Genomic DNA, 109,816 nt, shown 5'->3' on the forward strand with positions numbered 1-109,816 from the left:
ACAGCAGATGCCTGATATAGGCTTGGAGTGCAATAAAAGATCTTGTTTCAATTATCAGGAGACTTAGAGGTGACACCATTTTCACAGTTGTCCAGAAGTCTGGCAGAAGAACATATTAATACTTATACTTTAACTCATTGTAAGGTTTATGTTGGCTGAACTATCATATTTGTAGAAAACTGAGAAAATAGCCCAGTAATTCACCGCCAATCACCGCCGATAATGGAGTCAGATAAATGTGATGAAAGATGAAAGTTAAGTCTATAATCAAGAGAAATCAATTAAGAGTTGCTGATTTTACAGTTCATCATTTATGTTGAAATGTGTGTTTTCCAGTGGTTTATGGGCTCTTTAACAGGTAATTTTCTCCATTTGTGTGAATGGCTGCTAGAACAATGAACCGGTGAGAATGCCAACAACACTCATGCAAAGGCTCAGTCAAGTTTGCTCCTGTTGTTAGATTAGTCAGCAGGAGCATTTGGATCTATTCCATGAAGCTCAAAATAGCCCACAGATGAAAGGAACTAGACCTGGAAATGAGACGCACACTCTGGGAACAGAAATACGCCGGGTGACCATAACTGGACCCCTCGGGCACCTGAAATTACATTACATTACGGTCAGAAATCCGCTCATTATGAACCAGCACTGGCAAAAACACGCAGGCTGCCAAAAAGTCCAACTTTCCTAAAATGAACTCTCATTCGTCATCCATAATTGAATCTTAAGCAGCACAGATCATTAAGCAAATGCCACTTAAGTAGTTCAGGAATACATCTGTTTGTGGGTTGAGTTCATCTCAGAGAAAGAAATGAAGAAGTGTGTGTGCATGTGTGTCTGACGCTGCGTTCTGTGAGATTTGATCTTATTGAAAAGAGCGTATAAGAGCGTATAAGCACTTTGCTAAATCGTTTGTTTCTAAAACAAGCACTGCTTTGCTTTTATGCAGCTTACTTCATACTGAATCTGAGTACATGGAGGGTCAACCTGTTCTATATTTGGAGTCAGTGTAATTATTCTGCAACACGTGCACAAAATTAAATCTATCCAATCTTTGCTTTTTTGCATTGACAGAAGCACACAGTGATATTAGCCCTGCAGACATGTGACGACGCACTATACCATGTGCAGTATGACTTATGCCTCCGAGCGGCCGGGCTGGGTGGGTGTCTGTGGTCACTCTTTCGGCCCTACATGTCTCTGCTTGGCCACCCTACACATTTTTTCCCAGTGGCACGCTGCCAGAACCCAAGGTAGTGTGCCATGAAAATGAGAGCGTTGCCTTTGGGAGCTAAAATAAGATATGTTTTGATCATCCTCTTCATCTATTTATTCCCATACTTGTTTCCGCTATATCTATAGCATTAGTTTCACCAGGGCAAGTAGAAATTACAGAAAGTTCATCCTTTAGGTTTTCTGCTACCTTACCATTATTGCTACCAAAAAGGGTTGCAAACTTGTCTCTCAGCAACCACTAAGGGACTGAAAAATGCGTCATAAGGGACACGATACAGTAATTTGTGGCTTGGACTCTATAAATATGATGCACGACGCACAGCGTACCATTGTGTATTCTTTTACCCACTGGCTTTATTGGGTTACCTGCTGTGAACTTCATGCCCAGAATATTCGTTTGACCCTCTGAATTCATTCGTACTTTGTGTTCAGCACAACGTTATCAAATAATAGAAACATCCTGTGGCAGTAAAGGTTTTCTACGTCTTTTGCCAAAAAGACAAAAATATACCTCACAATACAATTGACTAGAAGATCATAGCCAGCACATCTGTGCACTTTTGTATTTTTCTTTTTACTTGTTAAATGAAACACCGTGAAGATGTAAACAATCCAGCAATCCAGACGGCAGACACTTTTTCTTATATTTAGAAAAGTACAAGAAGAAAATGTTCTTGTTTTTCCATCTTCCTCTGGGCCTGTGGTGGCCTGGATTTATTTATAATAGGAGACCAAAGTCTGGATACCCATCATGCTTTCCTCCTTAACTGTTGATTTTTGCATCCACTTCATTCCCTCGTGTGTAACTGACCGTCTGGCCAGGACCCACGGGCATGACCTCGTCCTACACTTAATACAGACAACACCGGCAAACAGATCATTCCTATACGCCCCTGCTTTCATCTTATACAAGGAGTTAACTGTTTAGTGTTTACACCTGTACTATGAAATACAACCTCATATGAAAACTCAGGGTACAATAGTCAGGTTTTGTTGGCAGAATGTCAGAGAAGTCTTGATTGAACTCTATGGCTCTTTCTAAGTACACAGATCGCTGTAGCACTGAATTATGTAATGAAATAAGTTTTTCATTTTAGTCAACTGCATTTACATAAATGACTTTCAGTATTATGAAATCCAATGCAACAGTGTCAACAAATACTGAATATCACAGTTTGACAAACATGAGACTGATTGCAGGGCTGCTGCTCTGGATTGCGTCAGATTGCACAGGTGTTTCTTATCAGTTGATAAGCCAGCGTGTAGCAGCAGAGCCTCAGGTAAGAAGATAACGAATACTGTAAATGAAGTTAAATGTACTAAACAGGCTCTGCTTTGGGGAGCGGGATGGGTTTTTTGTATTTTTGTCTGAGTATTTTTACCTTTTCTCTTGCTCGGGGCCGTTGGTCAACATCAAAGATTAGAGAGGAAAAAAAGCTCTCGAGCTCTTGACCAACAGTCTGCAAGTGTACAAAAACAACATTATTGCTCCCCTGAGGATGTCAGTGAGAGGAAAGGAGTGGACTCGATCTCAGCCAGCGCCAGCCCGGGTCCACCCAGTGGTCAACGGTCATCAGGCACATCCCCAGGATCAGCCAATCGGTGTGCAGCAGCGCCCAGAGCGAATCCATATAAAGTGTGTGAGGCCGCCGGTGTCCTGGATAACTCAGATCTCCATGTGGTTCCACTGGAGGGTAGAGTCGGAGGTCTGAAACTTGGTCCTATACTGGTTTAGGCCGGCAGAAATATCCGACTTGGTTCGGGGGTCTGTATGTCACTTCCTTAAGGAGCCCTGTAATAACCCTCAAAAGGCTTGTACAGCAAAGGTCAATCAGAATTACTAGGAAACAGTAACGCCTAGAATCACCTGAATTTCTCACATAAAATTGGCCACCTGTCTCTCCAGAAAGCAAGAGAAGCAACAGCCTTAAAAGACAACATGTTTGCTGAGTAGCGAAAGAGAGAGAGGGGCGACTTCCTGCCACCTCGTATGAGTCATTCTCAATCAGGCTGATTGATTCGACACACCTGAGAGAGAGAAAAGGGGCCAGCGTGAGTATCTATCAGCCAATCGGTGTGCAGCAGCGCTCAGAGCCAATCAATGTAAACCGTGTGAGGCCGCCTGTGTTCTGAACAGCACAGATCTCCATGTGGTTCTTATTTTGCCTTTCAGCTGTTTCAACAGAGTGCTTATTCAAAGGTATTTATAGTTAATGCAGAAGTTTGTGGATTCTGATCAAAAATACAGCACTGTTTACAATGTGTGAATATAAGATTAAAGTGCCAGATTATCAAAATTACAAGCAGCCAATAGGGAGGAGTACATGTGGCAAAACTCCTGCGACCACATCGCAGCCACATAAAAGAGAAACAAGGATCGTTTTTTTTCTCTTTGGCTCTCTGGGATATGAATTAGTGTGTTTATATGAGTCAGGAGGCCGATTTGTAGACCCAAAGTGAGAAATTCGAAGTAAAGATTGCGCATACAGCCTTTAATCTTACCTCTAGTCTCAAAGCACTTTGTAACTCCCACACCATGGAGCAGTAAATGAACACAACACACCGCGGTCGCTCTCAGACCCTCGGCAAGATCGACCAAAGCTCCCACAACAAGGCTCATTAGGGTTGAAAGGAGTGAAGAAAGAGAGAACGGAGGAAATATTGGCGAGGGGATCGCCATAGGATTTCATGCTTGCATGCTTGTTAGAAATAATTGACAATTTATCTACATTCAGTCCAGGCCAAACACACTTGCACTTTGTCCAGTCCAAGTACTGAGCTACTGTCTCCTTCTCCTTCCCTCAACACTTTACCTCAAAATGCATCAGTATAAAGCATCACTTGCATTCATGGTTCGCCTAAATGACTTAAGTATGACAGAAATGGACAAATACAGAATGAGACAAGTGTCCTTCCATCTGATCTAACGATGTGTGTGAGTGTATTTACAAAACATTTCCATAATGTATACGTGGATACACTGTGTGTTATTTTTTGGGACCTGTGTCTCTGATGTTCCCTTGGGTTTATGTACAATTACCCCTGATTTCATACGCCAAACACAAACATGTCATTTTGTTCCTTGTAAAATTAGTTCATAACAGAAATAAACCAAACTAGGCGCTTCCTTACCATGTTTATTTTTCACTTTTAAACCTGTAATTGTGATTTCTTTTGGGCCATAAATGTGCATTAATGCGCCGGCTGAATGAAATCTCCCACGAGCTGTCAGATGTTGACATTGACGTTCTATTTCTGTCTTCGTGGAGACAAATATACAGAGGCAGTGGAAACCATGCTGGTGGGGACGCATATATGCAGCAAAGGAAGACGGTCAGGTTCACTCTGGTCATCAGGTTGACCACAGGTGGTTTTCATGTCAAATACCAGAGTCTGATCATTGACTATATGCCCTGAAGTGTCCCCCACAATTCACTTTATAGCTATTGCTGTCTGTTTCCTGAGGAAACGGCTTAGACGTGCCACCTCGAAAAAAGTGCACCGCTTGCTCTTTTGCATTTTTGAAACCAGTTATTTACACAATGTGTTTTCTTTTTCTAATTGGGGAACATGTCTGGTCTAAACTCCATGAATCGACTCCTTATAGCTCGGACGACACTGTCTAATCCAGCAAAATGATCAGGTAAGAGACAGACACTTAGATGGACAGAAATGAATGTGATTGAGGAGGGTGTGGAGGGACATAAACCCACACATTTGCATACACAAACAATAGATCAGCATCTGTCGGTGTCTCTACGATGTGGCGTTGCCGGTACAGGTTGTGTGCGTCAGCTCGCCCCGGACGTTGCGGGCGAACTGCGGCTCCGTCAGGTCCCTCTGACAAACTGTACACACCCCACCTTTCTCCATTTTGATCATAGTTTTTGAGGCCTGCATCTGAAGAGAGGAGAGCGAGAGGGCAACTCAGGGATCAGAAGCAATATTTCACCACATACCGAAATCTGTCATATGTAGATACATTGATATTACATGGATCATTATTCATGACACATGCAAAAGACTGAATCTGAAATGGTATATTTACATATTTGGTACTCTGTATATGTTAGTCATCCATGGCTCATACATCTTGTACGTATGGACACATTTATCTACATATACTGTATTCAAAGATCAATATATCGTCAGGAACCACTTGATCTTTGTAGACGCTTGCAGTGTTTCGTTCACACTGGGACAGAGATATTGACTGAATGTGACCATAACCTTGAGTGAACATCCCTCACACACTGTGACAATAAATCTGAACATCGCAAGCATCACAAAGATTAGAGTTATTGATTTACTTGCATTGGACTGGATTGACGAGGTGTACCTTATAAACTGGAATCTGTGTGTGTGTGCTTTTATATTTGAATTCTTTCTGGGACACACAGAGGATGGATATTTGAAAGAAGCTGCTTTACTCACCCACATGACTTTGTGCCTCAAGAGATCTGCCTGGACCAGAGCCTTCTGCAGTCTGCCCATCCTCCACCGGTGGACAGTCTCCCTGAGGGATCCGAGTAAGAACTGGGAGACCAGCTGAAGGGACCAGGAATCAGGCAGGAGCTGGATGACCTTCTCTGTCTGGAAGACCTGCGGGTGGTTTTTGAGCAGATCCACTGCAGCGCTGGCCAGATCTTGGGAGTTTAGGTAAATATTAAGCAGTGAGAGCATCAGGGTTTGACTGAGCTGTGTGTCCTTGCCCTGGGCAAACCTGCAACAGAAGGCCTCTGCAGCATGGAGGTCTTGCTCCTGATAAACAAGCACCTGCAGGGCCTGAGTGTGTTCACCTGCCCTCCCGAGGAGAATAGCTTTCTCCATGTGCAGGGTTGTTGGTTCGACTCTCTCTGTAATAAGAAATAACACACTCCTTCGATTCAGTCACCCTTCAGTTATGATGTGTATTGTTGTTTGGTATTCACACACCGTATACAGTGAAGACATCATAAAATATGGAGTCCCAGAGCAACTGCTGCAATTTTCCTCTGGTTTTAGTGTCTGAATCTGTTCCCTTCTCCTTCTGCAGCACCTGAGTAACATAAGCCAGGACCAGCAGATTGTGATGCAGCTCCTCCTGGGGGAGATTGGTGTAAAAACAAATTTACGATCATTTGCCAGGGCATTCAGTGTTTGAGTCAGTTTATAGACATGCAACTGCTGTACCAACCTCACTTTCTAAGTCCTGAATCAAGAACTCAAGATACAAACGTGATGCCAGTGGGTACTTCTTTAACAGAGCAAGAACGTCTTGTGTCACAAACATGGCTTGGTCTTCTGGAGGACGCTTGGTGAAAATCTGTACACCTATCTTTTAAAGAATAAGGAAAATATATACATAATTCCATAATGGTATTAGTAACATAAACTAATGCAGAGTGCAGTGCCTGTCACAATGATGTGGTGTACTTCTACAGTATAGTTGCACAACTCTGCCCTCTGCAGTTACAATGAGAGAATTAAAAAAATGTGCACCTCTTGGTTTCTTTGCAGTGCCCAGTCTGCAAATGTCCTCACGGCATCATTGTCTTTCATTTGACTGAGAGTCCACACTATGTGTCCATAGACATCAGAGCAAGAGACGTCTTCAAGGTGCCCATCTGCAATCTTCACCCAAGTCTGAAAGAATGCAGCACGTAACGATACAAACAATATCAATGTGACAGTCCAAGAAAAAGTAATCAAGTATTTGTAAAAAAAAAAAAAAAAAAAGGACCTAAACATCAAAAGTAAAAATATTCAGAGAAGAAGAAAAAAAGAAAAGGACAGAGGAAAGAAGAAAAGAGGGAAGGAATTGTAATTGTACTTTTGTCCCATTGTGAATGAAAAATGTAATTGGCAAAATAGATAAAATAGTAAAGGAAAAGATACTAACTAGAATTACTAAGTACAGTATTTGACTAAATGTACTTGGCTAGTTCTGGTGTAAAGCTGTGTATTACCAGATACCTTTATTGCCTCAGTATGCTTCCCATGACAAAGATAGAGTGAACCTAATGCAAAAAATCTACAAAAAGAGAAAAAAAGATCATTATCACTCTGCTCACAGCACTCAGACCAAACTGTTCAAATACCTCAGACATTAGAGTCTTCCTGCAGTATTGTATTGTAGTTGGATACTTGCCAGTGTATATGATAAATAATGAAAAAGCTGATAGGATGCTGTGCGTGCTCATTAATTTTCACCTGTTGTGCTGCTGGAGAACAGGAACGCTGTCGTCCAGCCTGCACCCATTGGGAAAAGCCAGAAGCTGCTGCAGTTTGTCAACGTCTCCCAGTTCTGCATACAGCCTGAGGAGGGCACAGTCCACCTCCTTTCTGCACCCCACACTCTGCTCCTTCCCTCTGCTAAAGGCTCGGAGGAAATCACCCAGGAAGTCCAAGTAACGATGAAAAGTGTTCCTGTCCTCTTGCCGGAGCGCCCGCAGATCTCTGCCCCTGCTTGCTCGATCAAGCTGGGATTGAAAATTCTCGCCGAGACACGACTCCATGTCGGGGTAGAGGCTGATGATTTCTCTGGGGTCAAGCTCACCTTTGCTGTTCAAGTGGGTAATGAGTATTGATCTGTGTTACACTTCGGGGTGCAATTCAGCCGGGTAGACATTCTTCACTGTATTCACAGATTACCACAGCACTGATAGTTGTAATTCATTGTGTTTGTGTTTTCAAATGGGTGCAGAGAAAGGGTCTCACATGAATAGATCCTTGGCCTCCGAAAACACCTCCTGGTAAAAATAAACATATCCAGCCTGACGACTGATGATCTTCTGCAGCTCCTGGCAGGAAAAACATTCTGTTAAACTCAAGGCACACACATGCATTAGCATATTCTTCTTAATGCATGAATATTTCAACTGGAACTGTTGTAGCAGAAGGCAGTGCGACCATCCTAAATCCTCACGGGTAACTCACACAGAACACAACAAAGCTTTCATTGCACAAAGAACAAGGAATACATAACGAGTCATCAGTCTATTAATTCTTGCATCGTTGGTGTAACCTCTAACCTGTAGCAAGAGACACTGCACAGATTACACTAAATCTGAAACGCCATCTGCCGTCCTCAATTGTGTTCATCCAACTGGAATACACCTACAGTAACAGCTACAATACTGCAGTTGGTGAACGCCTCTGCATATGACATCAATCTGTGCTACAGCAATGAAATATTAAAATCAAACACTATGATGCTCTGCCAGTTGGGCCTGTAATGCGTGTTTATTATATACACAAGGGTAAGTATGCATTTCTAAATGGGTGAAATGATTGCAGGACTGAATAAGTAGGATTTTCTTCCCTCGCATGAAGAGTTAATGGAAAGGAGAGGATTAATGTCCTAAATCTGATCATCCTCAAAAATATCGCTTTTAATCCCTTGAGTAGAGGAAGATAAAATGTGTGTATCTATCAATTAAGAGCTTCCTTTGTGTAAATTAACAGTATTTTCACCTTGTAGGAGTCGAGTGGAAAGTGGCTTTGGACTCCATCCAGCAGCAGCAAAGCCTCCTCGACCCTCTGGTGGCCCACCAGGGCCTGGATCTGATCCTGGAGCGGCACCAGAGTCAGGCTGAAAATGTCTCTCTCTGTGAACACCAACACGCCATCTGAGGGGAGATGTGTTTTTGGCTTTGTGAGACTCTCGATGCTCACTTGCAGTGGGTGTGAGAAGAATTGAGTGAATCAGTGTACAGAGACGCACAAAAGGCTGCAACAAAGGAAACTGTAAAACAACTATCAATATAAGGTGATGACATGGCGCAGAACACTTTTTTTCAATATTAAAAGAGTTTAGATCGACAAAATACTGATTTTGTGAGTAATCCTTTCTGTCTGTCGGGGAAATTATTGATGCACCATGTCACCATGCACCACCCAGTGCATGCTGGGATTGGCTCCAGCACCCCATGGCCCTGACCAAGACTAACTGGCACAGAGAGCGGCTGGATGGACAGATGGACAGATGGACAGATGGACAGATGGACAGATGGACAGATGGAACAGGTGGTAAATGCTTACCAAATCCCTGAAAACTGTAGATGGTTAGAATTGGACAACTAGATTTGTTATTTCTTATTATTGTTTGGAATACATATAATTAGTAAAGAATTGAAACCAATGGCATAATGGAATCCTAATGTGAATATGATTCTTAATATTGGAGATTGTTTGTGTATTTCCAAGATTACATGCTGTTTTGGATGAGCAAATTCACTAAAACTAGAAAGGTTATTAAGTCATTACAGTTAAACCAGGCAGTTTGAGAGCGGTAATAAGAATTTGACATTTTAGAGAAGCACATTTTGTATCTGCAGATTAAGAAATGCTTGCACAGAGGTAAAGTGTACCTGACGTGGAGATGAGACCCTTCCCTCCGCTCAGGCTCATAGTCTGCTTGCACTGCTGATCCAACATGCTGTAGACAGACAGCGTCGTGGCCTGCAGGGTCAGGATGTAAGGGAAACACGCTCGGGCTGCCAGAACCTCCCTGGGCCACTGAAGCGGGGGGCGCTGGCAGATCCCTGTCTTCATCACAAACATGCCTAAAGGGACGAAGACAGGGGAGGGAAGGAGGGAGGGAAGGATTGGTAAAACAAATACTGTCTGGCTGGATGGATAGACGGTGGAACATTACAAGTGTTAAGTAAATTGAAGTATATTTTCCAAGTAGGTAAACAAAAATAGACTGGCCTTAATGTTATAAATAATTTCTCAGCAATCATCACTGGCAGCTACAGACACTGGGTCATGTGTGCTCTCTCATGGTTCCTTTCTGACTTCCTTTTCTAAATGATTGCCCCTAAAACAAGCTTTACCATTAAACATTTTGACAGCTCTTAGTCTTACCCAAAGATCCAGGCCCGTTCAGCAGGAATTCCCCTCCCCCCACTGAGGCGACGATAACACACTGCCTGCTGAGACTGTGAGGGAAGAGCTCCATGCAGCTCCCCGTACCGATATCGCAGATGAGGTACCTGTCGCTGCTGGCCATGCAGAGACTGCCGCCGTCTGCCGCCAACGCCACAGGCTCCTGTGGCATGGAGACTTCCTTCACAACCTCCCACCTGTCCACTCCCACCACGTGGATGCGGATCATCTTCCTGCGGCTGGAGGAAGTCACCATCTCCACGCACGCTGACCCGGATGATTCCCGCACGTCGAACAGGGACACGTGCTGGATCTTCTTCAGAGCGGGAACGGGCTCTAAGGAGAACATGTTGAGGGCAGAAACGCTGCGGTCCCACAGCACCAGAAGATGGTTGAAAACTGGGACTGCCCTCATCTGGGTTACTGGACCGCCTGAGCCCAGTTTTCTCATCCTACCTTCCTTTCTTTTCAGGGCTCCATTTTCTCTGCTGTGCAAGATAATGTGTTGGACTGTTGCATCTCTGCTCCCTATATACAGATTCTGGTCATAGCACTCCAGGCACTGAATGCTGCATTTATCCTTTTCCTTCGGGGCTGCCTGCTTTTCATAGAGGTGTGCTTGTGTGAAGGCGTTGAAAGCCATTGCAGCTTTATTGATGTTAGACTTTGCTTCTGAATGTAGCTCAATAATTGCTCGCCAGCCGGGAAAAACAGAAAGGGACAAGGCTTAACAGAATCTGTCAGCTTAAAATCTTCACCTTATCATAATATAATGTGTCTAATTCAAAGGACGTCCCTACCTCCGTGCTGCTGACCCTTCCTCCTTCACTTCTCCACTTGTTTGTGGATTGCCAGTGACTTTTCTCCCCATGTGACTACACCCTGACAGGAAATCTATGTCAGCATTTTGCACAGCTCATCCTGGTGAGCGGAGATAGTTGCGCAATCAGTCCTACCGAGAAAACCATGTTACAATCATCAGAACAATAGATACGAGGAAAAGGGACTTTCTGAGGCGCCCACAGTCACGGCGACTGGTATTGTTGGCTTCTATGTGGACCAAAGCGGTGGCCTTGGTCGGTGGATAATGCACATGTGGGAGAACCAGTGATCTATTGAGCAAACCTTATATGGTCATCCTCTGTTTGTTTACTGGCAGGGTGAGATTGGGTCAAGAGGAGTCGCATACACACCAGAGGTTTATTGTACAGCAATGATTATCTAAAGGGTGACTGAGAGGGGACAGAAAGAGCTGCTTTTCAAACCTACCATCAAAGCTATATTTATTACACTGAACTACGGAGCAAAACAGACACATACAGGCTCCTTCTCAGGATGGCGTCATTGCAGCAAGAGTCACGCTTTCAAAGACAACCACAGAAATCCATAGAATCCCATTTACTGAAATAAGAAGGAGGTGATATCAAATATGATGTGACTTTGGCATTATTCAGCAAACTGTATTATTTTCAGAAACATTGGCACATTTGAAATCATGTGCATATAAAGATACACCGTGTTTGACTCCATGGAGACAGTTTGGTATTCTGTGTGTCTGTATGCACGTGTGTGTGTGTGTGTGTGTGTGTGTGTGTGTGTGTGTGTGTGTGTGTGTGTGTGTGTGTGTGTGTGTGCACACGCATGTGTGGGCAGCTTGAAAGAAATCATAGTCATTTATAGGACCAAAAATAGAGAATGACATTCAGAAATTATATATGCGAGGCGAAAACTAAATATTCATGGCCTCCCAGTGTCAGACCATGAACTCTGTTGTTGTCATGGCGCTGTGTGACCCCTCTGGTAGAAAGGTCACTTCTCCCGGCCACAGTCGGTGCACAAGATGTTGTCGCGCTGGGTGAGGAAGCCGCGTCCCACCAGTGACACAGAGCAGGCCGTGCAGGAGAAACACTCGCTGTGCCACTGACGCTCCTCAAAAGAGATGTACTTGGCCCCGGCCAGACCTGTGTGCAGGTTAAATACAAAGTAACAGAGATGGGTTAATGCGGGACATTTCCCACACAATCACACACACAAATAAATATGCACGAGTTCTGACAGAATGAATGAAAACACGAGCGCAGCCGGTGACTCACTGGTGATGGGCTTGGTGCAGCCCACGCACTTCTTTGCATAGAGGTTGCTGAAGCAGTCGAGGCAGTACGGGTAGTTCTCCCTGGAGGTGAAGCGTTGGCCTGATAGCTGCTTTCTACAGCTGATGCACAGGAAACACTCGCGGTGCCACGGCTTGTCTTGGTACGTCACCCCACCTGTTGTAATGGCCTAACACGTAGGAAAACAAACTCAATCAGGCGCTGAAATTCATTTTGTGAGGCACTGTTACAGCCACAGTTGACACACAATGAGAGTCAGGGAGCAGGGAGCGCGGAGGGGGGAGGGTGGGGGGCGGGGGGGTGTTACTGCAGCGATCAATACCTTTAAAACATTTAGCTGTAATCCTACCTTCTTACAAGCGCTGCACTGGTAGGCAAACTGCTTCTCAAAGCAGGATGCGCAGAAGTAGCCGCCGTCTTTTGGGATGAAGGACTTGGTTCCTATTGGCTGTTGGCATCGGTTACAGAGGAAGCAGGTCTCATGCCAGCTGTTCCCCTTGTACTCCATCTTACGGGAACCTGGCACAGGAGGATGAGGATCAGCTTAGTCAGCATATGGTACCTCTATGATGGAAACACATTCTCAGACCAAAATAGTCCTCTGCTATGTGCAAGGGAGGGACAATGCAATCCTGATAATCTAACATGGGCCGGTGCCAAAATCATCATCAGTGCAAGTTAAAGCTCCAGGGTGATGAAGATTTGTTGGCTTCTAGTGTTTTATGATTATTTGTGGAACATCATCATAGACATCAGTGTTACCAACATCATGGTTAGCGGTGGAAGAAGCACATAAATCAGCCATCAGCCAAATATCAGTGCAAGTACAAATCCAGAAGTGATCCTAATAAAGCATTGGAAGAAAATATCAAGTATCAAAAGTACTGATGTGGTTTGTTTAGATCAATGACAGAAGCATAGAGCAGAAGATGAGGAGGGAAAATAAAAAACAGCTGCCAATATAATGCAGCGTAGTGAGAAAAAGCACAATATTTACTTTTGGAATGCAGTAAATAAGTGCATCAATAATGAAGAAGGAAATATTTCGTAAACATTTAATCTAATCTTCATCATCGTCCTCCTCATGACCCCAGCTTTACCTGGCATGACGGTCTTCTTGCAGGTGGTGCACTTGGAGGAGTAATCGTGGGCATAGCATTCTGTGCAGAGCAGCAGCTCTTCCTTGGCAGCGAAGGCTTTTTCCACCAGCGAGCGGCTGCACTTGGCACAGTTGAAGCAGTTCTCGTGCCAGTGCCGGTCCTTGTAGGACAGGTCCTGTCAATATTTAACACATCATTAACAGAGCCTGCGGATGTTTGCTGTAATAAAATGTTTATTTAAAGGAATTCTGTCACAATACTGTGTTGCGCTCTACATGACAGCCTCTCCTCCACTTAGTTGCACTTGTTGAAGCCAGCACAGACACCGAACCATAACTAGAACTTAAGGTAGTCTCTCCTTTTCTACATTGCTGATGTCAAAGCCATTCTTTTTCAGCCCAGCCCTGGCAGTCTTACCTTGGAGTTGCATCCAATCGGTAAAGAGCAGCCCTCACAGCAGTTAGCAAAGAGGTTCTCGTAGCACTTAGTACAATACTGTGTGTCCTCTTTCATTATGTACTTTTTCCCCAGCAGGGTATCTTTGCAGTAATGGCAGTCAAAACGCTCGCCGGTGGACATTGTTGTTGTTTTTTCTTATCTGCAGGACAAAGAAAACAGTTAGGAGAGGTAAAGACAAATAAGCAGAAATGGAAAAGTGCATTTTAATAGTCCAGGTAATTCCTTCTTCTCTCTCATGAAGTGGCTGAGTGTTTTTTTTTCCCCACCAGCTTTCAAGAGAATCACAGAAAAAGAAAAAAAAAAAGGAAATTTCTATTAGAGAGTCTGTACCTCGGTTGATAAGAGAGAGAGAGAGAGAGAGAGAGAGAGGATGAGGCTGCACAGAGCGGTCCAGACACACGGATGGGGCAGGGATGGAAAGTGGTAAGGCAGGATTAGGGACATATACTGGGGGGGCTCATCTATAAATACTGCCCCCCTTATTAGCAGTAATCTCCGGGGAGAATGGACATGGTCAACTGCCGCGGCGTGCACCTTTTAAGGGAGCACAACGTTAAGCCTGTGAACTGATCTGATCGATGCCACTTTATGGGGGAAATGTGGAAAAACTGTGAAATTGCACTCATAGGAATTGAAGACAGATTATTAGCAGAAGATGACGATGCTGTGCAAAGCCTGTCAGTGCTGCGTCATCACACCGCACAAGCACATCAGCACAAGATACAAGATGCAAACTCTTCTTTTCACACACTTAAATCCAGTTTGGACATTGATACTATGGTATAGCACAAAGCGCGATTTAAATGTGATGATGTCATGTCTGGACACACTTGTGGCCTCTGTCAGTGCCTGCTATACACAAGCAGTTGCAGATGGCTTATGAGAGGTACGTGCCAATAGCCCCCTGGTTGCCAGGTACTGAACTATATTGCCAGGACCTCTCAGCGCCTGTGGAGAGCGCCTTGGCAAGCGGGAAACTGTGGCCCAGTGGATTTTCGATTCAATCCCAGCAAATGTATAGTTGCAGAGAGTCAGCAATGACCCTCAGCAATGACTTGATTGGGACTATTGTGCTGACACGCCATTTGAGTAACTAGATGCAGTATTCAGATGCTTTACTCGAGTCACAGTTGCAACTAGCAGGGAATTCCAGCAAGTACTTACATTCTTCTTCATATATTAGTTATATTTTAATGTTGTTGTTGCTTCAGCTGGTCCTGTTTGTTCAGTGTGATACGGTTGCGATGCAATATGATATACAGTAATACAATACAAAATTCATGCAATCCAATACAATGTGTAGCAGAATATATTTTCTCTGCCTTACTATCGTGTTGATTCTAATCATTTTCCAACCTTGTGACTGCCAAGGCTCATTTGCTTTGATACACCTTATTTGAAACTACAACAATTAAGATGAAACACTTTTGACTAAATCATACAACACAGTATTTGCCCCTGAGATGTCTTGCAGCAGAGGTATTAGGTTGTAAAAAATTGATGATGTAAAGGAGAAATACCACCAAACCACTTGAGTAAATGTTCTATGCATGTTCTATTACAATAGAATGTGTAATGTAAGTGCTTTATCCTTGTGTGTGTGTGTGTGTATGTGCGGCTCAAACCAAACAAATGCTCAGGGGTATTTGCCCATAATGCAAACGTCAAACAGCGCAGAGCCTTAATTAGCAAAACAGAGTCAATCTCATTTTCCAGCTGATTTAATTTTGCACTTTTTCATCAACAACGAACTGCATTTGAACCGCATTGACTAATTATGTTTGAGTCTTGGAGCAAGCAGCCGTATCATTTTTCAACAGGATCAGGAGGCGGACATGTTTGCAAAAATAGCCTGGGAAGACCACCGGCCCAGCCCACAGATCTAATCCCTCATTCACACACACATACACGCACACACACACACACACAAACACGCACACACAGGAAGGTCAGGGATGACAGAGATGAGGCTGAAAGGAAAGCAGCTCTGGCTCACGTTCCTCCATCTCTTTCCTCCTCTGTCTCGTAAAAGAAATGAATGTAAACTTACAGTCTTTAGATTTATGAAGTGTACTTATATGACATGAATCTCTATCTTTAGATCAGCCCATACTGTCGCATATAGTGTCACTGTGGGTGTATGTGTAGGTGGCATCCACTAACCTCTGAGGAGTAATGTAAGGCCTTTTTTTGAGCTGCAGGCTGCTCTCATGTGAACCTATTGATGCTGTTATGTAAGATTTGGATGCACAGTAATTACATCTTGTCAGGGATCGAGTGAGGGATGAGGATTTTGGAATCAACAGGAGAGAAATCGTGCTTTCCTTAAGGTCACGCTTATTTACTGTTAAGTAGGTGGATCCACGTGGAATCACACACACACACACTAACACACACACACACACACACACACACACACACACACACACACACACACACACACACACACACACACACACACACACACACACGTATCCGCTGCTCAGGATTAGATTACCACTGCATTGTATCTTTTCACGGTTGGGGACCACATCAGCAGCTGCAAATCAAAACGGCAAACCTGAAATAAACCTCGACTGTAACCCAACAGTCGGACAAATATAGGCATAGAACTCCAACAAAGCATCTAATCTTTGTTATGTTAGTTAGGTGCTAATCTCGGTGACCATCATGTGACATCCACCGCCGACGCTGAGACTAAATTCGCCAGGCAACAAAACATCATAAGACATGAAAACCAAAATTGTAGGTCAGTGCTTTGGCATCTGAAAGAATACACAAAGGAATATTAGAACATAAGTGCTGCATTCAATATTGTATCTAAGGGGAATTACAAAACTATTCACAATAAACATAGTAAACATATTCATTGCGAGTCTCTGATTAATAAGAGCAAATTAATCGGAGTTACTCCTACAATTAGATAGAGTACATGAATTAAGAAGAAAGTAGCACAAAATGGAATCTCTTCCACAGTCAAAATTAACCTAATAGATATTCAGACAGTATCAGATTGGGCAGAGGTCATGGGGTTAATGCAGGAAGCCAAAGCAGGTGTCATTGCTGATCTTTGTCTCTTGGATTATTAACTTATGACTACACTGCTGGCACTGCAGGGCAAAAAGCTTCCTGATCTTGCGTATTCCCTCTCCATGCTTAATCCTCTGAAGTAGACGAGTGGGCAGCTGCCAACAGATTTGGTACACAGCCTGTGTAGCAGCGATAAATAGGCCTTTATCTGACCTGCACTCGGGTGTCCTCCTATCTTAAAGGCATTCAGCTTTACAATAAGGAGTCAGTGGCAGCTTTTCTCCCCCTCAATCAAACAATCTCAGGGGAGAACAGATACATTAACTTTGGTGGCTCCTTTGAGGTGGGGACTCGTCGAAAACTGAGGTGAATCAACGCTACACAGTCGCTTCTCACTGAAGCACAAAACCCTCGCCGCACCAGAGTTGACAGCTGGTTGGCATGGTGATGACAGCATAAGTGGCATCCATTAGATTGAGATGAGGGTGGATCTCGCCGTTAATAAGAGGACTCGCACAAACCGGGAGCCCTGTGCGCAGGCCTCAGTGCCGAGCTTGCTTTCATCCAAACGTTTCCACAAAACCAGATAGCCACGTAGGGGGTTGCTGGGTGGTGGGGGGGGGGGGGCAGGGACAGAGGCGAGGACGAAACAATCACAAAGTCTGTGATCTCGCAAAAACCTTACACCCCTTCAGGGAGGGACTGTGAGCACTTGGGTAATACCTCCACCCCCTCCCACACCTCCTAGTTCTCACCAAAATGAGTCATGGCATGAGTGGGTGACAAGGCCTGTCACAGAGCCAGACACATGATCTCCACCGCTAAAGAGGAGAGAAAGTTGTCTACTCCTTGGTATGCAGAAGCCATTAAAATGCTCTCCTCAACACTCCTCAACGGCTCCAACACTCCATTCCGTAGAATTTGTATTATCCACAAATACAGACAACAGCACTGACACCATTTTGCTGACAGCAGAATCTTATCAGAATCTAAATCGTATAGCTTTGCCATTAACAAAATATCCACAGATTGCTTTTGAAGATAAACATTCAAACTATAAAAAGCTGAGCCACAGTTTCAGAGGCCAAAAAAGAGCCCATTCTTTATCGCAAGCCTCAGCTGTGATGCATAATAACTCATCCAATGCTCTGTGCAAAAACATTTCAATTACAAGAATAGTACAGCATAATTAAAACAACAACAAAACTCCAGATTTTTGGACGCATAAATATAACAGTGGACAGCCTCCACTGCATCCCAGCAGTCGTCAGTATGGCAGGAATTTGATTGGGAGGAAGGCGGAGATGTTTGCCAGGATTCACTAAACAGAGTTGGAATTTAAGAGGATAATTTCTGAAATATTTGCACAGCTATTATGGCCACATTGCTGTCATATAATGTGAAACAGTGGGGAGGGATTGCAAGTGCTGCACTGTGTGGTGTTTCAATGGATCTTAAGGCAGGAAGGTAGAGAAAGATAGATAGATATTGATGAGATATTGATAGGTATTGATGCATATCTGAAGACGTTTGTGCTTGTGGGTTCTTCAACTATTAATCTTAAAATAGACTCAATGAAACAATCTCTGCGTGTGTAACCAGAGTGATATAAACTCTCTTGCTGAGGACATTGAAACTCCTCTGTGATGCTTTCTTGAGCGGAGCACGTCGCCTGAACTTTTGCATTAATCCTCAACTGACATCTGTGGATTATTACTGTTCCCTGCAACATGCGGTTATCACACACGTTGACCTGCTGCTTTCACCGGAGGCGGTTGACAGAGACGCGTCAACCCTGGTCGGTGGAGGAAGATGATTGCAAAATACCGGCGTGGTAGCGATATGGGGATAAGGGGTAACCAACAACAGCAAGGGGATAGAGGCGTAACCACCACAACACACTCTCTTCTCTCTCATCAATCACTTATCAAGGCTTTTGGATCGCTATTTATACTTTTGAACTGCGTGTTATGGCTGTGTATATCAGAGAGGGCAACAGCTGTGGATATTAATTCTGCTATAAAAACATTGTATTAGGTGACATTGTGTGAAATATACCCAGTGAAGTACGTGTCTCGCATTCAAGGAAGCATTAGAAGCTCATTAGGCTTAGCAGCAACATGCTTCAGTATCAAAGATAAAAGAGGTCAGTCCCTATCAATTATTGATGCTTTATATGCATTTGGCAGATTGTATAGATTCAGAGATAGATTCATAGAAGATAAACCTTGTGTGTCCATTATTAGAAATAATGAAATTCCCCAAACTGAACAATTATTCCACACAATTTTGGAGAATTTCAAGTCATTATCCCGGTAAAAGGGCTGCACGGTCCCCCTATGAAATTGCCAAATACAGTATCATACTTCAGAAATAGAAATGTGAGCCCAAAGGAAATATCCAGGTCAAACACCAACATCTCAAAATTCAACTTAAATACATTTCTGCACTCAGTCTCTTTCTACATCTGAATCTTTCATAAACACGGCATCAATTTAAAATGCCATTAATATTTGAAGGTAGCAACGAATGAGAGTGTGTTTTGTTGGCAAATGGTTTGACAAATAACCAACCAAATATACACTTCTATGCTTGACATGGCATAAAGTATTTATTTTACAGGAAACACACTGTAGGCTTGACTCTTACGAGTTCATTTGTTCGTATCTTTATTTTCTTTGACACTATCAGACATCTACAGTTAAACACAACATTTGGCAAAATACAATGATTTGGCAAAAATTTGTATTCATTCACACACTGATCATTTCAGTGGACTGTCAGGAAATGTTCATGTTCAATCATACATGAAGATTTCGTCCTATCAATACAGTGTTCTTATTACCTTTGCGTTATAGCTGCCAGGTCAGGCAGGTATCCAGACATATCTTGACTCATCAATCTCTGGGACGGTAACACACTCACAGACAGGACAGAGAAGTAAGACCTCCTTGTTGTTGTTTTTGTGCAGAAAAAGGGGGAGGTGAGGATGAGAGAGTCGAACATCACGAAAAACAAATCATTTGTTCTTTAAAAGTCACCAACCACACTGAACAAGGAACCATTTTTTTCCATACATGAGATTGGACTGTACAATATGAAACCATACCTGTGAGTTTCATAGTTAATCTGCCGCGACAGCCCAGATCTCGGGTGACAGTTCATGAACTCACAATAGCTCCATCTATGACAGCCACCAGCGCTGGGAGTCACACATTTCCACATGAATAAAAGTGCTTTATCTCCGCTGCGTTTTGGTGAGACTTTTCCACAATTAGGTTGTGTAACCAGGATACCAGCCCAATCGATAGAAAACGCTCTCTGCTCTTCAGCGTAAAATTGCGCCACTTGTTGAAAATGTCCACCTCACAACATAAAATCCATGGTCTTTGACAGTAGTTATCCCTTTCAAGTGTCCCTCCTCCTCCATTACCTCCATTCACAGCTTCTTAGAGCACCGACTTTACTAAAAACACTTGCATTTTAGAAAGAGATATGAACATTAAAAATATATACAACACGTTGTTTTCACCATAACCGCAAACATTTGGGAGTTCCTTCAGTCGCATGTACAGCACAAACAGGACTGAACTGTTAATGGGCGAGTTTGTTTCATGACGAGTCACTATGAGAGTTATTTACAGGATTTACTATGGCATTTGGAGCCATATTCCATAAGAAAAATAATTGAATTCATCCTCATTTACATCAATGGTCCCTATGACAGTGAAGAAATATCAAAATGATCATAACCTGAAACATGTTTGAGTAGTTTGACATTTGAAGCCACCGGCTCATCTTGCATAAAATGTTGACATGGTTGTGCACAGTACTGTAAAACCTAACCATTAATGTCAATAGCTGCTGAGTGCTGCTGAGATGCATCATTCAGTGGAGAAACTATTCTAATTACGTTAAAGGAGATGTGATATCTACACATGGCAAACTGTCCAAACGTGGGTGTCATAGGTTGGCACGCCACCTAACAGTAAACAAGAGTTGTAAACAAAAATCCAGCAAGACATCTTTCACATGCAACCTCTATGCCCCAAAGTGACACTTTGATGATTCAAAGACGGAAACACAGATAAATCTTCCAGTAAAGCGTGAAACACCAGGTTTCACATCTTTCACATTTTCTTAACAGGTTCTCCATATTTGTGGGCAGATATCATCCTGTCAGTGTAATACTCGATTCACACTGGCGTCGCCCTTACATGACAACATCTGCTTGAAATGATCGGAAATACGAGTGAAAATATTGAAGTTGCCTTGTGGGCTGGAGGTACAGTACATGCAGTAATCAGCATAATCAAAAGATGTCTTTGTTATGAATGTGTTCTGCCTGTGACATGTTACACAACCGTTTGCACAACGTTTGCAGATGAAATCAAAAGTGCAGCATAATGAGGTGTGTGGGGGAGTCTCGTATTGCAGTATTATCATACTGTACTATCATCATCCACACGGCCTCCGTCTCACTGTGACATATCGTACGCGACGACGAGGAATTCACAATATGATTAAAATAGTCACCTCGCTCCAACTGAGCCCAGCCACATCTGCTGTCACAAGGCAGGAATAATGATTTCCCTTTGCCACCTACAACCACACAATACAACGAGCAGCCTGTCTTTACATTACATTACGAGCATTTGGCAGACGCTTTTATCCAAAGCGACTTACATTACATTACATTACCACCCTACGCAGAGGGGGGAGCAATTGAGGGTTCGGTGCCTTGCTCAGGGGCACCTTGGCAGGGACTCGAGCTGGTGACCCTCCAGTTCCCAAGCTCTACCCACTGAGCTACTGCCTCCCCCCTCTGTGGCTTGCTGCACATATGTACAGATAGGTAACAGTGGGTCTTGCTGTGCAGATGTAAACTTACAAAAGTATGGAAAAAGCGACACCTATGTGATTCCAAAAACACACAATATGCACATGACACAATTCAACTACTTTCACATTTCAGTTCAGTAAACACTGCATAGATGACTGCATCACTAGCACTGATGGGATTGTTTAGTTTTTTTTCTCTTATAATGCCTCACTTGAATAAATACTACATAAATATTTAATTTAATCATCTATTAAGTCAATCTCTGCTTCAATCACAGTCCACTGTGTGCCTCTTCGTCAAGATGAAAAACAGTACATGCAAGATTGAAAGCATATTGGAAAGGTGTTAAGGGAAAATGTATCATGTATATTACAGCCACATACCTGCACTCAAACATTCATACTAGTAAGAAAAAAAAGGAAAAATAAGATCAAAATAAAGCAGCAAAACATCATTATGTTAACCGTAAAACATAAAATGTAGTGCATTCCGAATTGATACAAAAATAAATATTAATGTGAAATGAATAAGAATTAGCAAAAGGCAAATTAAGGCGTATGATATTGGTTTCAAAGGGGAAAAATAAGAGAAATGCGTCATTTGGGCCACTGAACCAATAGGACAACTTTGTTAGGGAGCTTAACAGTAATGAACCTTTGTGGTAGACTAAGGACAAAATCTTCAAGCACTGCCCTCAACAACAAAACCAGCATTGCATTTTGTTGCATTACCCACCCCAGTACCACTTGTCAAGGTTATTGAATGCCTTGTACTCCTTGTGCCTACGCAGGTAGTCACACGCCAAGCATGTGTGCTCTGCCCAGAAATAGGCCTTCTTTACTTTAAAGTGCCGTCGCCACTCAAAGTACCTTAGGTACATTTCCTCATTCTTGTCCAGGAGCAGCAGGTAGTCAGCCAGCTCCTTGGGAGACGTGAAGTCGTCCACGTGGATGAAGGCGTCTCCCTGGATAAAGTTCTCGTAGTTCTGCCTGGCCGGGCCCAGAACGACTGGCACCGTCCCCACAGACAGTGGGTTGTACAGTTTTTCAGTAATGTAGTCCTTGTGAATTGAATTCTCAAATGCCAGGTAGAACTTACAGCTGGCCATGGTGGGGAAATAGTCTTGGTCAGAAATGTATTCCCCGAAGGCTTGTCCATAGGCCTGAACCTCTATGTGCTTGTACAGCTCATTGTAGTACTTCACTCGCACGTGGTCTGGGTTCCAGTTGCTTACAATCCAACAGATCAGCTTGTTTTTGCTGGGTGGGACAAAGTCCTCTTCGCCTTCTGCTGCTACGATGGACCCATAAGGCACTTCAATGTCAGCGTCCTGACGATAATTGAGAGTCAGATTGAACATGTTCTCGATCCCCGGTAGCTGGGACGAGTGCGATGGGGATTCCAAGTTCATCCATACCCACTTTTGGAAGGATGGTCGCTGAACTGGCGGCAGGTTGGACAGGTCAGTGCAGATGTCTCGGTGATGGATGACAACCCCATCAGACTTGTTGTAAAGGTTCCTGTCTGCTGTGATGAAACAGCCCTCGATGTTGAAGAGAGAGCTGCAGACGGTCAGGTCATAGGTTTGTCCAAAGGGCCAGAGCCAGATGAGCACAGTTGTCAGGTTCTTATCGCCCTTGGTAGAGAAGAGATTTTTGACCCGGTCAGTGGACACTGTTGACTCTACAGGACCTGATAACCAGCTCGTAGACGGCTTAAAATACATCAAAAACAGAGTCACGAAGCATCCCAGTATAAAAGTGCCGAGCAGAAGGGGTCGTAGGATTCTGTGAAAAGGTGCTGATGGCATACTCTGTCCTGAAAAGCACACATTACAGAAAAAAAGATGCATTAAAGTCAGAATAAAACATGCAGAATAATCACTTATGGCCGCACATCTTGGCATCGTGTTATTACACTGTGATCATGGACCTGTCTGTGCTTATGAGCAGTGCAGTGCTGCAGGTGAACACGGTGTTCTCTGTTATAATCTGTAATCCACCGCTTTGGATCAATACACATTAAGGGAAATTACTCATGTTCAGGCACATTATAATACAAACCTGGTGGATTTGACTGAGTGCTGAAATCCAAGCGACGGTATAGGCTGTGGGGATAAGGGAGCAGCTCCTACATTGGGTTGACAGTGGGATGCCTCTTCTTTGTAATTCAGCACTCATAGAAAAAATGCAGCTCACAGCTCGAACTGGAGATGTGATTTTTGATCTTGTGCAGAACAATAGGGATCCTTAATCATTAATGAGGTATGTCTGATCTTGAACGAACAGCTCTTCTCAGTGACGCCTCCTTCATGTGAGGAAAGAGAGAATAAATTAAACTGGGAACAGAAGCAAATATCACCATCATACAACTGAGTCTGCATTCAAGAGGCATGGCTTTAATATTTCACTCTCAAGACAAATCTTTTGTACTTGGAAAATTAAAAAATCTAAATAACCAATTAAGCATGGATGTAAGAGTCTAGCCTTTGATATGTGTATTGTAAGAGAATGCTGCCATCTTAAGGCTAAAGAGAGTAGACCTGACTCTCCAGGTGTTTGGGTATCAACAAATCTGTATGTTGCATTAAGAGGTCATACAAGTAGATGAAGACACCGAGCGCAGCACCCGTTTTCTATTCCATTCCAACCTACATCACAGACCAATAGGACAGGCGTGACTTGACCTTACCGCATGTGAGGCAGTGCCCCCTCGGCCTCTTCATTCATACTAACCGCTTTGCCTCATAAGTGCAAAGGTCTGCGCACACAAGGCCACGTATAGGGCCAGATGAATGTAACTCCTTTTAAAGGCTTACGGTATCAATACATTTTCATGCAGGCAAATCCTCTTACACTGCTGAAACATGCTTTCTAGCGGTAGCGGTGATAAGCTCTTTGCTTTACCGGCGATGCAGCCCGTGCTTGTCTTCATCTGCAGTTGGTGTGAAGGAGAATTAAACAGATGAGATTTAGATTTAGAAAAAGCTGTAGTGCAGATATGAGAATCAGATTGCATATGTGGGGTAGAGTTGGAGCGTCTCCATGGTGATCGGGAGGTCAGTGCATTTAATGAGCAGGCTATGTAACCTAGCTCAGTTATTTGCATCCCTTGGTTTCTCATTATTATCACTAACTGTCTCCATCAGCAAATGAGATCGGAGTGAGACACACGTGTGCAGCTCAAGCATTCATTCAGATGTTTTACAGCATTGTTGGGCTTTTGTCAAATGCATTGTGATGTATTTAGGACACAGAATGAGCACTGCTTGGATGAGTAGTCTGCAGAGGGGCTATGTTTAAAATGACAGGAGATGAGGGGGGGACAGGGACACATCCACACATTTAGGCAGCATCAGTCAACGAGATGCATGGACAAGTGAGCAATGTGTTTAAATAACAGGTAGGATAAGGAGCGAACCGTGATGGAAAGCGCTCATTCCTGTCCAAGAGACGCTTTTTTCCTATGATTTATCAGCCAGCAGAGCCATAGCTGTGTTATAAAAGGACACTCCATCCCAGGTGAGAATTAATTTGCAGCCATCGAGCACTGAAGGTCATTTTTAACCGTGCTGCTGGTCAAATCACTTTTAAAAATGGTTGTCTCTCAGTGACGCTGCATTGAAGTTGATGAGAATATATGGAGATCAGCTGAAATAGTGACCGCGTTATTGAACACGACACCCTTTTTTTGCGCACCACAAAACGCGCAAATATGAATATAAAAGAAAGCGCCAGATGCATGAACACACAGACACGAGTGTTAACATATGCGGTTTAAAATACAAGTCACATCCGATGGGAGAAAACCTTTATGATCCCCCAAAGGTAATGTATGAACTGGTCAATGCGTTTACGTTCTGTATTTTAATAAAGACACATCGATCATAGGACGATGCAAAATGAAAGGTTTGTGATTTAAGAGCAGCATTTTTCTGAGACATTTTCCATCTAATTATCTATGGAGGGTTGTTTTTGTTGCATTGATAAGCAGGTGCTCGGCTATGGGGATGCAGAGGTAGATAGCCATGCATTTCACTCACCATCTCGACAGGCGTGAATCAAAATAGATCTTTCTTCTCATTTCCTCCGGATGTCTGTATGCGTTTCAAAGACACCTTGCAACATGGGGGGAAACGCGAAGCTGCCTGGAATAAGAATTCGCACGCGTCCGCCGTTTTCGCAGGGATAAATCCGGAGCGACCTGCATCCATCGTCTCGGTGTTGAATATGATACGATACCTACTGTAGCAATGTGGGATGAGCACCGAGCACCGACGCAAAGAATGATGATGATGATGATGATGATAATGACATTTGGCGGCTATACTTCGTCACCGTGCACACCGACTAGCTGGTGCGTGTGTGAATTTGTGTGTGTGTGTGTGTGTGTTGGGGGGGGGGGGGGGGGGGGGGGAGGAGGAGCGGGGGGGGGGGGGGGGGGGGGCGCCATGTATGCAGATGGATGTGATGCGATGTGGAATGATTCCCTACTGGCTGCACATGCGCTACCTTTGCTCTGTTTACCGTCACTGCAGCTGCGGACTGTGGCGGAGCTCCAATGTGTGATGAAGATGCCTAGATGCCTAAATGCGCTTACGATTTCTTGTGACCTGAAGTTCTTTTATCTACCTTTGTTGAACACACTTATTGTAAGTCGCTTTGGATAAAAGCGTCTGCTAAATGATCGTAATGTAATGTAATGTAGATGATCCAAGATCACTTTAATCTGCATCGGGTTAAGGTTTCACATGGATGCGTAGTAGTAGAGTAGTAAAGCGAGGGGACCATGTAACCATCTAACAACCATCTAACAACCCTCCTATTAGATGAATAGGAGGGTTGTTAGATGGAGAGGAGGATGTTAAGCGGTGAACCCAAGATATGGACTATGAGCAGCTGTATGACATCATTATGATGCAAAACAACTACCTAGTAAATCAAACATCCCTCACTATGAGGGAAATATGAATCTTTGCTCCTGTCTTATGTTGTTACATAAAAAAGATGAATTAATCAGCAAAAATAGGACACACAAATTAATCCCTAAATATCAAGAGGCACTTGAGCTGCCTTCATGAGGTGATCAAACTAATTAAACTAATTTAATGAGATCATTCTGCCAGCACAAGTGGCATCAACATAAACACTGTTTCTTAACCTTAATCAGCAGGATACTGCCCTCCTTAATATGCAAATTTATACAGCAAAACATTCCTCTTTAACATTGTTACATTCCTTAGTGCGAAATACAACATGGCAACGTGTATTCAACAGATGAAAGTCCTTTCGGGGTGGATTGACTCTGAAATCTCCCTGCACAAGCTGTCTGTAGCTACATCATCTTGAGTTGACAATCAAGTATGTGGATGTTCACAGACTTTGCTACTGCCCTATTCCGTTTTAGAATAAGGTACATTTAGCAGAAAAACTGAGGCAACAGTAACAGATTTTTTGTTTACTTATGACTTTGCATAAGTACGGCACACTTTATTCAATACTGAGGCTTAATGTATTCACAAATTACTGAAAAGCAACTTGCCAATGCACAATTTATGCTGCAAGAAATCTATATGACAAAACATGCTGATTGTGTTGTGATCTAAAAATTATGCTGTGTAAAGAAGTAGTAGAGAAGTGAAAATAGCAGTAGTAGTAGTAGTAACAGTAGTACCACAAGCCAGCAAATAACTAATTCAAATGTTACAATTGCAGACGGTCAAACTTAAATCAGTAGTACTTCACTTGCATTTTGTGTTGCATGTTATTTGGCTTTTCCCATAAATTACTTAATAATTTCCCCTTAAATTATTCATGTCTATATTCTCCAGCATTCTCTACACAACAAATTATTTACACTTCATGAAGTTATTGTCACCTAAGCATCTTCTGATGGTCGTCGCAAATTATTTTTGCCATTTTCTGCGCTCACCACCAAATATTGCAGCCCATTTGCGAGTTATCTCCAGGTAGATTGCCGGTTTATTGGGCAAGTAGTCAAGATACGCGGTCTGGCTTGTTTTGGGAATTGCCATTTCAATCTGGGTCCCCTCGTGCCATTCATTAAAAGAAGTGATGGAGATAAAATCAGGCCTCGCCTGTATTGCGGCGCTCAGTGAGGTTTCATAGTATTTCCCATTGATGCGGTTTCGAGTGTTTTGGAAGTTCCAGGGTCGAACACTGGTGTCAATATAGCCAGGGCCCACACTTGGAATGAATAGCAGGTTGTTATCTTCACAGAACGCTCTAACAGACTCCCAATTGCGCTGAGTGGACCCAAAGGAAAATCCATTAGTGGCAAAGTAAGTGTAGACGCCATCAAAACCTGCTGTCAGGATGTCTCTCTTGTGTTTCTCCTCGACCAGCAGGGCGATAAAGATGGCATCATATGGAGTATGCCTGATGCTGTTACTGTCTGTGTGTTTTAACAGTTTGGCCCACTGCTCAGAGTTCATCAGGTACGAGTCGTACACATAGAAGAGTGGAAGAATCTTGCCAGTGTTTGTCTGGTACTTAAAGAAGGCGGGGTGCTCTCCATATCTGAAGGGAGTTATCAGATCACATAGACAACAGTCAGATAAACGAGCATGGAACTGCAAAACTCACAGGATTAGAAAGGCTGAGCATTGTCACAGATTTTTTCGGCAGAATGAATTATGTTCCTTAGACACTATACAGAGCATAGAACTGACTTTTGACCCACACTTGCAAATTAGCTGATGAATTAACAGAAAATAAATGTGTAAAATAAATATTGTAGGGCCGGGATGGGGGTGTGTGAATGTGGGGTTGTGTGACTGCTGGGGTGGGGGAGGGGTCGGGTCTTCCCCTGGGATTTCTCCCCCATTTGTTTTTCTTTTTTTTGTCTCCCCCCTTTTTCTTTTGCTCTGTTTCTCCTACCACAGCCTATGATGTGTTTCGAAGCTGCCTGCACTGTTCTGTAAAGTGGTCCTGTAGGTACAAACTGTACCTACAAGATCATCAAACTAACAACACTGATGTCATCTAAAACGCTGCATTAGCTCAAGTCACCTCGAGTCTCCTTGTCTCCTTTTACATTTTGTCCACATTTGTTTCACATTCCCTAGGTCCCAATCATTGTCTTGTCTTTCTCTCCTTCTTTCTCATTTTACCCTTCTCTCTGTATAAAAATCTCCAAGATGTACCATGACTGTATGCTCATTGTCTTGTCATATGTTTTCTTCAATACAAATATTTAACTAAATAAATAAATAAAAGAATAATAACAATACAAAAAAGAAACAACATAAATATGTAAATTCCTAGATTAATGGAATTTGTCATATCTTGGCATTTTTAGACTGCATGAGTAATTGAAAAAGGATACTAAGTAAACATCAGAATGAGTAAGAATGAATTAAATTACATAAAGCACTGAGGAAATAATGCATTGCTTACTTGTCAATCATGTACTTGACATTAGTGAACATATTTATTTCATCCCTCCCTTTGTAGGGTTCAATGTGAAATGCCACCTGAAAATAAAAGCAAAAAGATCAAATCAACATGAAACACTTTAAATTCACACGTAGAATATCACTGCCACTGACATACAGACCTTAATATGGTATTTATGTGCCACTTCCAGCAGCAAAGGCACAATGTTGTCTATCGGCTCGCCGTTCTCATCCTTCAGATGAGGAGGATACCAGGAGACAGCGATGACTCCTGAAAACAAATACAGTTTAAGTTAAAAAATAAACCCAAGGCAACCATTTTTACTTTATTCAACTTCTTGAGGACCATCTCCTTCGACTGAAACCCCAAGGAAGTCACTCGCTTTTCTCTTTTACTCTCCCTACCTTTTTCCTGTATGTATTTCTTCAACAATGTAGGCTGTCTAACCATGTACAGATTTTGGAGATGTTGGTGGTGGACCAAATCAATCAATAAATAAAACCCTCAAGTGAATTCAAGAACACTCAGGTGATGCTAAAAGCTAAGCTAAAATATATTGTGTTTACATGCAGGACTCACATACTTGTGGGTATCACAACATGATCATAACCACAGGACCTTTATCTGATATCATAAGATGTTGTTATGGATCATATCATCACCTAACTATGTATGTCAGTATCACATCACTAAATATATCTACTGTAAAACCCAAAATATTGCTCAGTCATGCAATCAAATTCATCTCTACATTACCGATGGCTGCGGTGCGTAGCTGCTGCATATGAGCCTCTACGACAGAGGGGTCCTTGGAACTGTAAGGCCCTAACGCTGGGTAGAAGTTTGATCCAATGTCATCAGGTGGGACATGTCTCCCTTGTGGATAACTCTGAGCCACCTTGAAGTCCCAGTGTGGCATCTGTGGGTGGTCCCAGTGGACATATTTGCCATTGAACCGAGGGTTTCCATACCATGGATAGTAGAAAGTGTGGACATAGTAGTTTGGAGGAGGGAATTTTCTCAGTGTAGCTTCCAGTTCTGCATCCTTTTCTGACTGAGCAGCGTTGTGCATTTGGGTCTGCTCAGGTTTACTGTCAGCCTTATTGTCTCCCTGGATCTGATTGTCATTCTTCCTATCTGGAGACAGGTTGCCACTAAAGCGGCTGCTGAAAGGAGAGTCCTCTGGTGTGAGTGACTTTAAAAGCACTGCAACAATAAGTACAAGCAACACCAAAGCAATTAATGTGATACAAGATTTGCGCCTCAGTCTTGCCATGCTTCAGTTGGGGCTCCAGGCTTTTCACAGTTCATTGTTGTGAGAGACTGTTGGATAGACTCCCAATGAATCAACCAGTGTGTATCGCTGCGCCTGGGGAAGTGAAAATAAACAAGATTAACCTGATGGCTGCGGTGCGTAGCCATCATCTGAAAAAAAAAAAAAGATAATGTAAAGAAATGTAGAAAATTTAATTGTTTTCATAATACAACTTAAATGGAACTGTTGGGGAATGTTCAGTAAAGACTTGTAGAGGTTTATGAATGCACCTAATTACTTAAGTGAATATGCTTCAAATCTTCTGCATACCATTCAGAACAACACGGAAACATCAAGGGAACACGTTTAGAAGGGACGTTTGAGAAATGAAAACAAATGAGAGCAGTTGGACACAGTTCCACAGAGGTTCTGTAAAGGACTTATGATGTAACCAAATAGGAACCTTCAGGTAACATTCCCTGACGTTTGAATACCTTTGGATTTGTTACTTCTCACCAATCAAACAAAACTGCCACTAGATCAATCAACAATTTGATACGAATGGTGAAAGCCATATACAGTAAACCTTGCATAAATAAGGGAGGAGTAGATCGAGTCTGAGTGACTGCACAGCTACACATAATGCGGAAGTGCCGTCAGCTCAGAGGGCAGCGAAATAACAACCATCAACGTTGATAACTACGTTACACGGCTTGCTCCGTTTTTACATACATTAAAACCATACATCGAGAAACAAATGATAAACAGTACCACTTCAACTTTACCTGCATAGATGTTGCATAAAATGAACTTTGGACTTGTAAATAGTAGCCGTGGAGCATGACAGCAGTCAGCGGATAGATAAAAGAGATGATTAGCCCTCTATTCAAACTGGTGCATTGTAATGTCATTTCTAACATTAAAATGCAAGATATCGCAACGCTCTCATTGTCTTCATGAAGTATGTCGCTACATGTTACACGGATGACGGGATGAGGGGGACACAACCTGCACTTCTGGTTCGATGGGATCAATTCCAAATAGTGGATCTGCTGATGCTCTCAAAGCAAATGCGCTATCGACTTTAACCTATCCATGTTGCATAGGGCTCTAATGTTACGTATCCCAACCAGTCAACAATACCAAAGCAGTAAAACTGAATCACACAATATCGCCACCATTCGTTTGGGATGACGCATTACACAGCGAGACAGCGGCTTTTGCTGACGCGCGGAACAATAAATGTAAATAAACGCTTCAAATAACGAATAATAACTTAGTTTAAAATGTAATCAACTTGAAACGTAAAAAATGAATCACACGAAAGGAAGACGGCAAACGAAATGAAGGAAATAGATCAGGAAGTAATGTATGGAGGGTTGTGAATGAGCGCTCCGTATATCAAGAATGGGGGTGAGGAGAGTAAGCACCCGGATGTACCGCCTTCGCTGCGTCGAATCTGCCGCACATGTGAAAAGAAGAGCATCACTTTGATTGGAAATTCGGTGGTCCGTCTTTAGTCGTCTCTCCCGGTGCTCTCCTCGTTCCACTGGAAGAAGCGCAAGATCCTCCGTGTGTGTGAATAAATCAACAAACGGGACTGTTTCATACTTTTCAGCGTCTTACCTCCCGATTGGTTACCTACGCTAAGCTAACTTCAGTCGAAGCTCAGATAATGGTGTGGTATATTTTGCTGTGATCTAGCATCTCAATAAGAACATATATTCATTCTACTAGGGAAGGCCTTACAGCTGACAATAGACAAAGGAAAAGTGGACCTCAAGCTAGGCTAAACTGGACAAGGAATGTAAATTGCACCGGAGGTCAGCAGTTTAAGCCTTGGGCTTAAACTGCTGACATATAGAAGACCGTTTATGGCCGTTATAAAAGTGAACTATTACCAAATATGGTCATGTAGTGTTTACAGGGGTCCCAGGTGGTTTGTCAATATCCACTGAACGGGTCTTTTCTTGAGTGACAATCAACTGTATAAATACGTCTGAAAGTCGGAGTTCGGGAGCGACTCATTCCGGCTGCAGAGTCTCTCACAAGCGTTCCATGGTGCTTGTTATGATGCTGTACTTTGTATAATAAAACCCCATTATACAAGCAAAGACAGTGTCAGCGGAGATCCTTCCTTCCTTCATCTTCACATCATCGCAACCCAAGATTACACTAAAATGGCTACACTCGCAAGGCCGCTGAAGTTAGTTTGGCATTGACGCCTGGAAACCAGCACAACCAGAAGAAAACGAGACAAGTTTCCATCCTGGAGTGAAAATGTCCAGAGTCCGAATTATGAGATTGCTGGTGGAACCGCGACCAACTGCGGCTGTCGAGGATCTACAAGAGGAGATAAGAGCTTTGGGAGAAGAATTATCCCAGACACAGCAGGAGAACGACAGACTACGAAAACGACTTTTCGACGCCCTCAATCCGGATGTTCGGTTGCACAGAATAGGTTTGTTCACTTTTTTATGCTTTATGACGAAGATTAACTTTTGGAGAAAGTAATACAATGCCATTTTACAACCAGAAAGTGATGGTTTCAGATGTTTGAGGAGGGTAAAACATTTAAACAACTTGTAGCTCATGCAGGCACAATTCAGAATAAACTTAATGACGGGGTTGAAATATTTACCGATGAAAAAAGTGCGGTAATACTTATTTAATATAAATGTCTAATGTCTAAATGTCTCTTATCAGTACTATGTTCATCGAGGTGAGAGGAAAAAGAGCTGGCCACTCTGGACATAGTTGCATAAACAGCCAGAACTTAACAATAAAATGAATTGTTTTAAGATTTTTAAGATTTAGGTTCTTTATTCATCATGTTGCATGCAATTCACAGCTAGTCGCATGCAATTGAAATTTGTCTTGCACCCCCTCATATCACACACCCACACAAACACATGGACGGGTCGCCCAAAACTGGCGACCCTCCGGTTCCACCCAGCGGACTGAGGCTTGTAAGGTGTTTTCATGTTTATTTAATTCAAGATTCAAGATGTCTATTGTCATATACACAGCAGATAAACACAGTTTACAGTGTGTAATGAAATTCTTACTTTGTTTTTTCGTCTCCTGACATGCAAATAAAATAAAATAGTGCAAATAAAATAAAATAGTACAAAACGAAATAAAGAAATATATTTAAAAAATTGAAAATAATGCAAATATTCTTGCAAAAACAAAAATGCAATAAAAATGTACAAAGGTGCAGAGTGGAGGTAGGTATGTTTGTTTAAAGTGCAGAGTGTACAGATTATTTTGATTGTTATTGCACATAGTGGAGTGGGGTGAGGGGGTGGGGGCAGAGTTCAAAGTTTATTTAGCAGTCTGATGGCCTGTGGGAAGAAGCTGTTTGCCAGACGTGTCGTCCTTGCTTTGGCACTCCTGTAACGCCTTCCTGCAGGCAGGAGTGTGAACAGGCTGTGTTGGGGGTGGGTATTGTCCTTTGTAATGTTTTGGACCCTCTTGACGGCCCTTGTTGTGTAAATGTCCTGAAGTGGTGGGAAGGCTACCCCGGGGATGTGCTGCGCTGTTTTTATCAGCCGTTGCAGAGCCTTCCTGTTCTGCACAGTGCACCACACTGTGATGCCATAAGTGATGAAGCTCTTCACTGCACCTCTGTAGATGTTACTGAGGATCTTGGCTGACATGCCAAACTTCCTCAGTCTCCTTAGGAAGTACAGTCTCTGCTGCCGTTTTTTTGAGGAGAAACACCCGCCAGTGTTGTGTGACCAGCTGAAGTCCTCACTGAGGTGTGTCCCCAAGAATTTGAAGTTCTTGACCCTCTCTACCTCAGTGTCACCTATGTACAGTGGAGTGAGCTGCTGTCGCCTCTTCCTGGGGTCAATAATCAGCTCCTTAGTCTTCTCAGCGTGTAAGGAGAGGTTATTGATCTGGCACCAGGCAACCAGCCCTGCCACTTCCCTCCTATACGACATCTCCTCCCCGTCTGTCACCAGCCCAATGACTGTGGTGTCATCAGCAAACTTCTTGATGCCAGTGCCAGACTGGGAGGCCACACAATCATATGTGAAGAGAGTGTACAGGAGTGGACTGAGAACACAGCCTTGGGGGATTCCTGTGTTCACCGTCCTGATGCTTGATGTCTGCCCCCCCACCCTCAGTGACTGTGGCCTGCCAGACAGGAAGTCCAGCACCCAGTCAGAGAGGGAGGATGTCAAACCGAGTGACCGCAGCTTCTCCGAAAGCCTTTGTGGAATTACTGTGTTAAAAGCTGAGCTATAATCAACAAACAGCATCCTAACATAGGTGTTTGGGTGTTCTAGGTGTGTGAGGGCTATGTGTAGGGCAGCGTTTATAGCGTCGTCAGTGGACCTATTGTGTTTATAGGCAAACTGCAGAGAGTCTAGGGTGGGTGGGATGATCTTCCTGATGTGTGTCATGACTAATCTTTCAAAGCACTTCATCACTGTTGAGGTGAGTGCGACAGGACGGTAGTCATTGAGGCATGTGATGGTGTTTTTCTTGGGGAGAGGCACAATGGTGGTGGATTTGAAGCAGGTGGGAACAGTAGTCTGGGTGAGGGACAGATTGAAAATGTCAGTTAACACATCCGCCAGCTCCGATGAGCTGGCCTTGAGCACACGACCAGGGATGTTATCCGGTCCCGCTGCCTTTCGTGAGTTCGTCCTCCTCAGAGCTGAACAAACCTCTGCCCGTGTCACAGCAAGCGGTGTGTCCTGCACGTCCTCAAGGGCCAGGCTACGTCTCTTGAGCTCAAACCGGGCATAGAACTCATTCAGCTCCTCGGGCAGCGTGGTGTGGCTCTGTGTTGGACCTCCTCTGCTCCTCTGCTAGAATGATGGCACTGTATCAATACCGTATCACAATGCTGAACTTGGTAACAGTGTAAAAGTAAAAAACTGGTATCGGACCACCTTGATATACACCATATCAATGACCCAATAACCTTGATCTCATTGTAAACTGTGACGTGAATATAACCACATGTGTTTTCAACTATGCATTCATCTGTTTCAGCACTGCCTTTCGATGTCCAAAAGCTGTTGGTGCAGCAAAAGAGCAGCCCCAGTCTGTACCAGGAGGAGCCAGAACACCCACATATTAAAGAGGAACATGAGGCACAAAGGATAAGTCAGGAGGACGAGCAGTTTCATTGTCTGAAGGAGTCTGTGAAGAGTGAAATTGCTGAAGTGAAAGTTCAGTCCACACAGCTTCATCAAAGTCAAAGTGACGAGAACGCAGAGGCTGAGCTTCCATCCAGCATCTCAACTCTGAATGCAGACCCAGACATCCAAATGAGAATCCACACAGGAGAAAAACTGCATTGTTGCTCAGTTTGTTGTAAAAACTTTACTCAAAAGGATTCCCTGAAGATCCACAAGAGAAGTCACACAAAAAAGAAGGCATTCAGTTGCTCTGTTTGTGGTAAAAACTTCATTCGAAATGAATGCCTGAAGCGCCACATGAGAATCCACACAGGAGAGAGGCCTTATAATTGCTCTGTATGTAATAAAAACTTTACTCGACCTGGAACCCTGAAGATCCACATGCGCATCCACACAGGAGAGTGGTCATATAGTTGCTCTGTTTGTAATAAAAACTTCACTCTGTATGGAACCCTGAAGATCCACATGAGCAAACACACAGGAGAGAGGCCATACAGTTGCTCTGTTTGTAATAAAAACTTCACTCTGTATGGAGCCATGAAGAGCCACATGAAAACCCACACTGGAGAGAAGCCCTTTAGTTGCGCGGTTTGTGGTAATAATTTCGCTCTGTATGGAACCCTGAAGAGCCACATGAGAACCCACACTGGAGAGAAGCCATTTAGTTGCTCAGTTTGTGGTAAAACCTTTGCTCGATCTGATCACTTGAAGACCCACATGAAAATTCACATGGGAGAGAGGCCATTTTGCTGCTCAGTTTGTGGAAAACAGTTTAATCGAAATGATCACCTGAAGGTCCACATGAGAATCCACACAGGAGAGAAGCCATACAGTTGCTCTGTGTGTAGCGAAAGCTTCTCTCTAAATGACGACCTGAAGGTCCATACAAGAAACCACACAGGAGAGAAGCCATTTAGTTGTTCTGTTTGTGGTAAAAACTTCACTCGAAATAATTACCTGAAGATCCACATGAAAATCCACACAGGAGAGAAGCCATTTTGTTGCTCAGTTTGTGGAAAACAGTTTAATCGAAATTATCCCCTAAAGGTTCACATGAGATCCCACACTGGAGAAAAGCCCTTTAGTTGCGCAGTTTGTGGTAAAACCTTTGCTCGAACTGATCTCTTGAAGACCCACATGAGAGTCCACACGGGAGAGAAGCCATTTTGCTGCTCGGTTTGTGGAAAACGCTTTAATCGAAATAATGCCCTGAAGGTCCACTTGAAAAAAACACACAGGAGAGAAGCCATTTAGTTGTTCTGTTCGTGGTAAAAACTTCATTAGATGTATAGACTTAAAGCGACACATGATATTACACATGGAAGAGAAGCCATTCAGTTGTGCTATTTGTGGTGATACATTCACCAGAAATGCTTATCTGCAGAGACACATGAGATAACACACTATCTGAGACACTTAAATTGTTCAGAATGTGGGAGGCAATGTACAGAAAAATTTTTGCTGTAAAAAAGTCTGCTGCAGTGTCGAAGGCCCAAACAGCAGTTTACAGATTGTTAAGCAAGATCAGTCAAACATGGTATATACGCTCCTGATGCTTTTCTCACATTTTGCCCCCGAAGAAAATAGAAGAAATTGAGCTCTTCAGCCAGAGAGGTGTCCAGTCACCGTGCTGGAGGAAGTCCCTTTGTACTCACTGATGCTACACAGCCCCTGCTACAAGTGCCTGGAATCACTCTGTTTGAATTGTTTCTAATGTGTTTGAATTGTGTCCCAACTTTTGAAATTTGTTTAAAGGCCTTCACACCTGTTGTATATGTGACAATGGAAGTACATATTATGTATCTTTCCTGTATTTGATGATTCTGAAATAAGAAAGTGTGGTGAAGTTTGAGGTTGTCAGTACCTGCTCTTAATGCCACCGAGATAACAGTATAAATCAATATATTATGAATGAAGTGTCTTCAGATTTCTCCGAAGAGGAGGAATTAAAAGATAAATTTAAAAAAGGAACATGAATAAAGCTATATGCATGGGGAAGAATCCTACCAGAGAAAGGCAAGAAAGCCCAGTGTGGAGATGAGCTTCTGGAGAAGGTTATACTAGGTTATGTCATGGGAAAACCCATTTCATCATCTGACTTTGCTGTAACTGTGACTATTTGATAGCTGTTTCTAGTATACCATGTAATACTGACAAGTCACAAGGTTCTTAAACTATCTTTAAGTATGTCAGCACATCACTGTGTCACTGTAACCTGACTGGATATTCATATCTATCTCAAACAAGTACTATTCATGTATTCGAAGCCCTGTGTGATTTTTCTGTCTTGAACCGATGTGGCCTTGTCTTTATCTACGTTATGTATGAAACCACTGGGCAGCTTCTCACATGCTGGTCAGTCTGGGAAATGTTCTGAGCAAATCCTACAAAGCTTGGAGCCCTTCTGATGATGTGCTAAATAAAATAAAATCACAAGTAGTTGCTTCCCAAGTGTGTGCTTTTCTCCACGGACTCTTTAGAACCACAGCTAATAATGTTCTTATAATTGCAATGAAGCCATAGTGACAAACTATGAACTGACATACTGGATCAAATAAGGCCATTTAAGTGGCAGCCAGTGGCAGTGAGCTTCGGCTCCACCAGCGAGAATGAAAATAAACAAGATTAACCTACCGGGTGCTGAAAAAACTAATAATTACATTACGGTTGTTTTTAGTAGACATTTGCATCCAAAGCCACTTACATTACATTACCACCCATTACAGAGGGGGGAGCAGTTGAGGGTTCGTTGCCTTGCTCAGGGTCACCTCGTCAGGGACTCCAACCGCCGATCCTCCGGTTCCCAAGCGAAAACCCTACCGACTCAGCTACTGCGAATGAGAAGTTGCCAAGGTGAAGTTTACATTAGAACATTTAATGGCTTTCATACAACAACCTTAATTGAACTTTTGTATAAATACAACCAACAACACTGAAATGCATGTGAAATACAGGAATGGGCAGGAGGGACAGTGAGGTGATAACTAGGCTTGGACTGGGTCACTGTACTGAATCATGGGCAGGCACTGGTTGGTTGGTAAGCACCCGGATGTACCGCCTTTGCTGCGTCTAGTCTGTCGCGAATTTTAACCGAAGAAGAACTTCGCTTGGTTGGAAATTCGGTGTTTATTCGTGTCTTCTGGTCCTCTCCTCATTCCACTGGAAAAAGCGTTAGATCCTCCGTGTGCGTGTTTGAATCTGAGTGAACAAACTGGACTGTTTGTTCCCGGTTCTCCCGCTTGGTTACCTACGCTAAGATAACTTCAGTCGAAGCTAAGACAACGGCCGCACTCGCTACGTCGATTTAAAAAAAGAGACTGAAACAACGCAGAGCGAGTCAGCGTGACTAATACCAACCTACCTGTTCAAATGCCATCGTAAATGTGTATGAATGGACACTCTTAAGCTTTTTAAACCGTCTCTTCTCCCGGTGGCCTGTTAAAGCGAAGTTAACTTTACTGAGGCTAAGCTAGACACCGCTGAAGTTAGTTTGGCATTGACGCCTGGAAAACAGCACAGCCAGAAAAAACCGAGACAAGTTTCCATCCATGTGAAAATGTCTAGAGTCCGAATTATAAGATCGCTGTTGAGACCGCGACCAACTGCTGCTGTCGAGGATCTACGAGAGGAGATGAGAGCTTTAGAAGGAGAATTGTCCCAGACACAGCAGGAAAACTACAGGCTACGAAAACGACTGTTCGACGCCCTCATACCGGATGTTCGGTTGCACAGAATAGGTTTGTCCACTTTTTTATGCTTTACGACTAAGATGATTTTTTTTGAGAAATATATATTTGTTCAGTGCAGAGGGAAAACGTTACAAATGCTCAAAAATGATCACATCTTCATTTCGATAATACTTCCATCATTCCAAACAGTCACTAATAACTTCATCAGAAAGGTTTGTGTAATCTTTTGCCCTAGCAATATATTTTGGAAATACGGAATGTTTATTTAGTTTTGATTGGTCTTGAATATTAATATAAGATGTGAAGTCACTGCTTTTAACAAAAATATCAAATTAGTAACAGGCTTCTTTCTTTTTGAGGCTATGGACCCAATCACTCTTGTTAACATCTTATGGCTTGTAAGGTGTTTTCATGTTTATTGATTGGCACTGTATCAATACCTAGCACAATACTGAACTTGGTATCAGAATAAAAGTAAAGACTGTGGTATCACGAAACCTTTATATACACAGAATCAAACTAACACCATGACCCAATATCCTTGACCTAACTGTAAACTGTGACCGTGAATATTACTACAGTTGTTTTCTTTTGTGAATTTGTCTGTTTCAGCATTGCCTTTTGATGTCCAAAAGCTGTTGGTGCAGCAAAAGTGTAGCCCCAGTCTGGAGCAGGAGGAGCCAGAACACCCACATATTAAAGAGGAAGATGAAGCACTAAGGATCAGTGAGGAGGTAGAGCAGCTTCATGGTCTGAAGGAGAAGAGTGAAAATGCTGAAGTGAAAGTTCATTCCACACGGCTTCATCAAAGTCAAAGTGACGAGAACACAGAGTCTGAGCTTCCATCCAGCATCTCAACTCTGAATGGAGACTCTAACGTCCAAATGAGATTCCACACAGGAGAGAAGCAGCATTGTTGCTCAGATTGTGGTGAAACCTTCACTCTTAATGGCACCTTGAAGCATCACATGACAATACCCACTGGAGAGAAGCCATTGAGTTGCTCAGTTTGTGGAAAAACCTTGACTTTATGTAATGACCTGAAGTGCCATATGAGAATTCACACAGGGGAGATGCCATTCAGTTGCTCTGTCTGTGGTAAAAACTTCCTTCGAAAGTATAGCCTGAAGGTCCACATGAGAATCCACACAGGAGAGAAGCCATATAGTTGCATACTTTGTAATACAAACTTCACTCAAGATGGAGACCTGAAACAACACATGAGAATCCACACAGGAGAGAGGCCATTTAGTTGCTCACTTTGCAATACAAACTTCACTCGACGTGGAACCCTAAAAGAGCACATGAGAATCCACAAAGGAGAGAAGCCATTTAGTTGCTCATTTTGTGGTGAGAACTTTACTAATAGTGCCAAGCTGAAGCAACATATGAAAATCCACACAGGAGAGAAGCCATTCAGTTGCTCGGTTTGTGGAAAAAGCTTCATCAGAAAGTATAGTCTGAAAGTCCACATGAGAACCCACACAGGAGAGAAGCCATATAGTTGCTTACTTTGTAATACAAACTTCACTCAAGATGGAGACCTGAAACGACACATGAGAACCCACACAGGAGAGAGGCCATTTTGCTGCTCAGTTTGTGGAAAACACTTTAATCGAAATGATCACCTGAAGATCCACATGAGAATCCACACAGGAGAGAAGCTATACAGTTGCTCTGTGTGTGGTAAAAGCTTCTCTCAAGATGCAGACCTGAAGATCCATACAAGAAACCACTCAGGAGAGACGCCATTTAGTTGTTATGTTTGTGGTAAAAACTTCACACAGGATGGAGACCTGAAACAACACATGAGAACCCACACAGGAGAGAGGCCATTTTGTTGCTGAGTTTGAGGAAAACAGTGTAATCAAAATTATCAACTGAAGATTCACATGAGAATCCACTTAGTAGAGAAGACATACAATTACTCTGTGTGTGGTAAAAGCTTCTCTCAAAATGAATAAAAGAATATAATAACAATACAAAAAAGAAAGAGGAACATAAATATGTAAAGTCCTAGATTAATGGAATTTGTCATATCTTGGCATTTTTAGACTGCATGAGTAATTGAAAAAGGATACTAAGTAAACATCAGAATGAGTTAGAATGAATTAAATTACATAAAACACTGAGGAAATAATGCATTGCTTACTTGTCAATCATGTACTTGACATTAGTGAACATGTTTATTTTGTATTATTTCATCCCTCCCTTTGTAGGTTTCAATGTGAAATGCCACCTGAAAATAAAGGCAAAAAGATCAAATCAACATGAAACACTGTGCTTTCAATTCACACGTAGAATATCACTGCCACTGACATACAGACCTTAATATGGTATTTATGTGCCACTTCCAGCAGCAAAGGCACAATGTTGTCTATCGGCTCGCCGTTGTCATCCTTCAGACGAGGAGGATACCAGGAGACAGCGATGACTCCTGAAAACAAATAGTCTAAGTTAAAAGATAAACACAAGCAACCATTTCCACTTTATTCAACTTCTTGAGGATCATCTCCTTCGACTGGAACCCCAAGGAAGTCGCTCGCTTTTCTCTTTTACTCTCCCTACCTTTTTCTTGTATGTATTTCTTCAACAATGTAGGCTGTTTAACCATGTATAGATTTTTAGAAATGTTGGGGGTTGACCAAATCAATCAATAAATAAAACCCTCAAGTGAATTCAAGAACACTCAGGTGATGCTAAAAGCTAAGCTAAAATATTGTGTTTACATGCAGGACTCACATACTTGTGGGTATCAAAAAATGATCATAATCACAGGGCCTTTATCTGATATCATAAGATGTTGTTATGGATCATATCATCACCTAACTATGTATGTCAGTATCACATCACTAAAAATATCTACTGTAAAACAAAAAATATTGCTCAGTCATGCAATCAAATTCATCTCTACATTACCGATGGCTGCGGTGCGTAGCTGCTGCATATGAGCCTCTACGACAGAGGGGTCCTTGGAACTGTAAGGCCCTAACGCTGGGTAGAAGTGTGATCCAATGTCATCAGGTGGGACATGTCTGCCTTGTGGATAACTGAACCACCTTGAAGTCCTAGGTGGCATCTGTGGGTGGTCCCAGTGGACATATTTGCCATTGAACCGAGGGTTTCCATACTATGGATAGTAGAAAGTGTGGACATAGTAGTTTGGAGGGGGGAATTTTCTCAAAGTAGCTTCCAGTTCTGCATCCTTTTCTGACTGAGCAGCGTTGTGCATTTTGGTCTGCTCAGGTTTACTGTCAGCCTTATTGTCTCCCTGGATCTGATTGTCATTCTTTCTATCTGGGGACAGGTTGCCACCAAAGCAGCTGCTGAAAGGAGAGTCCTCTGGTGTGAGTGACTTTAAAAGCACTGAAACAATAAGTACTGCAACACCAAAGCACTTAATGTGAACAAGATTTGCGCCTCAGTCTTGCCATGCTTCAGTTGGTGCTCCAGGCTTTTCACAGTTCATTGTTGTGAGAGACTGTTGGATAGACTCCCAATGAATCTGTATGTCTGTATGTTGCACAGGAAGTAATGTATGGAGGGTTGTGAATGAGCGCTCCGTATATCAAAGATACGGGTAAGTACGAGTAAGCACCCGAGTAAGCACCCGGATGTACCGCCTTCGCCGCGTCGAATCTGCCGCACGTGTTAACAGAAGAAGAACTTCACTTTGATTGGAAATTCGGTGGTCCGTTCTTATTCGTCTCACCCTGTGCTCTCCTTATTCCACTGGAAGAAGCGTAAGATCCCCCGTGTGTGTGAATAAATCAACAAACGGGACTGTTTTATACTTTTCAGCGTCTTATCTCCCGATTGGTTACCTACGCTAAGCTAACTTCAGTTAGGAGTGAAAATGTCCAGAGTCCGAATTATGAGATTGCTGGTGGGACCGCGACCAACTGCGGCTGCCGAGGATCTACAAGAGGAGATAGGAGCTTTGGAAGAAGAATTATCCCAGACACAGCAGGAGAACGAGAGACTACGAAAACGACTTTTCGACGCCCTCAACCCGGATGTGCGGTTGCACAGAATAGGTTTGTTGTTGTTTGCCCCTTTTTATGCTTTAAAGTGATGGTTTCAGATGTTTGAGGAGGGTGCAACATTTAAACAACTTGTAGCTCATGCAGGCACAATTCAGAATAAACTAATGACAAGGTTGAAATATTTGCAGATGTTAATAGTAGGGGAATATTTATTTAATATAAATGTTTAATGTCTCTTATCAGTACTGTGTTCAAAGAGGTGAGAGGAAAAAGAGCTGGCTCCTGTGGACATAGTTGCATTAACAGCCAGAACTTAACAATAACAGGAATTGTTTTAAGATTTTAGATACTTGCACCCATAACACAAAAACACATGCATTACAGAGTGGGTGCGGGGCAGCCATTCTATGGCGCCCCTGGAGCAGTTGGGGGTTCGGTGCCTTGCTCAAGTGCACCTCCGCATTGCCCTGGAGGCAAACTGGCAACTCACCAGCTACCAGTCTACTAACTTGGTCCACATGGGGGACCCGCACCGGTGACCCTCCGGTTCCACCCAGCAGACTGGGCAGGAAATGGGCCTCCAGTTTCCACCCATGCACACTCTGATATTAAAATCTTTGTTTGCTTTAAGGAGACATATTTTCAACATGTAATACAACACTTTGCATGAATGAATTAAAGAAGAAGCCTTATTCAGTTTATCCAAATTTGTAACAGGCTTCTTTCATTTTGAGGCAATATACCAAATCACTTTCATTACATCTAATGGCTTGTAAGTGTTTTCACGTTGGCACTGTATCAATACCGTATCACAATGCTGAACTTGGTTACAGTGTAAAAGTACAAAACTGGTATCGTGACAACATTCATATACACCATATCAATGATCCAATAACCTTGATCTCATTGTAAACTGTGACTGTGAATATAACCACATGTGTTTTCAACTATGCATTCATCTGTTTCAGCACTGCCTTTCGATGTCCAAAAGCTGTTGGTGCAGCAAAAGAGCAGCCCCAGTCTGTACCAGGAGGAGCCAGAACACCCACATATTAAAGAGGAACATGAGGCACAAAGGATAAGTCAGGAGGACGAGCAGTTTCATTGTCTGAAGGAGTCTGTGAAGAGTGAAATTGCTGAAGTGAAAGTTCAGTCCACACAGCTTCATCAAAGTCAAAGTGACGAGAACACAGAGTCTGAGCTTCCATCCAGCATCTCAACTCTGAATGCAGACCCAGACATCCAAATGAGAATTCACACAGGAGAAAAACTGCATTGTTGCTCAGTTTGTGGTGAAAACTTTACTCGAAAGGATTCCCTGAAGACCCACAAGAGAAGTCACACAAAAAAGAAGGTATTCAGTTGCTCTGTTTGTGGTAAAAACTTCATTCGAAATGAACGCCTGAAGCGCCACATGAGAATCCACACAGGAGAGAGGCCTTATAATTGCTCTGTTTGTAATAAAAACTTTACTCAACCCGGAACCCTGAAGATCCACATGCGCATCCACACAGGAGAGAAGTCATATAGTTGCGCTGTTTGTAATAAAAACTTCACTCTGTATGGAGCCCTGAAGATCCACATGAGTAAACACACAGGAGAGAGGCCATACAGTTGCTCTGTTTGTAATACAAACTTCACTCTGTATGGAGCCATGAAGAGCCACATGAGAACCCACAGTGGAGAAAAGCCCTTTAGTTGCGCAGTTTGTGGTAACACCTTTGCTCGAACTGATCACTTGAAGACCCACATGAGAGTCCACACGGGAGAGAGGCCATTTTGCTGCTCGGTTTGTGGAAAACGCTTTAATCGAAATGATCACCTGAAGCGACACATAAGAATTCACACAGGAGAGAAGCCATACATTTGCTCTGTGTGTGGTAAAAGCTTCTCTCAAAATGAAGACCTGAAAGTCCATTCTAGAAACCACACAGGAGAGAAGCCATTTAGTTGTTCTGTTTGTGGTAAAAACTTCACTCGAAATAATGACCTGAAGGGCCACATGAAAATCCACACGGGAGAGAAGCCATTTTGTTGCTCAGTTTGTGGAAAACAGTTTAATCGAAATTACCGCCTGAAGGTTCACATGAGAACACACACAGGAGATAAGCCATACAGTTGCACTGTGTGTGGTAAAACCTTCTCTCAAAATGAAGACTTGAAGGTCCACATGAGAAACCACACAGGAGAGAAGCCATATAGTTGTTCTGTTTGCGGTAAAAACTTTATTAGATGTGTAGACTTCAAGCGACACATGATATTACACATGGTAGAGAAGCCATTCAGTTGCGCCGTTTGTGGTGATACATTCACTAGAAATGCTTATCTGCAACGACACATGAGAAAACACACTTTCTGAGACACTGTCATTTTTCAGAATGTGGGACACAATGTACAGAAAGAATTTGACGCTGCATGGAGCCGAAAAAAAATTCTGTTGCAGTGTTGAAGGCTCAACACAATCCACAGTTACAGATTATAAATCAAGATCAGTCAATTTTCTCTCCTGATGCTTTTCTCATGTTGCGCTCTGAAGAAAATAGAAACATTTTAGTTCTTCACCCAGAGAAATGTCCAGTCACTGTACTGGAGGAGGATGCTTTAATAGCCCCTGCTACAAGTGCCTGAAATCACTCTGTTTGAGTTGTTTCTAATGTGTTTGAATTCTGTCCCACTTTTTGAAATCTGCTTGAAGGTATTGCGTCGGTATACGTGACAAGGCAAGGGCATGTTCTGCTTTTTCCTGTATTTGGTGATACTGAAATTATAAAGTGTCAATTTGTCAAATGTTTTACTGGTCCAGTTCTGAAAGACCTGATTTAAGTGTAGTGATGATAACTTCCTCTCTTCATCAACAACTCCCCTATTTGTAAGTGTCTCTTGTGTCTCTGTAAGTGGCTGCCCTGTGTAGTTGGGCAGCTAACTAATGAACACATGGATAAAGAATAATAAGTCTGCTTCTGCAAGTCCAATAATAAAATGAGTTTTAACAATACCATTATTTGTTGCTTTATTTTCTGGTGAAGATTGAGATCTGGTGAAGATTGAGAGATACCTGCTCTTCACACCACTGCGATAACAGTATAAGCTAACATAAAATGAATTAAGTGTCTTCAGATATCTCTGAAGAGGAACTAAAAGGTAATTTAAAATAAGGGACATTGAATAAAGCTATATGCATGGGGAGGAGTCATACCAGAGATAGGCAAGAAAGCCCAGTAAGGAGATAAGCTTCTGGAGAGGGTTTTACTAGGTTATATCATGGCTATTAGCATAGGATAGGACGTTTATTTATCTCACAGATGAGAAACTTAGTCATCACAGTAGTAAAGGTACAGAAGAAGAAATGCAAGATAAATACACTCAAGAAAACAGTATACACAATACAATATACACTCTTGACAGAATACATCTTTTGCATGTATGATCAAGAAAAGAAAATACTATAAATTGTCATCATTGTTATGATATTATAGCGGACCCATGGTTCGTATATATATACACACACATATTTCACTGTCAAAGTATCTTAAACAACACATGCACACTGTTATGACCTGTTATAAAGTGTTATTGCTGTTGGTATTAATGACCTGCGGTAGCGTTTTGTCCTACTCGGTGGCTGCAGCAGTCTGCCACTGAAGATAGATCCCTGGATGAGCGTGTAGAGGTGTGGGGTAAAGAAGAACTGTTTGACCTGCGGGGGGAGGCAAGAATGACGCCTGCCCTGTAACGTGGAGCGAGGAAGAGGAGGGGATGCTGCGAGCTCTGCCGGGCTCGTCCGCCCGCTCCCTATCTCCAAATTCGGTGCCCACCACCGATCCGTGTCGTAATTCGTGTCTCCCGCTCCTCTCCTCATTCTACTGCAATAATCTGTGAATTCTCCGTGCGTGCCTAAATCTGAGTGAACAAACTGGACTGTTTTATGCTTTCAGCGTCTTATCTCCAGGTTTTCCGATTGATTGCCTAGGCTAAGCTATCCTCAATCGAAGCTAAGATAACGGCTACGCTCGCTAAATCTATTTTAAAAAGAACCCGAAACAACACAGCGCTTGTCGGCTCGAGTGATTCCAACCTACCTGTTGAAATGCCATCATGAATATATGTGACTGTACATTGCTCTTTAGCTTTACAGACCGTCTCAATTCCTGGTAGCCCGTTAAAGCTAAGTTTAACTTCTACCGAGACTAAGCTAGCAGCCAATGAAGTTAGTTTGGCCTTGACGCCTGGAAAACCGACCAGAAAAAAACCGAGACAAGTTTCAATCCTTGAGTAAAAATGTCCAGAATCCAGCTGAGATCGCTGGATCGTTGGAGACCGCGACAAACTGTCGAGAATCTACGAGAGGAGAAAAGAGCTTTAGAAGAAGAATTGTCCCAGGCACAGCAGGAGAACGACAGGCTACGAAAACAACTGTTCGGCGCCCTCAACCCGGAAGTTCGGTTGCACAGAATAGGTTTGTCCACTTTGTTATGCTTTGTGACAAAGATGTAACTTTTTGTGAAATACACACTTGTTCCGTGCAGAGGGAAAAACGTTAGAAATGCTCACGTTTGAAGAACTTAAAAATACTACTCTACTCAACTACTCAAAAATAGTTCCATTATTCCAAACAATGTCACTAATAACTTCATTTGAAGGTTTATTGTTTCATTGCTTGATTTTTTAGTGTCTAGTTTCCTAACTGTAAGATTTTGGATCAGCAATATATTTTAGAAATACAGAGTGTTTATTTTGATGGTGAATATATATCTAAGATGTAAAGTAGTTGCTTTAAAATAAAATGTCAAATTAGTAACAGACTTCTCATTTTGAGGCAATAAACCCAATCACTCTCATTAACATTTATTTGCTTCTAAGGCGTTTTCATGTTTTTTGATTGGCACTGTATCAAAACCGTATCGCAATACTGAACTTGGTATCAGTATAAAAGTAAAAAATCTGGTTTCGTGACAACCTTTATACACACCCTATCTAACTAACACCATGACCCAATAGCCTTGATCCCATTGTAAACTGTGACCGTGAATATAACTACATATGTATTCCATTGTGTATTTGTCTGTTTCAGCATTGCCTTTCGACGTCCAGCAGCTGTTGGTGCAGCAAGAGTGGAACCAGCCAAAACACCGCCATATTAAAGAGGAAGATGAGGAACTAGTTATCAGTCAGAGGGGAGACCAGCTTCATGGTCTGAAGGAGTCTGTGAAGAGTGAAAATGCCGAAGTGAAAGTTCAGTCCACACAGTTTCACCTCAGACAAAGTGACGAGAACACAGAGTCTGAGCTTCCATCCAGCATCTCAACTCTGAATGGAGACCCTAACATCCAAATGAGAATTCACACAGGAGAAATTCACACAGGAGAAAAACTGCATGGTTGCTCAGTTTGTGGTGAAAACTTCATTCAAAATAATCACCTCAAGCAACACATGAGAATCCACACAGGACAAAAACTGCATTGTTGCTCTGTTTGTGGTGAAAACTTTATTCAAAGTAATCACCTTAAGCAACACATGAGAATCCACACAGGAGAAAAGCCATTCAGTTGCTCACTTTGTAATACAAACTTCACTCAACATGGAACACTGAAGAACCACATGAGAATCCACACAGAAGAGAGGCCATTTAGTTGCTTGGTTTGCGGCAAAAACTTTCCTCGTAATGATAACCTGAAGATCCACATGAGAATCCACACAGGGGAGAGGCCTTTTAGTTGCTCAGTTTGTGGTAAAAACTTTAAACAACGTAAACACCTGAACTTCCACATGAGAAGCTACACTGGAGATAAGCCATTTAGTTGCTCATTTTGTGGTAAAAACTTCACTCGAAGTGATCATCTGAAGCTCCACATGAGAATCCACACAGGAGAGAAGCCATTTAATTGCTCTGTGTGTGGTAAAAATTTCACTCGAGGTGATCACCTGAAGATCCACGTGAGAATGCACAGAGGAGATGCCATTTAGTTGTTGTTTTTGTGGTAAAAACTTAATTTGTATTAGAGACTTAAAGCGGCACATGAGTTGCTCTGTTTGTGGTGATACATTCACTATAAAAGATTATCAGAAGTAACACATACGAAAACACACTTCAGAGACACTTGTTTGTTGATGATTTTGTTCAATTGTTCAGAATGTGGGGAACAGTGTACAGAAAACGATTTGAAGAGGCATATAGTCGAGAGGAAAAAATTCAACTTCAGTGTTGAAGGCCCAGCACAATCAGCATTTTTCAGTTTATAAATCAGATTAGTCAATCATGGTGTTTACTCTCATGCTTTTCTCATGTTGTGACCTGAGGAAAATAGTAGAAATTGAGCTTATTTTACAATTACTTCGAATGTATTTGAAGTCTTACTTTTAATCAATTTCAAGCTGTGTCGCTGTTGTATACGTGACAATGCATGGACGTGTTCTACTGTTTCCTGTATCTGACGATACTAACATAATAAAGTGTTACATTTTCCTAAATGTTCGACTGATTGGTCCAGTTCTGAATGACCTGGTCTCTACACATACAAGGCCTTTTACAGTTTATGTTTGTGAGAATATAGACTGCACGGCTACACATAATGTGGAAGTGCAGTCAGTGGGCGGCAAAATAACCAGCTGCGGTCAACAGACAGATAAACAAGATGGTGATCCCTCATTTCATACTGAAACATGATCATGTCGGTCCGACATTAAACACATGATATTACAGCCCTCTCATTGAGTCTTCATGAAGTATTTTACTGCATGTTAACAAATGACAGGATGAGGGGGACACAAGCCGCACTTCTGGTTCGGTAGGATGAATTAAAAGTATGCTCTCATCCCAAATGTGCTATCAATGTGCTTTGAACTATCCATGTTGTATAGGAAGCTGATGTTGCATGTCGCGACCAGTCAACAATAACAAAATAGTCAAAGTGGAACACAGTCTTGCCACCATTTGTTTGGGAGGACGCATTACACAAGACAGGTATAGCTTATCCTAAATATGTGGGCCAATAAATCTAAATAAACATTTCGTGTAAGATTTCACACAAATGTATACATGTACAGATGGCTTTAAGGACATGACTAATAGAAAAGCTGCAGTACGGGTAAGTATAATGTGTTCAGAATACTTCTTCAGGCCAGCAATAAGGACTTCACACACTTAAGATGTTTATCAAGCATTTCAGGTTAAAGTTGTGGTACAGAATATTTGACTGACTCAGCTGAGATCTCATGGTCTCAGCTAAGGTCTTGTGTGCTTCAGTGGTCCACAGACTGCACCCAGGCAGCTAACTACACGTCCAGACGAGACCCGAACACAGGATTTTCATACATTATATACTGTTCAATGTGTGTGTCTCCTCCTTTGTGTTGGTTTCTGGTTGGTGCACAGGCTAGTCCACTCCTCCAGGAAGATCGTCTTGTACTTCTCACTGAAGGGGAATATCCCCTATGTGCATTCACTCATTGACCCTGAAAACTTCTCACTTAGTACAGCTGTACCCTTGATAGACCTTTTACTTTGCCAGGCTCTATCCCATCACAATGCTCTTTATTGCTTTGCACCATTAACCCTGCCGCTGCAACAGGTGAACTTCCCCGCTGTGGGAACAAAGGATCACCTTATCTAATCTTTTCAGTTATCCATTAACCCAGTTGGAGCCCCTGACTGAGCCCATTGCTCTGAGCCCTCCCTCTCTGTGAACATAGGTTTCTTAGCATCATAGTTTACACAAACAATTCTTAATGAGCAAGCACAGTTAAATGGAAATGAATATGTTAATACTCATCAATAACTTAAAGTAAGGTGTTCAGATCACACTTAAGCTGTTTATTAAGAAAAAGAGGTAAAAGTTGTGATACAAAGTAATTGGCTCCGCTGAGGTCTCAATGAGTTTCAGTGGTCCACAGATTGCAATCCAGTTAACTGTCTACACCTCCACTCAATGAGCCCCGAACTCAGGATTGACATGCAATTATATACAATTCAATGTGTATGTCTCCTTTGTGTTGGTTTCTGGTTGGGGGTCACTGGCAAGTCCACTCCTCTAGGCACATTCCTCTTCATGCATCCTGTGCATTGTAGATGATATGATGGCTTCTTCCCAATATTTATTGTTCAATCCCCACTTCTTCCAGTGAACCCGGTCCAATAATCACATTGTGCAATATCCCTGATGTGCAACATGTAATGCATTCAGTCCTTTGATTCACTCATTGATCCTGAAAGCCTCTGCACTTGGTATAGCTGTCCTTTGACAGACGTCTAACTTAACACAGTGTCTTGCATTGTTCACTAATGTGAACTGACTCGTCATGTGAACATCGAATTTCCCCACTGTGGACAGACGAAGAATCTGATCTTGTCAGTTATAGATCACCTTAGTTGGACCTTGTTACTGAGCTTCCTGTTGTCAGATTCTCTCTCTCTCTGTGTCAGCAGGCTTCTTCTGTATCATAGTTTACACAGACAATTCTTAATGACAAGCACAGTTAAACGGAAATTAATATGATCACACTCATCAAAGGAAATATATGTGAGCGAGTTAGCGTGACTGACACCAACCCACCTGTTAAAATGCCATCATAAATTTGTGTGGCTGGACAATACTCTGAAGCTTTTTAAACCGTCTCATCTCCCGGTAGCTTATTAAAGCTACGTTAACTTCTACTGGGGCTAAGCGAGCAGCCGCTGAAGTTAGTTTGGCCTTGACGCCTGGAAAACAGCACAGCAGAAAAAAACCGAGACAAGTTTCCATCCTTGAGTGAAAATGTTCAGAGCCCGAAATATGACATCGCTGGGGAGATCGCGACCAACTGCGGCTGTCGAGGATCTACGAGAGGAGATGAGAGCTTTGGAAGGAGAATTGTCCCAGGCACAGCAGGAGAACGACATACTACGAAAACGCCTGTTCGACGCCCTCAACCCGGAAGTTCGGTTGCACAGAATAGGTTTGTCCACTTTTTTATGCTTTACGACGAAGATGAACTTTTTGAGAAAAAAATTATTGTTCAGTGCAGAGGGGAAAACGCTAGAAATGATCACATCTTCTAAGGCAGAGTCATGAAAAAAAGATCTGCAGCACAAAGCCAGCCCACACAAGTCACCGAAAAGATGTACGGATAAAAAGTGTTGTTTTTGCAAAGAACTAATTTAGAAATTAAGTTACACAGTATTACACGGTTGGACTTTTTCATAATTCCACTGTAAAGGTGATTTGTCACCTTACTTATTTTGTTAAATAATAAGTTGTAATAAAATAAAACATTTGCAATATGAACCTGTGCTTCTTTGCACTAAATCAAAGGGTAAACTTGGAGTTGTCCATTTACATCCGTTTATAGGTTATTATGCTATGATTTTACTAATACGGCCCACTTGAATCTAAATTAGGCTGAATGTGGCCCCGAACTGAAATGAGTTTGACACCCCTGGTGTAAGCTTTTGCATTAGCATTATATTTTGGAAATACAGAACGTTTATTGATTTTTTATTGATTTTGAATACATATAAGTGAAGTCACTGCTTTAAATGACAATATCAAATAAGTAACAGGCTTCATTCTTTTTGAGGCAATAACCCCAATCACTCTCATTAACATCTAATGGCTTGTAAGGTGTTTTCATGTTTTTTTAATAGCACTGTATCAATACCGTATTACAATACTGAACTTGGTATCAGAATAAAAGTAAAAACTGTGGAATTGTGACAACCTTTATATACACAATATCAAACTAACACCATGGCCCAATAACCTTGATCCCATTGTAAACTGTGACCGTGAATATAACTACATATGTTTATCATTGTGTATTTGTCTGTTTCAGCATTGCCCTTCGATGTCCAAAAGCTGTTGGTGCAGCAAAAGTGTAGCCCCAGTCTGGACCAGGAGGAGCCAGAACACCCACATATTAAGGAGGAAGATGAAGCACTAAGGATCAATCAGGAGGTAGAGCAGCTTCATGGTCTGAAGGAGTCTTTGAAGAGTGAAAATGCTGAAGTGAAAGTTCAGTCCACACAAAGTCAAAGTGACGAGAACACAGAGTCTGAGCTTCCATCCAGCATCTCAACTCTGAGTGGAGACCCTAACGTCCAAATGAGAATCCACACAGGAGAGAAGAAGCATCGTTGCTCAGTTTGTGGGGAAACCTTCACTCAACATGGTGACCTGAAGCCACACATGAGAATCCACCCAGGAGAGAGGCCATATAGTTGCTCAGTTTGTAATAAAAACTTCACTCGACATAGAACCCTGAAGTAACACATGATAATCCACACAGGAGAGAAGCCATTTAGTTGCTCACTTTGTAACAAAAACTTCACTCGACATAGTACCCTGAAGGACCACATGAGAATCCACACTGGAGAGAAGCCATTTAGTTGCGCAGTTTGTGGAAAAACCTTCACATTAAGTAGTGACCTGAAGCGACACATGAGAATTCACACAGGGGAGAAACCATTCAGTTGCTCAGTGTGTGGTGAAACCTTCACTCTTAATGGCAACTTGAAGTATCACATGAAAATCCACACGGGAGAGAAGCCATTTAGTTGCACTGTTTGTGGTGAAACCTTCACTCATAATGGCAGCCTGAAGCATCACATGAAAATCCACACTGGAGAGAAGCCATTTAGTTGCTCAGTTTGTGGAAAAACCTTCACCTATAGTAATGACCTGAAGAGACATGTGAGAATTCACACAGGGGAGAAACCATTCAGTTGCTCAGTTTGTTCTGACACCTTCACTCTTAAAGGTAACCTGAAGCATCACATGCAAATCCACACTGAAAAGAAGCTATTTAGTTGCTCAGTTTGTGGAAAAACCTTCACTTTAAGTAATGACCTGAAGCGACACATGAGAATTCACACAGGGGAGAATCCATTTAGTTGCTCTGTCTGTGGTAAAAACTTCATTCGAAAGTATAGCCTAAATGTCCACATGAGAATCCATACAGGAGAGAAGCCATTTAGTTGCTCACTTTGTAATAAAAACTTCACTCGAAATAGACCCCTACAGGACCACATGAGAGTCCACACAGGAGAGAAGCCATTTAGTTGCACATTTTGTGGTGAAACGTTCACTCATAATGCCAACCTGAAGCAACACATGATAATCCACACTGGAGAGAAGCCATGTAGTTGCTCAGTTTGTGGTAAAACCTTCACTCGTCATGCAAACCTGAAGCAACACATGATAATCCACACTGGAGAGAAGCCATTTAGTTGCCCAGTTTGTGGTAAAACTTTCACTTGTCATGGCAACCTGAAGGTACACATTAAAATCTACACAGGAGAGAAGCCATTTAGTTGTTCTGTTTGTGGTGATACATTCGCTTTCAAACTTTACTTGAAGCGACACATGAGAAAACACACTTCACAGACAATTTAATTGTTAAGCATGTGGGACGCGGTGTAAAGAAAGAAATTTGTAGTCGTGTAAAACCCGGAAGTCCTGCCCTTGGTCCAACGACGGCAGCTAATGAGTTGCGGGCAAGGCTGGTCGAATCTCCAAATCGGCAATGTGAAATTATTATTATGATAGTGCAGTGTTCTCGTTTATCTGACTCCATAAGATAAATGTAATAGTTGCTAGTGATAATTTAGTCTCTAATTGGTTGATTCTGTAAATAGATCTCCAATTGTCTGCGTAGAATAAGAAGTTTTAGTTTCTGGTCATTATATTAGTGCGGGAATTTGGGATTAATTTAGTATTAAGTATACGTTCTTAATTGCTCTAAAGCTGGAATATTTGTTCAAACAGGGCGTCCTCATATCACTTAAAAAGTGCCACTGTGTTACAGGCTGTTACAGGCTATTTTACGACACGCTTGGGAGCGGTTCGGATGAATGTAAACTGATTGACTTGACACTCCTATCAACTCAGGAACACAAATGATTATACTTACAATGTTTGTTTAACAGGCAATACACTTAGTCCAACCAAAATATCATTCATTCTAACTCCTTCCTTTATGCCAGTCCCGCTCAGTACTAATTATCTCGATGATCAGATTCGCATTAATCCAGAGATTGCTGTGCATCACGCTCACTGCAATTCAGACCAACCGTAAACAGATCCCTCCACCGTAGAGATGCGGAAATATGAGTCCCATAAAAAATACTACAACAATCGCATAAAGGATAATCATAAGTATTCTAAAGTTTAATAATCATCAATTTATTTTACATTTGAATGTTTGAAAGTCTCATTATTTAACAAATATCACTAGTCATTAACACTTCCCATCACAATGTATACCAGAATCCAAATATACTTTTCGTCTATGTCACGAAGCAACAAGCAGTTTAAAGCAGCGTCACTACGTGGGAGTCCCTGCCTACTGGGATTCTCCATAAAGTCTACTACGCAATTGTGTGCAAACACAGTATACGTGGGAGCCCCTGCTTACTGGGAAACTCCTTGAAATGTTCCTTGGATTGACTTGTGGGAGAGTGGGCATGATGTCATCAGATTACTACGTGCCTTGTGAAGTTATTGTTTATCTTGCCCTGGCTCTGGTCCCCTGCTGTGTGAGGACCAGACCCACTTCCTCCTGTGTTGATCTGAGATGTTTTCACCTAGCATCTGTGTTACACAACAACAATACAATCTAATTAGCACTGTTATATTTTCCTCTATTTGTCTATGTTCCCAAATGTTGTGGTGTTGAGGTGTGTTGATATTTTTTTTTCAACTTAGTCGTAAGAAATTCTGCTGCAGTGTTGAAGACCCCACACAATCAGCAGTTAATGATTATAAATCAAGATCAGTCAGTTTACTCTCCTGATGCTTTTCTCATGTTGCGCTCTGAAGAAAATAGAACATTTTTAGCTCTTCAGCCAGAGAGGTGTCCAGTCACTGTCCTGGAGGAGGTCCCTTTCTTCTCACTGATGCTTTACAGCCCTCGCTACAAGTGCCTGGAATCACTCTGTTGGAATTGTTTCTTATGTGTTTGGATTCTGTCCCACTTTTTGAAGGTTGTAGCGCTGTTGTACACATGACAATGCAAGGACATGTGTAAAGTCTTTCTAGATGATTTACTCCGAGCCATAGGTTCCCGACCCCTGATCTAAGGGAATCTTACGAGTCTTGGAGCCCCCTTCATGATGTCCTGAAATAAACCTACCAAATCACAAGTTTGTGCTTCCTAAGTTTGTGCTTTTTTCTTAGAGCCACACCTAATAATGTTCTTATAATTGAAATTAAGCTACAGTGTCAAACTATGAACTGACTTACTGGATCAAATGAGACCATGGAAGTGGGAAGTCCAAGTCTAAATTTCCTAACTGAACGCAAACAAACTGGAATAAGGGGGTAAAATAAATTCAGTTTCCATCCATTTTATTGAATTTATAGACTTTCAAACAAACTTGTACAAATTGCAAAACAGGTTTTGGTAACACTTCATATTTTCTCATTTTTGTTATTAAGAAATAAATTAAGTGAATAAAAAGTAAACAATGTGGAGTAGAGTACATAGAAATACAACAGAAAGAATACAACAAAGCAAAAAAGAGGCAACTGTTACACAAAAAGTGAACTGCATTACATCTGTAAACTGAAGCAGAATTGCCAACCAGGCGAATTAGAATAGACAACTGAAGTACCTCCAGATAGTAAATAACGCACATCTCATGCTGGCAATGTAATTAGGACCCAAACTGAGCGGTCTACTCTGAAATACGAAACAAAAGATTTCTGTACTAGCGATATTTATACACCAGGTGGCATCACTATCACAGCAAATCTCAACCATCTTCTCCTCCCACCTACTCCAGACTGCTAGTTTGCATCTTCTGTACCAAAACAGACTGGGCGATGTAAAAGGAGGATGGCTGGCATTTCCCTACAGACCAACCATGTCAGTTTGTGTGTTTCTTTGTGTCCTAATTGTGTGATCTATACACAACATTACATGGCACAGATACTGCAGATCTTTTTGCAAAGCTTGCTTAAATATTTCATTAAACACTGTAAAGGCTTAGACACTTCCATTACTGCAAAGACGTTTACTTTCCTTATTCATACCAGGATCACATTTGGGAAAGCCAATGCCTATAGTTAATTTCTCCAATCTGAATGTAGGCAAAATACTGGCAGTAACTGTCTCGTCATACTTGAGGAAATGCCTGCCTGCCTAGCGTTTTTATGGACAAATAATAAATCTGTCTGCATCTTTTACTCTAAATCAGATTAGAATGAGTAAAGGTGAATAGGAAGAGGATTCTATAGGGGGAATTTCCTTGAAGTGAATAAAAAATAAGAGACAACTGGGAAAATGTTGATACCAGCTCTATGCGAGAATGGCATGTTTTGTGTGGGTGTGGAGTTGAGGCACAGGGAGGCTTAACAGAGTGGAGGAGTCGATGCCCAGAGGGCGTCGTGTTCGGGTACAGCTTCACTGCCAGCAGCATCTGATTAGAGTTCATTCAAGCCGGTTTCTCTTCACATTCTTTCCTAACGATGGGGAGGTTAAAGACACCAAATGTGCATGTGCACCACACAGGCTATGATGTGTTTTATCTTTCAGCAATATCAGAAAAAACTTTGTTGACTTTAGCATTACACAGAAATCTCAGTTAAATACATTGTGAGGATTCTCCCTCCTTCTGGAGAGATCAAGGCAAAAATAATGCTCAATATTCATTTTGTTTTCACTGAAGAACTGAAAAGAATTCCTTCAACTCGTTCACATTTCTCCTCGAGACATTTCCTTACACGACACAGAACCTCAGAAAACCTCAAATGGCATTGGAAGTAGAACCACGAATAGAGTATTTGTTAATAATATCAAAAATACCAACAGGCAAAAATAAAACAGATTGGTCACAGCAAATTTATGTACACATACACATTAAGAAAAAAGAGCTATCAGTGGAGACGGCTGGGAGTGGGTCAGTGGGGAGAGAGGTGAAAGAAGTGGGACATTAGATAAGCCCTGGATCTTCACTATACAGGGAGTTACAGGGGCTGCTGTGATGGACAGACTGAGGACGGATGAGAGGGAGAGCCGAGGCTGTTTGTTCACCTCTTCTTTGGGGCTTGGGCGGTACGGGGCGGGGTGACGGGCCGACCAGAATTGACCCCACCGTACTGGTACTTGGCCTTCTTCTCTGAGGGCTTTAGGATCTTAAGATAAGAAAGAGAGAGAGAGTTGTGAGAGTCTGCCAAAGGTAATGTGCAATATCAAAGATAATTAAGTGTGACTAAGATGTTCCTCTGTAATTGTTGGGATGCATGTACCTGGAAGGAGCACATCAGGGATTCATCCACACTCATCATCCCGCCTGCATTGTCAAACTCCCCACAGTAGTTTGGAGCAGAGAAGAGTGTGACCAGTTGGCGCTTGGCAAAGAACTCATATCCATCCTCCACAACCTGTGAGAAGAAATATATCATTCTACCTCCTACAGCAATCAATACAAACAAACGCGTCTTAAAGCAGTTTTAGTATCAAACTTGCCGCCAAGGTCGAACGGTATAAAACCACCTACGCCTGAATCGATGTGAAAACTCTCGCCTGTGTGCTCTGTCTCTCCGTCTTATTACCTGGTGGGCTCGGCAGATCAGGTCCAGATCGTGGCGGTTGAGGAACTTGCTGACCACGTCGGCTCCGAAGGTAAAGGAGACGCCGCGGTCATTCTCTCCCCAGCCCTGCACATCCTTGTCTGGGTCCGACCACAACAGGTCGCAGAGCAGGCCTGAGAGACACGAGGGAGGGTGAAGAACAGACGCACACAAAGCAGGGACAGAGGCGACTTTGCTGATGTAAGACTGCAGATGTACTGATGTAATCGCCATCAGCGGGAGAAAAGGCCTGGATGTTTTCATTCCGAGGAGAAATGAAGAGGACACACACACATGCACACACTGGATACCTGTATCAGGTACATCTGTTGGCCTCATGATCCGGCGGATCTGCTCCATCGACTGCAAATCAGGAGAGAGCCCTGCGAGGGAGAGTGAGGGGGTCAGGTTTGGTTGAACGATGGCCGCAGCAGCTCATGTTTAAGTTTGGGAAGGCCTGACAAACAAGCACTTAATAGTTCCCTCACCTCCATGGCAGCAGAAGATCTTCTCGTCGATAATAGCAGCGATTGGGAGGCAGTTGAAGCAGTCGGTGAAAGTCTTCCACAACTTAATGTTGTACCTGCGCTTGCCTGATGGAGCGCGTAAAGAGAATGTGCGCTTAAGTTCTGTTGTTTGTATGCATGTGTTTGATGAAGACAATCAATCGGGGGATAATCTCTACTCACACTCATCGTAGAAGCCGTAGATGCGGTTGATGGAAGCACACTCGTGGTTTCCCCTGAGCAGGAAGAAGTTCTCTGGGTATTTGATCTTGTAGGCCAGCAGAAGGCAGATGGTTTCCAGGGACTGTTTCCCTCTGTCCACGTAGTCGCCCAGAAAAAGGTAGTTTGCCTCTGGAGGGAAGCCACCGTACTCAAAGAGCCTCAGTAGATCTGTGTACTGCCCGTGGATGTCACCTGAGGGGGGAACACGTCAGAGAGGGAACAGATTTGACCATTTCGGTCACGAATGGCACAAATCGGATGAGAACAAACAGCTTAAAGGGGAAATAACAAATGAGACGAGGCAGAGGGGAACAAGTTCATGCAGACTGCACAGTGAATGAGATGAAGAAGGGGTTAAGAGATCAAAGCAGGTGAACAACTTTGCACAAAGCCGGAGCCTTGTGTGTGTGTGTGTGTGTGTGTGTGTCGTCTTGCTTGTTTTTCGGGCGGGCAGATGGCGGCACAATGTTTTACTGGGCGCGTAGCGACAAGCTCCAGGATACCCTCATTATCAGTGCCAGCAGAGGAGCGCGGCGGCCCCACGGGACCTGAGCTACTGAGGAAAGGAGCGCTGACGATCCAGGTTAATCGTAAAAAGTAAAAGGACACCGTACACACACACACGCACGCAGGGACTAACTTTAATTTCGACAACCTTCCCAGAGTCTCAGGTCACCCTCACGTCTCTTCCATCTTCCATCTCCTAGGCGGGGGGTCTCTGCGGGGAGGGGGGCGGGGGGGAGCCACGTTGCGTCACCTGGCTGAGACCTGCTTCCTTTAATATCCTCTCGCGCCAACTTAAGTGCTGCTCTAATTTGGGCTAAGCGCTGCAGACACAAATGGCTGCAGAGAGCCACATTCAGATATGCAAAGACAATAATAACAGACCTTATCAAGGCCAAAATAGAAGGAAAACTCGTACGCTCGCTCCTTTTTTATGCCAACGCTTCATTACAAGGTGGCACCGTGATAAATCTGTATAAAATAATAGGCCTTGTTATGCTGTGCAGCTGTTTGGCCCTAAGATCAGAATGGACAACAGAAATTTGGAGCTGGAAGCTGAAGCGGTGGTGGTGGCTGGTGGCTGATTTGACCATCTGTTTTATGCCGTCGTCCTTCAGTGGGCACCAGAACGCAAACCCCTACACTGGCAATGCCTACACTTGTTTATGTCTGAGTCTTAGGATGGCATGCAAAAGCCCTTGTAGGTCATCCGGGTCAAAATTCAACAATTCTATTTTGTATAAGCAGCAGCAGGTGGAGGAAAAATCATGTGTGCCATGTTTTTGTTTTTCAGATATTTTGGGAACGGGCCTTTAATAGCAGGTGCGTCCCCTCGCAGTGAACCGCAGGACGCCAGTGAATCATTTACTCCCGTCTGTCTCGGCCAAAACATTCGCAACAATAGCAGCACGGAGTCGCAGGGTTCATAATGTCGAGGGGAAAAGACGAAAACCCGAGAAAGCCGGGGCTGAAAGTGAAGAGTTAGAGATTGATCTCTAAAAACTACATTTGTATTTGTTTATACTGGGAATGTTTGCACTTATGTAAGCATGATGCAATCAACGTGTGCAAAAGCAGCAACATAACAAATCCTGTCGCGTTGGATGACATCATAACGCCAGAGCACACTTCAAAGTCTACAGATATTTATTGATTTATCATGGTGCACAGGTCATTTAATGTGTTTTAAGGAAAGAGACACAAAGAAACTCATCAGAAAACATCACCAATACAGGGATACTATCACACACGGCTTAATTCAGCCAAAATTAGACTCAAATATAAATATAAAAACTAAAACGTGCCGCTCCACTCGAGCTCTTTGACCTCAGCCGCTGTGCTAAATAACTTGTGTAACAACACGGGACGTAAATAATTAACAGGAGCTATTCAAAACAGGAAGGAGTTAATAGCAGCCACCACACACACCAAACTAATACCTGGTGGAGCTGAAAGAAATGATTGATTATATTGATAGTTAATTTTACGATATGAGTGATGTTGTATTTACGTGTCATTTCTGCAGACATATTAATGTACTCGTTAAAACACTACACTGGATCAATCTGCAAGACACTGTCATTGAAGGGCTCTGTTAATCATCATCTTCATCATCCTCCTCATCATCATCATCATCCTCCTCCGTCTAGATCATTTGAGTTATGAGTAATAACTCTATAGCACAGGTTTGACAACTGATCTGATTAAATGTCACTGCACAAATATAAAGCCTGAACAAGTCAACATATTGTTGTTGTATTAAGAGGGAAGGACATACAGCTTTGGCGTGTGCAAGGCGTATGTGTTGCGCAAAAAGTGTGTGCCGGTGGAATTAAGGTTAGTGTGGGAGAGACTGAGCACAGAACTTGATCCGTGTGGCCTTTGTGAATAATTAAAACAATTGTTTGGTCTGTACAGTCAGTTCTGCCGTCACAGCCGTAAGAGGCACAGTTAGCTCCGGCTCCCAACTTCAGCCACAAACACAGAATACAAAGCAACCGGCACAGAAACCCTGGGGCCTTTAGAAAAGTCTTCTGATATCATCAATGTTCTGTCATTAGCAAATACGCCATTTAATAAACAACAAACGACATCAAAGGAGGTTTTCTCATGGCCAGCAGCGCTCGTCCTTGCCACATTTATTCAAAATACAAACGCTGCTATCTCCACAATCCCACAAAGTGACTGTGTGTGGGAGGGAGCTGGTATGAGAGGCGCCGCATGCAACAAGTGCTCGGGCCGGAGCCAATATGGGAGCGGAGAATGTAAATGTTTAAGGTCATGACTGATGCATAAATGAGGCGGCTCGGAAAATAGAGGGAAAGGCTGAGAGAGAAGAGAGAGAAGAGGGAGAGAGAGGGAGAGAGAGAGGGAGAGAGAGAGAGGGAGAGAGAGAGATCTGTATGAAACAGATAAAGGCAGTGTGTGTGTGTGTGTGCTGAGACGCGCTGCAGCCAAATAGAGATGGCGACAATGGCACTTTATTTAAACTACCGATACTGTAGTGTGCGTGTGTGTGTGTGTGTGTGTACTTCTTTACTCCCCACTGGGTGTGTCCCATTAGTTATGTAAGGGTCGAAGCACAATATTTGTCCCTCAACCCAAGAATGGCCCCTAACATGGTGACGTCACAAACACAACAAAATTTGTGCACCAATTATATTCCCCCCCTCGATTGCTTCGATTCATTCTTTTCTATGTTTGTAAAACGTTTCAATTTTAAGGCACTTTGGGACTTTGAGTGGAGCCCACACACCACAGGGCGAGCAAGAATGAGAGAGTGAGAGAGTGAGATAAACACTGAATGCAAAGGGACAGAAAGTGTTTGCCATGTGAGAGGTGTGAGGATGACGTTTGACCACGTTCAAAGTAAACAGAAAAGTCAATAGTATTCATATAAGCTGTAAAAATGGCTGCAGCGACTGAGGGCAGGAAGAAGACTGACCGCAGATCTTGAGAGGCGCCTCCAGCTCCAGCAGGATGGGCTGGCTGAGGAAGATCTCCCTGGATTTGATGCAGAGCCCACGCACCTCCGCCTCGGTCATCTGGACTATCTTCCCCGGGCGACATCCCCGCACTGGGGAGGAGGGAGAGAGAATACACACGGTCGCATTCTGTCAACAAGTGCTGTCATCGGCCACGTCATGATGCAATACCTTACCCGCCAGATAATGCAGAATTTCAGGTGTCAGAATTTACGATTCTGTATGTGTGACGCTGCTGGAAGGCAATTTGCTTCAAAATATGAAAGCAGCGGCGGTGTGGGTTTATTGGCTGTCATGTAAAGCCGACGTTCTGGAGCTCTGCCGGAGTCGTGTGCGCAGATTCATCGGTTGGCGGCTGAAGCGGTCACGGATATGAAAGTGAGAGGACACGTAACAACAGATTCCCTATTAGGTTACCTTGTGGCTGAAATGGAAGACTGGACTTAATTCCATCTAGTTTAAACAAATCCTCATTTGATACGTTTGGAATTGGATCTGTTGTGCCTTTCACTATGACAGCAGGCCAAGTGTGATGCCTTCACCTGCCCGCAACCTTCGCTTTCACTAACAGGAGGCCGGCCTCCCTTGATATTGTGATCCACTCACGCCTCTCAAGTATTGATTTGTCTCTGTTTGTGGCCTAATAGGCTGTAGAATGGTGTTACAGTGGTGATATGACGATGAACATTATTTTAACCTGGGCTGGCTCCTGTTTTAGAGCATAAAGGAGCAAATCAAAACACTGTGGAAAGAGGAGCAACTGATGACGGCGAGCAGTGATGAACTAATCCGTGACTGTGGCATTATGTAATGACACAGCAGCCTGGCGTTGCCCAAAAGCCCACCACCCGCTGCTTCAAAGAACACTTATGAAACAAATGTATTTTAGAGAGTCACTATCCTTAAAAGCCTTTCTTCCTCTATGCTTAACATGGATTCAATGGCATATTGGTGTGTCATTCCCACACACACACACGCATGAGTTGTTTCCTCACTAACTCTCACTGTCTCATTAGCCATGCAATCCCAACACAATCTGACATAAATGAGTAAACAACATGAATACGGACTTGAAAACAAACCAAAGCTTTTTTGATACTCAGCCATTCTTACTAAGGAGCAGCTTTACATTCAGAAAATTAACCCATCATCCATTTATCCGCCATGCTCTGTCCTCACAGCCGGGCCGCATCAGGGCTGAGTGAGTTAAGCTCGGATGCTGAGCCTGCTCAGCTTTAATACTGGACCCTTCACTGTTTGCTGTGCTGCAGGCAGGCACTTTTAAAAGAGATTAGGCTCTTAAGAACATTGAGGGGCAAAGCCTGAAAATAAGCAATGACAAGGATTTGCTGGCAAACCAGTGTGTGTGTGTGTGTGTGTGTGTGTGCAAGTGTGTGTGTGCAAGTGTGTGTGTGCAAGTGTGTGTGTGCATGGACTTGTGCCTAATGAAAGTGACACAGTGTCCCACACATATTAATTATAAGTAAGTAAGTCTCAGCTTGACACCAGGCAGAGTCTAATGTGATGTTGGGACACAGAATAAACAGATTTCCAAGCTGCCGGCTAAAGGACTTTACAAATATAAAACGTCCTACATCTGCTGAGTTGGGAACATCTGAAATCAAGACAACCAACAGCAAAGCACTAAATGTTCTGCCAACCAAGCCCAGAACCTGGTGATCAAGCCAACACCATGTTTACCAATGTGAACCCAGCAAACACAAACCTGTGCACATTGATATGAAAGATGACATTTTGCAACTCCACTCGACTCCACTACAATGAAACAAAAACATGTAATGGCTTGTGTCAGCATTTTCATAAATGATTTGTTTAAAAGTGCCTCATCCACTACAGGACACCTACAAACCCAAAGAGACACTTTGGGTTAACTTTGTTAAAGATGTAGAAATAAAAGATGTAGTTTTCACTTTTCATGGTTTGCCAAAAAACAGATGTAACTAATAACATTACTAATGCTGGTATTTCTGTTATGGGTTCCAGAATGGGGCCTGGTTCTGTTTGTGCTGACTCACTGGTACACCAAACTGGAACTGGGCCATCATGACATCATCAGTGTCACCTGTTCTGCTATTAGCCCTCTGCCAAACAGCTGGTGTGTCCTGCAAACTCTTGCCAAATACTCTATGAAGACGGTGCAAATCTTTGCAAAAGTGCAAATGAAAAAGCTTAAATTAAGTAACTAAACTATTTCAATTAGGTAAACTTGACGTATGTTAGTTTCAAGTCTCTTATTTATCCAGTTGTCTTTGGGGAATCTGTTCGACTCTTCTTTCATTACTAATTCCAGATTGTGTCCATATTAAGTTCTCGCTACTTCAATATCAATTGTTCTTTAAAGTTCTAGTAAAAGTCTGTCATGAACCTAAATCTCCTAGTTTAGGTGACAAAATAACTCCAAATGACACCAACATTAAGCAGAACCGTAAGACATAACCATGGCTATAATATAAAGGGACATTCGTTTAAATATGTTGGTTATAAGGGTTATTTTGATGTCAACAGAGGACAAACCTCTAAATCTAGTCTCTTACTGTAACGCCACATTAGCTAAATGTATTTCGGTAAATAAATGAACAAAAAAAAACCTTAAAAACTTCAGAAAATCGCGTTAAGTAACTCTTAATAACGCAGTAGACGCAGTTAGTGCGTTGAGGCAGATGTAGGCGTTCACCACCGGACACTGTTTATAAACATGGCAGGCTAAGGGGAGCGTTAGCCGGAGCTAGCCGGGATAGAGCGGCACGAACGGCTGATGTTAGCTCAACTCAGCTAACTAACGCGTTACAAGGCTTCGTGGGACGACCGCGCTAGATGCAGGGCGGTCACTAGTTTATTTTTTAAAGTAGACAAACGAGTAGTTATGTTTAGAATTAGAGGGTGAGTGTAAATCGTTCACCTTCGAGGAGCCGAGAGATGATGCTGTCCACGTTCAATTCGCCCTCCGCCATCTTCCTACTGATGCCTTGCAAATGTTGGCCGGTTCGATTCTCTTGATAGACGCTGAGAGGAGCTGTTGAGTCGAGATACCCCACTTAAACTTTAGTCTCCTTTAATTTAATCGTAGATTTAGGGTGGTAACTATGTTAATAAAATGTGTTTTATCCGGATTTAATTTACTTTGATTTCCGATTGAAGGTCATTGTCGTGGCATTGACTGGCAAAATACGTTCGTCGCACGATGAGACCAGTAAACTTTCCTGAATCATAAAACACGAAATTACAAAGTCAAGTGTGCATTCTAATGTTCCGTCCAAAATAACAGTATCAGATTCTGCAGCCACTTAAATAGTAATGATGACATCAAATTAACCATGTGATGTCATCAAACTAACAAGGTGAAGTCACCCAATTAACAACCTTTACAACCGTGATGCCATCTAAACTTACAAACTTGAAACACTGATGTCACCGTAACTATAATTTCATTTAAAAAATATACTGTTAAATGTGTATATGAAACTCAAATAGGTATCTTCTCATTCACCAATGACAGACAGCTCCTTTCTGCAAATGTCTAAAACATAGATCTCATTATTGACAACTAATTGCTATTGTACATATTAAAATTATTCTTATTCATATTGACAATTACCAAGAGTGTTCTACTGTTACACCCAGAGCTGGAAAATAACTTCATACAGTTAAGTACATTACAAGAAGAGTGCACAACTACATTTTCTATACATTCATTAATTTATTTTACGTTTTAGATATTATACATTCATTTGAAAGCTATACAGTTACAGTACAGTTAGGATGCAGAATGGGGTTTTATGAGAAAGATGTATCTTCATTGTTTAAGTAGCTTACGGGTACAAATGTGTTGGCTTCAAATACATTTTAATTTGCCAAAGGGTTTTCAGTCAAACAGCAGTATAAAATTATTGTGGAATGAGGCAGTAATACAAAAAAAAAGTTTTTTGGACATTAAACCTATATTTGTGTTTCATTTGTAGTTCATCCTTGTCTCATTTCTTCGATTGTGCCTCTGACTTGCACAGTATTCAGTTGTTAGACCAGCTACAACATTGAAATAGATCTGACAGATTAATCACAGCAATGCCACACTGTCAAAGGCACCAATCCTCACAGTGAGTACTGTCAAATACAATGATCACATTTACTGGTCAAAAGAGACAGGACTGTCTCATCGTGGGATTATGAGTGAAAGAGTAAAACTGCAGTGATTTATCGCCATCACAAAGATTTCAATATGCTCTCAACAATCAGTTTAAATGTTTGTAGTTTTGCAGGTATTTCCTCCCTATTAGTTGTCAAGTAAGCAAATAATAACAATAGTTCAGTGCAGAAAACGGTTCAGACCTGAACGGGCAGCGTGATCAGTTCTTTCAAAACACAGTGCCCTTCATCTCCACTACAGACTGCATCCTCTTGTCCTTTTTGTCTCTGCAGGAGAGGAGGAGCCAGGTGGTCGCCCAGCCAATCAGAAGGCCCATAACAGCTAGCACGGCTGCCAGCCACACTGGCACATTGGCCGAACAATCGGATGTGATAGGGAAAGCTGTGGCGTGGGCTGTGGTGTGGGCTGTGGTGTGGGCTGTGGTGTGGGCTGTGGTGTGGGCTGTGGGTGCTGGTGTGCTGGTCAGACCCGGGAGGCTGTTCTCCTTTGTGAAAATGTATGGGTGCTCCTGAAAGACACGAGTGCAAAGTACAGCATGGCCTTCAAACCAATCATCTATTTTCATGGTCAGTAATTACAAATATAAACACCATCTGGGTTAGCTTAGGATGCAAGAGAATGTGGAAGCTTTCTTACCTCAGTAGGGCACTTGATGCTATTTCTGGCATTGGTGAAATTATTGTACGTCTGCTTTTTACCCACTGGCTCCAACTGGAGATAAATCACAATGCACTTCTGACTCTGCTTTTGTAACTGAATTACAGTGACATTTTGCGATTTACATACAAAACCCCTTAATTTCACATTTGACATAGCTGCACCGTGCTCACCATGTTATTCCACAGCGCTGTGGCCATGTCAGCGTGTCCCCTCTCACTGAAATGGAAACAGTCCTCAGAGAAGTAGCTGTCGTCAGGTTTCCCATCCTGATCGAAATAGAATAGAAAGTTGGTGTTTAGATTGATCATCGTCCTAAAGTTAAAGTGTGTGTGTGTGTGTGTGTGTGTGTGTGTGTGTGTTAGTGTGTGTGTGTGTGTGTGTGTGCTTGTGTGTGTGTGTGTGAGCCTACCAGATTCAAAGGAACTACCGGGTTTTTAAAAAAGGGCTGCACAACCACAGCAAAGTCATCTTTGCCATCATATCGGCCTCCATACACCAGTTTTTCTGTCTCGAGCTGAGAGAAAGGCAACAAATATTGATATCATTAAGGTTAATGCATTGACTTGTTGTCGGTTTGGTGTTAGTGAAACAGTGATGTTTCATTTGGCATCTTATGTTGTGATCTCATCGATCCGCCAACCTGCAGTTCCCGATTGATCCGTTTCACTTCAGCCAACTCTGGGGAATCGTCTCCTGGTAACAAGACGCACGGGCAGATAAACCTAAAGATCAAGGGTAAAAATAAACAACTGGGTTTGGAAAATAAATGGATTTTAAGCTCTTATAAATGTTTCCTCTCTTTCTGATACACAATGCTTCATATTGCATAGATACAGATATTCTAATGTTGTTTCTATACATTTCTTTAACCTGGGAGAAGCATCATTAAATGATCATTAAGAGACACAGTAGCCCTCTGGTGAATGACTGATTGTTATAGATGCCTTTCACTGGTTGACTGTGTTTAACATCAATATTAAGAGAGGTGCTATTGATCCTAAGAAGAAATGTGCCTCAGACTCAGTAGGCTGTGGTTTGTGTAGAATTGATTTGCCGTGAGTGGACCAATGAGCGTACTTTCGTAACACGCCGCAGCCAAGACTGTCTCTTTTGATCCTGCGAAGGCCTTCGATTTCCAGAATCTCCAAGACATTGACAATCACCCTGGGGACCTGAGAGCATAAGAAACTAGATTTCAGTGCAGTTTTCTTCAGAGTGAACCCTTAGAACCACTAGATTAATGGAAAGGAGAGAATCATTTAACCTGTGAAGAGAAACATGTTCTCAGTGAAACTGGTACATTGTACTTTAGTTCCATCTATTACATTGAAAACTGCCTTAGTAGATAAGACCTAATCATTTTACCTCATTGTACAGAATATCCAAGCTTGTCATCAAATGGTGGCTGTACTTCTGTGGTGACAAAGATTCCTATATTTTTGCGAGAAAAAGAATATTAAAAAACACTGTCCAGTGCCATAAATCCTTTCATATTCATCCTATTTATACATCTGCATCCCAGGGTGAAACGCCACAGATTAGAGGCAAATGTGCCCTGTTTGTAGTTAAAATCCACACATCCACCAAAGGCTGATGCCATGTAATGTGTATGAGCGTACGAGCAGCAGCTAATCCTGAAATGTCACTACAACAGTCTCAGAGCTCATCTCAAATGAATGTCATGCTTTAGGATTCTTCTTCAAAGCACAGACATTAAAGGAGACACGAATCTGTCACTGGAGAGTAATGGAGGGAAAGGGAAACGGAGAGAAGTGAGGCCAAATGAGAAAGGAGAAAGATGGAGCAGGGGGTAATGGAGGAAGACTGATCGTGAGACAGGATGAAGAGAGTCTGGGTTGAAGTTCTGTGTTGTTTATGCCTCTTGGAGAACAAGGCCTGCCACTGTATGTGCGTGCTTGTTTAGTGCAGACAGGGGTTGAGATCGAGGAGGGTGGGGGTGCTTTGTGTTGGAGGGGTAAAGTAACAGAATGTGCTCATTCAGACCAAGTGTTGTCTCCTCTCATCTCACTCTGACACAACAAAACACAAAGCCTTGATTGTTCTGCCAAGTGCTTATTCCATTTTGGAGAGTGATATCTTGAAACAGCTAATGTCCAACCTAAATGGACATTTGTACAATTCGTCTGAAGCGTCCCTGGAGCTACTCACCCTGTCATTGCAGTACTGACACAGGTCATTTGCACCGATGAGGAGGGTCACCAGCTTCCAGTCATTCTTGAAATCCACCGCCTGTTTTCATGAAAGCGACAGGGTCAGACAGATGAAATCAAGGCAATGACATTTGACGTTAAAATATTCCAACTCATCACTCACTGGGTTGTTTTTCATGGCATCAACAAGGCCTCTGATCTGCTCCGGGATCTCTCTGTACCAAATCAGATATTTCTGTTTTCATATGTGTCTAAATATGGAACAGTGAGCCTAATAGGGTCAAAACTCTTTACTAGATCAAATATGTGAGCACTCACGACACTTTGGCTCCTGATACAGCCACGTTGAAGCCAGCCCTCCTCTTTCCTATTCCTTGTGACATTCCTTTGAGTTTCGGACTGAACTTCTTGAGGATATCTGATGAGGAAAATTCAAGAAATTACTGTGCAAGAGACACAGAAACAATCCTGCTGCTGCCTATGAAACAGTGTATCCCTGCCATCTAGTGGTGTAAAAGTGGATTACAGTGTTTTGACAGAAGGATGTGGCTGTGTGTGGCTTACTGGGTAACGTTGTGACAGTTTCCAGAGTTTTATCTCCTCCAATGCTTAAGGGGGGGAAACAGAGAATAAGTGAATGTGTCTGTGATCCAGTGCGCATGATTTGTTTTTGCACTGGTTTGTGTTGAGCTATCTCACCTCCATGACACTCCTCTGTACTCTGTTCTCAGCTGTAGAAGATTCTTCGCTTTAGCACCAAAGCCGGCCTGCCTCCAGAAAAGGATAACGATACAACTTGTTGATATATACTACAAAATCTCATTTTAACATAGTAATGCAATTTTACAAGCTACAATGAACACACACATAGCAAGAGATACAAATAATGTGTCACGTAAACTTGCCGTTATAGAGTCTCCCACAGCAGCCACCACTTTAACATCTCCTGGTCGTAACCTGTGAACTAAAGATCGATACAAACACATTTAGCACCCGCCTCTTGTGTATTTCTCTTTGTAAGCTGCACCTGAGCATCACCATGAATATTTACCTGAAGTCGGTACAGAGTTGGATGAGGCTGTATCAACACAGGAGAAGTCACTACCCCAATTCTAAAAATAGCAGAGACTTGCGTTAGGGGTGAATATGGTCAATCCAATCCCAATGGTGGCATGATTTTACACTCTGTATGTCTGGGTTATTCATAAATACTAATTAGTGTAAATTAACATGAACATCTGAAACCATAACCAACCGTAACAGGTGCAGGAGTCGGGGGAGGGCCTGGGAAGGTGTAGTTGCTGTTGGCTGCAGTCCTAAAGAATGGTGCTTTCTAATAAAGAAAAACAAAAATAACATAGAATAAACATACTGTTATAGTATAAACAAACTTGGTAAGTGTTAAATATAACGCTATGAGGTTACCTTAGAGGGGCACATTAAATCAATGCCAGCTGTGAAGTTTTGGCTAGAAGTCTTGTTGCCCACTGGTTCTAACTGAAGGATTGTGAAAGTAAACATTTTAATATGGACTTTTCTCAGAGGAATAAGAACATCACACATCATGAAGCAGAACAGAAATGTTACACTGACCATGTTGTTCCAAAGAGCTCGAGCCATGAGCGTGTGTGCCCTCTGGCTGAGATGAAAACAGTCAGGGGAAAAGTAGGAGCGATCAGGCCGGCCATCCTTTACACGGAGAAGGGAGGGAGGGGATGCTTTTAGAACCCAATTACAGACTATAATAAGAGAGGGGGTTTGGCAGTATTTAATGTGGGAGGTATGAAAGCTTTTACCTCCAGCCTGGGAAGGAAAACCTCCCTGAGGAGCGGCTGCAAGACCACGGTGAAGTTGTCGTGTGTTTCATACCTACCAGAGTCTACCAGCTCTCTCATAGCACGCTGGATGGAAAGACACACAACAGATTGAGTCAAATTGAGTCAAATCCAGACTTGGGGGATTCATTGTGCTGAAAAATAAATGAAAATATGGACGAAATAACTCAGGGACCTGATAAGCTCTATTGAAGTCTTTGAGTGTCTGAAGCTCAGCTGATCCCTCTCTTGGCTTGAGTACACAGGGGCAAATTAACCTGAAAGGTGAACATTAAAACAGTTTGACAAAGACTTGATCCAGTTGTGTGGCCAAACTGTTTAACCAGTGACTTACTTTACAAACCAGGTGGGACAGCCCAGGCTGCGGTCATTGTGCAGTTCACGCAGCGGCACAATGTTTAACAGCTCCAGCAGGTTCACGATGGCACGAGGCACCTGGTAGTACACAAAACAGCGTGTTATGGTCCTGCACTCTGGACTTTGAGAGGGTTAATGTACAGTGAAGTTGAAGCTGTATACATACTACACCTCATTGTGGAGTATATCCAGAGCCTTACGTATGCGTTCGACCACATTCCTGGGTGAAAAATGAATCTGTGGAAAGTTTGAGACGCATGGATGTGTGGAACAAATTACTTTTAATACGTTTTGATACTCTTCTTCTGATTCTTATGGAGGAATACTCACGCTGTCTGTGCAGAAGTCACATATGTCATTTCCTCCAATGAACATGGTGATCACTTTCCAGTCATTGTGGAAATCAATGCGCTTTAATTAAAAGAGGAAAAAAAGAAAAACATTCACTTTGTTTGAGATACTTTGACAAAAGTTATCACAGGGGAAGTATTGTTTGTGTTTTGTAGTTTACTGCAGTCTCACCGAATCATTTTTCATTTTGTCCACCAGGATGCGTACTTGTTGAACCATATCTCTGAAAACAGGAAGTAGTTTTGATGGTTAAGGAACAAAAAGTGTAATTAAATCTTCCTGGGATGCTGTGATTTCTGTTTCAGGAGGAAATAAATGAAAAGAAGAAAAACAAGTAAAGTAGCTGAACTGACCCACTCTTTGCTCCTGCCACAGCCTGGTTGAGGAACGCTTTCATCCCGTGCTCTTTACCTATTCCCTCTGAGAAGCCGGTCAGCGAGGGGTTAAACTCCCTCAGGATGTCTGCATATACAAAATCACAAGTCAGTCAAAGTAAAATGAGGTTTCAATCCATACACAGGACTGTGCACACACCACAGGTCCCAGAGAAGAAGAAGAAGAAGAAGCATCAAAATTAACGCATTTTGCTAAAGTGCCCTATATACAAATGCATACAATGAATACATAAAGAGCTAATAAGATATTAGTCAATTTTCTTTTAACATTTCAGTCAAAGATCAGAATCAGAATCGCTTTTATTGCCAATTAAGTTTACACTTAAAAGGAATTTGTTGTGGTTATTGGTGCGATATAAAATGATAAAATGATGATGCGATAGATCCTAAAGCATTGCGATGATTCTGCTCTTTTTCCATCTTTGCTATCTGTAAATGGCAGTTACTTATATTGCTGCAATCAAAGCATAATCATAGAATCATAATGCTGCAATAGGCCAATAAAGACAAAGGCAGAAGAAGCTTGATGTTTGATAAGATTAGAAGAGGAGGTAAGTCTATTTTCTCCTCCAAGTGCCACTACTTTAAAAGAAGACCTTTTTAAAGATAACTGATAACACAAAGGGCACTGACTTGGCAGAGTGGTCACAGTGGTGCTGTTGGCATCACCACCAATGCTGAAACACAAAACAAACCATGAACTCTGGTGTAAATGTATTTCCCCACACGCTCAGATGTGCTGTAGGGTGATCTTACCTCCACGACAGGCCTCTGTACTCATTCATCACTAACAGAAGGTTGTCTGCCTTTGCACCCACGCCATTTCCTGCCTGTAGGAAACATCAAAACCAGACCGAGGTCATGCAGAACAGATGATTTATTCAGCATCTTATGTGATTCATTAAAATCCATTGATTGTTTTCACTCACCGTCAGAGAGTCGCCCACTGCTGCCACCACTTTGATATCTCCCGGCCTGAGTTCATGAACTGCACAGGAGAGAGAAGAAGAATGTGGTCAAGTCCAGATTGACCAGAACCGGGACTTAAGAGCTGAGTAACATTGTGTGTACCTGACGTTGGTGTAGTAGGTGATGGACTGCGGTCAGTGCAGGATATCTCTGTACCCATGATCTGCAAGCAAACGACAGCAGTTCTAGTATGAGGAGCGGAGGTCTTTCACTCTACATTTGGCTTTAAAGCTGTGAAAGAAGCCTTACCGCGTCTATTGCCGCAGAGGTTTTGACGTAAATTTGATCCATTCTGTCCACGGGGGAATTTTTCTTTGTCTGCAGAAAAGGTTGCTCCTGAAATGAGAGCGTAAAACAAAAATGATAGAACGTATCTAGGTCTTTCTTTTGGGAAATGGAGTTGGCATGATGTTTTGTAACGCATGAATCATTTCACAGTGTACGCTGTGTCATGCCTTGGGCCGCCTCACCTCAGTCGGGCAACGAATAGTCATAACACCGTTGTCCTTGACCTCTGCCCGACCCACCAATGGCTGCAGCTGTGAGAAGCAGGAGAAGAGCTCTGATTGGTTAAAAGGTTTGGGTGAGAATCAGGCCAGCAGCATTAAGTCATTCTGTCGATAAAACTTATCAAGTTCATCTTTATATCTCTTATCTAATCACCCTGTGGAGGGATATCACTGTTCAATCTTCAGACGTGATCTCTGCTCACATTACGACAAAGACACAGGCTTGAATTCTAACTAAGGAATGACGAAGAAATCCCATATGAGCAATATTCAACATCTGATTGCCATTAATGACTCTAACTCACCATGTTTGCCCAAAGCTGAAGAGCTGCTTGGTTCACGTCAAACAATTCGTTCTCCTATAAAGAAACGTGAGAAACATGAAACTGCTAGTTATACATTAGCCATGTCAAGGATCCTGTTATATACTGTACTGTATACACTGACTGATACTGTCAACACAACTGTTTGTCTTGTGTCTGACTTACAGAATCGGATACCGGCTCAGGGAGAAGCGGGACAGACTGCAGCAGGACACTGAAGTCTTCGCTGTGCAACTTAGGATTCTGCACGACGTGGTTTAGTGAATCCTGATATAAAGGCGAATAGTTCAATATGAAGCATGGCTAAGATGAAGAGGAGCCACGCAAAGACAAATCTTGTTTATTGGTTTCTTTACCTGTAGAAGTTTTACAAGACCTGCATCATGGAGTCGGGTTCTGCCTCCAGCTTTCATACACTGACACCCGCTATAAATAAGCATAAATAACAGGCTGTACATACAGAAAAATATATATAATACATGGATGTACATCATTGCCACATGCAAAAGCTTTACATGACATACAAAGTGGCTATTTTGCTTTCTTTTTGCCCAATAAAACACTCACTCATCTTGCTGATGCTCTGTACTCCAGACTACAACATGAACCAGGGTGTGATGCAGCTGAAATCATACAATAAGTGTGTTAATGTGTGAGATTTTGTGCCATTGTTTATTTTAATGTACCTTTAAGTACCTTGTTCTGCAGTATTTGCAGAGCTGCTCCCACTTCCTGTGTGACAGCTTGAAGATCCTCAGCAGCCTGCGACACAAAGAAGCACATTTACTCCAAAGCATCCAGCAAAGTATTCAAACAAATGTGATTCTATTATAGTTTTTGACAGTAAATGCTCTCACATGTGGTGAACAGGCACACAGAGAATCTGCTGGAACAAACAGAAACACAAACTTCCACTCTGCAACCTGCAAAGACACAGAAGCGCTATCAGGCTACTTCATCTGTAATTATGTGCATTTCCTCCTAAACATTGGCTGAATTCTGCTTCCATGTTATGTTGAATATTGTGCAACAGAGGAGTTGAGGGGTTACGAAGGTTAAAGTGTACCTGATGATGTAAAAGGGACAGTGACAGTTTCTCAGCTTCTTCCAGTAGACTCCTGCAACACACACACACACACACACACACACACACACACACACATGCAATAAACCTGCCTCATTGTGCCCCTACAGATTTTGTCTTTGTGTGTATGTGCGTCACCTGGGCTGCAATGAGCTCTGATCTACGTCCTGAGCGATCACTTCAGCATTAAACATGGACAGCAGCTCTACAAAGGCCAATGGAAGATTAAGGAAATGGAAATGAGCTTGTAGTCATGTTGCCTGTGCTTGGTTTTATGTGAAAAGGTCAATAACCTGAGTTTATGGCCCACTCGCTTATCCTCTGAGATAAACATACAAACTACGACATTGTTTGCCTGTAATGAGCTTTTTACACAACACGCTCTGCAATAGGGTCCTCATGACTCTGACCTTGGATGGAACTGAAACGGAACTTCTAAACCAATTCCTTTTTACAGCAGACAGACTTCAAAGAGATTAGATTGGTGACTTTCAGAAGATCCCCAAATAGAGTGAGAAAGGTTAGACAAAGTTCATGTAGTTAACTGAATCTAAAAACTAAATATAAACTAAAACTAAAAAGACTAAAATTTAACACACTAATGGATATAGAATACAAACTCACCAGTCACTCTGTTGATCAGTTTGGATGCTTCAGCTCTAATGGAGACAGACAGACAGACAGACAGACAGACAGACACACACACACACACACACACACACACACACACACACACACACACACACACACACACACACATTGTTCAAGACACTGAAGGTTGGTAAACAATTATGAACAGCTTTGCAAACAGTCCTGAAGTTTAGATCATCAGTGTATTATAATCTGGGTTGTCTACCTGTGTGACAGCGGTAATCCTAACACAAAAACCGCAGAGACATCGGCGGGTCTGAGAGCATGAACTGATGGAGAGAAACCAGGAGGTTAATCAATGCAATTGTACAACACGTTTCACTATTTTTTGAGTTGATACAGGTTTCATTCAAGCATATAAAAGGATTGAAATTTAGTATCATTCCAATAAATGTAAAGATTGATTTGTTGTTTGAAAACCAATACCTGAGGAGGACGGGGATGAGGGGGCAGGTGGAGAGCAGAGGATTGACATGTAACTTTCACTCTATAACACAGAGAAAAAACTATTATTCAAACTGTTACTTATATGGAATTAGGAATATGAAAGCATCCAAATATACGAGAAGAAAGAAAACATAAAAACACAATACCTCCTCCAATTGTTCAACTGGAAATCCATGTTTTTCCACATCAATGCTGACTGTGTCTAAACGCAAGATATGAGCAGGCAGAAGAGAAGAATAGAAGACGAACAATGCAGTAAGAAAATGTCTATCTGAAAGCTTCTTACATGTTTGTCAAACTAATTCTGATTCAACTTTACCTGTAAACTGAATGCAGGATCCAAGCAGGGCTGCCAGGATCAGGACTCTGCTCCTCGCCATGATGATAGTGTGACACTGGGGGGCCTGTGCACTGGTGGTGGTGTCCTCCTCCTCCTCTTTTTTTCCTCAGCCTCGGGAGGAAGAATGAGTGACTTTCACTGGCTGTAAATGTATACCTGTGATGGGTGTGGAAAAAGGCGAAGAGCTCCCAAGAGGGCAAAGTTTTAGAAAGGACGGAGGAGAGGACAACCACTTGTTGTGCAGAAGAAAACTATTCATCACTCCTTTCTAATTCTCAGCCCTGCTCTACCTTATCACTCAGCTAAATCAGCTAAACAATCCACAAAATGATTCACGTCTCGTCCCACCGACCTATAAGACTGTTCTTTTACAACACAATAATGATATAAAAAGCTGAAACATCCTTGAGAGTAATTTGTCAACATTGAATTTTGATCAACCAGAGAGTTCAGACTGAAATTTGACGTCACCAATAGAGGCTTTGTGGACTCAATGATAGTAACCAAAGAGATTTCTCTGATTTACAGCAGTTTCCTACTTAAAAACATAAAACTCATTTGAGTGTAAGAGCTCAAACAACAAAATCCTACATTAAAGCCATTAATGCCCCTCTACCATTAAGTAATCAGTGTGTTTATGGCTTTAAGAGAGCAATTTTAATGTTGCAGTGTTGACATTGTCAAAATCACAGGGTTTTAATCTATTTTCTAATTTTTGCACTTCGCTGAATGCAGACGTGCCACTCGCAGTGGTAAACTTAACTTCCCGATCATTCCTATTATTCACTAAGTTACATAATTACAGTTGTTGCACCATGTTAACAATTTTTACGATGATAAATATCTTTACAGCACAGATTGGATTTGGAGATGAGATGACATGTTGATTAGATCACTAAATGCTTTATGAGTTTGACCGCGGCAAGTCTTACCGTTGGAACCCTCAGAAAGCGTGACACAGCAGTACTTTCTGGAAGATTTCAGCTTGAACATAATAATCACATAAAGCTTTGTGTGATTTGATGAGCTGCATCAAAAGTGTCTGTTTTGCCTAGCACCGCTCGAACCAATTATAACTTCCACATCCTGTGGTAACTCCTGAACTTGAAGCAGATTATCGTGGTCTATTAAAATGACTCGAATGGAGATCTTATCATGATTATTCCAGTGGGTTCAACAACATTTTATGTGGTTTGGGATCAGGATCTAGGCCACGTGGTGAAATGATGGTTTGTAGGGCCTATTTTCAAGAACGTGGTTATTAGGATTCCTAAGATAAATTGACATGGCTATTTTATTTCAGTGGCTTGTGATTTGGATTTAATATCTCTGTTTGGTATTGACTTATTTTTCGGTATATATTGTTTGCTGTTATAGATAAATGATAAGATAGACCTAAAGCGTAACTGACTTCAAAAACCTGAACCTTACTTCAAACGACCTGCTGAGTTTGCCATATTATTATTTCAACAAAAGAAAACGTGCCTGTTTTTCGTGACTTAAACTTTACCGCCTGATATCTTTAATGTCGTAATAACATCTTAAATGTCGTAAATAAGAAAACGATTATCTCAGATCTCATCTCTGCTGCCCCCCTGCGGAGCTACGTTATTGCAGCAGCGGCGCTACGTCATAACCGGATGTTGATAGTGGCTGTGTGCAGACAGGAACAGCTGAAAAAGAACAACAAAAGCCCCGACGACGGCACAAAGACACAAACAGATGTTCGCGTAAGATTTAACGAATATATCCGTGACATCTGCGCTGCTGGGAACGTTTGGCGCTACTAAACAGAATCCGAAGAGGTAAGGGGCCGTTGTATGAAGCCAAACGGCGGTTGCGTTGTGTTACCGTCTTTCCCCGAGCTTATCATTAGCGCTGTTAGCTGAGTGGCTAACGTTAGCTTCTAATGACGACCAGCACGACACAGCTCAGCTGAAACGTACTTGAGATCAAATTAAACGCATGAAATTCGTCGCTTGTTATTCGTCAGAGCAAAGTCTCCACCCGCGTTTCAGTGGTATTCACTGTTAGTGATATTTTTTAAGTCTAGCGAGGACTCTTCGAAGTCCAGCTGCCATCTACTGTCAACAACTGACATGACAAGCATAAGAAGAGTTCGAATAGGTGGAGTATTCAACTGGGAGTCATGTTAATTCACAGTATTTCCAGTATATGCAAATTGTATGTCGTAACAGTGGTAACAGTCAGACATTTAAGGGTTAAAGATTTGTCTTCCGTTTAATTTTTCCAATATGAACGCAGTGTTCATTAGTTCCAGGTGGGTTATTCCCAGGGAGTCATCTTGAATCATGGGACGTATCTTCTTGGACCACATTGGGGGAACTCGCCTCTTCTCCTGTGCCAACTGTGACACCATCCTGACCAACCGCTCTGAGCTCATCTCCACACGGTTCACTGGAGCCACGGGCCGGGCCTTCCTCTTTAATAAGGTACAGTGCCGGGTCGCCAAGTAACACAATTATTAGTAAAGATTCTGGCTGAAAGAAAGCAAGCAAGTGTACATAGTTAGATTGATAAATTGTGAGCCATGACACTTGAGGAGGTGAGTGGGAGCTGTAAGTAGTGACACTACATATGTGTGTTATTGTAGACTGTATGTGTTCCACTGTGGTACAAGAAGGACAGTAAATGGATTGGATCTGCAAATCATGATTGTTGCCTTGAACTAGTTCAGCATTGACCCCACTGACCTGATGTGACCCCTCAGACCTTCACTACTTCCCAGATTTTAAATCAGATTATGTCATCATTTAGATTTTTTCTGGCCAGCCAAGCCAGATTCCCTAGAGCATCATCTACACAAGTGTGTATAGATTAAATCAAGAAGGAGATTATGTTTGGCTCAAAACTTCTAAGTCAACCCCTCAATTGCATGATTATTAAAAACTAGTTACATCTGGTGCGTCTGCTTGTGTCTGAACCCCCCAGGTGGTGAACCTGCAGTACAGCGAGGTGCAGGACAGAGTGATGCTCACAGGCAGACACATGGTGCGCGACGTCAGCTGCAAGAACTGCAACAGCAAGCTTGGCTGGATCTACGAGTTTGCCACCGAGGACAGCCAGCGGTACAAGGAGGGCCGCGTCATCCTGGAGAGGGCGCTGGTCAGGGAGAGCGAGGGGTTCGAAGAGCACGTCCCCTCAGACAACTCGTGAGGCGGGTCGTGGATTAACCTGGCGCCGGGCGGGCGGGGGGGACTCACTCCTATGTCCTCCTTTCCCTCGCCTCTATCCTCCCCTTACCTCTGCGCTGCACACCGTCATCTGCAGACTTTAGTGGTCAGTGAAGTCGTGGCTTCACCCCCCTCCCCCTCCTTCCTCCACCACTCTCCGACCTTATGACCTTAGACCTCTGCTGATTCGAAGATTGGTTGATCGGCCGGATCTGTTCTGCGCTGAATAGGCTTCGCAAGAAAACCAAACCAAACACTTGTTGAATTCTGCCACACCTCCATGCGCGCTCACACCCAAAATTCTCAACACCCCAGCACAAGGCATGCGCCGCAGCTTCTCATACGATCGGAAAACACACGCATGATGTCAGTCACACAGAAACATGGTATCATCTGGTCTGTATGCTTCGATAAGTGGCGGCCGTAGAGCTGAAGTCGAGTACGTTAAGTATCCAGACACAGGAAAAAGCAACAAGTCCACTCTACTTAAAGCTTAAATACACCCAAGGCAATGTTTCCCCACATTTGCAGCTTTCCTGGGGCTTGTGCTTCTGTGTTGTGAGTATTTGACACTAGTGAGCAGTGAAAGCAGTTAAGACGCCGATATCATTTACCTTTTCATAGCCTGTAGTGTAAAGAATATGAAATTGTTTAAATGTATACTTCCATCCAGATGATTACAGTATTGAATGCACTGATTGATGTCATATGCGAGGGATTTGTTGTTCTTTTTCACGACGGTACGGATTTGATTTAGATGCCACTCTCAATGTGCGTTTGTTTTGATTGATGATATTCTTGAAATGTACCATCAAAGTGGCTGAAGTTGACCATGGTTACAGTTACAAGTGATGCCCTGTACAGTAGAAGTCTGTCAATTTGGCCAATAATCAAGAGTGTGTAGCTTCAAGTCGCTCGTCTTCCATATAAGGAGGAGGTAGATTTTTAACGGCGACGTTGGAAGAATTCTCTGGCCGCCTGCTGGCTTGAGGATGCGACTATGAAAGGAAGCTTTAATCTCTCCTCTGTCACGCCGAGCTGACCGGAGCTTCCTTTTAATACCAGCGTCCTGGAAAGAGTTCCCTTTAATATATCAAATTTGAAAGTGTAACATTAATTTTGGGAAATTGGTCATAGCACGGTATTGGACACATTCCCGTTCTAACATTTTGTAGTTTGTGCCTGTAGGGCTTAACAGAACAGATCAGCCTTCACTAGGGGGACACAGCAGTTCATGCTTTGACTCAGAAGGTCATGAGACAGGAAAAATGAAATCAAAATACACAGATCGTCCATAGAACCACATCAGTGCAGTGTAATAAGTATTCTAGTTTTACTCTTCTCTTTTATCATCTATTGTTAGGCTTGTTGTTTTCAATTGCATTACTCTATAAAATTATTTTATTGACAATACATTTATCTTATTGTATATTTTCTTGGTGAGAGGTTTGAAAAAGGAGTGTTTTGTTCTCTTTTGGCTCCTGCAGGATTTTCTCTGTTGTGATTTCTGAATAAAGGCATAGTTTTGCTTGGTGAGAATCTTTATTCATCTCCTCTGGCTTGGCCTCATTTGTCATTACCGCATGTTAAAGTAGGCCGATGCAGCTTTTGACCTCTAGGTGGCAGCAGAATATTGATAAAAAGATGATGTCTGAAGCCGTTTTCTCCCTGGGAAGCATGAATGCAAAGTGCCTCTCTTGCCTCTGTAAGAAGGCAGGAGGGGGGACTCATCTTCACTGCAACCCAAAATACACCAAAGGTTACATTCAGGAAGACAGAGCAGGGATTAACATAATTAAATCTCATGCCAAATAGGCCGATGTAATGTTTTTGTTAAAGGAAAATAAAGTGGAAACAAGGAATTACACATTCCAGCTCAAATCCCATTTTCCCCTTCCTGTTCAGTCATACAGCAGATCACGGATGATAAAGACGTTTGATTACTTTGGGTTTGTAAATAGACGGTGACGGATACACACTCCTAATCCACCTACTGATATTGCAGTACAGGCGTGTAGTTATTTATAGCCCTGATACTGTTGGAAGGCTTCATTGTGGGACTAAGTGTCTGTGTCACTGTGGTGGAATCGGCTGCAGAACAACACTGAGCCTGCAGGACTAAACTTAGCTCACATAAATATTAAGGTTTTGAACACAACAAACCCTTCTCTGTTCTATTTGCGTATCCGTTACATTTGCTTATTTCCTTTTTTCTTGAGGGATCTTAAGCATTAATGGATTGAGAAGATTGTTGTGTTTTGTTCCAGTCCCATTTAAATGCCAGACATGACCTGATTACTGTATTCAATGGCTAAAATAAGCCCCCTGGAGATGCTGAGATATCACTGTCCTGCTTTATAATTCATAGTGGGCTTCGACTTTGTCCTTGCGTAACCTCAGGATTGTCTACTGTCTTTATTGAAAAAGCCATCTAGCCAGATAAGGTTAATTAAACTGCCTTGTTGATCCCATTAGACTGCATGCAATTTGATAGACGAGGCACAAATCTACAACTCTTTCCTTATGTGTGTGTGTACGTGCGAGTGTGTGTGTCCACTACCCTTCAGAAGCTTCATAAGTGAGGCACTGAGGTTCCCTGGAGACAACTGACCCCAGGCTGCTATGATCATCATGGCAGATCCCACTCATCTGACCATCTTTTAGGAATAAGCCTAATAAGTGTAGTGACGCTCTCGTGTCGTGTCTCATATTGCACGGTGGAGCGTGTGTGCATCATCAATCTTTCTTCCACCCACTGCCAACGCTGTCAGTGCAAATCTGAACCTATATTCAGATCCAGGGGATGCAGGGAGGAGACAAAAAAAGCCCTGGCAGTGTAATTGCTTGGCGCTTTATTGGCCCAATGATTCATCGTCCCCAAACAGCTATTTTAGTTTATCCTCGCTTTGTCTTTCTTTAATTCCACGAGATGTCAGCATCACGCCTCCTCTCAACCCCTCCAGAGAGCAAATATATGGAATATAGAAATAAACTTCTCCCCTTCCACCTCTCCCTCACACACACACACACACACACACACACACACAAAGGAGTGACATCATGCCGTCAGCAGGAGAAAATAGCATGCTTTCCATTGACATCACTCCACATCCCGTTGCTGGGAGACAGGGGAGTCAACATTAGTTACTATGGCGACTGCACTTCACCTTCAAATCTCCTGACCTTTTTGGTTGTCTGTGGTAGACTGGAATGTGTGTGTGTGTGTGTGTGTGTGTGTGCGTGTCTGTGCAAAATAGACACGCTAGTGTTGTGTAACATGAGCGTTTGAGATGTTGACTCATCGAATGCTGCGTAGTGATGTGATAACATACTAAACAATGCTAAAATGAATTTGTTATGCAAATAGAAATGAGTAGAATCATCAATAAAATGTAAAACCTGCTGTAATGTCAAAATTCCAAGGTAATGTTGGATACTTTTATGATTTCTGACTTTCAAAAGACACGACAGGTCAGATCAATATTATGTTGATCATACAAACACAAAGAATCACGACCAGAGACTGAGATGAGTTGATATTGTATATTTATTCAGGTATATATACGTTTTCCTTTAGGTGATTGACTTATAACAGTGTTCAATGTATTGTACCTGAGGACGGCGACTTTGAGGAGGTCCAGCAATTGATTATAAAACGAGCAAAACAAAAACTGTATAAGAGGTCTGGATAGTAGCTCAAGTTGAAGGAGTCTAGAGAGAACAAAGGGAAGGGGGTACATACATGGTTTGGTAAACTATTGACATGCTGATGAGACAATAGTTAACGCGGATGTTCACAGTGAAAGGAAACAGACTTCTTTACACTTTAACTACAGGAGCTTTAGATTCATAGAAACAAAGACTTTAACAGTGTTACAGAAACTGCTTTGAGGCCGAGACAAATGTGTCACGGTTCACAGACTATGGCATGATGTGAGACGGTATTCTGAGCTATGGCAACGAGGGTCAGTGGCTAAATGCTGCTCCTGATGCTGATCTTATGTTGAATTTCGGTCCTTTTTTGGCACAATCGAAGCGGCTTTCTCAGCTGTCTTGTGCTAATTGAGCTGAGCTGGGCGCATCAATGGCTGCAGAGGGACACGGGGAGAGGTGGGCATTACGTGGGCTTGTTTGGATTAGGTGGGGGAGTTCAGGGCCAGTTTTCCACTCCAAGTCTGGTTCTGTGTGCCACCCTGCACACATCCGGCGGGGGGTAATGTTGACCCAACGGGACATTCTTACGCCCTGGTGCCACCTGCCTCTACAAGGCATCCCCCCATCCATTCCCAGAAAGGGCAGGAAGCTCATCTGCTCCTAGTTAGACGGCCCGTCTGAGTCACATCTTTGATCTGGGTGAGTAAGTGATTAGGTGTTGCCTGTAGTAGTCGCAGGTCGTGGAGGGAGAAGCTGCTCTTTTTGACAGACGGACATTTCTTTTCTCCTTTTTTTTTTTTACATCATGTCTCACCTTTGGCTTCTATGTGCTTGAGTGAACAAGCACAATAAAAAGTTTGAGCTACATAAATAGTCATTTATACAACAAGTTATCGCTATGGCAAAACTGTAAGCAGGGGACAATCGTATCCAATGGACATTTGTAGAGTACAGACAGTTCCTTGTAAATGATGGCATAGCTCTCTAATGTACTTGATTCATTTGGCTGGTCACTCTAGTTTGGCTACCTACCAGGCTGACTTGAATATTTTGTTACATGAGATGAGTGCTCGGACACACAAGTGGTCTGTTTATGGCTCCATTCCATTCTTTAAGACATTGATAAAAAAAACAAAACATGGGCAACGACCCATATGTAATAAAACATGATTTAAACACAGCGTATAATCTAACAGCATCGTCTTATGACACATAAACAACACTGGGGTTCTGGGTATAAAACCATAATAGAGACGACGTAGACGGATAAAATGCTTATGTCAGCGGTGACTTTGTACAACCAGGAGACACACACACACAGAGAGAGCGAGAGAGCGACTGACATGAAGAGGTGTGAACTCAGCACACAGACACATAACATTCCTCCCTTCCTGTTCTCTTTCAGCTGCTTAGACAGGAAGGTAAGCTCCCTGCTCTGACGCCATGCATGCTGTCTCTAGGTGCACCTTTTGGTACCCGACGAAGGCAGAGGAGCACTGGCTCCCTGGGTGGGATCCTCTACCTACGCAGAGATGACAACTGAGACCACCAATGTGCAGACCACAGGGGGAAAGGCGCCCACCGGTCGATGTCAACCACGTCGTTCCGTCTTCACTGCTTCTTCCCATCCAGCTCCTTTTCCATCTCATTCATGTTTGTGGCCATGGACTTCCAGTAGCGATGGCAGGCCAGCTCCAACAGCTCCAGCCCTCCGATCACCTTCTGCTGACTCACAAACACCACCACCATCAGGAGGAAGTAGATTCGGAACGGAAGCCACAGCCACAGGCCGGTGAAGCACAGAGCGATGAAGCCGCTCCAGTAGAGGAGCGAGGCAGCTTTGATCAGAGTCACGCGCAACTCCGACTTACAAGGTGGCACGAGCGACACGCCGTCCCTGTCGAAGCCCCGGGGGTGGCCGGAGTAGAAGTCCCGCAGACGGGCCTCCTTCTCCACCCAGCGCTCTCGACACCATTCCTCCAGCTCGGAGGAGGCCGGGAGTGAAGCTACTGGATAGCGACGCACGTGGAAGTGGATCTCGCGGGGGAAATGGCCCAGGATGAGGTGGCGTTCAGTCTGAGGGATGTTCTTGGGGTACGCCACTGTAATGTCATGGACGGCATCCAGGTTGTCTCCTAGGAAATATCAGATTATAAAAAGGTAAAAACAGGTCACACAGCCGTTACACAAGTGGATTCAGGTCAGGAGGATTTGAGCTTTACCAGGAAAGACACGGTGTGTTTGAATCAAACGTTATGGTTATTTATAATCACATGTCCTCAAATGCCAAAACGGTGGCGGTCTGAACGCACCTCGTGTTCAGTCTGTTGCGACATTGCAGACGTGACACTGCATCCCTTTACCGTGTCCATACTGCTAATTGGGAGCGTGTCACACACATGCACCTAAAATTACCCAGGGACTATTTTCCGTTGTTATGCCTTCCTGGCCTCTAAACTACCTGGGGCTCTGAACCATCCGCTCTCTGCCGCAGTGCCCTTACAACACAACCGTGCACGCTGAATGACACATCATGTGGGCAAGATGACACCTGCCAGTGGCTGCTCCTGTACAGCTCAGCTTTACCGCTGTAAAAATAGAGTCCAGAGGGGCACGGCGGAATTAGACAAAGACAATATGCACAGCATGTCAGTCAGCAGCACGGGCAGGAGCACCGGATAAGTCTGGTGTCATCACGCCGATTCAAGTACACCTGCTCGCTAGAGTTAGTGCCACGCTCAGCATCCAGGACAGGCGGGGGAGGGGAGGGGGGGACGCAGAGCCAGAGGTGGTATTTATGAACTCTGGAGACGTGCCAGCATGAGCTCACAGGGAGGCGGCGGGATCTCAGGGTTGCTGTAACGGCTGGCGGGTGGGCTGAGGCGTGCAGGTCTGAGACTCTGAAGAAGAACAGGTACGATCCTGCACAGGTGACGTTGGCGCCGCCATGCCTCATAACTCACAACTAAGTCCTGATGATAGGATGTAATCTTCCCACGGGTAACCGCTGATTAAACATTTCAGCGGTAATAGCAGAGGCTTTGTGACCGAGGACCAATGATAATAATCATTATGAAGGAATAAGCAGAGGGAAATTGCCGGCGGTTTGACTGCAGAGTAACTACAACAGTGTCTCAGTTTTGATACAAGAAATACAAGTGCATGACCTCTGACCTTTCCGTAGCGTCTCCACAATGAAGGTGAATCCGGTGGTGCGGGGATGAAGCACGTACTCGAACTTTGGCAGGTTTCTCTCGGCAGCAAACACATCACTTCTTGCTTTTGTGTTCTCTGCAGGTGGGACAGATAAAGAATGAATCCCCGGCAGCTGCAATCAAAAAGCTAAATAAAAATTTTATGAGAACTGTTATCAGCCTGAACAAGCTGGGACTATTAGCTCTCTGTCTGACTCCTTTTTGACGTCTGTGCTCATATGGAGACGACTGAATAATGAAAACACAGGGACCGTCATCAACAAAAAGAGAAGACGGTGACAGGAGTGCTCAGAAAATGGCAAAGATAAAGGTGGGACAGGATTTGAGTGTATTTATGAAACACATACTCCACTGACACACACACACACACACACACACACACACTACATTTATAACAGCCACAAGTGGACGTAAACACAGGAGAGATCAGTGTTTATTAACCAAACATTCCTCAGGAACACGGAAAATACATCCCGACTCATTAGTCATACTATGTAACAACAAGGTCCTTCAGATGGACATTGTAGGGCAGACGGACTTTGACCAGCCTCGGGTATCGGCTCGCCCGAGGGGACAAAACTCTTGACCTGCCGTTCCAACGCGACGCCTCATTCAATTAAGTCAGGCCTCCTGTTTTAGAGGGGCTTAGGTGTGCTCTGCTCAATATTCTGAAGGCTCTACATATGCATATCCCTTCAATAAGGAGGAAAGAGCAAAGCAACCTTGTTTTCTATGTCAAATGAAACATAGCTGCGTTTTAGACACACAAACACTGAGCTAAAGCAGCACATTAAGCCCTAAAGCTGCTGGACAACATGATGTAACATGGCTCGGGCCTCATGACATCATGAAATGTGAAGAGAAGTTAAGCTTTTCCCTGGTAAAGACCACCCTAGAACTTGGGCGGGCTTAGTTGCGATCAGACGGGGCTTTATGCGCTGGTGTCACTTGATGTCACTGTTGCTTGTAATGAAACATCAGAGCATTGTGGCGCAGATGACTGTGTGGAGCGTGCATTAAGGGATTTGGCTATGGCCTTATCACTCTGAAATTGTGTTTGCATAACTGTTAGTGGAAAGGCATAGAAACAGGTGGAGCTGCATGGTGAGCACTGGTCTGGGTGGGGGGCGGGGTGTGTGTGGGGGGTGTAACACATTCTGAGAATAACAAATCAAATGAGTGTAGTATGAATCCCCGACTGGACAGAGTGTTAATTCTTTCTTTCTCACCGGTGAGGTCGGTGCCCTCTGGGAACAGTAGCAGCTGCAGGGGCTCCCTGATATCGCAGAAGTAGTCCAGCATGTTCTCCAAATGTTTCTTGTCATTCTCCCAGCGGCGGTGGATAAAGACAAAGCAGGCGACCTGCATGGCCCAACCTGCAAGGCACACGCACAATCTTTACACGTCCACCTGATTACTGCTCGCACTCAAGTGCTTCTGGAAGTCTTTCCAAAGCAGGCACAGCGAACAGTACAGAGGCTCTGGAACAAATTACATCAGGAAATCAGACTTGCAACATGAATATATTCTGGCTCACATTCTTTATCTCGCGTTCTCATTCCAGTGCTCGGACTACGACTTGCACTGTTCCATTTTTCCTTTAGATACAGCCGTTTATATTTGAATGGTTTCTGCCGGCTCATCTCTTAAATATGAAGTGCTTTGCAACGCCTTTTTCATTGTTATCAGTGCGATCAAAGCGGTATGCAGAGGTGTGCATGTAGAAAAAGAAAGGAGAGCAGGGCATCGTGTGTGTTTGTGTGTGTGTGTGTGTACCCACCAAAGCCCGGCACAGCCTTGAGGCCGGCCTTCAGGCAGATCTTCTCCAGGCGCAGGTAGCTGTACCTGAGCAGGCAGCACCAGAGGAACATCCAGTCCAGACGGGTGCGGTGGTTCATGATGATTACGCTGCGCTCCCCCGGTATGAAGCCGTCACCAGTGATCACCACCTTCACACCAAAGACCAGCTCTAATAATGACTGGGAGCAGAGCGGTGCCATAGAAGGGTGGATGATTAAAGGGAGAGACAGGAGAGATAATTGAAAAAGGATGCAGGGTGGAGAGAGAAGTGACAGGGAAGAGAATCAATGTAACCTTATCTTATATCTCTATATCTTATCCTGTTATTTAATAGGTTATTTAAGGATTGTTCATTATCCGTTGGAGAAGCAAAAATACATGAGACTAATGGCAGTTTAAATGTTTAGATTACACTCAACGCATCCAAACAACACGGCTCCTATGAGCGCTGGTAACCACAGAAACGGTACATATTGTTACAATAGAACAAAAAGCATACACAATTATTCAGTGGAAACAAAGAGCAGATGTGGAGGGGGGCACCTGTGCAGTGTGTTAATGCTGTATGAGCAGGATGACCGGGAGCATGAGGAGGGAACACACTACAGGAAAAGGGGAGCGTCTTTAATCCACCTCAGCAATTTAGGTGATTAACTATAATCGCTTTCACCTGTGAGAGAGGAGCAGAGGCGAGTCTGCTCCCCCCCCACACACACACACACATAATAAAAACCTCTTTGGATCCACAGGATACACGCAAATGGGTCTATTTGACTTTCAAAACGGCGAAATTCACCGAAAGGCGGCGGCTTTGCATGGGTGTAATCCACTCAAACTCGGCCTACCATGGTTTATGTGCGTCGGTAGTAGTGAGACATGAATGAAACACACTTTACACACCCTCTTATTCAAATGAGGGGACAGCGAAGTAGAGAGGGGGGCCATAAATAAGGATGAGGTTCTAGATAGAGACGGAGAGAAGCAGACTGTGTACACACCACAGGCAGGGTGAGCCAGGTGGCTACGACGCGATCGGTGATCCAGCGGTACCAAGCGGGGGACAGCAGCATGAGGGGCAGGAGTGGACCCAACATGAAGATGCTGCCAAACACGCTGCCCAGAAACAGGGTCACCACGAAGTACAGGCCCCGCACGGACACAGCCATGTCTGTGGAGAAACAATGGAAAGGAGGGGGGATTAGCAAACAGACAGGAAATACATTTTTCTGGAATTCATCTGTCGCTCATATCTGCCAAGGAGCTGAAATGGAGCCACTTGTGTGAAGGGAAACAAACGGAATTATCGACGGTCTCATCAATAGCAAACCTTGCTGCTCTGTTCTACTTCCGAAACATCCCCCCCCCCCCCAACAAACAGTGGAAAGTCCAACGTTGACATTCCGAGCGTGGAATGTAAATAGGGGAACCTTTCTGACTGGGCTTAACAAATCGTGGATGCACGGTCGCCGAATCAACACTTCAAAGAGTGAGGCATCAAAGCCCTGCACATAAAAATAACATTGTGTGGTATTTTAAAATTGGGGAGAGAGAGAGATCACAGACGTCTTAAATGTCCTACCATCACAGCTTTATTATATTTACATGGAATTAGAAATGTCAACCGTGGCTGCCTTGCTGTCCCTAACACAACAGTCTGAAGCCACTAGCCAGACACAAACTCTTTAGTTGTGAGTCTTTTTGATTTCTGTCTTAGATCCCTAAAGTGAGGGATATAAATGACCTACAGCTGCGATTTACTGTGGCAATAGTTACATAACACTCCTGTCTCCATGCCTCTGCTGACAAAGGGCATCCGTGTTCAGCAGACCTTTAAAACCCAAAGATTCTGTAAACAGCTATGACAGTAAGGTTCAGTAAAATTAAGCTTCGCCTCTGAACCATCTCATTACGAGCGTGTCCCCTGCGATGAGCCTTGATTTGATGAGACTCCGGTCCTGCTGACACAGGGAGTCAGAGTCGATGCTACAGGGACCGGTTTCCTCCAGCGGGGCGTTTCCATCCCTTGTAACTATGATTCACACGTCGAGCCCTGCAATTATATTTACGTTAATGTTGTGGTTTGGGCTCTGAACTCTTAAGGCTACCTGTGCCTGGTACTCCCTGCAACCTGCCCTCGTTGACAACTTTTGCAACTGCCGCAGCATGACGCAGCAGGCAGAGTGGCTGAAGGTGCAGTTTAGAAAAAAAGAAGGGAGAAAAAAAAAGAAGTGCAACTGTGTTTGTGTGCATGATTACGCCGGCAATAAGGGTTTAAGGGTTGTTGGTTTTAACAACGGAAAATGTGAGGCACAAGAGGTGAGGAACAAGCTGGCTCAGCAAACCCGCCACAATTAAGGCTGTGTCCCCACGCAAACACACACACACACACCCTTGGGTGGCTTCTGGAACAATCGGAAGGGGGAGATTCAGACTAAACTAAGAGGCGTCGTGCATCTACAGCCTGCGACGGGAGAGGAGCTGTGAACGTTACAGAGTTAACGTGTTTTTCTTCCCCAACGGTGAGGACACCGGGGACGTTTGAGTATTTATACAACACATCCACGGTAACACTGTTTCCACTCTCCCGGGCTCGTACCACTTGTCAGTTTGATTTAGTCGCACCCATTTGGGCCGCTTTAACATTTATTTAATCACCATAGTAATGATCCTGAACGCACTGACCACATGCATTCTGCTCATACTCCACAGTCACATCTCTGGCAATCGTTCTGCATTCCTCACTGTAAGCCAAGACTAGACATCCCAGCAGAGCAAAGCACAGCCAACAGGTCAACTATGTCTCGGCTAAACAATCAGCTTAAAGGACGTGTGTGTGCATGTGTGTAAGACAGAACCACAGACAAAAGATTAGAGAGAACGCTGCACTGAGAAAACCCTGCAAATGATTCCTATCTTTTACTTTTCAACCAAATGTATTTACTGACTCTCTAGATTACACTGTGAGCTTGAGAGAGACCACAAACACAGAATAAACTGATCCCTGACTACTTCTCACCTTATTTCACAGAAACCATTGGCTGATTTGTTGAGATAACCCGGGCAGAGTGACAAATATCACAAACGTAGAATCAGGACGCAACTATATCAGAGTGGAGATGAGAGGAGGAACGCAGCACTTTAAACTTCTCCCATCATCATTTGAGGTCATAAAGAGGTGGAGAAGATGAACAACATTACGTGTATGACATCATGGCCCTAGCTTGAGATCTGTCATGACCATTTTTCCCGCATACACGTTTGGGCCGGGATGGTTCAGAGTTTATACTGTCATGTTAATTGGCGATCGACATGGTTTTGAGAGTTTGCCATGTAATATGCTTGGAAGTAAGTGGCTCTAATTTGTCTAGTTCTACTGTACAGCCAACACATGACACAATCGGTTTGTTTACTCTAATGGTTTATTCATGTCTTGTGCATAGACATAACAAATCAATTGTAAAAAAATATATTCTTGAGTGTTAAACTGAGTGTGTGTGTGTGTGTGTGTGTGTGTGTGTGTGTGTGTCACTGTTGGAGGTAGAGTCTGGTACAATTCAGATCTGTAGAGGATGAAAGATGAGGGCACCTTTCGCATTTGGGTATCAATTTCATACGTGTGCAGAGCAGCACTGCAGATCAAACTGGATAAAACTGGGACGATCGCATACAACTAATCATGTTGTTTAGTATCAAACCAAACAACCAACTTTGCTGTAATGCATCAAGAGTACAAATAAGACTTCAAGCCTAAAGGCATGTTCTGATAATTACAGACAGTGTGTGTGAGAGCATCTGGGTGTGTCAAATGGGTAAATAGGTAATAAATAGGTTACCTGGATGTTTTCGTAAGTACTAATAATTCAATCACCAGCTGATCCCTTTGATTACATAGAGCAGCGTGACTTCAGACATGTTTTATTGGTTAATTCGAACCACCTTTAATCAGTCAGATCAAATATTTTATAACCTAAACAGCTGTGTCCACAATCCAGGGTGGGTCAGATTAAGATCAGGGACATTCAAACATTTAACACAGAATAATCAACGTTTAACTACAAGTACCAATGTAGCTCCCAGATTAAACGCAAACCAAAATACAAGAGCGGGAAAAGGTGACGTAGCTTTCGTCTGTGAACAATCGCCCCTTCCTGTTTTCTTTGGGGTTGAGGAGTCAAACACGTTAACAAACAAGCGCGGTTACCAAGTGCTGTCATGTCCCTGCTCTTGTTGGCCAATATAAGCCAAGGTGGCGACCATGTAAGGTTTCAAAGCTTCACTGGCACAGCTCGGTCCGCAAACTACGCTAGTGTCAACAAGTAGCCGATAGAGCTAACCAGCTGTCCCGTGTAATCTCTGCCTGTAGCGAGGTGGCTATATTTGGGCTAATGGGAGCTTTGTTCGTGTTTAATTGTGTTGATAACATAGCAGAATACAGCTACTAAATGTATCGAACTTGCAAACTGTACCGCTTTCAGTTCATATATGTCAGCGAATGACAGCCTACCCACCTTATCTTCTTTCTGTTTATCGCCGAGGGGAGTTAACGGTTAGCTCCAAGCAGTCAAACCGCTGGGTTGCGACATAGCCAGTTAGCACACCAGCTAGCGCGTTAGCCAGCTTAACAGTATCGACTACTGTTGCGAGTCCTCAACGTCACGACAGTGGAAACTATTTCACAACCAAATAGTAATTATTCACGGAACACTACTCGGCTAAACATGAACCCAGTGTCTGCTCGGTTGTCCGTGAATGCCTCACTTATTAGGACTGCGGTAAAAGTGTAACCGCCATGCCGCTTTGCTACAACGACCTATCAACTTGTAACTCTCAACTGTCCTCACTGCCACCTGTCAACAGGGGGCGCTGTTTGACAGGGACTCTGTCAGTCTGCATGTGGATAAATTCAAGTCAAAAAATGAAGGTCTGTCCTCATATTGAGTGTTTCTAGATATAAAAGTGTGATGACGGAGTTGACTGATGTATTAGCTATAAACTAAATAAACTAAGTAACATTCTGCTTGTAGATAGACTGGTATGTCCTCACATTCAGCAGGTAATGATGAACAAATACTTCTCGCACAAAATAGATATAGAAGTTTGATACTCCAACCACCAACTGACAGCAACATCAGTCAGATTATCCACAATGCTAACCAGGTGAGGATAAGTAATCCTGTTAACTAATCAAAACATAATCCTCTGAATCAGTATTTTTAGCTTGACAGCGGGCGTACATCCAAACACTTCTGCAGCTCTGCATTGCATAAAAGTTAATTATTCATGAGTGCAGGGCTTTGAGAGTACGTCTCTTGGAACAATATGCTTCAGCTTGTGTGAACAGACTATAACACGTTTAAACAATTTTAACTGCGGCGAAATAAGAATGTTTAAATCCAGTTTGAAGCTCTTACAGTGATCAGCACACCAGCTGGATGGGTATATTTCTGTACGGACTGCATTTACACACACTAATTCACTGTTTAAGAGCTTGACAGGTTTTGCTGATGTAGGCCATGTTGCAATGTCCTTCCTTAAGATCCCTGTGTTAGTAATATGTCAGAGCTCATTCAAATCCTAAGCATGATATTGATGATATACTTCTTGACTTGAGTCCCCCAACATAGCCTTTTAAAGCAGTGTAAATCCTAGTATGTGTCATTTGTTTCTTTTACCCACAGTTATGAGCTGTTCTACTGTTACAAATTACCTCAGCATTCAGTGATGTGTGTGTGTGAGTGTGTAGATAGCTCGATGTGTTTTTGAACGAGTGTATCTGAACATGTTCATGTACTTACTTGTGTGTGCATGCGCGTGTGGCGAATGAGGTAGGAACAGACTGACAGACGGGGTAAAAAAAGAGAGTGCACTTAGTCAAACTCAAGACTTTTCCATGACCTGCTCCCTATGGCATGCACTCTATCTGAGAGACTGAGTGAACTGTATAGTTTTATCAGTATAAACTTCTCAAGGGTCAACGCATCACTTCAGAGTGGAACGGAACGCTTTCCTTTGAAACAAGCACTCATTGTTTCACTTTGGTGCCAACTCACCTCCAACAGAGAACCGCATCCGCATGATTAATGACCCCTGTCTGAGATCATTTAAACTAAAGCAATGTGATCAAGCGAAATCCCACTGTCTTTTAGGAATCCAAAACATCTAAATCGTCTTGTAAATCTCACAGGCCATGGAAAACGTTTTCAACACTGTACATTCATATCTACAGGAATCGTATAAAAGGACACAGGAGGTAAGTTCTGGAGAAAATCAACAGATGAATGTGTAGCCTAAATACATTTGCACACATCCCCCTTATAGGCTTTAGGGGTGGGAGTGATGGAATGACCTCTTACGGGCAGCGAACATCTAGTCTTTGGTTTATTTTCACTGGAGTCTATTGATAGCGCTTTAACTAGCCTTTATTGGGGAAAAAAATAACTCATTTCCTTTGTTGTTTTAAAACATTCTTGCCTCCAGTGACCTCTTGTGCTTTCTGGGAGGGGAACAGGGGAACTAGAAAAGGGTTGTAGGGGTTCAAAGACGAGAGACACGGATGATTTAACATGAATCTTCTTCACTGTCATCCTGCTTCCTCTCCGCCTTGACACATACTGTATCTCTCATTGCACTTCCATTCTTGTCCTTTTGACTGTATTTATCCCCTAAATTCTCTTCTCCCAATTCTGTTTATCTGTGCTCGCGCTCTGGACCTAATCTCGCCCCCTTTTCTTGCTTTTTCCACAGGGTCACCAGGCAATGAGGATCAGAGTGGTGGGGCCATAAGCTGTCTATTTATATCAACAGCCTATGGAAGAGCCGCAGCCTGTGGCTTAGCACATTAACACACAAACGCTATACAACAGTGGATACCAGGACTTGACTATTGATCAAAGCTTTACAAGCCATGGGATGAGATGGCAATGTACCGTTACATCACCCCATTAAAAAGACAACGAGTCCCAAGGTGTTTAGAGTCATCTGTCCAAAAATGTACCATGGTTGAGAGCCCAGCATTTGCATTATGTCTTCCAAGGCTGGACTACTGCAGTACATGCAGAGCGCAGTTTGGCAGACTATTGAGTGTGCTTGACTTTGATTAATTGTGAAGTTGTTGAGGCTTTGTTTTGAATAGCAATCACTGCATCATTGTGCTCAGCTCTCGATGGGGCTGAGGGATTTTCAAGTGTCAAATACATTCGGGGGGGGGGGGAAGACAGATGAAAGTGAATGTTTTACCTCCCGGTCCTCCTATGGATTTCATGACCTCCTTTTACAGTTTTCCTTTGCATAAGTATTCCTGTTGTTCCCACCGTCATTTCACAAAGTACCCTTGTTAAATGTTAAAAGGCCATGATGACACCGTGCAAGTTCTCCAGTGTCATTTGTGCTGCGCTTGCATTTGACCTCACCTTGTCAAGTCTTATCTAAGTCAGCCACCAAGAGAGCTTACCGGGTCTTTAACCTGTGATTTGCTCGCGCTACAGAGCAGATTACTTCCACACCACCTCCTCCACATCCATTTTTCCTTTGCTGACTCCTTCACCTTTTAATCCCCCACCTCTTGTCGTATGCCTCTTTGCGTATCTTATTCTAGCTCTTCTCTTGTTGACAGTGCCAGATATGTGTCTACGCTTGGTGGGCCGTCTCCAGACAGGTTATAAATAACTAGCAGAGTTTTTGCATCATGCCCTGAGAGCTCTACTTCTTCTCACACTTGAGGAACCATGGGAAAAGAATCTTTCCCTTACGCACATGGCACTCATAATAACACACACGGTTATACATAAAACCTCCAAGAACATGCATAGACTGACACACATACAACCGCAAACTAAACCTTGGTGGCATACAGTAACGCTGCGCTGCTCAAATAGCAAGGTTATACGCACAGAGACAGTGTTTATAATGATTCCATTACATAACCTGTTCTGTGGGAATGCAGAGTATGTTTCTACAGTCATGTATGGGAAACTTGCTGAGACAACAGAGTGGAATAGAAGTCTGGGAGAGAAAGAACAAGTAAACATCAACCAAAATGAAGAATAAGCGCGAGATGAGGAGAGAGGAATGGAAAATGTTCATCAGATAAGCTTTTTTTTCCTTGTGACAGAGCGTGATTGAGAGAGGTTATGTTGTGGGTGCACAAAGAAGTTGGCCGGGTGTGAGTTTATGTGTACAGGAGTGAGAGAGAAACAGTGTTAATGTGGACTGTGGTTGGGAGTCAGAGGGAATTCAGGGGTTGGCAGGTCAGACTCTGCTGACACACTGGGATCAGCGATGGGATTGTTTCCATTGGAAAGAATCCCAAGAATGGGCTAGAAGAGCTATCAGTGACTTCACTCAGAGCACTCTGACAACCGTTTTAATACATCGCCAAGCGCACACGCTCTAACACACACTTTAAAAAGTACAGCCTCACACGCCAACAATGGGGAGTGAGACACACTCAGTCTCTTTATGTCATTAAGGTGTTCTCATCTTACAACTGGCAAACCAAATGTTTCTGTTCACCAGCGTGATTCAACCACAGAATTATAACAAAAATATAACTTTAACCATTTTATAAATGTAATCCAAAATCACAAAAATGTTTCAGCACTTTCTTTGACATTTTTTCTCATCTTAGGAAACAGGACCTTCCTTTATAAGAGGTTAAGGTGTTTTCACTGTTCCATACTTTCCTCCTACAGTATTTGAAGGAACATTCATCATTTCAGGGACTTCTGAATGATGTCACATGATCAGGTCCTATAGCTTATTAGGAGTCCAGGCGATCTTTCCTGGACTTCTTTCATTTCCATAAAAAATGAACAAATAGGTTTCAAGAGAGGAGCGACTAGATAATGTTGAGTACTGTTCGGGTCCAGCCAATGATTCCCCGAACCAGACGCACTCGCTCCAGTTGCCCTACACCATTATCAGCTGGTGGGTATTAATAACTTGTTATGCTCCTTTTTTTTTTTCCAGGAAGAAGGAAGCAGGATAGAATGTCAGTTCATTGTTCCCTTTCCAGGAAGGGTCCATAAGGCCCTGAGAGCACCACCTTGGCCCTTCTATGGGGCCCTTGATCCCCAAACGCCCCACCACAGTGACTTTGATGGACTCTTCCCAGGACACGGCAATCAAACTTGACCTATGGGTGGCTAGTATGAAACAGCAAATCACCTGAGAAGTTTCCACTGTAACAGTGATCAGAAGGCTCTCTGTTTATTCCTGTAAATCCTCCGGTTCCCCATTAGTGCTTTTCCATTCAACCACATTTTATTAGTCTTGTATCATTGTGGTGAGTGTTTATGGGTTGAGCGTGAGGAGTTGCTTCCACAGGCTTTTAAGCCCATGCTATCCCTGATATTTCTGTTACAGTAAAAACTTCCAAAGCATTATAGGTCAAACCAAAGTTGAATGGGATCTTATGTTTAAAATGTGCCATTGTTTTAATTTGTTTAACTATAAACTAAAGTTGTTGCAACTTCCACTCAAACGGCACAGAAAGAGATTTTGTTGTGACTACGAGTCGGGCTTGCGTTTGTGGCGGTGAAGACAGGAAGTAGCATGAGGCCTGCTCTCGCTTCTATATATATTTGATACATGCATCTGTATTTGTGGGGAGGAGAGATCCTGCATGTTAGAGATGCTGAGCAGGAAATAATGCTGCTTATCTCAAACCACTGCAGGTGAACTGGGGGTGGAGAAATGGGGTTTCACATAGAGAAAAATGTACTAAACATCTCTTGGAAACGAGACGTCGGAGGATTACCCCTGTGAAAACCTTTTACCTCACCCCGCACGGCACAAATGGTAGTAATTCGTCATAGTTAATCGTTTTTAAAGCAGAGTCGCATAGTCGGATAGCAAATTCAAATGTTTATTTACAGCCTCTGTAATGTCACAGAGAAAGTGGTCTAAATACAAAAAAAGTGTAAAATGGCGGCTAATCTCCCTGAGCTTTACAAAAACAATGTGGACCTGTAGGCAACAGACAGCAGAAAGAGAGATGTTCTGTACACAGCCCTAATGGCATTCACATGAGAAATTACAAAGAGACATGAGTCATGCAGTCATGTACAAACTATCTCGGAAGTAAAACAGATCTTGGATCCGTGTACACAAATGTGAAATCTCTCCAAATGGGCTAAATTGTTCCAAAAACACAAGTGGTGATGTAAGGGTGGGAGGATAACATCCACAACTGTTGTAATTGCATACAGGCAAATAATGAAAATGCCAGGTAGATATCAGCATCAATGAGCTACACACAACTTTACTTCTGAAATCAATCAAGTGAGTCAAGTTCTCATAAACGGCTTTTAGAATCAATTTGATAAAGTTCCAGATCTATTCGATTATGAGCGTTTAAAGGCTGCAAAGCGTAATTTTTGGGGAAATCTTACATCAGATTCCGCTAAAACGCTGCGACCTCAAACTCACGACTGCCGTCAGAGGAACAGAAAACTAGTAATGACAGTTAAGCTTTCAGTTCGGGTGTGTATGGCTCAAAGCCAGTTTCGTCTTCAAAGTTCGTCACGACACCAAACCCACGTACAAACAAGATTACAGTACTACAAGAAAGGCCTCGGGGGGGGGGGGGGGGGGGTTGATAACTGGACACGAGTATTTACACATCCTTCATCGAGTCTGTACACTATGTTTTGTCAAACTAAAACACATTTCTTTTTCAAAAATGACATTTTCCCTCCATTTAAATCCTGACTCGGCTTTCATATGACCTATCCCCCTTCACTTTATAGTTATTTATACTATACATTTTGCATTTCAGCAGTTGGTTCTATGTGCCAATGTGAGAGTCGCAGCATGTCTGTGCGTCCCCTCCATAAGAAGGCTTTGTACAGTGGATCTATAAGTAGAATAGCAGGACATCTACTTCTGCTTTATGTTCCTTCACTTTCTGCACTTCTGTAAAAGAAAAAAAAAAGAAAAAGATTCCAGGTCGTCTTTTCACTGAATGCCTGACGTAAGGTCACCAAACTGTGGCATTTATACAAAGAAGTCCTCCGTCCTTAACACAACACACACGTAAAAAAAAAAAAGAGAAAAGGAAAAACCCACTTCTGAAAACAGACAAATCACAAAACATTAACTTCTCTGAACAGACACGTCTAAGGACAGCAGTGGCAACCACAATTATTAACATATCAAACCAGAAACTAAACACGATTATGGACAGTATACTGGAGACATCGATTCCCACGGGTACCACAATAGCTCTGTATGCGAGTGTAAAGTCTCTGGGGTCATGACACCGGCCATTTTGGAGTAAAGAGCGGAGCGGTGTAGGCCCGTCCATCGCCACACAGGACGTCCATCCTGGGCCTTGACACACGCGCACACACACGGTGGTTTGCATGTAAGTAATGTACTGGATTTAAAGTGCACACGTCTGTTCCCCTTTTAGATTTGATCCGGTGGGTGCACAGTCCAGGAGTAAAGGCTGCTGCTGTGCGTTTTGTGTACAATTGTGTCCATTGCTTCTCTTGTGGGAGGGATGCTTTGGTGTCAAGGGACAAGAGACGGCATCACAGCGACACTGGCCACGCGGCCGCCAGTCCAGTCAGTTGGAGTGCGGAGGTGCAGTATAACCAGTGTGTGAAAGGAGAGGTTGGTCGGGGGATGGGGGGGGGGGGGGGGGGGGCGATGGAACAGGCACGGCGTCCGCCTAACCCGCCTCTAGTGCTGAGAATTCTGCGCTGGCTGTCCATTCGGGATGCTGCCATTATTCTGCACCACCACCACCACCTCCTCTTCTTCTTCCTCCTCGCTGACCAGGAACTCCTCAGGAGGCCAGCGAAGCTCTCCGCTCTCCACCTCTCCCTCCGTCGGCTCGACCACGATGGACGGCAGGCGGTCCTTCAGCTTACAGCAACGGTCAAAGTCAGAGGGGTCGGGGAATATCTACGAGGAAAGGAGACAAAAGGTGGAATGTTGATTTAAAAACTGAGTCTGAATTTCCCTCAGAGAGTTAATATATATATATATATATATATATATATATATATATATATATATATATATATATGTGTGTGTGTAATCGGTGTGATCTGGGAGGAGGATGTGGGGCTCATTTCAATGGGTGCGTGTGTGTGGGTGGCTCCGGGACACCAAAACTTTGTCTTGGAGAAGTGTTGCAGGCACCCCTATAAGGCTAAGCAACCGTGATTGGAGGTGATGGGCAGACTAAACATCTGTGCTGGGAAGTGGTTACTTCAGAATCCTAGTGGCATACCTGCGCTCGCCTTACCCACATTCATCTAATAGCCAACCTAGGCGCTCATACCCACCGGAGAGCATTACATCACCACATCAGCTGCATCTGTAAGGTCTGGAGGCAAACGCAGCGCCTCGTTTCATCTAAATGTAGGTGCAAAAGGCAGGCGGCGCAAAGTGTGAGACACGATTTGCACCGTCTTTCAACGTTCGTGCATTTACGAAGAAGAAAAGGGGCCTGGAAAGAATGCGACACGGGCCCAGTTATCAGCAAGCCCATCCAGATGTTTGCTCATAAATACAGCTCGCTCTGCTCGCACTGGCTTGGATCTAAACTGAGGGACATGAGACGTTCCGACAAGAGAGATTACATAGATTCCACGTCTGGGACATCCAACCTCTGACTTTCTCTACTCGGGAACCAGAGAAAATGGCTCGGGGGGGTGGGTGGGTGGGGGGGCACTCCTGGTCCAAGAACTTTTGCTGTTGTTTGGATTAAGTGGAGGAATATTTTTAGACCTGCATATTTCACTTTAAGACATTTGAGGGAGGGGGTGGGGGGGCGATGTCGCTGTCTGGGCAACGGGCCCAGTGGAAAGAAAGCATTAGATGAGGCAGGAGAGAGAGACCGAGACAAGAAAGAGAAGAGAGGAGAGAGAGAGAGAGAGAGCAGCCAGCTGTTTTCCAAGTCTGCCTGTGAATTCCATAGGAGATGGATGCGAGGGGAGGGGAAAAAGACAAAATGCTTGAAAATATGCGGCGTAAATCAGAGAGTTTGTACAGAGGTAAAAGCACGTCTCTGCACATTTGTGTAGAAACACACCAAGTGGCCCGATTAGGCAAGCGAGATTATACGTGTGTGTGTGTGACTATGTCTTTGTATCCCCATCGTCACTGTGTGTCAGCACCCTGGGGAGCTGGCCAGTGAGCGACCTTGCCATCGGGGCTTTGTTAACACATGTCACTACTTGTTTCACTTCCACACAAAAGACACATCAGCCGAGCGTAATGCTGCTTTGTTTTAATCCTCTTTACAGCTTCTTTAATGTCCTGTATAAAAAAAAAAGTGCAGCTGGCATTTGCCATAGCGACGGTCACACAAGCGATATCAAAGCCACCATCAGCATCCATAATGGAGGAAGCGACTGATTATGCTTCATACATCAGCAGAGGGCGAAGAGCCGAGATGAGCGAATGAACGAGTGGAGCCGGAAAGGATAAAGGAAGCGGCTCGTTGGCACCATCCTCGCTCTCTCTCTCGCCCCGTTGCCCCCTCATCCGCCTCATCCGCCTCTCTCACCCTCTCAGACACACTCACAGCTGGGGTGTGAGCGGTTGCAGGGGAGAGGAATCCGGCCTCTTCCCATGCGGGCCAGTCTACATCCTCTCGCAGGCCGCCTCAGCTCTCGCATATTATGTTACGCTTATAAATGTATTGTGTGCTCAGCTTTAATTCGATACGCGAGCCAGCGGTCTGCTTGCTTAATGCTACTTGTCTATGGCCAGGTAGTGTGTGCAATCCGAAGCCTCCAGTCAAGACGCAACCTCGGTAACCATTAGGGCAACTGCAAGCAAAGTCATAATGGCTTTGATTCACATTTATAGCATTTACAGTAAAAGTCCATCAAAATGTCTCAAGTGTGAATCTATTGCCAGTACACTCTACAAATGTCACATTAAAGATACCCGCTCATGCCAGCAATAAAGCCTTTTGTTTCCGAGACGGCCCCTGTTGAGTTGACAGTAAAGCCAGGCTGTAGGAAACAACTTGTCGCGGCCACCTGACGGCTCGCTCACCGCACGTTTCCCCTCGTGTCCGTTTTCCCGTTTCAGTAGCAACGCACTGCTGGGAATGAAAGCATTCCGTGGAGTTTGCAGCAATGTCGCTTTTGCCTCAGTGTCACTATTCTGTAGTCGAGTCCAAAATTGCAGATGTTTTCTCATTTATCACCGCTATAAAAACACGCCAGTAAATTTTCTTAATGCTTGACTTAATTGCTGCAATATATTAGCCTCAAAACAACTCGCATTTTATCTATTTTAGTCCCATTTGTGTTTATACGCCGACTGAGGGAATGTGGATCTCTCCCGTACTAAGAGGAGCTACTGCCCGCCTGTGCTGACGTCATACCAATACATAATGAATGAACGGATGGATGGATGGATGATGGCGGGTATAAAATGGCCATGCTGCATAAAAATGTGCAAAGTTGGGAAATGGGACAGAGGCAGCGTTTCACCTCTGTCTGTGTGTGTCTGTGTGTGTGTGTGTGTGTGTGTGTGTGTGTGTGTGTGTGTGTGTGTGTGTGTGTGTGTGTGTGTGTGTGTGTGTGTGTGTGTGTGTGTGTGTGTGTGTGTGTGTGTGTGTGTGTCCCTACCTGGAAGGAGAGTCTGTCCTTGCTGGGGCTGAGCCTCATGTCCTCCATGGGGGTGCTGTTGATCATCACCTCAGTCATATCTCGGCTGGGCACAAACACGGGGCTGCAGGGTCACAGAGGGGAAAAAAGTTTGATCAGTTTTGGTACTGTGCACAACGGCAACACACTGGCCTGACGACGATGATGATGATGATGATGCTGCTGCTGGCGACACACAAAACAATGGGAAAAAGCATGACAATACTCAAATAAAAGCTGTGATAATCGAACACGGCAATTGTGAAATGCATGAACACATAACAAACTGTACACCTCTTGTTAAAGTGTCAGAGTCATGGTTGTTTACCCGCATCCATTTGGTTTGCATGACCTGCTTTGACCACAGCGCACCGAGAAAACTGTTCAGCTGTGCTGATGCGCTGCAAAAAAACCTGCAGTGCAGCTCGTGATGCGGCTTGCATGAGGTGGCCCGAGTCAGAACAAAGGATGATGCACACAGTCATTGTGAAAGTGTGCTGGGGGGGGCGTGCGGTGGTATTTGACTGGGGCGGAAAGCGGCGCACTTAGTTCCATCAAAGCTGGGCCAAACTTTCCATTTTAGATTAAAGTAACGAGGGCCTGTTTGTCTACAGTCAGGGCATTCGCTCTCTAGCATTGTGGCAGTAAAGCTGTTTTTAAAAAGCAGCCCTGGGCTTTGACGTAGTCGCAGTCTGAGACGAGATGCTGCGCGACCTTCTCACGCTCTCTATTTAAAGCCCGGTGCCTCATGGTCAGCGGCCACGGGCGTGTGGTCAGTGTGGTCACTCGCCATACAGGACAAAGAAAGCAGAACATGACGAGCTGCTCACTCTCAATCGTTCCTTCATATATAATTTATATACATTATATTTTCATGCTAAAATTGGAGTGTGTGAGTCGGTGTGCGTGTGTTCACATCAACACAATGGATCCACCAGGAGGGGCGGGTTGGGGGTCATAGAGGTGAAAGACCAGGGGGAGAATGGTACAGGAGTGTCACAAGAGGCTGGCATTAACAAAGGTCAGAGGTCAAAAGAATGATTGAGTTGGCTTCTCCTTTCATCTCATCCTGGCTGGTGGCAGCTCTACTCCAGCATTCTCCAGGAGAAGCTGGTGATGAGGAAAGCGCCCGAATGGCTCTTTGCCCTAATCTGATTAAATGCTTCACCTATTTTAAATGTTAAACGTTTTGTTTTGGCAGGGGAATGAACAATATCACATTTGCTTGTTTAGAAAGGAGTGACTATGTAGAAATTCAACATGAAATACACCTGAGTGAAAGCACGTTTGAAAAACATCTGCAAAGTTCAAGCAGAAGTACCTTGTGTTCAGTGTGAAGTCAAAGCCTGTATCACTTTCACTTTGTGATTCATCTGACTTTTTCCACAGGAAATTATTGGTTAGAGACTCAGTTGTGTTTGTGTCTCTATTTAGAACTCAAACTAAACTGTTCGTGTCTCTACGCAAATGCATTTCGGACAACGTCTGTACACACGCACAAAGTATTTTTTAGTCATTGTGTTTATCAAAAATAGACAGAAAACCAGTAAGTCCAGAGGATCATTATGTGACATTAGTCAATCACACCAGGAAACTATTACACCCTGAAGCTCTGGCAGCTGCCTGTTTAATGCATCACTTCTTCCATCCATCTGAAATTCATACACGAGCCTTGTTGCCGAAATGACATCACAGGCAGACAGGGAGAGCTGAAAAAAAAAAGAAAGCTTCTGGCTGAATCACCCAGAACCTTTAGAGCGCACCAGTCAGCTGACGTGGCTTACTGGGGCCAAAACAATAGCCGGATATCCAAAAATAAAAGAAGGAGGCTCGAGGTTAGCAAGACTTGACATGGAAAAGAAAAGGGAGAGAAAAAAATATATAATTTCGGCTCCGGCTGCTCTCGGAGTTATTTAATTTAATCCTGGAGTAGAGGGCGCAGGGGAGGGCGAGGCAGGCATGCGTGTGGGAGGGGATGGAGGGATGAGCGCGGAGCTGTGATGGTAAAGACCTGAGCAGAGGAGAAGGGAAGAGAGGGAGGGAGCGAAGAAGAAGGATAAACACTCAGGTCTTGCCAGTCATATTTCTGTTCAGGGATCGTATAAACATCCTGCTCGGCTAAGAATAACAGAACATTGTCCTAATAAAACATAAGGGGGGCACAATGAGAAGGAAGTGGGGGGGGGACGCACGAGTAACAAGTTGACCCATGAGGAAACAAACATGCATGCATATCGGTCACGTCCATGGCTGCCTTCACGTGTGGAGTGAGGCCCGGGACGACATCTCTCAGCTTCTCTAAGTGGACTCCTCTCCTCCTAAAGGACATCTCAAGTGTCCTATAAATAACCAAACCTTACATGTATGACATAAGCCTGTATGACGGCAGCTAGGGTGCCATTACTAACGGCCAGGAGTGCATATTTGACTTGCACACGAGTGTGAAGAACGTGCCTGGAGCAGATCGGCTGGCGCGAGACGAGATAGAGACGCGCATCTGATGATACACAAACCATCCTCGTACGTTAACGCGTGAGGTCGGCGTGGCAGACGGTTCGGAGCTTCTATGTGGATCCTTCAGGTTCTCAGTGCGCCTGTCAACACGACCGCGTCGGAGGTTAACCCCCTTTATCTCCTGGACCTGGAGACCTCAGATCATGCATACCTGCTCCTGCCAGCTTTCTAAAGCCTGTTCTAGCCAGGGGGGGAGAAGGGGAGAGGGTGCAGATGGCACAAGACATACAGTCAGTAAATAACTATGTGTCCAAAAACAAAGCAAACGTCAAAAAGGATTAGAGGATGAGACATATACTGTACGTGCAATAAATTTAAAAGCCAGCACCTGAATGCATCACTAATACCCTTGGAAGTTTGTTTGAAGCCCACCTGCACTTTCCCCCACATGCAGGGGAAGTTTCCCTGGGGATTAAGGCTATGCAAGGTGCCGACATGGAAAACCGGGTCGAAAAAAACCGCACTGACCCAGTGACCTGGAGAAGCCATCTGTCACACCGGACTCACACCTTTCCACATCATTCCGTGCACACCAGCATAATTCCTCATCAATGTGTCGCCTGAGTCCAATCTAAGCGCTTTCAAACCCGCAGCTTCCTTCCCCCACACTCCAGAAATTCCAAGATCACAACAGCTCCTTGCCTGCCTGCACCAACAGAGGTGTAGGTGATTGCTAGAAAAAGATTGCACCCAACAATTTTATGTCTCCCATCATCTTCATCATCCCCCCCCCCCCACACACACACACACACACACACACCCTCCCTCCCTGCCTGCCTGCCTGCCTCTCCCAATTCCCAGTCATAAATCTCAGCTGGTGCGTCGACAGGGCAGAGCTGCAGTCGTGCCGTGCCAGCTCTGAGCTCACCGACAGCCAAGTCACACAACACCACAGATGTGAGGGTACAAGGGAGGGTGAGGGTCGTTTAAACCCCCCCTCCCCCCTTTGGAGTGGGTTGATTGAATGGGTCATGTCCAGATTCCTGCGAGTTGATCCTGCCCACCTAAAACACATCGAGGATCAGTTTCCATTCCAGTGCCTGACAGCAATCTATAGCAGCTAACTGTCAGAGTGAGAATTTTATTGACCATTTGTCAGGAAACTTACACCCGAGTTTGCTTACAGGACTCACTGGATCACATCATGCTTGGTTCTGAATTGATCCAGTGTCTGCTGTGACTATAGGGAAGTGATGAATGAATGCAACATGAAGAGCCTGTTCAAGTTGAACAGGTTTTCCCTTTTTCGTTTGCACTGCAACACATTAAGAAACATTTTTGGAGAGCAGAGAAGCGCAGAGCTACTGTAGGCAGAGATGAGAAAGCCAAGTGCGGTTACAGTAAAGAGGTCGGATCTGAACTTCCTGGCAGCCAGAAAGCCTTCAGAGGTTTGAACAGAGTTATGGTAAACAATGTTTCAACACGGCTTGAAAGCTACATCCTCTGCACAGACAGGAAAACAGCAGATGAAGGTGTTAAATGGCTCAACAAACACACAAAAGAAGATGAAGAAGAAGAAGAAGAAGAAGCCATTCCCAGTGTTAACAAGAGACGAGACACAACGACTGGAAGGTGACATGGTAAGAAAATGTAGCCGGTTACAGTAGCGACTGAAGCAGAGGAGCAATCATCCTTCTTGCATTTGCACTGCACCTGCAGCACAGGAGAGCCAGAGGGATGAAGAGCAACGCTTGTTCAAACAAGATGCAAAGTAAGTGGATGTTCACTGCAGCTCCTAAGAATTCCTACATGACTTAAGTCAAAAAGTGCAGAGTTTGACCTTTTTAATTCAGGTTAGAGGCTGACAATCATTCACCTAATTGGCTTTATAAACACTTTACTGCCGCTGTGACCTTCTGTTAACCCACAAAATACAGAAATGTATGTAAATATGATGATGATGATTTGATAGATGAGAACAAAGAGCAGGTTGAAGATGCGCATACTCACCAGGAGATCTGCGGGGAATACACAGACATGAATTCACACCTGCTGTCACTTCTGCTGATGAGCGAATTTTGCCGAACTTCTTTCTCCCTGTTGTTGGTTTGGTCGTTGTTCTTGTAGTTGTCGTTGCTGTTGCTGTTGTTTCTCCGATGCGGCTCAGACGAAGCGAAAGTGCCCGAGAGCGAAGACGCAAAAGACGTAAGAGAGGGGATAGGGGACGAGGAGCGCTGGATGCGTTTTCTGATCCAGACCCACGGCGGGTGTCGAGTATTTATCCGGGGAGGCGTGAGCTTGTGCGGCCGCGGACACACCCCTCCTCCGCTCTCCACACAGGCCAGAAATCCTCAATGGCAGCTTATTACCAGCGGGAGCCAATCAGAGGACAGGTGTCTCTACTCCCCAACCCCAACGCACACACACACACACACACACACGCACGCTCACGCTCACACACACACACGCGCGCATACACACGCACACCGCCCTGATGACGCAAGCAACCGCTGAACGCTTCTCGTCGTGAATGGATAATAAGATACTGCGTGATGATATTGATATTGATTTTGTTGTTGTCGCCAAGGCAACAAAAATGATAACCCGACCTCACCTAGAATGACAAAAAAAAACACTGCTTCGTGACATGTGCCCTAATGAGGCGTGTGTGTGTGTGTGTGTGTGTATGCGTGTGAGCGAGAGAGAGAGAGAGAGAGAGAGAGAGAGCGAGAGCTCCTACGCATGGGCTCATTCATAAATATATTCCAAGGACACGTCAATGTCCTCGTATTTCAGAGACATTGAACGTCTCTTACGCTTGTGAAATCTAACAAAGTGGCCATGCTACAGATGTTACAGATCCGCATTTATTCCAGCATTATTCCCTGATTCTCCGGGCTTGGATCGCATTAGAGAAGCACACACACATTTACTAATTTCACATTTGACCTTCACATCTTATAGAAAACTGCCAACCAGCACACAATGTACATTTTTGCTCAGACAAAGCCGGCGCACAGGTTTTGCTGTTTTCGGAACGGGTTGCAGACAGTACAGTAGACAAACACTGTCATCTAGCGGCTGAATCAGGACACAACACGTTCTGTTCTTCAGTATCAGATTCAAATCTAATGCAGCATTAACTAATACACGCTTATAATGATCAATTTGCCACTATATTAGAGAAGTCATTCTAAGTTATGGAAAGGTAATGGTTAATGGAGTGCAGTGGTTCATATAATCAATCTTTCCATGCTCTACACACAGATAATGAGTTAAATCAGTGCACATGATCAAACACATCTGATTTAGTTCAGCATGTGTTATGTATGTGTGTGATAAATGGTAAAATATGTGTTGCCGTGGGTTACGAGGAGCAGCTATGAGAACCACTGTTAAACTGGACTTTGTTATATTGAAAGGTGTTTCTAATATTTACGTACCTGGGGGAAACAGATCACAAACGCTAAGTTCCCGACATGAACTTCCTGGTGGCACAAGCATCACTTTGGTTTGTAATCCAGTCAGTGTGCAGCTTCTTTGTGTGTTAATTGAATCCTCCTGCGTAGTCTCCCAGTAAAAAGGCTACAGAGTGCAATAATAGTCAAAATCTCTCCTATCCAGGTCTCCAAATAGGTCACACATATGCTGGTATAATGCAGATCTAATGTCCTTACGTGGTGCTGTTATTGTAAATCCAAAC

At 43.4% G+C, this 109,816-nt stretch overlaps 12 protein-coding genes, 1 long non-coding RNA gene and 1 pseudogene across 17 annotated transcripts; 5 read left to right on the top strand and 9 right to left on the bottom strand.

The window, feature by feature from the left end:
• Nucleotides 1–4,359: 4,359 nt before the first annotated feature.
• On the bottom strand, nucleotides 4,360–11,820 carry LOC143012448 (transforming growth factor-beta receptor-associated protein 1). 2 transcript variants are annotated; one of them, XM_076165559.1, is made up of 12 exons: nucleotides 10,900–11,820; nucleotides 10,087–10,800; nucleotides 9,588–9,782; nucleotides 8,692–8,846; nucleotides 7,936–8,018; nucleotides 7,429–7,779; nucleotides 7,192–7,249; nucleotides 6,718–6,861; nucleotides 6,413–6,553; nucleotides 6,172–6,319; nucleotides 5,671–6,092; nucleotides 4,360–5,136 (listed from the first exon to the last, which is right to left on the bottom strand). In XM_076165559.1, exons 2-12 carry the CDS (start codon nucleotides 10,748–10,750, stop codon nucleotides 4,993–4,995), a joined length of 2,505 nt encoding a protein of 834 aa, XP_076021674.1. In that variant the 5' UTR covers nucleotides 10,751–10,800; nucleotides 10,900–11,820; the 3' UTR covers nucleotides 4,360–4,992. The 2 variants fall into 2 exon arrangements, with proteins under 2 accessions (XP_076021674.1, XP_076021675.1); XM_076165560.1 differs by lacking the exon at nucleotides 4,360–5,136 and having other exon boundaries at nucleotides 5,667–5,882; nucleotides 5,960–6,092.
• Nucleotides 11,821–11,825: 5 nt separating this feature from the next.
• LOC143012449 (four and a half LIM domains protein 2-like) lies at nucleotides 11,826–13,400 on the bottom strand. The gene is made up of 4 exons (XM_076165561.1): nucleotides 13,319–13,400; nucleotides 12,568–12,737; nucleotides 12,201–12,387; nucleotides 11,826–12,068 (listed from the first exon to the last, which is right to left on the bottom strand). Exons 1-4 carry the CDS (start codon nucleotides 13,323–13,325, stop codon nucleotides 11,917–11,919), a joined length of 516 nt encoding a protein of 171 aa, XP_076021676.1. The 5' UTR covers nucleotides 13,326–13,400; the 3' UTR covers nucleotides 11,826–11,916.
• Nucleotides 13,401–22,377: 8,977 nt separating this feature from the next.
• On the bottom strand, nucleotides 22,378–23,460 carry fut9a (fucosyltransferase 9a). Its single transcript, XM_076165604.1, has one exon. The coding sequence runs from the start codon at nucleotides 23,458–23,460 to the stop codon at nucleotides 22,378–22,380; it is 1,083 nt and encodes a 360-aa protein (XP_076021719.1).
• Nucleotides 23,461–27,399: 3,939 nt separating this feature from the next.
• On the bottom strand, nucleotides 27,400–31,403 carry manea (mannosidase, endo-alpha). Its single transcript, XM_076165525.1, has 5 exons — nucleotides 31,109–31,403; nucleotides 29,825–30,437; nucleotides 29,229–29,338; nucleotides 29,069–29,145; nucleotides 27,400–28,189 (listed from the first exon to the last, which is right to left on the bottom strand). The coding sequence occupies exons 2-5, from the start codon at nucleotides 30,342–30,344 to the stop codon at nucleotides 27,556–27,558; spliced, it is 1,341 nt and encodes a 446-aa protein (XP_076021640.1). The 5' UTR covers nucleotides 30,345–30,437; nucleotides 31,109–31,403; the 3' UTR covers nucleotides 27,400–27,555.
• A 1,186-nt stretch (nucleotides 31,404–32,589) lies between these two features.
• LOC143012417 (uncharacterized) lies at nucleotides 32,590–41,148 on the top strand. Of its 3 annotated transcripts, none has more exons than XM_076165521.1 (2): nucleotides 32,590–32,784; nucleotides 35,337–36,870. In XM_076165521.1, exons 1-2 carry the CDS (start codon nucleotides 32,604–32,606, stop codon nucleotides 36,737–36,739), a joined length of 1,584 nt encoding a protein of 527 aa, XP_076021636.1. In that variant the 5' UTR covers nucleotides 32,590–32,603; the 3' UTR covers nucleotides 36,740–36,870. The 3 variants fall into 3 exon arrangements, 2 of the variants coding, with proteins under 2 accessions (XP_076021636.1, XP_076021637.1); XM_076165522.1 differs by lacking the exons at nucleotides 32,590–32,784; nucleotides 35,337–36,870 and adding exons at nucleotides 38,520–39,222; nucleotides 39,787–41,148; XR_012965052.1 differs by lacking the exons at nucleotides 32,590–32,784; nucleotides 35,337–36,870 and adding exons at nucleotides 39,233–39,386; nucleotides 39,787–39,869.
• An 88-nt stretch (nucleotides 41,149–41,236) lies between these two features.
• On the bottom strand, nucleotides 41,237–42,217 carry LOC143012421 (uncharacterized). The gene is made up of 3 exons (XR_012965053.1): nucleotides 42,094–42,217; nucleotides 41,502–41,611; nucleotides 41,237–41,413 (listed from the first exon to the last, which is right to left on the bottom strand). It is a non-coding gene; the product is annotated as an uncharacterized LOC143012421 (long non-coding RNA).
• A 542-nt stretch (nucleotides 42,218–42,759) lies between these two features.
• Nucleotides 42,760–46,153, top strand: LOC143012418 (uncharacterized). Its single transcript, XM_076165523.1, has 2 exons — nucleotides 42,760–43,211; nucleotides 44,129–46,153. Exons 1-2 carry the CDS (start codon nucleotides 43,031–43,033, stop codon nucleotides 45,517–45,519), a joined length of 1,572 nt encoding a protein of 523 aa, XP_076021638.1. The 5' UTR covers nucleotides 42,760–43,030; the 3' UTR covers nucleotides 45,520–46,153.
• A 732-nt stretch (nucleotides 46,154–46,885) lies between these two features.
• On the top strand, nucleotides 46,886–49,629 carry LOC143012420 (uncharacterized). Its single transcript, XM_076165526.1, has 2 exons — nucleotides 46,886–47,616; nucleotides 48,232–49,629. The coding sequence occupies exons 1-2, from the start codon at nucleotides 47,439–47,441 to the stop codon at nucleotides 49,122–49,124; spliced, it is 1,071 nt and encodes a 356-aa protein (XP_076021641.1). The 5' UTR covers nucleotides 46,886–47,438; the 3' UTR covers nucleotides 49,125–49,629.
• A 2,055-nt stretch (nucleotides 49,630–51,684) lies between these two features.
• LOC143012415 (uncharacterized) lies at nucleotides 51,685–54,539 on the top strand (annotated as a pseudogene).
• Nucleotides 54,540–56,462: 1,923 nt separating this feature from the next.
• On the bottom strand, nucleotides 56,463–65,922 carry LOC143012440 (serine/threonine-protein phosphatase PP1-beta catalytic subunit-like). Its single transcript, XM_076165547.1, has 8 exons — nucleotides 65,842–65,922; nucleotides 62,882–63,013; nucleotides 59,395–59,625; nucleotides 59,194–59,298; nucleotides 59,017–59,088; nucleotides 58,688–58,839; nucleotides 58,382–58,516; nucleotides 56,463–58,267 (listed from the first exon to the last, which is right to left on the bottom strand). Exons 1-8 carry the CDS (start codon nucleotides 65,891–65,893, stop codon nucleotides 58,163–58,165), a joined length of 984 nt encoding a protein of 327 aa, XP_076021662.1. The 5' UTR covers nucleotides 65,894–65,922; the 3' UTR covers nucleotides 56,463–58,162.
• Nucleotides 65,923–67,052: 1,130 nt separating this feature from the next.
• Nucleotides 67,053–75,041, bottom strand: LOC143012423 (phospholipase B1, membrane-associated-like). Its single transcript, XM_076165528.1, has 33 exons — nucleotides 75,033–75,041; nucleotides 74,822–74,923; nucleotides 74,639–74,692; nucleotides 74,295–74,363; nucleotides 74,074–74,160; nucleotides 73,927–73,987; nucleotides 73,785–73,843; nucleotides 73,612–73,685; nucleotides 73,489–73,532; nucleotides 72,814–72,922; nucleotides 72,632–72,683; nucleotides 72,440–72,520; nucleotides 72,281–72,346; nucleotides 72,087–72,187; nucleotides 71,928–72,009; nucleotides 71,714–71,818; nucleotides 71,511–71,606; nucleotides 71,343–71,414; nucleotides 71,173–71,250; nucleotides 70,969–71,029; nucleotides 70,823–70,881; nucleotides 70,617–70,684; nucleotides 70,482–70,525; nucleotides 70,236–70,335; nucleotides 70,081–70,132; nucleotides 69,916–69,996; nucleotides 69,112–69,177; nucleotides 68,824–68,918; nucleotides 68,387–68,468; nucleotides 68,156–68,260; nucleotides 67,917–68,012; nucleotides 67,723–67,797; nucleotides 67,053–67,594 (listed from the first exon to the last, which is right to left on the bottom strand). Exons 1-33 carry the CDS (start codon nucleotides 75,039–75,041, stop codon nucleotides 67,295–67,297), a joined length of 2,685 nt encoding a protein of 894 aa, XP_076021643.1. The 3' UTR covers nucleotides 67,053–67,294.
• Nucleotides 75,042–78,813: 3,772 nt separating this feature from the next.
• On the top strand, nucleotides 78,814–81,921 carry ypel5 (yippee-like 5). 2 transcript variants are annotated; one of them, XM_076165627.1, is made up of 3 exons: nucleotides 78,814–78,983; nucleotides 79,444–79,631; nucleotides 80,131–81,921. In XM_076165627.1, the coding sequence occupies exons 2-3, from the start codon at nucleotides 79,491–79,493 to the stop codon at nucleotides 80,353–80,355; spliced, it is 366 nt and encodes a 121-aa protein (XP_076021742.1). In that variant the 5' UTR covers nucleotides 78,814–78,983; nucleotides 79,444–79,490; the 3' UTR covers nucleotides 80,356–81,921. The 2 variants fall into 2 exon arrangements, with proteins under 2 accessions (XP_076021742.1, XP_076021743.1); XM_076165628.1 differs by having other exon boundaries at nucleotides 79,454–79,631.
• Nucleotides 81,922–83,896: 1,975 nt separating this feature from the next.
• lclat1 (lysocardiolipin acyltransferase 1) lies at nucleotides 83,897–93,877 on the bottom strand. Its single transcript, XM_076165548.1, has 6 exons — nucleotides 93,550–93,877; nucleotides 90,040–90,209; nucleotides 89,022–89,220; nucleotides 88,471–88,617; nucleotides 87,201–87,317; nucleotides 83,897–86,161 (listed from the first exon to the last, which is right to left on the bottom strand). The coding sequence occupies exons 2-6, from the start codon at nucleotides 90,205–90,207 to the stop codon at nucleotides 85,638–85,640; spliced, it is 1,155 nt and encodes a 384-aa protein (XP_076021663.1). The 5' UTR covers nucleotides 90,208–90,209; nucleotides 93,550–93,877; the 3' UTR covers nucleotides 83,897–85,637.
• Nucleotides 93,878–99,414: 5,537 nt separating this feature from the next.
• Nucleotides 99,415–108,375, bottom strand: lbh (LBH regulator of WNT signaling pathway). The gene is made up of 3 exons (XM_076165601.1): nucleotides 108,124–108,375; nucleotides 103,642–103,744; nucleotides 99,415–100,951 (listed from the first exon to the last, which is right to left on the bottom strand). The coding sequence occupies exons 1-3, from the start codon at nucleotides 108,150–108,152 to the stop codon at nucleotides 100,727–100,729; spliced, it is 357 nt and encodes a 118-aa protein (XP_076021716.1). The 5' UTR covers nucleotides 108,153–108,375; the 3' UTR covers nucleotides 99,415–100,726.
• Between the last annotated feature and the right edge of the window lie 1,441 nt (nucleotides 108,376–109,816).

The sequence above is a fragment of the Genypterus blacodes genome, unplaced genomic scaffold (genome assembly GCF_046128005.1).
Source record: "Genypterus blacodes isolate CSIRO-AG114 ecotype Tasmania unplaced genomic scaffold, CSIRO-AGI_Gbla_v1 ptg000147l_1, whole genome shotgun sequence".
NCBI lineage: Eukaryota > Metazoa > Chordata > Actinopteri > Ophidiiformes > Ophidiidae > Genypterus > Genypterus blacodes.

Bases quoted from the DNA above. Each gene is read 5' to 3' on its own strand.
- lbh (XM_076165601.1), bottom strand. From the start codon at position 108,152: ATGTCTGTGTATTCCCCGCAGATCTCCTG. The intron at 103,745-108,123 runs GTGAGTATGCGC...GTGACCCTGCAG, and splicing joins TATTCCCCGCAGATCTCCTG to CCCCGTGTTTGTGCCCAGCC. The intron at 100,952-103,641 runs GTAGGGACACAC...CTTTCCTCGTAG, and splicing joins AGGACAGACTCTCCTTCCAG to ATATTCCCCGACCCCTCTGA.
- LOC143012440 (XM_076165547.1), bottom strand. From the start codon at position 65,893: ATGGCGGAGGGCGAATTGAACGTGGACAGCATCATCTCTCGGCTCCTC. The intron at 58,840-59,016 runs GTATCCAGTGTG...CGTGTCTCTCAG, and splicing joins AACAGATGTACCTGATACAG to GCCTGCTCTGCGACCTGTTG. The intron at 58,517-58,687 runs GTAATAAGACGG...TTCTTCTCACAG, and splicing joins TGATCTGCCGAGCCCACCAG to GTTGTGGAGGATGGATATGA.
- LOC143012448 (XM_076165559.1), bottom strand. From the start codon at position 10,750: ATGGCTTTCAACGCCTTCACACAAGCACACCTCTATGAAAAGCAGGCA. The intron at 6,862-7,191 runs GTATCTGGTAAT...GCATTCTTTCAG, and splicing joins AGCATACTGAGGCAATAAAG to ACTTGGGTGAAGATTGCAGA. The intron at 6,554-6,717 runs GTGCACATTTTT...ATTCTTTAAAAG, and splicing joins CACTGCAAAGAAACCAAGAG to ATAGGTGTACAGATTTTCAC.
- manea (XM_076165525.1), bottom strand. From the start codon at position 30,344: ATGGCAAGACTGAGGCGCAAATCTTGTATCACATTAATTGCTTTGGTG. The intron at 29,339-29,824 runs GTAATGTAGAGA...ATTTGTTTTCAG, and splicing joins GCTACGCACCGCAGCCATCG to GAGTCATCGCTGTCTCCTGG. The intron at 28,190-29,068 runs GTAAGCAATGCA...AACTCCCTTCAG, and splicing joins GTCAAGTACATGATTGACAA to ATATGGAGAGCACCCCGCCT.
- LOC143012420 (XM_076165526.1), top strand. From the start codon at position 47,439: ATGTCCAGAATCCAGCTGAGATCGCTGGATCGTTGGAGACCGCGACAA. The intron at 47,617-48,231 runs GTTTGTCCACTT...TGTCTGTTTCAG, and splicing joins AGTTCGGTTGCACAGAATAG to CATTGCCTTTCGACGTCCAG.
- LOC143012423 (XM_076165528.1), bottom strand. The intron at 73,533-73,611 runs GTAAGATCACCC...TTTGTGTTTCAG, and splicing joins TACAGAGGCCTGTCGTGGAG to CATTGGTGGTGATGCCAACA. The intron at 68,919-69,111 runs GTAAAATGATTA...TTATGCTCTCAG, and splicing joins TGGATATTCTGTACAATGAG to GTCCCCAGGGTGATTGTCAA.
- LOC143012418 (XM_076165523.1), top strand. From the start codon at position 43,031: ATGTCCAGAGTCCGAATTATGAGATTGCTGGTGGGACCGCGACCAACT. The intron at 43,212-44,128 runs GTTTGTTGTTGT...CATCTGTTTCAG, and splicing joins TGTGCGGTTGCACAGAATAG to CACTGCCTTTCGATGTCCAA.
- lclat1 (XM_076165548.1), bottom strand. From the start codon at position 90,207: ATGGCTGTGTCCGTGCGGGGCCTGTACTTCGTGGTGACCCTGTTTCTG. The intron at 89,221-90,039 runs GTGTGTACACAG...CTCTGCTCCCAG, and splicing joins CCTGGCTCACCCTGCCTGTG to TCATTATTAGAGCTGGTCTT. The intron at 88,618-89,021 runs GTGGGTACACAC...TGTGCCTTGCAG, and splicing joins CAAGGCTGTGCCGGGCTTTG to GTTGGGCCATGCAGGTCGCC.
- ypel5 (XM_076165627.1), top strand. From the start codon at position 79,491: ATGGGACGTATCTTCTTGGACCACATTGGGGGAACTCGCCTCTTCTCC. The intron at 79,632-80,130 runs GTACAGTGCCGG...TGAACCCCCCAG, and splicing joins GGGCCTTCCTCTTTAATAAG to GTGGTGAACCTGCAGTACAG.
- fut9a (XM_076165604.1), bottom strand. From the start codon at position 23,460: ATGCCATCAGCACCTTTTCACAGAATCCTACGACCCCTTCTGCTCGGC.
- LOC143012449 (XM_076165561.1), bottom strand. The intron at 12,388-12,567 runs GTAGGATTACAG...CCTACGTGTTAG, and splicing joins AGTGCAGCGCTTGTAAGAAG to GCCATTACAACAGGTGGGGT. The intron at 12,069-12,200 runs GTGAGTCACCGG...ACCTGCACACAG, and splicing joins CTGCACCAAGCCCATCACCA to GTCTGGCCGGGGCCAAGTAC.
- LOC143012417 (XM_076165521.1), top strand. From the start codon at position 32,604: ATGTCCAGAGTCCGAATTATGAGATTGCTGGTGGAACCGCGACCAACT. The intron at 32,785-35,336 runs GTTTGTTCACTT...CATCTGTTTCAG, and splicing joins TGTTCGGTTGCACAGAATAG to CACTGCCTTTCGATGTCCAA.